Source organism: Centroberyx gerrardi, chromosome 3, assembly GCF_048128805.1.
Source record: "Centroberyx gerrardi isolate f3 chromosome 3, fCenGer3.hap1.cur.20231027, whole genome shotgun sequence".
Taxonomy (NCBI): Eukaryota; Metazoa; Chordata; class Actinopteri; order Beryciformes; family Berycidae; genus Centroberyx; species Centroberyx gerrardi.
The window spans coordinates 13,248,417-13,351,189 of record NC_135999.1 but is presented as its reverse complement, the minus strand read 5'-3'; the positions used below and the strand labels follow the sequence as shown (position 1 = coordinate 13,351,189).

Sequence of the window (102,773 nt, the reverse complement as noted above, 5' to 3'; positions counted from 1 at the left end):
CGTTCATTTGTTTGTATTATGAACACAGACAACAGAGGTAAGTAGACAAACAAACACCGAACACGGTGCTACTCATTCTTGCCACATGAGTGTATCAGTCCAAAAAGATTGCTATCTTACCACCATGGCCATTCCAGTGCTGTGGATCCCAGGATGTTTGATGACACAGTCTGATGACTTCATGCATTTGGTTTTGCCTTTCAACAGGAACAGTAGAACAATTTCAAATTATCAAAGTGTCAGAGTTAAATATTTGTTCTATCTTTAATTCTTGATAAACCCATTGTATGAGTTGGCCTGAGTGAATTCGGACTGCGGTCAAGCCAGCCTCCACGTTGTTTTGCGCTACGCGTATATACTAGGGATTACGGTAAGAGCGTGTAAGAACTGATTTCAAAATAAAAGCAACGTTCCGGTGAACGTGATAGGACGTGAACGTGATTTCACACACCGTACATTCAGTAAATCAGTCAGTCTGTCTGTCAATAATGAATGAATACATAAATAAATAAAATACATACATAAATACATAAATAAATCAAAATTAATAATTATTAAATAATAAATAAAATGAATAACAATAAAAAACAACAACTACCACCTGCAAACTGTATTTCAGAGAAAAATTGAGTCTTTGAAAATCGAGGCTTTCTCATTTCAATTGTGTGAATAATTAGTCTAACTTAATAATAAAGAATAAATTTCCAAAGACCAATCTGACTTCAAAATGACAGTACACCACCGAGTGTCATTGAGAAACTTCCTGTTTCCACAGACCAATTTCACTTCAGAATGATAGCAGACCACCTCAGGGTGTCACTCAGGCCATCTCAGGACATTCTGATGTGGAATTTCAAAATTAAAGCCCTCTTAAATGTCATAAATGAGATATGTTCCCTCAAAATTCAGACTGATATTAAAAGGAAACGACCTGTTTTCACAGACCAATTTCACTTCAGAATGATAGCAGACGACCTCAGGGTGTCACTCAGACCATGTCAGGACATTCTGATGTGGAATTTCAAAAGCTACTTACATTTATATTGCACAACTAAGATATTTAAGAATAGATAGTGTACATCACAGTAGTTTTTATTTATTTTTTTATTATTATTCATTTTATTTATTATTTAATAATTATTAATTTTGTTTTATTTATGTATGTATGTATGTTATTTATTCATTAATTCATCATTGACAGACAGACTGACTGATTTATTGAATGTATGTGAAATCACGTTCACGTCCTATCCCGTTCACCGGAACGTTGCTTTTATTTTGAAATCAGTTCTTACACGCTCTTACCGTAATGCCTAGTATATACGCGTACCGCAAAACAACGTGGGGGCTAGTTTGACCGTGTTTTTCGAAGTGGAGGCTGGCTTGACCGCAGTGGATTCGGGAGGTGATTGAGAGAGAGGGTTTCCAAATGTTTGAAAAATACAGTAAATCTACATCTATTGACAGGCAAACAGCCCGGCCACTTTATGATGCTGATCACTCACCACACTGAGCACACATGGGCAGCTTCTGCACCGAGGCACAGAAGTAGCAGAAAGCTCTGTTCTTCTGTCTCCTACCGAGCAGCGATACAAGGAAACAAAAATGAATTCGTTTGTAAACTGGTTGCCCAACATTGTCCACTTGAACAAGTGTTATGTAATTAGGTGAATTTACTTACCTCTGACATTTGTCACATTCCTACAAAACAAAATACAGTAAAGTGACAATTAGGAGGATGAAAGCAATGATTAAGTTAGAATCAATGCAAAGTTGGGGTAACAAACTATGAACAGCAGTGAAGATGCAATTAGAAGGGAGACATCTTGAATTGTAAGTGCTACTTCTTACTGACTGACACGCATCATGTGGGTTAAATTATATAGCATTACATTATAACAACCATTCTGGATTAGCTACATACCATGGAAGAATTGCATGGGTGTTTGGCCACATCAACATGGTCCCGGTTGGCTCGACTCTGTTTCTCTCGTTCCTTGCGACTCTCAGCCTTTTTCCGGGCTCCGGTTTTCTTTTTGGGCATTTTGTGCGAAACGGGCTACTCGCAGGTAAAATGTAACGCCGGCTTTACTTTTACCTGCCAACAAGGAGGAACAAGTGCTGTGGATTAGGCAAGTAATTAGCGAGCAAGCTAGCTAACTGAGGACAACTCCTAACTAACTTTAAGTAGGTTATCTGTCTTCTGTGTTGTGTCTAAACAGATGCCATGAAAAACACGAAGGCTAAACAACAAGACTGATCACTGACATGTCTAAACACGCATTAGCCAAAACATTTTTCATCAGCTAACAATGTTACTAGCTACACCAGCCAGCTCAGAGTGCTGTTGGGCTGAAATGAAGAGCCACGTAGTAACTAAATGACACCAACTTTACCGATAACCGCCTTAACGCAAATATAAGCTGGGTAGCAACGATATTTATGGTCCCGGAGATGGCATGCCAATGTCGTTCATAATTTATCACCTGTTTTGTCAAATTTTTACTGTAGAGGAAAAATTCCACACTGTAATTGCTGCCGGGTACGGCGTGGAAATGTGTCCGGGGTGAAACGCATTAGCGACACATTCGTTCCTACTTTTGAGTTCCTTTTTCCTAAATAGAAAAACATGATTTCCATTACCGGTATCTTGACAGTTGTGCAATGCCGTGTCTCTCTAAATCATACTTACTTCAGATGTGTGTATTGAGAATTGTTTCTAATTTTATGACATTATGCGATATTTAACATTGCATTTGGCCCAGTTAACCAGCAGACATAAGCAGTGATCTTATTAGTCTAACTTACTCCTTGACACTGGGCGAAACCACCCTATAACTGTGCATACATTTAAAACCATGCAAAAACAAAAGTCAAATCACTGCCCTCAGGTGGACCCGTAGGCAGGCATTCTCCCTCAGTGGATGTATTTGAAAATGTAATCATTTATAATATTGACGGTGCATCACACTGAAAACAGGCTCTCTTCAGTGTCCAAACAAACATCACAGGCCACTTTGAAATAGCAAATGGTCTTTTAATACACTCTGGTCTTCACTGGACTGTTTCCAACTGCTGCTTTCAAGTGTCTTGCTGTAAAGGAAGGTCGAGCTCAGCTTTATACTATTGATCCACAAGTTGGTACTTGGAATCAAAGTGGGTGTTGGTGGGTCAGTACCTTTATTTTATTAGAAAAAGAAAATACAAAACACAAGTATACATAGAATACATTCACAGTAACCAGAGGTACATAACAAGAAGACCATAAAGGAACATAAATTGCCTTGCTTTAGCATGAGATAAGTGTATAGGATAGTATTTAGGGCCTGTAGGCTATAGGCCTATTGTTCAATATCCTTATAAAACATTGAGTAGGGTTGTTGTTTTTTTAACCACAAACTTACATTTATGAATATGAAAATAATTAAATAGGCTACACTTATTTCTCCTTGCTTCTATTAGGCTATACTCAAAGAAACCAGCCTATACATCTTTTTTTTCTTTCAAAAATGTCTCAACATGTGAGCAATCCCAAAAATAAATGCAATACTGTTTCTGGGTGAACATTGCAAAAGGTACAGTTTATATTAATATATATTCCTTAACACTGGTTGGCAGGATATTATATAGGCCTATGGGTGATTTTAAAGAAAACTTGGGGTAGCTACTCCAGTTTCTGATATCATAGGTGGTCTACCTACGCCCAGGTCACATGTTTATGCCCGGTGAACCAATCCTGAGCCCGGATGGGAAACAGCTGACAGTGAGCAGCAACAACACACACCGTCGCCTTTTCCTGCAGGTGGTGTAGGAGCCTACATGTCCAGCTCTTTGGACACCTAGTCTCTGAAGGTCGGTACCTGTGTCTGCTTGCTATGAGACTTACAAACACATTTTTAAATGTAATGCGCGAGGCTGCCGGACGCATTAACCTGTAACTGAGAGGTTTCCCATCGCCTGGCTCACTGGAGGAGACGGGAGCGGGAGCAGCCCTCCTCGTCATCCCCCAGTCGCACAATGGCAGTGTCCCTCATCCGAGCTTGCCGCAGTCTCGCTCTCTCGACGTGGCTGCTGTCGTTTTGTTTCGTCCATCTGCTCTGCCTGGACTTCACGGTCGCGGAGAAGGAGGAATGGTACACCGCGTTCGTCAACATCACGTATCTGGACCCCGTCACCTCGGAAATCAAAACAGAGAAAACCGAGTGCGGTCGATATGGCGAGCAGTCGCCGAAGAAGGAAGCCAGGGGACTTGTGCTCGTGCCGACTCTCGTGCAGGACAGACAGGCTTGCGACGCAAACGTCAAGTTCCCACTCGTCTCCCAGAGCAGCGCTTGGGTGGCATTGGTCGCTGCGGGGAATTGTACGTTTCGAGAGAAAATCCGTAACGCCGCGAGCCACAACGCCTCTGCAGTTGTCGTTTACAATGTGGGCTCCAGCAATACCAACGAGACCATAACAATGCCCCACCAAGGTACGGCTTTCTGCACACAAGCCTTTTGTTTTGCATCGTTATTGTTTGTCTTTCCCATTGTTGCTGTACCGTTCCTGCCCTGACATGTCCCATTGTGTTGACAAAGTTTCACTGTTTACTCTCTGGCTTTATGCTTGTCAGCAGGGCATAACTGTTTCTCAACCCCGACCTCAAATGCCCCCCTTCTCCTGCAGCTTTTAGCTCCAACTGTACTCAGTCTTCCACATCTGATTTAATTAAGGTGTCATGAGAATTTGTGGCCCTTAATTGAATCAGGTGTGCAAGAGTGAAGTTGGAGCTAAAAGTTGCAGCTTAACAAGCTAATTTGATCAACTCCATTCAACCAAATATTAGATTAGTCTGGTTAACAACAAGGTGCATGTGTAGCCTATGTATTTTCTTACTGTTCACTGACACAAAAGAGTTTCTGGTTTAATAATCCGAGTTTGGAGGGTGTTGAGGTGAAATTTCCAAGTAGGAAAGTAGGTTTCCCTATATATCCAATAGCAGATATAGCCCAGAGCCCTGCTGGTTTTCATTCTAATCAAGGACTGATTTACTCCTACAGATGCAGAGTGAATGCAGTTAACTACTTGGTAATGTAGAAAACTAGCAGTACCCAGGACTGAGATCCACTGATCTAGATCTGCTGAAATGGCTAATTAGGATTTTAATTGGGTCCTTGTTGACCTGTGTACGTCTGTGGTAGTAACCTTTATAGGCCACCTGATGAGGCTTATCTAAGATCACACTTTAAGACACAACATTACGTGACAAACACCGATGTAATAAGACGTAATAAGACTAATACTCATTCAAAAGTATTACTCAACACATAACTAACCAGCTTGTATTGAAAATTACTTTAACTACTTGGCTTATTTGAATTTCCATGCTTGAACTTCAGTAAGTTTGTAGACTTATATAACCTCATGGGGTAAGCTGGCCCTGATCCCACAAAAGCTTAATGGACTACTACCACAGTTACAGTCAGTACATACAATGAATAACTCCTCACCAAACAGATGATTGATGCATTGAAATAATACTTTGTTTATGATGAAAGCCTGAAAGAGTAATAAAAATACAAACTCAAAAAGTTAAACATGAAGAAAAAGCACAGAATTTGAAATAAAATAGGCTATATAATTATAATATAATGCTATTCAAAAAAACAAATGAATAAATAAAAATCACAAACTGTTCACACCATAATATATATAATATTTCATTTATGAGGATTGACCCATGCAAAATACTTAATCATGACACATTCAGACAGTTTTTCTTGAAATTATTTACAATGATTACAGCCATTACATTTCTACTGCAATATAATAAATTAGATTATCAATACATTTTGTTGCTCTCTATGCCTGACCCGTTGATCTCGTCACTCAGTATCCAACACTGTAAACAAATGACTTGTAACGTCTTTCTACTCCAAATGCTTTGTCTCAATAAGTGATGTTGCTAAAACATTAGAGGTGTTGCCTGTATCCAAGACAGTCATAGGAAAACACTTACACTCGTTAGATTATTTGCCAAGAAACCCACAAATGGCAAGCATGTAACCAGCACTAAGCTTGTTTTCACTTGTTTGCATGTGTCATATTCAATGCAGTGTGTATGTGGTTATACTTTGTGTTGAGTGTAGTCTACATGTGTGTTTGGGAAAGTGTTTCACGCTCACACTAAGCACAAGTTTAGTTTTTTTGTTGTCATTGAAAACATGATAGGATCCCCTATATATCATAATGTAAACACATCCTAGTTGTTCATGTTCAAGCAAACTGGATTATGGTATCGCTTGGAAGGAACAAGTCCCACATCAGTCACAGATCTCAGACTCACAGATCTGTGGCTCAGTATTTAAGACTCACAGCTAAAAAAGAAAAAGAAAAAAAAGAGTGAGTCTATTGACTTTGAGCACTGTCAATATGCTGCAGTGTATCCTCAAATCAACCATTTAGGAACTGAGTGGGGAAGCAAACACGATAAAAATCATATCACAGATGCTCCCTTTGTCATAATCTGAGTGAAATGGTGTGAAAGTAGAGAGTCCCAGATTTAGCCATCAGGTTCCTGAAGAGGAAGTCACATTTCCTACCTGCTTGACAGAGGCAGTGCAGGCTGATGCATCAGATAATCAGACAAACACTACTCGAATAGCACAGATTAGGCCAATTCACTTGCTACCTGTTTACTGACAATATCCTGTTCGTTTGACCTGTAGCTAAAATTCGCCAGGCACAAACGAAACCATGGTCATGATTTTATGTGCCCAGTCTAGAAACCTTATTTTGAATTTCCTGTCATCACAAATTCTTCTATGTAATACAGGAGTCACAGATGGAGTGGGTTTTAGTTTAGCTAGAAAGCCATGGATAGACTATTCATAAAGACAGCGCAAGTTACAAGGGAGATTCATCCACAAACGAATTGTAGGGGCGGCTGAAGTAAAAGGCTGTATAGGTCCAAGGTGTTGAGGGTGTTAGACAAAAAGACAAAAAAAATGCCAATTTCCACTTTTTGCTACCATCAACATCATTCTCATAACAGGCTAACTGTGCCATCTTGTTCTAAAAATGTTTGTGCTAACCCTACTTCTGTCTTTAATTATAATAATAATATTTTTGTGATAGGCCTACAACTGGCACAGAGCTGGGACGGACCTTTCTATCCCAAGCTTGTAGGGGAGTAAACATGCAAACCAACACTCCACTTTCTTTACATCTCTCTTTGTCACCCACTTAATTAGCATATTTGAATGCTTTATCTCTTGATGTTTTATCCCTCATATTCTTTCTAATACCCACTCTTTCTAATTTGTTGATACTGCCTAGACCCATCACTTGTAAGGATAAATGAGGCCTACTAGCTGTGAACAGAGCCTTAGTTCTCCACGTAACAAGAATTTCCATTGGAAATTTACACTTGGCCTTTATTTTCATAAAGGTGGGGCTGACATCCACACCTGCGTGAGACAGCTGCAAAAATGATGTACAAACAAAAAGCACATGTACAAACCATTACCTTATTGCTATCAGAATGGGGAAAAAAGTCATGAATATAAATCCCTTGTTAGACGCTCACTTCAGGGCGTAGCTGTTGAATTTGTCACTCTTCTCACAAACAGCTGACAGGCAGTGTCTGTGTTATCACCTCTTCAGCATCCTCATAAACAGGATATTTAAACTAGCCTACACATACTGACACTATGATCTTCTAGGCCCAGGGTTTGCACTGCAACAATGCACGCCTCTAGACAGCACAGCAGCGTATTTCTATCACACAACACCCGACTGAGAGGAGTTTTTACCAAAAGGTGTGGAGAGGCGAGGTCCATTTGCACATCAGGCTCAGGGGCACTAGTCTATGTAAGCAGATCATTTAAATTCTATGCAAAGTTTCTGAAGCTTTTACTCAAATTCCGCAACACTTCGGACCAAACATGGAAGTTGCAACTTTTAAATGTCACAGTGTTAAAGGAATTCGGCAGGCAGGTAGGGCTGCAACTAACGACTATTTTGATAGTCGAATAATCTATCGATTATTGAAACGAATAATCGACTATTCGGATTATGAATTGCACAATTACTCAATGGTTCTTATTTAGCTATCAGCTTTTAAATTTAGCTTGAGGTTGTTTTAGGCATGTGCTAACTAACAATAAAGACAATAAAGATGAATACTTCATTCAAAAATACATCTTTTAATGAACTTTGCTGCTGATACAAAAGATAAATAAAAATTCCAATATCCATTTTTTCTGTCAAAATTTAAAACCAAGGACAGGCAAAGTAGCAGCAATAAAATATAACAAAACTACAGCAGTTTTCCCTTAATCAAAGCATATTTCTGGCATCAATACAACATACATTTTAAATTTATAGTGCGGCGGCTGCAGTACAAAAAACGTATTACTGGACTATCATATTAGGCCAACAGTGACAGACAACAACCCAACAACTGGCAGCGTATGGTACAGAACAAGGGTCAAATGATTACAGGATCATTTCTTGAAACCCTTCACCATCAACCATGGACAGTGGTCTCATATCCTTGACCAGCATGGTTAGGATTGATTCAGTGATGGCAGTCGCTTGCTGGGGAGTACAAGTCTGCTTCCTTTGAAGAAAGCCATCCATGCTAGCTTTACTGGCACGGCTCCTCTTCGGACTGCATTTGATATAAAAAGACATATTTGTCAGGCAAAAGGGTAACATTACTCTTTTAAACTCCAATACTCCATTAAAAAAAATCTACATTCATTCAAGCCATATTTTTTGTTCTTGATTCTAGAATCCTGTGTAGATATTGAAATGCACATTGAAATGCGTTCTAAATAAATGTTGCCCCTCTATATGTCCAGTTTCACGATAAATGGAGAACCAAAAGTCAAGTTCGAACGAGATCAAACAAACCCATAAATCGTTTGAATTAATTCGAATGCAACCCACATTGGGCACGCACGCATAGACAGGAGAGAATTTTTTGTGTTGATGTATTTCAAAATAGAAAACGTTACAGCTCATAACGTGAAGTAACATGACTTTTAACATCAACATTAGCTAGCTAGCTAGCTAACAAGCAAACTACCGTAGTTTACCGAGACGAGTCTTCATAATCCAGAACGTGCCTCCTCTTCAGATGCTCCAGCATAACTGATGTGCTCCCATGCCAGGCAAGGTCAGCTTTGCAAATGTTGCAGTTCACAACCTTTTTGGCAGAGTTAAGAGTGAAATGCTCCCACACTTTGGAGGTTTTTGGTCGTGAAGGTGTTGCCATTTTGCCATATTGTTCACTCCAGTAAGCGCCTGTCGCTGCCCCATCGGTACTGCGCATGTGCAACTCTCAACAGAGATGGGAAGGTAGCGAGATGGCTCACTCCTTAGCTACTTCCATCATCAGCTCCGGAAAAAACGATGTTTAATTCAGCTCCACAGCGTGAAAAACACACGCGATGACGTCACCAACTAATAATCGACAATTACATTCGTTGGCAACTAATTTGGTCATCGATTTTCGTCAACTACGTCGATTATTCGTTGCACCCCTACAGGCAGGTGCCTGAGAAGTGGAGGGAAATGGCTCCGACAGACATCCTAGATCAGTGTTTCCCAACTCCGGTTCTTGGGACCCGGAGTACTGTTGGTTTTCATTCTGTCTAATGGGGACTGACTTAGACATGGGACACCAGGTGAATGTAATTAACTACCTGGTAGGATAGAAAACCAGCAGTGCTATGGGACCAAAGTTGGGAACCACTGCCGTACATAGATGCTAATTGGGTGGGCATGTGTGTGTGTGTGTGTGTGTGTGTATGCGATTTCTACCATGTCCTTTTCCGCCAAGCTTGTCTATGTCTAGGAGAGGCATCTGGCCAAGTAAACAGCTCCTTCCCCTCTGTTCTTGTAAGAAGCAAACAAGAGCAATAGTGCACATCCTTGGGTTACCTACTGCAAAAGATGAAAGGCACCGTGCTATTTTAAGGGCTTCTGCCCCGCCTGCAGCCATGACTCAAATATAAACCATGAAATGAAGAGACACCGTGAGGAGACAAACACGGCAGTCAGAAGAGGTAATGATGATAAAGCTGGAAGAGAGCAGAAAGGAATCAGAGACATTTGCGAAAGGATAAATACGCCGTAACAAAACGTGTGGTGGTGGTGACTGACATGCGTGATTAGCAGAAAATACTGCAGCGACAAAGCGAAAGGTCGGAAAGGTCACACCTCATGAGAGGAAAGAAAGAAAAGAGCACTTCACTCCAGAGCCAACACAGCTGGGCTGTATGGGCCGGAGCTGCCAGAGCCAAAAACCTCTCAGGTCTGTCTTAATTTGACCCCACTTGCTACAAAGCATACAAGCCTCTCTTGTATTGGAACACACAAAGCTCTGTGTGGACGAGTCACATATGAATCGGGTCAGAGCTGATCTTAATGACAGGCTTGACTTTTGGAGTCTGGTTTTTGGAGAGAGCGTGGAAAATGTTTCGGAAAGCTCACATTAATCAGAGACAGTGTGACATGGCTCTATTAGTCTTTTGCGCCCTTTTCCTGTCAGTTCAGATTTAGTCTCCTAGATGAACTGTACAAAATTAATCAAAAGCTCTGAAGCTATTTATTGATATGTACAGCATGCATGATTACGCCACAGTGTAGTCTACTTGGCACAACTCTTGGTTTCTATATTCAGTTAGTACATGGTTGTTGAAGAGGTAGCCAGTTAATTCTGTGGTAATCTGTGCCTCACTGTTATCCACTCTGCAGTAGACTCTGCAGTAGACCTGGAGCCTGCTGGCAAAATGAAGTGCTCGGCACTGAACAGGTTAGTGCCCTCTAAATTCACCCACTCCTTCACAGTCTTCATTCCCCCTGGCTTGCACATTTTGGCCAAGTGTGTCTGAAATATAGAGATCTTTTTACAAGTTCAGCCCCAGTCTGCCAGGATTGATATTGCCCTCCTATTTTAGAAGCAGCTATTTTTGTCCGCTGACTGCGTCACAGTGAACAGACGAAAGAGATAGGAGTTAAGAGTTTAGGCTTAGGGATATCTTAAATGCCTTTTTATCTGTTTCCTTATCGCTATCAGCAATGAAGTCAACTATACATGGGCAATTTTATGAAATCTATAACGTCTAGATACAGCAACCTAATTCCAGATATGTAGAGTTTTGCATTTTCTTGTAGGGTTTGACTTCTCCCATGAGACGGTGCGGTTTTATCTTGCATGTTCTAAAGCCATTCTTACTTGACAGTAATTCCCCCAAAGCCCAAACCATATGGCCATGCCTCATAAAACCATGAATCTGCATTGTTCAGGATCGTGCACTTAGGGCTACTGACATGTAAAAGAGGCTTACAAAACGACAACCATCCATACGTTCACATTATTGAAGATTTAAGAGTGTCATGTTACTAATACCATGGGTTGACTTAAGTCTTATGATGTTGGGGAAGAGGGGTGAGCCTTTTTGTATCCACCTGTTTTCAAACACTTGCATTATAAACTCTTAAGCTATTGCAAATAGTCTCCCAACCAAATGCTTACACCTTTTTTTTTTACATTTTCATAGCACATCAGATGTGCTATGAGGCATATGTAGTTCTAAACTTGAACGAAGAGGTTTGACAGCTTGTGGTCTGATGTTTTTCAGATGCTGTTGAGCTTTTGTAGAGTCTACTGTTGTGTACTGTAGCAGCGGTGTAATAGTATTACTATCTGTGGTATCCATTTACTGTGCACACACACGCTCTTTTTGTTTCTGTCGGCGGCTGCACCGGCGACTGCATTAGAGGCTCTAACGTACACACGGTTGAAAGGAGCAGCCACCATTATGCAAGGATAAATCCCTGTGCTAACCATGGAGATATTACCAACTGGATTACTCTGTCTGTGTGTGGGTAGGGTTGCTGGGGAGGATGGTATGCATGCAATGCTTCATACCTTGCACACTCTTACCTACAGTGCATAGTTAGTCTTAATTGTTTGGTAGGATGTGCTGTGTCCATCTTGCCTCCATTAGAATGTTGCTTTTCCCCAAATATTTGCTCTATTCGTGCTCTATTCATGTCTTCTGACACAAATATTGAGGCCATTTGCTTGACTCCTAGTAGTCTAGACTGAATCTTGAGTTGTGAATTTTTAGTTGGTTAAATTAAACTCATAGTTGTACACATTCTTGCCTAAGCATAGAAATATAAAACCGATTAAAAGACATTAATTTTGATTTAACTGACCTTTGTCATGTAATTGTATCTGTGCAGCTTTTACAACACATCTGTTACATAAAGGGTTTCATGAGCATGACAGCAGTAATGCATTGCACCTGTTTCATGAAAATATATGTGCTGGATGTAGAGCCTGAGCCTCATCTGGAAAACACGCAACACCCTCGCTTCCATTCTCCCTCAATCTCAATATCTCTGTAGCAGGTTCACCCCAGGGTGCGGTGTTATATTGGCCGTAGCTCTGTCCAGAGTGTGGGGCATGAGGATATGACACAGGGCCACATATCACCGGCTGCATGGGAGGCACTGTTGGTGATGGCATGTTGAATAAGCCACTGCTTGGAGTGATTTGATAGAGGGAGTGAGGCACCGTGGGGATCCAGTCTGACTCCACACAGCCACAACCATAAACAGGCAGCAGAGGGGATATGATGTAACTCTGTTCTCAGGCTGTTGACGCAGCTCTAGTAAACATCAACCTACCTCTGTGTGGCTGAGAAAGGAGAGCCATTTTATCTCCCCACTGTGCTTTGAATTTGACACACTCAGAATCTTAGGTGGTATGTCCCATGTGTTATTTGCTACACAGAGCATAGCAACATGTAGCTGAGCCTTTTGGTAACCAGTTTTTATGTTTGTGAGCACAGTGAAATAAGTTTATACATAACATAATTTGAATGACCTGCGCTGAAATATTTCTTAAACTACCTCCCAAAAGAGAAAGAGATTTAGAAGCTGTAGTAACATTTGTATGAAGATTTGGGTGTCTGGTCGCTCCAGAGGGAGAGGGCAAGGCTTAGCTGTAAAGTTAGGAAACTGAACTGATCGCAGGTATGAGGAAAGCCAGGAGGAGAGTGTGAGACACAAAAAAATAATAATTTGTTTTACAGACAGGCTGTGATCTTCACCACATCGGACACATCAGTGCAGGTGTAGAAATGTACAGTATATGGCAACTATGTAATGCCAAAGCCTTCATTTTGCAAATCAAAGCACAATTTTTTATATACCAGGGTTATTGCGCAGTGGAAGTCTGGTTACTTACTTTTAAAGGGTAGATCAGATTACTAAATCTAATTGAGCTTTATTAGAGTCTTGTCATTACAAAAGAACTGAGGTTTGTGTTCATGGGATGCTCAGTTTCATGTGTACGAAAAACATGAAGATTCAAAATGGACTTGTAAACCGTTGCTCCCTGTGTCGTGTGTTGTGCATGAACCCCCAGGTACGGGCGATATTGTGGCCATCATGATCCCAGAGCCTAAAGGTCGGGAGATTGTGGCCCTGCTGGAGCGGAACATCGCGGTCATGTTGCACATCACCATAGGAACCCGGAACCTGCAGAAGTACGTGAGCAGAACGTCGGTAGTGTTTGTCTCCATCTCCTTCATCGTTCTCATGATCATCTCCCTCGCCTGGCTTGTCTTCTACTATATCCAGAGGTTCCGCTACGCTAATGCACGAGACCGCAACCAGGTACGACTACACGCTCTTTTGTTTAATCAAAGTATCACCCGTCGAGTTGATATGTTTACATACCTGTTTAAAAGGGACACTGAGAGTGCAATGGTGCCGTGGTCTCCCTCTTGACATTAGTACGTGTCTTTTTCCATCTGGTGTTGGTCCTGTAAAGCGGGAGAGGCCAAAATTAGCCTGACAGCTGGACGAACGGAAACACGGCAAACCAGTGAACCATCAACCAAGGCTGCATTCTGGCACTTTGAGCCTACAGTGCAAATACTTGCGCTTGCCATCACTGTGGTTGCTGTTAACACAAATATTATGGATGGCCACCTCTGACGTTCTTGTGACGTCTGTAATGACGATACATCACCATGAAGGTTATGATAGGGACGGGTGCCATGGGGACCATTGTTTGAATTTTCAGTTTTTATTATGTGGATTTATGTTCTACCAAGAAGTCATCCATATTGAGCAGCAATTCTGCTTTGAATTTATCTCTAAGACAGCCTTCCTACTAAAATAGATTAGAAGATTAGAACAGTTATGTCTTGATGTGGTTTGCTTGATCAGTGAAACTCTGTGAAAACTCTCTCAGTGTCTCCACTAGTCAGTTCTGTTAATCTCTCTTCATCTTCCTGGTATCTGTTCTTCCCATGTTTCCCATGTTTTTTGTTTTGTTTTGTTTTGTTTTTTTTACTCTTACTGTTTCATACTAATAAATAGAAAAATTTGGTTTGTTTTCACTCTTCTGAAATGATCATAACATTGTCACATACAGTGCCCCAAAAACACTTAAAACTTCCCCCTATTCTGAGATGTGATCAGTTTATTCTTTTCTGTGTAACACAAAAGCATCAAACAGCTCGGCTCTGAAACGGCTGTACATCTGTACACCGACTGTACATCTTTTGGCTAAATGATGCATGAAAATAAATATCCAGATTCCTTGAAATACGTGGTTTTACGATGACAATGTATTCTAAACAAGCAAAGTAAGGTGTGTTCGTGATTACCTCTGTGTACCTCTTAGTCAGATTTATGGTATTCAACCAAGACATCAGACTTTGAAAGTACTTTGGTGAGGCAAAGCAGTGGTGAGTGGATTTTAACAGCGGAGCTTCATTTGTCAATCATTTATCAATATTTCATTGCTTAAAAGTGTATGAACTGCAGCTTTACCTGCTGGTAGCCCCGCCCCTTCCAAAACAATCAATTTCTTCTGTGAAAACAATCTGAGGAACAACGCTGAACAGTACAAATGACAAGAATATTTGCAATAATGAAACTCTCACAGGCGTTAACTGTGTTTTCTTAACAGTGTTTTACCTTTTAACTCTTTTGCAATCACTGGGAGCTGCGATGTACTGTAGAAAAAGCCTAACATAAGTCCTAGTAAATGGGCTAACATTGTATACAATATATATTAATGTAAGGAGGCTGTCAAATATGGTATGAAAATATGTTGTCATGTATGTCCCATTTTAAAAATATTTTAAAAGTCACACTGTATCAAAAGTACCAAGTGACTGATTATTGTTCTTTTGTCTCCTGAACCTTTTTGAATTCTAATACCTTAATTTCTCATCACTGTGGTTCACTGGTTTTCTAACATATTCTCTCGTCAGTTTCCAGGATTCAACTGATGTTAACACTTCTTTTGGCCAGTCCAGTTTATGTCGTATCCTGAGGTTTCTCTTTTATTTGATGTCTTACAGAGACGTCTGGGAGATGCTGCCAAGAAGGCCATCAACAAGCTCCAAGTACGGACCATCAAGAAAGGAGACAAGGTAACATTCATTTGAATCCTCATTCTTCAAACAATACATTAATAATAATACAATAACAATAACATTTCACATATACTCCAAAATATATTTAGAGATATGTTTCACTATATACAAAAAAATAAAAAATATATATTTATATGTGTACATGACATTTATTTGAAATATATTTTAAGTGTTCCAATTATTAAGTATGTCCTTATTATGAAACGTATCTGTAAACATATTCTGAAGTATGTGTGAATTTTATTTTTTTCTGTATGGGTCTAGTAGCCTATATTCTCCTGTTTCTCAAATTTAGATTAGGGTTCAGCACTTTCCATGCTGCATCCCACACTGCAGAACTGCCTGTCTCAGTTTGTCACTTATTCTGATTAAGTTAGTCTTTCCGCCATATTGGTTGTTCAAGGTTTGTTTGGAGAAGATGTGGGAAAAATTCACAATTCACACTCACCAGTGACTCACATTCATCACAATGACTTCAGTACTGCACAGTCCTTGAAATGAAAGACTGCATATAGGAGCGTAACTTCAATGAGGCTGTGTGCCGGCATCACTCACAAAGTTGTGTCTTTTTATTTGCCCACGCCTTTTACTACGACTGTGTTTCAAAGTTAGCTTGACCGTTAAGCAACTCATTAATTTGTCATGCTTTTATTCTGTGAGAACGTTGACAGAGGCGATTCTCGTCTCACCTTTGTCTTGTCTTCTAGGAAACTGAGTCAGACTTTGACAACTGCGCAGTGTGCATTGAAGGTTATAAGCCTAATGATGTTGTAAGGATATTACCATGCAGGTAAAACATGGCTTGTTTGATAAAACCATCACTATGTTATATTAGTTCACAGAAGTAGGTGTGATGGCAAAAATCTTCATTAGCTTATTAGCTGAATGTATGAAGTGAGCACATTACTACCTATAACTATGCATATTCTATACCGTTTTATTGTGCACAACTACTGTACATTCTAACAATGAATCATTACTGTTCACGATGGATGGTCAATTTTAGGTTGTTTGTGTGTTGGATTCTTGTTGGTCAGGCATGTCTTCCATAAGCACTGTGTAGACCCATGGCTGCAAGACCACCGGACGTGTCCCATGTGTAAAGTGAACATCCTCAAAGCCTTGGGTATACCGGTAAGGCCCTTTTGACTTATTTTCATTATTTGTGCCATCTCATACACCCATAGTCAGAATTACTGTTTAACTCACTGCTCCCATTCCTCATATAAAGACAAATCTATTTCTAAAGAGCATGATGTAAAAATGATGGAAGCCCCTAAGTTTAAGGCATGTTTGAGGACGCCTCTAAAGATATCTATGGTGTGTTTATCCAGCTCAACGCAGACTGTTCAGATGATATTCCACCAGACTATGAGGCGTCCGTTGGGGGTCCACCTACCAGCCCCATCACTGGAGCTAGCGAGATCACGGTGAACGAGAGCTCGGTGGTCCTGGACCCATCAGGGAGGACGATAGACCTGCAGGAACTCTACCATGATGCAGAGACGGTCCCGCAGGCAGGGGAGAGCCACAACATTGCCAGCAGTAAGTATGGGAGACTGGCCATTTACGCAGGCATAATTCACTACATATTGAACATAAAATTAATGCATTGACTTGGCATCAGCCAGTGAGGAGAGAACATATAGAAACAGCTAAGTAAATACACCTGCATCCTTAGTTCACTGTTAGTTCACATGTATTCAAACAAAATTAGGACAAGACCACATGCTCTTTGTCTCTCTCTCCCTCCCTCTTCCCCTCTTCTTGACTCCAGTAAAGCCATATCCCCTGACCTCTACCACATCAGCAGTGCATCCTGTGCTTGATAATATTCTATACTGGGATATAGTAGAGCGCTGTGTACAGAAATAGAACACACTAGCTTTTCTGTCTTCGCCAGAAGAGTTCACTGGCTTTCTAACAACGTCCTGGTTCTGTACTGCCTTCTGTGACTCGGTCGACCCGGGCCTGACTGGTTTGGCCCAAGGTCTAAACTAGGCCAGCAGTCACCTGCTTGAGTGTTCCCCAGTTCAGATCCTCCTGGGTGATGCAGGAGGGAAAGAATAGTGTTCCCTTTCCACAAAGTCACAAGCTAACCCAAATACCATGACATAGATTATAAAGTACACAGTATACTATGGTATATTAGATATTGGTACCTTATGCAAGCAGCTAAGCACTTTGCCTTTTCCCAACAGCTGTTTAACACCTGGTATGTATCAGCAGTAGCAGCATGTGTGTTTGTGCTCGTGTGTGCACACATGCGCACACACGTGTGTGGTGTTGGCCCCTTCGCCTCCCAAGCCTCAAGAGTGTCCCAGGAGTGTGTTTCCACCGGTGAAACCCATTTTCTGTCTGCCCAGCTAAAATTCCAGCCACAGCTGGCGGAGCTGTGAACCGAAACATTTTAGTTTAGTGTCAGTGTCCAGAAACAAAATGCTGCCTTTGTAATCCGACCGAATCTCCTCAAAATATTTGAAACCACAGATGATAGTGCCCTGACGGTGTTTTTAATATCCCCTTCTCCCATTACACTAGTTACTTATTGTTGCCCGCGTGCATCATACTGCTCACCTTTCTACTACCATTTTAAATAAACAGTTTTTTCAACTTCACACAACTATCCACTTTCAATATTTGCATCACTTTCACACTTAACTAACCTGCTGTTTCACACGTCCTTAACCTGCTACCAATGTGAGTTCACTGCGTTAACAATTCACAAAAAAAAACTTTATTTATCTGGGGTGACATTTGGGGTTAGAAGAATAAGCTCTTATGTTTAAGCTCTTTTATCCTGTAGGTCAAAATGGGTAAATATCTGCAGCACATTCAAAACCATGCCATTTTCTGTGCTGAAATGCAGCAGGCAGTTTTTGTGGAGCATACAGGCGTATAATGCCCCTCAGTTGTGGAATTATACAAATTACCTCTGGTCTATCCAGCTTGATGTAATTTTATTATTGTTCATGCTGTTCCCTGATCAGCCTCTAGCAACCAGAGGTCTGGTTATTGTCAGCCTAGGATTTATATAACTCTTTTATATCATGCTCTAAGGCCTGGAGCAACTTGTGAGCAACTTGTGCCAAAATCCTGTCATTGTCATGTCAGACCCACACTGGGCGGCCGTCAATAGCGCCATCTGGATGGATTGTCATAATTAAAGGCCTTTCACACACAAACATTTTTTCTTTTACTCACTGACTGTGTCTTTCTCTTAATTCTGTCATCTTTCTTTATGTCACGCTCAAACACACAGTAGGATTTTAACTGTTTGGATCGAACACCGTTGCTCTCCTCTCTCCTCATGGTTCCTCAGTCTACTTCATCAGCTCCCACTGTTTGTGAATGGCAGCCTCCATCACTTGTATCCAGCCCTGCTCTCCCTCTACTTATTTTATTAGCAGACCCTTTCTCCTGCTCCCTTCCATATCCTCTTTTTTTGTTTTTGTAACCTAAGGGTGACAGGAGGAAGCTGCAGCTAGGACATCATTCCTTTCCTGCTGCTTCCAAAATACAGGAGTGGATTAATTTTTGCACTACTTTCAAGAAAGAAGTCTAGTGTTTATTTTGCCATTGTGTTATAGGGCAGTTTACTATTCAGTTAGAAAGTGAAAGCAGTGATGTATTGTGATGTGCTTTTGCCCAATTGTAGGTTCACTGTATTGTGTGGATTCTGCTCATTCTGATCTAGTACTTTCCAATTTACCGTACAGGTACTCTGCTACAAAGTAGTCGCCTGCTGCTAACACAGAGCGTTACCATTATGTTTACTTATGTGTGCTTGACAACCAGGAGATCAACTTGGTATAATCATGTGTTGTTCCTGAGGTTAATTAGACTGTAGATAAGGGGGGATCTGTCGTTCATCGCAACGCTAATAAGCTAACAGCTACGGTGTCACTGACTGACAATTAGCATGAGACGAACAAGCCGATCTGTCGGGATTTCTGTCACTATGGGTTGGCAGTGAGAGGGTATCAGTGGTATTGCATCTTCAGCCTGAAGAATGAGCGCTGTCCCTAATGGTATTGCAGCTGTCATTCATTCTGGAGTCATGCAAATAGTGGGTGTGTGCAACAGTCGAGGCCCTGCCAAGAGCTGATTTGTTGCTGCAATGTGGGACCAGATTGTTGCTGTCTGTTGAATTGTTTTCCTGTTGGGAGTGTTGGCAGACAGGCCTCTAATGAACATGAAGTGATGATGGCCTTTACCCAAAGAATTCAACCCTCTCCACAGGACTTGACTACACAATATTGCCCCAGTCCGTAATACATCAGGTCAGAGACGATGCCCAGGAAGGGAGGAAGGAGTGGTATACTATATCTTACAGTGACCTTTCAAACAATGACAGTAACCGCTCAAAATGGCCACTTCTTCTCTCTCCCCCAGGTGAGCACCAGCCTCCGCTGAGCAGTGACTCGGACACCTCTGTCATCATGGCGGTGGAGGTCGGCATGTCGGAGGTAGACCCGTCCACGGAGCAGGAAGGTGACGAGGTCAAATCCTGAGCCGGTCGCAGCCAAACGAAAAGCATGAATCACCGTAGAGAGGAGGATCGGGACGGGACCGAATGATCAGGAGACCCAGAGACGCTACATGTCTTTGGCTCCTGATGGAAATGGCTTCACAGAAGAGGGGCAACCAAGCAATACAACCCATAGCAGCACAACAACATCCCGTTCTATCTGTACTGGCTCAAAAAAGATTTTTCCTGCATCTGTGGACATATTGCTTGCTAATTGTCTTACTGCAGTCACGTCTCACTATCCTGTTGGTTTGACTGCCATGGCAACCAGACAGCCAATCATATTCTGATGGCCCAATATCAAGCCTCCAGTTTTTGTCTCCATAATTTCTTTCATTTTCTTAAAGCTAGCATCTGGAATAAGCACAACTACTGTGGCTGGTTAGGGGTACTTCAAGGTATTGAGATGGCAAAAACAGTTTGTTTTCCCCTAATCTGGCAGCACAAACCTCGCTGCTGGTCACAACTTAGGCACAAGAGTAGCAGGGTTTCCCAAATCCAGATTGCAGCTTTAATTTTAAGCATTATGTGACTGATTATTTGATTTCTTTGTACGAGATCACTGCCAAGATAATTCAGAATTACGGTTTTACACCTAGTTACATGATATGAATATATGATAAACAGAGTGTCAAACAGTTGGTGTGTATTCCCACCAGCATTCTTTCAACTCCAGACTTGGGTACATGTTATTACCCCTTGAAAACTTGAAGCTTTGGTTTTTACACAATTTATTTTCAAGTGGTTTCTCACACTGGGGCTTTGAAATATGTATGCACACCTTATGTTATGATTTCTGAATGTCTAATCGTAACTTCCCGTTACTAGTTTGTGAGCTCTTCATTTCAGTCGTTATCTTTCCACTTGAATACTTCTGAAGTTCTGTAACTTGTGTTGTGTGGGGAGGATATAACCAAATACAAGCTAGATAATTCTATCCTCACATGTTGACAATCATAGCTTCCCACTGTAATGCAGTTTTGAAGTGATGTCACCCACTGCCCTTTTTTAAACCGCTGCTGAATGACCTGTACAAGTATCACAACACATGACGGTAATGATTGCTCACTGCTGTGACGATGGGAAAATTCACACTTCCACTTATCAAGCCAGCCGATATCATAGGGTGAGAAGGTCTGTCACTAATGTGTCAACAAGTCTCTGTGCCAAGATTTTCAGTTGTATTTTACCGTATTTATAATCATAATTTTAATTGTTTGTTGTTTAAGCTAATTCACCTGGCTGTGGAACAGACTGGGTTGGCCAATGATAACTGACTGTTAACACACATGCCGAGGATGCATGTGTGTCACACACGCATAGATGGATAGATAGCCTATAAGGCATTCAAGTTGTGAGTTATTGAAATTCAAAGGAATTGTAATAGTGAATCTGTGCATGAAATGAAACCTAAGAAATACAAGGGGTCAAGGGTCATAGAATTGGACGACATACCCCAGTTGAAAGTTGAACTCGTTGAACTCGTTGAGATTCTTCTTGCACTTGATCAGATGGTAAGGGAAGCGGCAGGCCCGGATCTGGTGGTTCTTGTCAGAGGGTTGAAGAATGTTATGCATTGCCTGGCAAATGAGATGCATTGGAATTGGTCAGTCTTTTCTTTTGAGCAATTTGATGCCCAAGGAATGGCATTTATATTAGTATGAAAAGTTTATTTTTGTAAGAAAATGAAAAAGGGCATAAATGTTTACAGTGGTTGAGTCCCATGGTGATGCCGACTGTTCGTTCATTCAGTCATCCATTACATTTCTTGGTAAAATGAATCCTGTTACTTCACGTTTTGTTGTTCTGTTGCAATCCTGTCAGTTATCTCCTAATTTGATTCTCTTAATTACTCCTCACAGCATGTTGACATGTTCAGTAATGTGTAAATACGTGATTGGATCTGCTTCCACTCAGATTTCCTCTAACAGATTATGTTTCAAAGACACTGAAGAAGCACAGACCCACTGAACCAGCGTGTCACCGAGCAGCCAGTGGAATTTCACTGGTGGTTTTCTCTTCCAATCATTGTTTCCCTTATGTCACCGTGCAGCCACCTGGGACTCCGTTATGTAACACGCACGTGTCCCTGCTCCCCTTCCTTGGTCAATCAGTGAGGGATTACAGAATGTATGGGCAAATGCTACAATGTTTTACCAAAGCGTTGATATTAGTTATGGTACATTGTATTCCTTAATCCTCATAGTGTGTTGTGAGAATATGTTTTGGCTGTAGCAGCTAGATCGTCATCCACACTACATTCTATGCATTATTGTGTTTATAAAGTAAGAAGTTTTAATGTTTTAGTTTTTGACTGGGGTGTTTCACTGTGATACACTGTCTGCAGTTAATTTGCCCCAGAAAAGGCTTGACTGCTGCAAACACAACAATTCTCACACACATGCACACACAACTATTACTATATATATTGACCACTTGTACATGTAAGCTACCGTTTACGACAGGTGCTATTGCTGAAATGTGTGGTTGCATTATGGAAGAATTCACGAATGTACATGTCATATATTTATTAGCCTATGTGACGGTTGTGTTTGGTTCGAAGACTGCTATATAAAGCGCCTACTCTTTTCCTAGCATGGTTTACCTCTAGCTGTAAGTCCTTTGTGCGGTTGATATGGAGGTGGAGTAAGAATGTGATTCTTGCCCGTCCATTTTAGATGCAGATACATTAGAAGTATCAGCTGGCCGGATCTGAACTTTGATTTTCAGTCCCACAGATGTTACAGTAGCTCACATCCATAATTGGACAGCACTTAAGATCCCCAGAAACATCTAACAACATTGATTTATCTTGTTCTCCTCATCTCTCCTGCTTGTTCTCTCACTCCCACACTCTGAATTTGTTGGTCTTTTTTCTGTCATTTTGCTTCCCTCTTTAATTTATACACACTCTGTCTCCGTCTGACCATTTGTTTGGTTGGCATAGCGACAAGATAAACTGAAACATCTTTTCTCATACCCTGATCGTTAAATTCTGGCTGTACTGCATAATGGAACACGTGTGAAGTTGGATCAAGGCCTTCCTGTTAACATAGCAGCTTTTAAATATTGACTTCACTTCCTGAAGGGTCGTCTTCTCAGTTCTGTCTGTTTACAGTGCTTGGGTGCAACAGTAACAACTCTCTTGTAGAAATGAAATATACAGCCTGAAACAGAATTCAAAATGTTTTAATCATACAAGAGACTTGAGTGTACTTAATGTAATGACAGTCAATGTTACATCAGATTGTTGTCCTCTAGTGTACTTGCAATATTGTTTTATTATAGGTAGGTAATAGAGGCTATCCTCCTTTTCATTTCATTTCTTTTCGTTCTGTCTTGTCATATTTTCTTCATCTGGTTGTACAAGCCTTCCTAGAAAGCACTTTATCACTCCAGGGAATGGGGAACGGCTATACTGGATGACTTGAGAAAGTCTTTTAGGTATAGCTTTTAAGAAAGAGGGCTACAGTATTGAACATGGCACATGACTTAATTGTTGCTTAATGTATAATGTTGTGATCTCTTATCTATACCATTGGAAGGGGGGTATTTTACCAATATGTTGTATACTATACCCAGCAGAGTTAACAGCATCGCTATTTTGTAATATAGAAAAAAAGTGTAAATATGTTAAACGGTGTTGATATACTGTAATTTTCCTGTACCATGTTGCACGTGTAAGAGTGTCTATGATTGTGAGGTACAATAAATTTTATTCAGGTTTTTCCAACTTTGATAAAGCTGTTGGGTTTGCTTAGGCTCATTAAAAAGTGTTTTGCACCACATACAGGACACTGGGAAAGAGCATTATAATAGCATCATCATGATTTTTGAGTATGACTCATTGTGTCTCTATCAAGGGAACCAGAACAAGTCATGGAATCTATTCAGGAAGCAGAGAAGCATTCCCCCCATCAGCTGCACATAGTTTTGACCTCATAGTTTATTAGGCCTTTCCCACGTTTTCCCCAGCCAGTAGACCAGGTGCAGAGAACAATAGAGTCCTGCCACAGTCCTCACTAACAGCCTGCGCTCCATGTGTCATCAAGGCTGACTTTACATTGTTAAAGACCCACCCTACTTGCAGGGCAGCTGATGATGTACATAGGGTGTGCCGTTATATCCCATTCTTAAGCCATATATTTCAGTCATCTGTCACAAAATAGGTACTCATGCCATTTTATTTATTTTCACATGGGAAAACAGGGTCGACTCGCCCTCCTGTATGGACTTTTTGTGAAGTAAGATAGATACAGCATGCTGCTGGCACTTTGTGAACAAGGACCGGGTGTTGTTAGGATTTGGGCTTATTTTAAGGTTCCCGTGGGTACCAGAGTAATTTTCCCATGGAAAGAATTGGACTACATTGCCATAACAATGGAGCATGTTGCTACCATGTGGAAATAATTAGAAGTACTGTAGGGTATTTCCTGACTGGGTAATTTTACTTGGTTTTCTACACTAGACAAGACAAGGCCTAATTATAGAGTAAATGAGCTTCAGTCAGTTGCGGATGGTATGCCATGCCAATGAATTTGCTTATGTCTTTATCAAAACTCAGTAGCATATATGCAATAAGTATTGTTAAGACTCTGATTCTTGTCAAAACATCTTAGAGTTAAGAAGATCAGGTTCTGATAAAGTAATCTATTACAGTCCTAAGTCAGGGGAAATGAATGTTAAGTGTACATTGCCCTCTGTTGGATAGATATTCACATTAATGTTCCATCTTTATTATGAACAACTTGTAGTTCTGTATTTGGCCAAAAGAGAGCACTGCAGTATGAATGATGAGTGTTATGCAATGTGCATTTCTATCAAATCTAAAATGTGATTTAAACAAGTTCATGTTACAAGAGATTGAAAGGTTTCTGTGTCCCTGTCTGTCTGTCTGTCTGTCTAAGTTCCTGCCATTTTGTGGTGTGGCAGTGATGCAGAGGTGTCTAAGCAGCAGAGGAAAGCAGGCAAGCTATAAATAGATCCTGTGTTTCTGACAAAAGGATGTCACCCACTTGTACCATAATACTAAACCCTAATGTTCAACTATAAATAATCAGTAGGCCAGTATGAATATAATTAATACGTTTTCCATGACATGACTGATAGGATAATAGCACTGTGCAAAATTTGTTCTAAACACAAGTGTGAATAATTACACACTCTTTCACACTTTGGTCATCATGATTTCATCATTAAAGTCACACTTTAGTATGTGATGATCCGAAATGTTGGCTGGGGAGAAAGGATTATTTGGTAAAAAAAACAAAACAAAAAAAAAAGCAAGAAATGTGAACACACAACACACAATCATACACAGCATGGTAAAATAAAAGGGAAACACTTAGAAACAATCCCATTTGGGAATATTTTGTAAATACCAGTGCTGTGCATGATGTCACAGCTCTTACTCATTTCTAGCCAAAAGTCTATGAAACTCAGCAATACAGAAGTACTTGTGCAGTTCCTTTGAAAACACAGGGACACTGAATGTTTTTACTTTCTTTTGGCAGTATGAGACATTTCAAAACATTATCTTTTTTTAACCTAATTGAACTTGTAACCGAGCAATAGCATAAGCCCAAGCCCACAACTGGGTCAATTACTTGTTGTAGCATGGCGGCACTCTGAGCTGCTGCAGTCTAAGTGTCAACTAAAAGTTACTGAGATGTTGGCAAATGGAAATGAGTCAGTGTGATACAGCTCAGCAAACATGTAACCTCCAGAGAGTTGGATTTGAATGATCTTACCCACCAATGTTCTCATCAACAATCCTGCTACTGAATACCTGTAGGTGTTTTAAGGTATTTCTTATGTGATGCTTTTTCATTTGATGTGAACCTAGCAAACAGTTTATTTCAAGACCTATGTGCTGTATGAGAAGCTTGTATGTTCGACAGTTCTGAATAAAGGATCTGTGTTTAAAAATGATTGCTTGTTCATGTTATTTGCAGTCTGTTGGCCCAAGAAAATAGCGCTGTATGCATTCTGCTATGCTGTGTAGATTTTTAAAGGTCGCCTTTATGGAACAAACATCTAACTCAGCTTTAAAGGCCTCAGTCATGGAACATATTTCTGTCCCAGCTTTCATTCATGGTTGCTAATGAGGCAGCTTATCTTTCTTAAAAAAAATAAAAAGTAAAAAAAAAGCTAATCAAATATCTTTTTCAGAGCAAAACATTTCTGAGAAAAGAAACTCACATCATCTTAGTCTTAGAACAAGCTGTCTGTGTTTTGCCATCAGGAGGAGGAGAAAAACACAATTCCATAAAATGAAAAACAACAACCCACAATTCTTCTTCCCTTTTTTTAAAGGCAGAACTGCGTGTAAAATGGGGATGTGATTCAGGAACTAAGTAATGGAACAGACTGTTCTAGACATGGGGCTGCTGGTCTCAGCCAGGGAGGGAGGAGAGGGAAGGGTAGCACCCTTGCCTATTTAAATAAGACTGTATTAGTATTATTATTTATTAGTTCTCACCATGTCAGATGGCAGCATGCTCAGAACTATTCCAACACAGAGTAGATGGAAAAGCATGAAATCTTCCATCCCGGATACCAAGGAAGAAGATATAATAAAATACAGTTTACAAGTACAGCAAGGTCTTGTTTTACAAAGGAGGATGAAAATCCCAAAAACCCTAACAAATCACTATAATAACTATAATATCCCTGTAGGGACTTGTAGTGTGTGTGTGGTATTCAATAGTGAGTGAGTTTATACTGATCTTATTATGCTTACTGGTAGCTGCTGTTGGTATCATTACATATTCCTATAGGGACTTGTGGTTTTTGTTTGTATCCTTCTAAAAGTTATTGCAGCTTTACTGTAGTTCTCTTTTGTAAGGGGGAGGTTTGAAATAGGCCTGGAGAGAGAGAGAGAGAGAGAGAGAGAGAGAGAGAGAGAGAGAGAGAGATGAGATTTTTATGTTGTGTAACCCCCTGGCCTCTGTGTGATGAAGACTTGTTTGTACAGGTTGACATTTTGACATTAATAAAGAGACTTGACACACACACACACACGCGCACACACGCACACGCACACACACACACACACACACACACACACACACACATATTATTCATTTGTGGAACCCATATTCGGACTGTATGAGAAGGTGGAGCGCACTGTAAGAATTCACTACTCATATCATGCGACCCTCCACCAGCAGCAGCACCGTCTGTAACAACAACACACCAACAGCCGCTGTGGAGGGAGACGTGTAGGTGTCAGCCCTGCAGGTGTGAAACCTCTTCACTCCGTGTGGTTCACTGGAGGGGAAAGTTTGTAAACAACCACACGAAACCTCGAGCGTTGTCATTTTAGCTGCAGTAACCAAAATGAACAAAGAACCCCCCCCCCCCCCCCCTTTCTCCAGCCTGCACTGCTTCAAAATGTTACACTTTATATTTTTAATATTTCTATAATATTCCAATAGGGACTTTTGGTATCTGTGGTATTCAGTAGACCTTTGTGGTATTTGCGATCTCCTATGGTATCACTATAATATTCTTATAATAACCTACTTCTACAGGATATTAGACCTATATATAGTTTATAGTTTTGCTGTGATATTTGCATAATCCAATAAAAATATTGCAGAATGAGTGACTATAGTTCATTTCATCATGGAAACAGGCAGGATAAAGAAATGGGTTTGATCATTTTGATCAAACTTGATGGGGCTCATTTGAAAGACTCGATGGAAAATAAATATGTAGGCTATTTTGCATCATCAGTCGCACCAACTCACAAGGTTTCCATCATGCACAGTATAGAGTTACATAAGCACGTACAAAAATCAATTGTAGGCTACCTGCCTATCCGAATACCTTTATTTACGCTTCCCCCCTTATCTTAAGATAAGATAAATTAACATCAGTTTGATACGCTATGATGCAGTCTATTCAAGCGGATAAACTCAAATAAAAGGTGGGGGTGAGTTTAGGTGGGTTTGACCCCCACCACACGCTTTAAAACATTTCATTCATGCTTTCTTTAAAGCTTCATCATGATGCCTCCACCTCCTGCCAGCTGACGTAGACGTGTGGCCAGTCCGTGACGCGCTCGCTTTATTTTGCGCGACTGTGCGGCAGCGGCGCTACGGCGGAGGACACAGCTTGTTTGGTTACTATTGTGTGATCGGGGTTTGTTTCGGGTTAAAGTAGTGTTTTATGCTCAACTGAACATACCGACGACGTAACCGTGAGAGCATATAGATTGGTACGGTTGACTTATATCGGCTGTAACGTGGCTTTTTCGTTACACAAACAAACGTCTCGGTATTGAATCGCACCTGCCACGGATCATGGACAACAAAGACTGATCCCGTTGCGCTGTGCAGCAGGACGCCGACCCGGGCTGCCTACCTGCGAACCCAAATAAACTGATTCATTTAAAAGCCTTCGCTACAAATAAGAGGCTGGTGCGTAGCAGGTTTATGTGCGCATGTTTGGTGTTTGATAACCTTCGCAGGCCGATCCGCGCTTGGCAGGTTGGACCGTTTAATTTTAGCAACATCCACTTGCGCGTCGTCTTTTCGCTTGGACATCATAGTGTACAGTAATTTAGGGACGAGAATCGTCCAGGAACATATCAGGCCTCCATCGGCGCTACAATAATAGGCCCGTAGCGCACAGCGTGTGTGTTTTAACTCGCGCTCCCTGCTGAACACAGTCACACATTCCAGCTGGACGCGTTTGATGGTCGCCGTCAACTATCGTGCGTATTCAATGCGCCCTTAAACAAATTGACGAGAATATGTGGGTCAATCCCGAAGATGTGTTGCTGGCCGGTGCGTTATGGATAACAGAGAGAGCGAATCCCTATTTCATCCTCCAGAAACGGAAGGGCCACGGGGATGGAGGCGGAGGACTAGCGGGTGAGTCCCACCGTCTACTGCATGGCATGGATGGATATATAATGCTGCCATACGCTGCTCAGGTCGTCTCCCTCCACAGTCGAGGTGATTTAGATTCAAAGATGAGTGATGATGACGAGGCGGCGGAGGGAGATGGATAGTGACAGCAGGGGCTTGAGTGACATTATGTCAAGATGATGGCACATGGGGATAGTGACCATCAGAAAACACATGGGAGAATAGTGCGAGGGCCACATGATGAATCAGCGATCACTTTGGCTGATTCAGGTGGCCTTTTGTCTGAATGTGCCTTTAGGTGAAGTCCTCTTAAAGTTATTTTGTTTGCTGCTTTTATTGATTCATTCAGTCTTGTGAGCCTGGTTTAAGGCAGGCTAAACCTTTGACCAGGATTGCTGACCCAGCCACAAAAGTACCTACAGTGGAACTGATTGATGGATATCCCAATTGATCCAAACTTCACATAATGAAATCAGCATTACACATCTACAGTCTGTTTGCAGAATTCCTCCAGAGATTAGGCCATACTATTGGATTCCCACATAAAACATAATAAGCTGGCTTGCATTCTGCAGAAAGACGAGGCTAACCCCTGCCTGCAAGGGAACCAAGGTGCACTAAAACATTAAAACAAAACAACAGCAGCTGGAGTACATGTGCAGCTGCTAATGGTTGTGGCATTGAGTCTCAACAATGATGCATATCCATCTAGGAGGGACTCGCGGTCTGTTGCTTGCTCATGCTGAATCATTCCCCTTCCTGTCTTACTCTCCTCCTCTCCTCCCTCTACTTGCTTATTGCATCCAAAATGGGTCAAGCAGCAGGAGGTGCAGGTTAGGGAAATCAATGGCTCAGGATTACGGTTGGAGCCTACTGTTATATTTTCACTCAGAATTGTCAGTGAGGTTTGTTTCATAAGTCTTGACCTGGATTCAGTCTGCCAGTGTTTTTAATATATCGAAAAACAGGTCTGGACAACTGCAATGTGACACTTCCTCAAGTTTAACCGATAAGATGCTGTGTTGAAAAGCTTTGAGGAAATAAAGGCTTGTAGACTGCAAACATATCCATGAAAACCTCAACAGTTGTGATTGTTTGGGTCTTGATTATGATACTTATACCTGGCACGGCCGCGCATGTTTAGCATGCACTACATGCAGACAAACATCATAATCCTTAATCCTTTTTGTTTTTTGATTCACAGTCATTTCCACTGTTTGATGTTCACTGAGCATGATCCATCTATCAGTGAGTTATGAGTGGGAGTTCAGCAATGTCTCTGTTCCCTGCTGAGTATCCCTCACTGAGTGTCAATCAACGTCACTGTTCATTGGCTTTAGCCACCAATAACTATGACAAGAGGCAAAACCACAAGTTTTCGGTCCCTGTCATTTAGGACCGGTTTGATTGACTAATAAAGGAATTAAGGATGCATTATGGTTTTGGTGTTGGATTAAAACAGAAGATTTTAGACTGGAGGGATTAGCAAGCTTATAATGTTTCTACACTGGTTGCAAATATACTGTATCAATACTGTAGTTTATTGATGATTTGGTCCTTCTTGATACCAACAACTGAACATTAGCTCCACAGCCTTTGTTTCTCAGTCAGCGTCTCTGAGGATGTGACTGTAGCGACACAAAGTGTGCTGAGTGGTGCTAGGGGATGATGTCATTGTTATGTAAATGCTGAGCGGTCTTGTGCCGTGTGCCAGTTGGCACCGGGAACCTGGGGACACTGGCACTGTCCAGAAGCAGTTCTTCCAGCGGAGCGGCAGCACCAGCACGGGGGTTTATAGGAGGGCATTTAATGGGGCCAAGCTCAAATTAGCATATTTCACTCACTGGGGCTCAAGCTGTACAGTTAGAGCTAGTAGAGAGTCCATGAGGTGGGGTGAAAGAAATGGTAAATGTATGTTTGCATTGCTGGCACACAGCTCCACCAGACAGCAACTCTCCAAGGTTTTCTCTATTTGTATTTCTCGAGTGGTTACTTACCACCATCAGAGGCTGCATGAACACAGATGGACAGCTGCAACATTTTTGTTATGCTGCTAGAGAGAAGCTGAGAAATGATCACGTTTGGAAAGGCTGAAGGATGTGAAGGATGTGATGTGCCACCCCCACAGTTTTCAAACACATCGTAAATGGAGGCAGTGTGTCCGCCCATAACAAACTCATACAGAAACCGCCTCGTCCACATCACTCTTCTGCTACCTCTGATTTTGTAGCCTCATTCATCTGAACAAAACCTATAGCAGATTCACCTGTGAGAAGGGCCTGGTCATCTCAAAGAAGAATCTAGTTTTCCTTTGAGACTTAACAGCTTTCAGGCTGATATTATAAATGTCGCTGTAGGTGCTCATGAATGGCAGAGCATATCGGTGTAAAACTGTTACGCTTTCAAAGAGCAGTTGTGTAACTGACAGTCTGATTAATTTAAAACAGATCTATAACAATACTGTTTAGACTTAAGCAAGCTGCAAATAGACCTGCAGCCTAGGATGCTGTTCCTGTTCAGTTGTATGCACTGTGCTGTCATTTGCATTACCTGAAGTACTGAACCTGATAAGCTACCTGCGTCTGTAGAGGGCAATGGCAGTTATAGCCTTATCTTTGGCTATTTGCACAGATAAAAATACAACAGTTGGAGTCCTGGTGTCCATTGTTGTCTTAAAGCGGACCTGAATAGGCATCAAGGTCTTGGATTTTAGAGAGGAAGCAAAATAAATGACAGTACTCAACAAAAGCTCTTTTCATCAGGCCCAAAATAAACGATTGATTAGGGCATCGTGGAATTTTTTATGACACCTCTTAAAACAATTGTGCCCACAGCATTACACCGTTGTTGGAGTCGTTGTGTAATCTGACATTTCACAACTGGTCTACATTTTTTTCATAATGGATGCAGGCACATACATACTGACTTGACCCCGTTTCTAGGTCAATTGATACGAAGCACAAGTCATAAAGTAGAAAATAACTGTCCAGCCTACACAGTTATTTTCTACTTTTATGACTTGCGTCTCATGTCAATTGACCTAGAAAATTTGAGCACTGATGGGAAAGTAGCAAAACGCTCCATTTATGGATGCAGTGAAACATGAACCAAACCAGCACATGATGATGATCCGAGCTTGGATCAGGTTTCTGTTATCTGAAACGTTATTGATTTTTAAGTCTGGGGGAGATTATGGTGCTTTGTGTGCTCAGTGGAAACATCTCACACCAGTGACCGTCCCACAAGCAGTAAAGAGGATATAAACAAGATAAAATTAGTTACTTCGTTCTCATATGCTGTTGGTTTTCTTTCCTGTCTTCACTCAATGAAAAACACTAACGCTTCGGAGCAGGCAGTTTGTTGCTTTACAATAACAACAGGGAGCTCTGACTCCGGCCTTGTTTCTCCGGTTTTAAAGAAGCACAAAGCATCACATGATATTATAGCTTGTTCTTTTTGGCTAGAGATTGTTTGCTGCTGAGGTTTTCTCCTCTCTGCCACCCACCCACAATAAAGGAAACCGTTTCTCATCACAGCGACTTGGTTTCTGGGCCCCTGTGTTTTCTTGGTTTGTTTGGGAGGTTGTGTGCACCTCACTCCTACAGTCTGTTGAAGGAATTGATCAAAGTAAGTTCAAATGAGTGTATAGGAACACGCAGTCACATGGACTGAAGTGTGATGAGTTAACACTATGGCTTATGGAGGTCATGCGTGTCGTGTCGAGTCTGGGGCTGCCTCCTCTGGAGCATTTGCACATAAACAACAAAGCTCATGTTCACCCCAGGAGTCTGTCTCTCCAAGCCAGATTAGTGTGTTAGCGAGCTAATTTTGGGTTTATCCCTGGTTTTTCGGTCTCACCATGGTGGTTCGCTTCTCAGTGGGGTAGATCACCATGGTAACTTAGGCTGCAGCAGGTTATGTTCAGGCTATCGGATCCAAACATATAAATAAAACCCTGCCTCCTCACCAATCAGCTCTCTGGAAAAATGGCATCACCACTCCTAGACGATCCTTGGACTATAAAGGAAGCTTTTTTATTTTCCTGACTAGATCAGAGATATAATAAATGTTTGTAGCGTTTCCTTTTCCCGCTCCGGTCATAAAACAGGGCTTCTATCAAATAGCAGGTAGCTTACATTAGTTGACTGTATCAGTATGAATAATGAATGAGATTAACTGTTGCATATTAAAGGACCACTTGGCTGATTTTCAACCTTATCTCTATGTAATTGTCATAGTATGACATGCCTTTTATACACCATTAGACTTGTCCATACTCTGTATCTTGTAGGAAGGCTCTATTCATCCCCCCACACCCTACACCTGATGATGCAAGCAGAGGCCGAGCAGTAGCAAGAAAAACTCATTTTGGCCCCAAGACCTCAAATCATTCTCTTTACCAGATAAAACTGTGAGAAACCCTGATGAAGGATGAAGCTGCTACGCGTGGGATAGACATCCCCTTTTGTATGTTTTTACTCTCCTTATTGGACATGCCAAGATAATAAAGGAATTTTTAATATACAAGTAAGAGTGCCGTGGTGTTTTTGGAGTACACTATTCTCCCTTTTTTCCTGTTTAAAACTATGAGACTTTGAAACCAGGAAAACTAAAGCTGTAGTGTTGCTTGCTGTTTCTGTTCGGCCGGTGGCTGCATCATCAGGTGTAGGATGTGGGGTGGTGAATAGAGCCGTTCTACAAGGTACAGAACGTATTGACAAGTGTAATGGAGATAAGGTTGAAAATCAGTGAAGCGGTCCTTTTAAGTACACTGAAATTCTTACCTATGATTCCCGAGACTGATTGATGTAATATATATTGCACCTTTATCCCCATTCACCGCTGCCCCGGGGAACCTGAGGCCAACTCTATGAATAGGAAATCTTTTCACAGCCTCAATGTGTCACAATACTGCATCAAAGAAAAGTATGAACACTGTGACGGGGCAGCGATAAGCCTTTTTACTCACACATTTAAACTATCTGCCATTTACCTCCAGTCATCCTCTCCGGCCTTGGCGGCAGAAAGAAAGTGTTAGGCCTATTCTTCACTGTTGTAATGGTTTTGTATTACTCATATGTATTCATTATAATAGTTTGTTCTTCTTGAGAGAAGAGCACAAATGTTAGTAATCCATTTCCCATATTTTTCCCATATACAGTATATACATATACTGTATGTTTACAACCATTTTTATTGCTTCTTTTTATTTTCTAGTTGTGTGCTTATATTCTATTTTCCCCGCTGAATCATATTACTTTTTCCTGCTGCAGCGACGTAATTCCCCCGCAGTGATCAATAGTCTAATCTTATCTTAAATCTGCCACTCTGGATCTGTCCATGTTGCATGTGATCGCCCCTAACCCTTTTTATGTGAACACACTTAATAACTGGATTGTAAAATTCTGGGTTGATAGAGCCAGTTGATAACCAGCATCATGAGACCAGTTAGCCAGGATTGACATTATTTTGTTTTTGTGAAGCCAACTATCGCAAAAATATACCCTGCCTATGTTGAACTTGATTCATGAGACCGGCCCCAGTATTATGTTTTGTTAGGGATAACGTGTTCAAAAGACAACAAAAGAAATCTCACATATAAACAAATGGCAAAGCTCTCATATTCAAAACATCTACAAAATGCAAGTTTTTCTTTCGTTCTCTCTGTTTTGGGTTGTCAATGTAGTATCAGTCTGCGAAGAAGAAAAAAAAACAGTGGATGTTAAGTGGTATCACACCCTTCAGTGGTCTCCTGTCTTCACCCCTAGTTTCCTGTGTTAAACCTCAGCTCACACATCTATTACAAATGGTACCACTCCCATCCAATTTTACACTTTTTCATACATTTTTACCTCAAAACCTCTGCAACAGGTCATCCAGTTTGCCACGTTACATTAGAAATATTATTCCAATAAGTTATTCCTAAACATTTTGAGAAGAGGACTAGTTGGCTGACACATTGTTGCAGTCACTGTGGTCAAGCTGTGAGTGACTGTTATCTCCACCCGGGGTGTTTGTGCTGCGGGGATGACTGTTTCAACCTTGTGATTTTCTGACATTAAAGAGGAAGCTGTTTTCACACTCACACAAGCAATTGTTTGTTTCTCACAAAGGGACCATAAGAAAGTGCAGGATCGCATTATCTCATTAGCTTCGGTGTGTTGGGACACTTGTAAATGGTAATGGGGCTAATGCATCTCGTTGCAGACAGTTAACTCCAGTTGCTCTCTTTCTTTTTCTTCAGCCCTTTGAAAAGGGTTGCAAAATGAATCTTGTATTTGTGTGCATAATGTTTCTGATGGCATGGATCTGTCATTTGGGCAGTAGTTGCTCACCAAAAAGGCAATCAGTGCCTTTGACATGACAATCATAATTCGATTGTACACGTTAATTTTATTGGCCACTTGGTTTAGCGCCTAAGCAGAGTGAGGCCAATATTGCAGTTATTAATGTTGCTTTCTTGACAGCGTAAGTGCGTGTTGTCTTGATCGTTCATGAGGACAAAATGGTGAGAGGGAGAGATGAGGAAGAATGAGAAAAGGAAAATAGAAGACAGTTGAGAAAGGGAGAGCGGGACACACAGGAGGCACGGAGACGACAAGAGAAGGCAGAAGGCAGACGAATAGAGCGAAGGATATGTCTTTGTATTCAGATGTCTTTTTTTGTGAAACGAGACATCCCAGATGTCCCAGAGATGACGTTGTACAAGGAGGTGAGGGAAGATCAGTCAGTCTGGATCGCACAGATTTACATCTCTCAATCTCTTTTTTCTTTCCTAAGACAAAAAAATGTTCCCTGTCACAGTCTCCCTGTTGGCTTCACTTGCTAACTTGGTCTCCCTCTCTATCCTCCTCCTCATCCTCTCTCTCTCTCTCTCTCTCTCTCTCTCTCTCTCTCTCTCTCTCTCTCTCTCTCTCTCTCTCTCTCTCTCTCTCTCTCTCTCTCTCTGTGTGACTCACACTTGACGTGCCCTTATGAGCTGCCCACGAAAATATCCCATCTCCCATGGCAATATAAACCTTCAGTATACCTTCTCTGAACCAGGAAGAATATTCACAGCTGTGGAGGGTAGTTGTCACCAGTTGGTTTATTTATAGTGCAGCTTAGAGCTGCGCGATTGATCGGAAAAAAATATCACAATCGCAACACTGATTGCGGCAATTTCCAAGTCGCAAGAGGCTGCAATTATTCTGAGAGGGAAAGCTGTTTCAGACGGAGACAAGGATGTTCTTGGACTGATTTCTTGTGAACACACTTACAGTGCTAAAAAGAAGTCACGGAGAAAAAGCTGGGTCCACGTTTGTTTCAAGTAATATTGCAATATTCAACAAAATAATCCCAATGATTTTTGGTCAGTATCACACAGCCCTAGTATAGCTTTACTCTGATGTCAGTCTAAAGGAGCAAAGGTCTGACTGGCTTGTTTTTCCACTGTATTAAATATCTGCCTCGTTTGTTGTTTACAGCAAAGATGTGTTTTGCTGTGAGGCAAGCAGCTGTGATGGGGAGAAATATTGGCGTCTGTTAAACCTTTTATGCATCATGTCTCTCCATTATTTCATTAGATTAGCCCAGTCACCCTCTGCTCAGGTGTCTATATCCTCTGTCACCTTCCCAGTCCATCAGTCAGTGCTGCGGTGGTGGATGTCTGTCTCCACTTATTGACTGACTTCAAACTACAATACAGCACAGAGTTAGATAGTATCTGCGCATTTCCTATCTAATCTCAATTAATCTCACCCAGACGCGTAAATCATACATACACAGACCGCCGATCTAACATGCCGCACATTCCAATTTCTCTTCATTTTCACAGAAGCCCTTGAAGGAGTAAACAAATGGACCTCATTGGTTTTCCCCCTTCTGAAACATAACAAAATGACCTCAAAAGGATTAATGCACTAAATTAGTATGGCATCTCACATGGCCACTGATGGTTGTTACATGCCGTAAAGGCTTTCACAGAAGCTCCTATTGTCAGTTTTCCTCAGTTGAACAAATTAATAGAGGGAGGAAGGATCCATGACTTATTTTCGCTCTATATTCCTCAACCAGTTGACTGGGCTGCATTTCTTTTTATTCTTTATGAGCAAGCACAATTGTTTTTTTTAATTCCATTAAGTGTTTTTCCCAAGTTACATTACATTACATTACATTACATTACGTCATTTAGCAGACGCTTTTGTCCAAAAGCAACTTACAATACGTTCCCAGTCTACTTCTTTAACCATTGGTTCTTCCCGCAGGTTTGCTGGTGGGGACCCTGGATGTGGTGCTGGACTCCAGTGCTCGAGTGGCCCCATATAGGATCCTGTACCAGACGCCTGACTCCTTAGTTTACTGGATCATTGCTCATGGTACGTGAACTTAAACTCAAGTTCTGCCTCAAAAATCTGGCTCTCTTCTGCTCAGAACCTAGCTAATATACACTGTAGTCTGCTTTGTGAATCTTTCTGGATTTACACCAATTCAAGCAAATCTGTACAGCTGTCTTCAGAGATAGGGGGTAAGGCTTGTTTCAGGAGAGGACCCTCCTGTATTTTTACACCCTGCGAATCCCACCCCCACCCACCATGTAACACCTCACATCCTGCCTTTTCCCATGTTAGCTGCCAAATGCCAAGCATTACATCATGCCCCAATGCTTTTAAAGGGCAAGATTACAGAAATGGTGCTCAAATATGAGTGGCCGTCATGTCTTTCAGCTAATTAGGTGAAGGGGTTCCATTATGATTTCATGTCATCTGCTGGTTTTCTGCAGTAAGGTAATCTGCAGATTCTATCTATATACCGTTTATGCAAACCTCCATCTGTGGCAGTAATGTATGCAAATTAACAGCCAGATAACTCAAGACTGATTGGAAGCAGCTCATTTATTTGTACATTCATCTATACTGTGCCATAGGATATGAAATTACACCAGCTATGTGTTGGCAAAAGCTGTGACACCTCCATCACAATAAATGTAGGTTTTTTGAACGTGTTTTTAAATGGACATGTACACTATCTTGTAGGATATATTGCATGCTATATTTTGCATGCTACATGGCATAGATACTCGCATGTGGGATGTCAGGAGCAATCACACACAACACGCACGTTTTGGAAAGGCATGTAATTTATTCAGGACGATGTTTCATAAGATTATGGAATGAGTAATGGAGGAAACAAACACACTGCTGTAATCAACTGTGGTTTCTCTTTTAATGGAGACATTGTTGAGACACCTGACATTGTTGAGACACTGGCAAAGACGATATGTGTTGTTTTGTGTATTTAACTCAATACTTCTCTACTAAATGTGACTACCGAATGACAAAAGAGATTGTTTGTTGTGTGCCTTCACTGTCTGAAATGGAGGCCCACAAAAGACTAGCCTGGCCTTGAAATGGCAACGGCTCCTTTCTTCCCTCCCTCGCTCCCTCGCTCCCTCACTCCCTCCCTCCCTCGCTCCCCACCCCTCCCTCCCTCACTCCCTCCCTCCCCACCCCTCCCAGTTCTTCCATCCTCAGCCCAGAGATAGCGGGAGAGATGGAGTTGTCTGGCAGGCATGGCTAATGCAGTAGATGTGCACTATAGGGCTGTTTGCAGGAGAAATTGTTGGAGGATGATGGCTCACAGCAGAAGCCATTACTGCAATGGGTTTCTCCTGTGGCAGAATCGTTCTGCCCAGTGTTCACCTACACTCACTGCTAACAATTAACAAAATGGTCAGTTTAGTGTTACCATTTGAACATGCAATGCAAAAGATGTGATTCCTTTTTTCTCTTTTCTCTTTTTCTTCTTAAGTGAACAGATGCTTTTGCCATCACATTAGCTTAAACCTGGGTCCTCCCTATTCACGTTGCTACCCTGCTACCCACAATTCAACAAAATGAGAAAAATGAGATATCTCAATATCTCATTAAGAAAAAATATGTTGTCCGAACATATCGTCCTCTTTTATCCACATAATTCTATAAAATATCTAGATGGTGATTGTAATGTGGCCTATACCTAAAACATTTCATGCTCCTTCAACATTACCTTGTGAACCCAGTGTGAGGGTTCTTCTTCATCCCCTGATTACCCTCTCTTGACTCTCTCCCTCTCTCTGCCTCCTCCTCCTGCAGGAACGTCCCGTAAAGAGATCACAGAGCATTGGGAGTGGCTGGAACATAACCTGCTGCAGACTCTCTCCATCTTTGAGAATGAGAATGACATTACTACCTTTGTCAAGGGAAAGGTCCAGGTAACTGCTCATTCTCTGCAGTCAAAAACATAGTTTTATGTGTAGATTTTAAATTTTGAAAATTTCCTGTGCCAAGTTCTAGCTCGAGTCAGGTCATTGCAGTTAATTTGATATACAGATGGAAATGACTAGTGTAGTGATTTTGTATTTCTTGGAAGACAGACATTTAAATGGTTTCCTTGATTTCTTTAAGAAATATTTAGATAATGTTTATATTGTAGCAGAATACTAAAGATTAATATTTTACAGTGTGGAGTTTCAAACTGTGGCTATTAGTTTAAAATGTCAGTCAAAATGTACATGCACCCCCTCATTCTGTCTCTGTCTCTGGCCTCCGCAGGGCATCATCGCAGAATACAACAAGAACCATGACGTCAAAGAGGACGACGACACGGACAAGTTCAAGGAGGCCATCGCTAAGTTCCGCAAGCTGTTCGGCATGCCGGAGGAGGAGAAGCTGGTCAACTATTACTCCTGCAGCTACTGGAAGGGCAAGGTGCCCCGGCAGGGCTGGCTCTACCTCAGCATCAACCACCTCTGCTTCTACTCCTACCTGCTGGGGAAAGAGGGTAGGACACACACTCGCTCATGTACTGCACACTAGGGATGGGACGATGTGCTTCTTTCACGATACGATTCGATACGCGATACGTGGTTCACGATTCGATACAACCACAATGAGATGTAATAAATAAAAGTTCAATGACAAGAAAGTATGACTGTGCAGAATTGTGTTTATTTCTGAGCCACAAATCTTTCTAGTGATGGCATTGGCTTGCTAGAATGTAAACAACAGTTGAAAAATGTCATTACAAAGTGCAAATAATATAATTTCGATGTAGAACTTGTGAAATTGTGACAGGCAAAACATCTCATTTGTGATTACTACAGCAGAATAAAATGTAGTTATTATTGCAATTCATTTTTTTGCCCCACGATAAGTATTGTTTGTTTGTTTGTTTATTTGATAAGCAAAAATAATGCACAGCCATCAGTCATGCATTTATTAAAATCATCGAGGATGAATGAATGAATTTTCGATATATCATCCCATCCACTGCACACACATACAAATCTATGTGTGTCTGCCTCCTGATATCTGTCTTTATCTATATATCTTTTTATTGATAAAATTTATTGATTTCTTAATCTTTCTGTGTCTGTCTCTCAGCCAAACTGGTGGTGCGCTGGGCGGATATCACCCAACTGGAGAAGAGCGCCACACTGCTGCTGCCTGACGCGATCAAGGTGAGCACGCGCACCAACGAGCACGTCTTCTCCGTCTTCCTCAACATCAATGAGACCTTCAAGCTGGCAGAGCAGCTGGCCAACATCGCCATGCGGCAGCTCTTGGACAACAAAGGCTTTGAACAGGACCGCTCGCTGCCCAAGCTCAAGAGGAAGTCGCCCAAGAAGGTGTCGGCGCTCAAGAGGTAAAGATTGATGCTTCACAAAGTGGGAACACTCATCAGTAACAAATGCTGTTTATCAGGGGCGGAGCTAGACACAGAGGGGGCGGAGCATTCTCGAGGGGCCCTTCTGATAAAGTCATTTTAAAATTCACAACTGTAAAATAGCTGATATATCCTATCCTATCCTATCCTATCCAATCCATAAACACAAATTGTCACTTATTGAGCCAAGCAAGCCAATGTCTAAGAAAACATACAGTGAAGCCAGAGCCACTTTGTCAGACAAGTTTGTTCTGAAGAACAAAAAAAGAAAACAGGTTGCCAGTCGCGTTCAAATGTTTCAGCACCGAGGACAGCGTGCGGTTCAGCACCACAGCGACACCACCACACAGACAGCGTCAGGCTGTCGCTGTCACTATACTATACACTATACACTATACAAACACTATACAAGGCATATTCAAATATAAAATAGACACGGCGGCCTATAACAATTACAAGGCCTATTCAAATACAAAGTAGACAGTAACACCACAGGCAGTGACACAGATAGGTGCCGAGATGCGGTAAGCATGGAGTTGAACAACAGATTAATCTAACATTCTGACTGATTTCTTCATAACCAAAATTTTAGTTAATAAAGACTAATTATGGATGTTTCACTCACCAATTGTTGTCCCTGCTCAGCCTGCTGTAGTTTAGTGTAGTCCATTTGTGTAACATCCTCCATAGAACAAAATAATCCGAACAGGTTAACGAACTTTGTACATATCATGATGGTCCCTTTTTAAAACTTAATCCTCCTCTCCTTCATGGTGGCAAACCTGCCAACCACTTTGTCTTTATCAATGTTTATGTCCCGCTCAACACACAGCAAAGTGAGGTTGGATAGTCTGGCCTCATCCATGCACGAACGCAAATAGCTCTTAATGAGCCTCAGACGGCTGAAACTTCGTTCGGCACTGGCGCTGCTGATGGGAATGGTTCACGGACACACATAAATTAGGCTATAATGAACAAGACTAGGTCAAAACCTAGTATATGGCTGGACCGTGTATGGGTGTGCCACGTGCCACGGCCGACCAATGGTGTAACTATCTCCGCTGTAGACTGTTAATATACAGAATACATCCATACTGATCTCCGTTCCAGCGCGTCCCGTCTCCTCTCTCCGCCGCTGTCCTCTCCACGCGCCCATGGCCCGCATTGATCCTCCTGATCCAAGCCACGGTCGCTCTGGTACCCATCGGTGCTGAAAACGCTGTTCGCCGGACACCCGGTGACGCATCGGCGTCGGGACCCCCACCGAAATCTCGGCCGGATCACCAGGAACAAATCGGCGCCCAGCTATCGGCACTGGCCAGCACTGTGCCCCCGGGAAACTCCGGGAAGCGTCGGCAGTAAGCCCTCGGCGCGCCGAAACCTCCATGCTTGTCTGTGTCTCTCTCTCCGCCGACAGAACAGAGGGCTGTCAGGTGGACTGAGCTCGCGCATATGCATCGAAATAAACGGCGATATGATATAATTGTATAGATTCTACTTTAGCTTCAGCTTACATGCATGATATTGGTCAGCCTGCTTACTGTGTGGGAGAAACGGGCTCCCGATCTCAGCGGAGAAACAAGATGGTGGAGAAAACGAAACTTAAATTTCTGGCTCTGTGATCCTATGATGTGCCATGTGCCACGGCCGACCAATGGTGTAACTTCATCACTCAGTCAGTCAGTGACAGACATTCGCGTTTATAGGGCTGGCCCCGCTGTTGCGGTCCAGCCAAAAAGTAGCTCAGTAGGGGGGCCCCTACTGAGCGTGGGCCCTGGGGCGGTTGCCCCCTCTGCCCCCGCGGTCGCTCCGCTACTGCTGTTTATGCATTTTTTATGGCCTGTGGTAGATTGAACATTAATGTGGAATAGCAGGCTGAGTAGTTGGTAATCTGCACCTTAAGGACATTCGGTTGAAAGTCTAAAACAGTGACGCAAGTTTGGGTTTTACAATTTAATTGCATGTCAGTTGTAGCTAATAACATTTTTAAATACAAAGGTGCTGTTGTTTGAACTCTGCAGAGGAGCTGTCAGCCAAGCCAATAAAAATGGCCTTGAGATCCCATTTGTTTCTTCAACACATTTTATGTAAATGTTTTAGCTTCACTGCAATATTATATCATTCCTTGCAGGGTTATATAATATTTACTCATACCCCTGCATACCACTTTACTATCCAGTGTATTATTTGTATTGCACTAAGTTTTCTTCTGGATAACAGTATGCTTGCCTTATAAGAGTTATATCTATGGTAATGTACAGTGACTATTTGTGTCTCATACCCAACTGTTGCAGTATATTTGCATGTTTTTGCACGGTCTGCATCTGAAATCGCTCTGTGCTTTACGTGTTTCAGGGATCTGGATGCACGAGCTAAGAGTGAGCGCTACCGGGCGCTGTTTCGTCTGCCCAAAGATGAGAAACTGGACGGGCACACGGACTGCACCCTGTGGACCCCCTTCAACAAGATGCACATCCTGGGACAGATGTTTGTTTCCACCAACTACATCTGCTTCACCAGCAAAGAAGAGACCCTATGTAGCCTCATCATTCCCCTACGTGAGGTGGGCTGTCCTGTCTGTCTGTCTGTCTGTCTGTCTGTCCGTCTATTAACATCTTGCAAGAAAGTGGTTTTGAAACATAATTGCAAGTTCAATGGGGTTCAGTATTGATTAGAAAATAGATGCAGGCTCGCCTCTGTCTTTAACATTGACGAAAGACTGTAATAAAAATAAAATGGATTTGTGAGAGATTGAGCTTTTACTTGAAGGAGCTAGGAAGCAGTGTAACTGCGTAAACATTGTCAGGTAGGGGGTTGTCACTGACCATCTGCTCTAGAAACACATACACACACACACACACACACACACTATGCAGCTGTCATGCTGAATCACTTTCGTCCATCTTAAATTCAGTCATTTGGAATAGGAATAGTTCTGTGTTGTTTTTATATTTAGCTGCTTAGCAGAAAGATACTGCTGAGAGGTGGCTTGCACTTATAGCCTGTTAGTATGGTCTTCATTATAAATGAGAATTTCCTTAATTTAGTCACTATAGACATACTCATGTGTGTGTACATAGTCACAAGGAAAATTTGAACATGGATATTGCTTGTTATGTATCCCTTCATGGTGACTGACATTGTTGAATGTCTTCCAGGTGACCATCGTGGAGAAGGCCGACAGCTCCAATGTGCTGCCCAGCCCGCTTTCCATAAGCACCAAGAACCGCATGACCTTCCTGTTCGCGAACCTCAAAGACCGAGACTTCCTGGTCCAGAGGATCTCTGACTTCCTGCAGCAGACCACGTCCAAGATCTACCTGGAGAGAGAGCTGACCGGCAGCCTCAACAGCTCAGACGATGAGGTGAGAACGGTTTAGTGCGTGTCTAAGCTTAGCATATAAAAGGCATAGTGTTCAGGAAAGGCGTGGTTTTCTCTATTGCGTAATTCATTGTAACTGTCAGTGTACAAGGTCTAGAAAATAATTGGATGGTGGTGGTGATAGTACCTATGAAGATGGTGTTGTGTCTCCTCCAGGTGTATTCCCAGCCGGGATCCCTGCTCTCCAGCAGCCCCCAGCGCAGCCTGGGCTCAGAGAGCGAGCGTCAGTTCAACCTCAACGACAACAGCGTGCCCACTGCCACGCAGGCCCTCATGACCATGTACCGCCGCCGCTCGCCCGAGGAGTTCAACCCCAAACTGGTGAGTTAAATGCACTTTGTCTGGCGTGGTCACAAACATTTAACCTCGTCAAGCACGGCACGGCACATGAAGCGAGGCCTTGTCTCATAATGTTATGATCTATTCTGCTTAAAGGTTAAACACTGACATTTTGAGTCTTGGTTTGTTATTTTTCTTCACCATGCACTTGTCGCAATGTGGGGAAAAAGCTTGCGTATTTTTTTGCTCAGTTTCCCCAAAGTGGCTTACTGGCATTTCTAGCATTCTTCATATTTTGTGTGTGTGGGTGTATCCATGTGCAAGTGCTTTGATGATGATTTGAAGTGGCCCTATTGCACCGCATGTAAATTAAGCTACATGGAGAGAATTATCGCTGCCAAAAACTTGTTGAGATTTCATCCAAGACAACCTGTAACTAACAGCAGATTAGTCATCAGCCTCAATTCAGTGGGAGTCTGACCCTGCATATAAAACACTGCTGTGCTCTGTGGAGTGTGAGAAATCAGGGCATAAAAATAGAACATAGAAAATGGAGTTCAGTGGCTTGGTCCAAGCTGCTAATGTGGTATAGTTGCAGGAGGAATCTGTGTGCAAAAAAAAAAAAAAAGTTAATTGTACACAGAGCTATCTCATGAATATGTTTGTCTCCTCACTCAGGCTAAAGAGTTCCTGAAGGAGCAGGCGTGGAAGAACCACTTCACCGAGTACGGGCAGGGAGTGTGTATGTACCGCACCGAGAAGACCAAGGAGCTGGTCCTCAAGGGCATTCCTGAGAACATGAGAGGAGAGCTGTGGCTTCTCTTCTCCGGTGAGTGAACGTTCAGTAAACACAGGCACACTTATTCACGTCACATACAATACTGCATGTGTTTCAGCCATAAGTGTACCTATTGAGAACGCAGCCTATATAGGGCCTGCTCACACTCAGTCACAAACTGTAAACCCAACACTACATGATTCATACTGTAAATGCAGATGTACACTACCAGTCAAACGTTTTGACACACCTGATTGAATGTACTATGTTTTTCATTTTCTTAAAGCCATTTTGATCTAAAGGCTTATGCTTAAATGCTTGAAATTTGTTTCTTAGACGAATATAAATAGTGAAGTTGATGCCTATGTATGAATTTCTTTCCAAAGTCTTTGCCTTTCCATCAAGGCAAAGGGCGGCTACTTTACAGAACCTAAAATATAAGATAGTTGTGGCTTGTTTAACACTTTTTTCACTGCATTATTCCATTTGTGTTATTTCATAGTTTTTATGTCTTTACTATTATTCTAAAATGTGGAAAATAGTAAATTAAAAAAATGGCAACAAATGGCAACTGGCAAATAACACTGACATACATACATATACAGTGTGTGTGTGTGTGTGTATATGTATATATATATATAATATATATATATATATATATATATTACACATATATATACACATGTAACACTGACATTACATTTAGTATGGATTTTCCAACACTAGTAAATACATGATTATATATATATATATATATATATATATACGTATATGTTTTCCATAAGTGCTGGAACATTGAATTATGAATATCGACACTAGATATTAGTATTGATTTTTGTGTGCATTTGTTTTTGCAGTATAAACTGAATGGAAAATCTTCATTATAAGTGCAGTAGTTTGGCCTTGGCAAGCTGGACTGTCTGCACTATTACTATAGCTGTAAATTTGCCTTGAGCTTTCACTTGTATCAAGAAGTATGAAACTACGCACAGGTGAAGGACTTTGGTTGAAGACAGTGTGTGTACTACTAGACTATGTAGACCTATAGGCTCTCATTCTGTAACATTATGCTGAATAGTCTGGTTATACACAAACCCCACTCCTTCCTGTTTATGTGTGCAGCCATGTGTCACACACCAGCAGCAGCTCATGCTCATGTACACCTGAGGAGAGCAGGGTTATAAACAGCTCCTCCCACCCTCCCTAGTGACCCACTTATGTCACCCTCGGCCGGTTGTCATGGTCGCAGGGTGTTTACCTGAACCACACTCGCCTGCGCTTTCTGAAGTGAGAGTTTGTTTACACTCATACCTCCCACAAGAAACACATTCACCAGGTTAATTTGAAATATTCTGTTTTTGTCCAAGAGGCGTGTCTACTATTAGAACAAAGGGTGTAGAAACTGGTTCAGCAGGCGCCTGTCCTGGGGCATGGAGGTGTCGGAATATCTGTGTCAGAATATCTGTGTCAGTTAGTTACAGCCCATTTACATCTAGTTTACATTACCCACAATCATTTTGAAATGCATGTTGTATGTAACACATTTTTTTTGGTTTTTAAAATACAAACTTCGTGGTGTAAAACCCAGTTTGAAATTTACTGCTGTCCAGGCTAACAAAGACGGCCTTAATAAAAAGACATAGATGTGTCAATAAAGTTTGTAGGCGACATGTTTTTGAGGGATTATTTCCTGGCAGAGACTTCCATTTCTTCCTGTGGGTGTCAGGTCAGTGACAGGAAGCAGAGCTCAGCTTGGAATGAAATATACAATGTAATAATAAAATAGAAACTCTGACAAAACCAAATTAAGGCTTCATGTTTTCCGTGATGGATTATTTAGCTCAGGGAAATTTCCAAGCCTGTGTAAGTTGTTTTTCATACTGTACAAGAAAGAATGGCAGCACATGTCTTCTTCTGAAGGGAGGGAAAACAAGCCCTGACATCTCCAGCTATGCTGAGTGTGCTCACACCACCAAGAATGATTTAAAGGAGAGGGGCAACCTAGACAAAAAAACACTGTTATTATTCTTTAAAAGTGATTTGTCCAGTTTCACATTACATATTTGGGGAGAGAAGCACACTCTTGCTGTAGATGGGTTCTTGATGAGATGAGAACATATGAAGTGTTTTATTCCAAAATAAATAACCACCAACTGAAAAAACTAACATATACAAACTAACCCTAACTGTCTTACAAAGTGATTGATGGCACAAGATTCTAACAAATACTGTTTAATGACTTTTTAAAGGATAATTCCTTGGCTGATAAAATAACACATTTATTCCTCTATATTTTAGAGATGCAAAAGGCTGTATATCCCATAATGGCTGTGTAGCCTTTTGGAATAGAACGCTTCATCTTATGTAAATGAATGTGTTTCATGTCAATTGCTGGTGTATTATAATAAGCGTCTTACTGCATGTAACCCACAACATCACCAAGACTGCCGGCAGAGATCTTGTAGTGATTTGGGCGGCTCTTCTAGAGAAGTGGCTTTAAACATGCTCACGCGTGTCCTCAGGGGCGATCAACGAGATGGCCACCCACCCCGGCTACTACGAAGACCTGGTGGAGAAGTCCATGGGCAAGTACAACCTGGCCACAGAGGAGATCGAGAGGGACCTGCACCGCTCTCTGCCTGAGCACCCCGCCTTCCAGAACGAGATGGGCATCGCCGCCCTCCGCAGGGTCCTCACCGCCTACGCATTCAGAAACCCCAACATCGGATACTGTCAGGTACGCACGCACACACACACACACACACACACACACACACACACGCACACTCGTGTCTTGACCTTTGGATGAACTTTAAACAATGCTCATGTTTTCTGTGCTGTCTGCTCTACTGGCCCCACCGCAGGCCATGAATATCGTGACATCGGTGTTGCTGCTCTACGCCAAAGAAGAGGAGGCGTTTTGGTTGCTGGTGGCGCTGTGTGAGAGGATGCTGCCTGACTACTACAACACCAGGGTCGTAGGTCAGTACGTCTGCGTGTGTTTGTGTGCGTTTGGTTGAGATTTCGTTGGTTTCATGCCCTTTTTATTCTATAATAAAATAAAGTTTGCACACCTGACAATTTCAGTCATGGGCGCTGGGAGAAAAAAAAGAGCAAGATGAAAATATGAGGCTCCCGCACACCATCTACGTGCAAATCTTCCTATATTTCCTCATATATTTATGCCCCGTCATCCTCCTCCCCCTCCCCAGGAGCGCTGGTGGACCAGGGGGTGTTCGAGGAGCTGGCGCGGGAATATGTCCCCCAGCTGTACGACTGCATGCAGGACCTTGGGGTCATCTCCACCATTTCGCTCTCCTGGTTCCTCACCCTCTTCCTGTCCGTCATGCCCTTCGAGAGCGCCGTGGTGGTGGTGGACTGCTTCTTCTACGAGGGCATCAAGGTCATCTTCCAGCTGGCGCTGTCCGTGCTGCACGCCAACATCCACCAGCTGCTGGGCTGCAAGGACGACGGCGAGGCCATGACCGTCCTGGGCAGGTGAGGAGCGGGGAAAGGTGTTCAGCGTCTTTGTCTTTGCTGTTTCACTTGTCTTCACTGTGGCAAGTAGTATCTTTGGTCTGTCCTTTTCTCCTCCTTTATTCATCGCTCATCCCACAGACCTAAAAGAAACCTTGAAAATCTCCTTGCAGTTTTGGCCTAATTTTGGTGCCGTATCTTCAGTGACCCTTTGCTTCCTGGTTGTGTGTATTGTAGGTACTTGGACAGTGTGACCAATAAGGACAGCACCCTACCTCCCATCCCCCACCTCCACTCCCTGCTGACGGACAATGGGGAACCCCATCCAGAGGTCGACATCTTCAAACTGGTCCGCAGCTCCTATGATGTAAGTTTATGTGTGCTCATACAACTACATTATGTCTACTTCCATGTTTGGTCTTGTTTTGTGTCTTGAGACAGACACAGATGGGGAAAATGCAAACCTGATTTCAGCAAGTGCCTACTAATTGTGTTTTGTACACAAGATGTGAAAATGTATAATATGCATGACGAAGCGGTGTTCGTTGAATGTTTGAAGAAAGATTCCTACTTTTATAAGAGTTATGAGTGTGTGGCCCTATTTTTAACTCTTGCTGTATGTCTTCCCATTCATCTGTCCATTTGTCATCCATGTTTTGTACATTTATCTGAAGAATACTGTCATACTGGTGTTGTGGTAACGAAATGAAATATGAATTCAGTTCATTTGATTTGAATTTGAATTTATCTTGTTGAGATGCATGTCCCCACAGCCTCACCCTCACATCACTGAGTGCTGTAAATGTTTTTGTAATTTGTCTGTGAGTCCTCATCACTGTCTGTAGTCATCTTTGCTGTTTCTGGTGATAAATTTATGATTTATAGCACTGTTTTGTTGACCCATTTTTCTCCCTCTCCCTTCGTATCAGAAATTTGGCTCCATCCGTGCAGATGTGATTGAACAGATGCGTTTCAAACAGAGACTGAGGGTCATCCAGACCATCGAGGATACCACCAAACGTAACGTGGTAAAGACCCACTGCTGTCTTACTCTCATGTTTCAAATCTTATAATCATAAGACTTAAAGAAAAGCTTTGCAAAAGGGTACAAGGGCCGTTTTGCCGACTGTACTTACTGCTCCTGCTGAACCATTTGTGCAGAACACTATACAGACTCTAAAAGTCTCTCAGCTCAATATTCTGTTTTCCCCTCACGCTTCTGTTAACCTCTTTATGTTTTTAATCTTATTGTGTCTCAGGTCAGAACTATTGTAACAGAGACCGCCTTCAGCATTGATGAATTGGAGGAGCTCTATGTACTCTTCAAGGTGAGTGACAGCCAAGCCATCGTTGTTGTCGGCCTTTGCATCAGCATCTTCTCTCCCTTTTGGCAGCAGATCTCTATCCCTCCAGCTCCCACATACTGTCCTGCTGCCACAGTGAAACTGAAGTAAAGACAGGAACTCAAAGCTGCAGTCGACCTCTACAGAGAGACAAAACCAAAGCCTTGTGATTAGTGCTGCAGCTATTCTCCTTTAGCACAAGCTACTCTTGTGGCGCAGCTCTGTATAATCACATGGGAAAGATGAATTTACCACTTTACTGATGGCACAATGTTCATAATGATTCAGATTATTCAAGCGTGAAATTGCTTTCCAAACAGCATATCGCGAGGTTGATGTACTTTACATAGATGACACAATGCAGCTATGCTAAAGGTAATTGTTTACTTGTTAGGGCTTATGAACATCCATCTTTTTAAATTGTCCCTGAGGTCAAACTAGGCAAGAGGCAGTGCTGTAACTCTATCTTTGGGTTCCTCTACAGTTCTCACTGGTCTCTTCCCTCCTCAGGCGGAGCACCTGACCAGCTGCTACTGGGGCGGGAGCAGCAACCCCACGGAGCGCCACGACCCCAGCCTGCCCTACTTGGAGCAGTACCGCATCGATGTGGAGCAGTTCAAGGGCCTGTTCGTGCTGCTGTTCCCCTGGGCCAACGGAGCCCACTCGGACCCGCTGGCCATGCGCTTCTTCCGTCTTCTCGACCAAAACGGAGACGCCCTCATCAACTTCCGCGAGTTCATCAGCGGCCTGAGTAAGTAGGAAAGGGTTGTGCGTTAAGTGTGTGTGCTTGGAAATATGTTTTTTGGCAGCAGTGGTTTGTAACTTAGCCAACATGGTCTGTTCAGTTGACAAATGAATGTTGTCATGCTGTGATGATCCTAATTTAAAGTATATTGCAGCTACGATGATGTATCACTGCTGTTGGTGTGTTGTAGGTGTTCTGTGCCACGGAGACCTCACCGAGAAACTGAAACTCCTGTACAAGATGCATGTTTTACCTGGTGAGTGTGTGTGTGTGTGTGTGTGTGTGTGTGTGGATGCACTTCACCGGCGCTGGTGTCCGTGTCGGCAAGAGAAATGGAAAGTCAACTAGAGCGAACAATGTATTCCATTCCTGTATTCCACACTTGAGTGAAGTAGAGACAGGAGCAGTCTGCAGTGTGTGTGTGTGTGTGTGTGTGTGTGTGTGTGTTAGAGATAGAGAAAGAGATGGACAGAGAGATGGGAGAGGTTTTGGTGGAGCAGGGATTTATTAGCTGTAAAGAAAAGGGATGGCTCAGCGAAAAGTGTTAATAAGAGAGGAATGAGTTTGCTTTGTGCTCTTTGTCTCACTTCGGTGGGTAAATGGAGCAGCGGCACTACAACTTCTGAGGATTCCCTTTGTCAGCATGTTTCCATAAGAGATAGGTGATGGAAAATACACCTAGTATTTAAACTCTGTTTTAATTCTCAATCAAATTAACTTTTTGGTTCAGTGTTTATTATCATTTTAATAGTCTGGAGAGCCTATTGGCATAACTTCATGCTATTGTCAACTTGAGTAGAAACGTACTTGTTTGGTACAAGGTTTTGGTAATCTAATTGAAAACTATCAAGTACATAAGTCAAAATATTAATTTTCCATAACTATAAGTTGTAGAAGTCATTTGAATTTGAGATATTTGGATAAAATATGCTGATGACAAGGAAAGGCTTATATTATTTTAGTCTTCAGGAATCAAGTTCAGTTGTGACAATCTCCCATTTTCTTTTCTACCAGAAATCACTCATGAGGCAGAAGAGCCTGACTCTGCCTTTGAGGCCACCCAGTACTTCTTTGAGGACATCACACCAGAAACCTCTATCGGTAAGGACCGGGGATAATCAAACACTCAGCTGTTTAAATGCACATTTGCATGGCAAATGGATCAGATTTGAAATGCAGTAGTCATACATGTCTGAACCTCACTGAAACCTCAGGCTGTCGGTCTCCTCCTCCCCCCCTCAGGTCATGACTCGAAATGCAGAAGCGAGAAGGACGATGGCTTTGTCAGAGTTACATTTAAGACTGAAAAAGGTAAGAAACATGTACAAATAGTCACATTTATGATAAAACTGAATGTAGATTTCTTATACAATATATGTAGTATGTATCTTATCTGCCTAAGATGTTTGAGCTCATCTAATTGGAAAACCTTTCATGCATGAAATAGCCAATAAACATCCTCTTTGTCTTCACGCCATGCTTAGTTGGTAAAAATGTGGGTGTGATTTTCATGGACTTGACACTCTCGGTTATAAACTCAGTCGTCCATTCAACCAAAGATCCTTCTTCTAAATAAAGGGAAACCTTGTTGCCTCAGTGATTTCTGTGAGAACCCACGTTTGTGCATCTCCATGATGCTATCAGGATGCAGTTGTGTAATATAATAAACCTTATCAATTACTTTCCAAAACACTGACATTTATCTCGTCAAATTCAACCATCCATGTGTTACACTGTACAGTATTATGGATTTGTATTTTCTATTGAAATGGGAAAAATTGATTTTCAGCTCTGAGTATTGCATATTAGAGTAAAGTGCTGTTTCATCATCTCATTTCTTTCCTTTAATCACAATACAAAACAAGCAGAAATTGATTGTGTCTTCATGCTGCATAAAAAGCATAAGCTAACTTAATTTGAGTTTGTGACTGAAGTAGTCCTTTGTGACTAACACTTAAACTGTAAACATATTACAGTGAAGAAACTGCACACGCCTGATTACCGCCATTACCTGAAACTGTGGAACCAGGAGAGCAAGCCTAAGCTAGAAAACACAAAAGACCTTCCCAAACTGAATCAGGTAAGCCTCTGCCTGCTGTACCAGTCTATATATAGCTGTTCTGAGAAACTCACTGGGTATAGAGTGTGGGCACCAGTGACCTTGTATACGTCTCTCTCCCTCAGAGCCAGTTCATTGAGCTGTGTAAGACACTGTACAGCATGTTCAGCGAAGACATTGCAGAACAGGAGCTCTACCACGCCACAGCCACAGTCACCAGTTTGCTGCTGGAAATGGGAGAGGTGGGCAAGCTGTTCTCATGCCCCAGCAGCAAGGACCAGGACCACGAGGGTAAATTAGAGCCCAACCAATACATGCGTATGAGAGATGCGGCAGATTCCAAAAACCCCCAGGAGGCCGGGCCTGACGGAGCGTTCCAGCAGAGGGAGCAGGGAGACGCCTTCGCCCCCGCCGGGCTGGAGGAGAGCGAGCCGCGGCCGTGCGGCGCGGACAAAGACGACGAGGAGTGCGAGCAGCTGCCACCTATGCAAGACATCAAGCTGGAGGACTCGTCTCCCAAAGACACAGGCACGTCGTCCGCCATGCTCATTTCGGACGACGAAACCAAAGATGACACGTCCATGTCGTCCTACTCGGTGCTCAGCGCGGGCTCCCATGAGCTGGACGAGAAGCTGCAGTGCGAGGACATCGCAGACGACACGGTGCTGGTGCGCAGCGACGGCAACGGGTCCAACGGCGAGAGAAGTACCCGGCCTCACGGCGGGGGGCCCCATGACAGAGGCGGGCTCCCTCACAGCACCAGTATTGATAAGGACTGGGCCATTACGTTTGAGCAGTTCCTGGCCTCCGTGCTCACCGAGCAGGCCCTGGTGCAGTACTTTGAGAAGCCGGTGGAGGTGGCCGCTCGCATCATTAATGCCAAGAATGTGCGTAAAGTAGGGCGCGCTCTACTGTCATCTAGTGACTATGAGATCTCGCTGTCCGGCTGAGGCCTCAAACAAGACTTCATACAGAGACTTCAACATAGGGATTCTGTGCATACAAAGACTTCTGTTCTCTTAGTGTGCCGTTTCAAACTGGAAACAGGATTATCAATCAGTCATTGGTGTAAAAACGTCTCAATGAGTTCTACAAGAGAATGACCTTCTTTGGAAAATTTATGTGTATGATAGTTGAATGAATGTGCACAAAAACTGCTCTTAGCAATGTATTTTACCAGATGTGAAAGACTTTTATTATTAGAATCACTAGATTCTGTCCATCCAAGAGGGAACGGGAAATTAATATAAAGGTTTTGCTCAAGTGAAATCAGTGTGTACATGTAGTAGCTGTACTTTATAAGACATTATGCATAGGCGTTAATATTGTAATCTCTAGTACACTTAGGCTATGTAGATGTAAATGTCCACTGATTCAGTACAGTTCCAGACTGGGATATTGATAGTCTACTTAAGATCACCTAACATGACGTCTGGTCAACTATTGCTTCCTTACTTTACAGTTCGATTTGCTGCTAATCAAGAAATATTTTTGTTGTTTCTCTCACTGGATGACATTATGGGGGGAAAAAACAAGACAAAACGATGCTGTGAAAATTCAGTGGAAGACCACGCTGAGTTTTCATGTGGTAGCATGTGAATTGACTATTCAGCTCAACATCTCTGTAAAGCAATATTTCACTTTGGTAGAACATACTCTCTTTTTCCACACACATACCATAATATGAGTTCCTGGATGGATAAGGTTCCCCCCGGAAATCTGTAGTCCCAATAAATGTTCCAGAAGTCAAAGGGAGGTGTGTGTGCTGAGAAATGAAAATGTCACACTAAAAAGAAATACTGTTTTATGGAGCACCTGCACTTTCTATCTGGAAAACGTTTACAACATATGTGTTCCACTAATATGTATTCTGCTTGCCTTTTACCACACTATTGGTGTTGTCTGCACTCCCAACTCAGAAGTTGGCTATTTTTTTTTGTTTTGTTTTTGTTTTAAACAAAACATGTTTTTACATTTTTTGCTCAGTACATTTTTACATTGCTGTTTTTAAGTTGTTCTTATGTGAATGGTTTTGATTCTAAGTGTCCAGATGTACATGCTCTGGATTCAGACGCATTGTGTACCACCTCATCTAATTAAAATTACTGTATGATTGATTCTATGCTGCACAGTACAATGCCTCCAGCCTTTTTCATTGTTTTTCCACTTTGACCAAGTACAGTTATAGTAGAGATTTACTCCCACCTGGTGGAGAAAAGGAGGAAGACATTTAGGCCACCAATCATTCATGCCCAAGCTACAGGATTTTAGCTATGTCAGCCATGATGAAATGGGTGCAGAAATGGCATTGTTCTATTAATTGCCTCTTTTTCTTTCTTTTTTTTTTTTTAAGGCAGTTATCTTTTAGGAGCCAAAAGCTAAATCACTGTTTACAATTGTTTTATAGTTAAGATATGATGTGTGAAAATTATTTTCCCAGCCTTGCCTGAGAGTGAAGCAGACATGACTTGATTCACAGTGTTGGAAGGTGGAACTGAGGTTTCTATCCTGGTCTATCCTGCTGCAACTAGAGTCATAAATAAGTTGTGAGCTTGGAATTATACGGTTTCTATCTGACTTCATTCATGATCTTTGAATGTTACTTTATGCTTGTGTGGTGTTAAAACCTTTAATAGAAAATCCTTTTTATAATTGTTTTATTTTACTGGCATATTGTGGTTTTATTGCTCTCATTTATTTTCTGTTGTATTGTCTCTGCTTTATTCTGTTCTATTTTTGTCTTTTATCTTTTAGTTTTTCCTTGTCTGATTATCTCTGTTTTACTTCCTTGTTTCTGTAAAGCACTTTGTAAATTTGTTTTGAGAAGAACCTTTTGGGGTTAAATATTTAAAAAGATAGAAAGTACATAACAGTTTTGCCTGCTGGTATGTCAAGTCTTAAATGCTCAGTATCTCAGAACTGCTCTCCACCCAGATAGAAACTTAATTCCAAGCTCACAAAGTGAGAGTGTAGTGTGAATCTAGTGAAGCTGGCAGTGTTAACACAGCAACATGTGACTTAACAGATGACTGTGTTAAATCACAGTTACTCACAGTGCCTCTCTTTCGTTCTCTCTCTCTCTCTCTCTCTCTCTCTCTGTGTGTGTGGGCCAAACACCGGGGGGGTGTGGCCAAGGTTGACCAATCACAGCTCTCTCTCAGAATTGGCCCTGCTGCCAGTTCAACATAGGGATTCTGTGCAAGCATCCCCTTCCAGACAGATGGCAAAGCTAGCAATGATTAATTTATCAGAAACAATGTGTGCTAAATAGACCAGGATGAATCAAGTGGTACTGATATCTCATTTTAACAAGTCCACTAGGTCGTCAGCCTCACTGTGTTTTAACCTTTCCACAGATTATATAACACGCGGATGAAAGCATCCTCCTATTCTTCATGATTGATTCTCCTGCCAAGTTTCACTATATCTCGCACAAGTGGCTATAACACGGCCCTTTGTCCTTTTAATTATAACTGACTGGAATAGTATGAGGAAAACAGGATGAGGTTAAGAAGATTTTAAAGTCATATCTCAGGCTATATGTACAGGTGCTGAGTAGATGATCTGATATGATTAAATATTAATTGTCTCAACCACAAAATCTCACTGTAATGGCTTTCATATTGTTTGAGTATCTCAGCTCTGTGGGTGGGTATTGGGGAATGGTATTACGCAATGGGGGGCCAAAACAGCCGAGCTGTTGCGCGCTGTGACGCAATTGGCTCTTCTTATCTGCTCCAAAATGAACTTCAGCCACTAGTTCACGTCACAACTCTCCCACCTGCTTTATCCCCCCACTATTTTCTTTTACCAGTGTCCGCTTTCACAAATACAGTATGTGAAAAGTGATGGCTGCCAATTAGAAATCACAACTGAACAGCAGTCACATTGTAATTGGCTGGAATCTACTATGTAGCACAGTGGGGCAGTGAAGTAATCACAGCTACTTATTTTAGCCACCATGTGTCCTGTAGTGACAGATGGTAGCTAAAGAAGAAATGGACACATGATAATACAACACAGCTCTAGTATAGAGTTGAAAGGGCAACCTGATGTGAGGTTTGGCTATAAGGCTATTAGCCAATCAGCTTGCTGTCATTGGCTAAGAGTAAAGACTAACCTCCCACTAACCTATCTGATGGCACCGTATTATGACTGTTGTTGAGCGCAGACAGTTGGTGTAATGAAGTAAATAATTACTTTATGAAGTCTGTGCCAGACACAGAGCACAGGGGAAACCCACTGGTATTTCCAAAACCATACTTAATAAACTGAATGTGAATATGAGACTTATGTTGATTTATATTTGAAGGGATGAAAAAAACACATTCCAAACAACGATAGGTTATGGACATTTTACAAGTGGTACCAAACTTTTGATTAAAAGATATTGAAGTTGCATTTGGGGAAAAACAAAAAAAGGTTTTGTGTCCTTATGGCCATTTCTAGAATGATGAAGTTAAATAGTTGCTTTTCTCAAAAGTGTTTGTTGTGCAGTCCACTGTGGGCTAAATTGAACATTGACTTTCTGACAGACAGTGGACTTTGATTTGACCCAAGCTCCTGTACACAGTAACGCCTCTCTGAGGATGTCATAAAAAACTCAGCTAGGAATCATATAAATACAGAGCAGAAGAAGCATCTTTCCTCTCTCTGGAGTTGGGCCCTTTATGGATTACAATCTGGCCTGGATCAAAAGGAATCTTAAATTTTAGACAAGCAATGTAAGTGCATGTCTGTTTTATGTTTTTAATCATAAATCAATCTACACTTTGATAGTTAGGCAAATATAGCTGATAAGAGATATTATTATTCACTCAGCTCTCAATTTATACAGATTTATGAAAGCTTCACATATGAGTTTAATGTTCACATGGAGTTTTTTTTTTAACAGATAAGGTCACAGTAACACATATTGATTGTGTGTCTGTGTGCATGTCTGTGCGTAGTTTTTCCCCAAGTAGTAGGAAACATGGTGGGACTCAAACCCTCGGACGTTCCCCCTCCACTGGGGGTGAAGATGATGAGCGCTGGAGCAGCCGCCTGCATCGCTGACCTTATCACATTCCCTCTGGACACAGCTAAAGTCAGACTGCAGGTATCTGTTCAGTTCTGCTGACAAAGGAAGAAGAAAACCTTTGTTCATTCATCTCCGATATCACAGGACCTACTGGCTGATGGCTGCTTGCTACATGTTTTCTCCATGTTCACAGTAATGCATTTGATAATATTTTGTCATGATTTTCTGTAGATACTCTACATATCTCTATAACTCTTCGGATATATACTACTTAGGAACACTGTCTGATGGTGGATAATGGTGTGCCATTTAGTCTTAAAGTTTTCCACGTTTGTCCTGTACTTAGTAAAGTTGGTCTTAGCCTTGATTACAATCTGCGACCCCCAGATTCAGGGAGAGAAGGCGGTGGAGGCGACCAAAAACATCCGCTACAGGGGGGTGTTTGGGACAATCAGCACCATGATCCGAACAGAAGGGCCCAGGTCTCTGTATAACGGGCTGATAGCTGGGCTGCAGAGACAGTTGTGCTTCGCCTCCATCAGAATCGGCCTCTACGACAACGTCAAAAACTTCTACACCGGTGACAAAGAGAGTAAGTGGTTGCTTTTACAGTACATGCACATGCATTTCGCACACTGGAATATTGTTGGTGACAGGTGCATATGAAAAAACTGACAGCTTTATAGACTGTTATGTACTGGTGTCCCCACTGTCATAAACATATGCCCTAAGATTTAAGATGTATGTATGATAGAGGATGTGTGATTAAGAGATTTAATTGGGAATGAAGAAGACAGAGTGCAAGAGTCTATTTCAAGTTTTAGAAAGAGTTTCCTGTGTTGAGACCCAGACAGGACATAATGCTCATTAATCTCCCCCCCCCCCTCCCTTCAGACGCGGGTGTACTCATACGTATCCTGGCTGGCTGCACCACGGGGGCCATGGCTGTGTCCTTCGCTCAACCCACTGATGTGGTCAAGGTTCGATTCCAGGCCCAGGTGAACCTGGACGGGGTGGCTCGCCGCTATAACGGCACCATGCAGGCCTACAAACACATCTTCCAGAACGAGGGCTTACGCGGACTCTGGAAAGGTGCGGCATCTCATGGGTTTTGGATCAGACGCATGTTTCCAAAGAAGCTATTCTCTGGGTATTAATGGCCATGTGCAAGACATTCAAAACAAAACGTCTTCTCAAGTTAACACAAGACCCAGATGCTCTTTTCCACTGTATATTTTAATTGATATATGGCAGATGCTGTTCAGTGATAACTTTCAAAGCTTTACACCCTCACATGCTAATTGGTGGCAATGTTAAAGGTGTATTTAGAGGCATTAGTATCATATCAATTATTGTTATAATGTTTCCTGTTTAAACTCTCCAGGCACACTACCCAACATCACAAGAAACGCGCTGGTCAACTGCACAGAGCTGGTGACCTATGACCTTATCAAAGAGGCCATCCTTAGACACAACCTGATGTCGGGTGAGTGAGAGTGTACATGCATGTGTGCCTGCTCTAACACACACACACAGACATACAGACACACAATCCCAACGAGAGACAGCTGATTGGGCAGAATTCCACACACCCTCTCGCCCCTTTGACTCTTGTATCCACCGTAGCTGATAACAGAATACACACTGGTACAGTACATGGTGTATTTTCTCAGCGGAGTGCTGTACTCAGTTAATACCACATTTATCTCAATGATTTATATTGCCCCATTCACACGATTACACAATCTGATACGGTTTTCTATACTGCTCAGCTAATAACAAAGGCCTTTTAGTTACTATCTCTTTAATGGCTTGATTCAGTTTTATTAAATATCTTTTCAAATTCTTCCCCACAGACAATCTGCCTTGCCACTTTGTTTCTGCGTTTGGTGCTGGCTTCGTCACCACGGTGATCGCTTCCCCAGTGGACGTGGTGAAAACCCGGTACATGAACTCACCACCCGGCCAGTACAAGAGTGCTATCAACTGTGCCTGGACCATGTTGACCAAAGAGGGGCCGACGGCTTTCTACAAAGGGTAAAGCTCTTTCTGTCTTTCTTTGTCTTCGTCTCTCGCGCACGCACATTCACACAGTCTCTCTCTCTCACACAAAAAAAGGCTTGATAAGCAGTTTCCTCATGTAAAAGGGCAACAGTGTTAAAGAATATGAAGAGAGATAGATCATGGCCTCTAGTACTATAACATGTAAAATGTAAAAAAAAAAGTTAAAATAAAAAATAATAAAGGCACATTTTTTGCAGTGAACAATATTAATAAGCCTTTACCACCAACGCGTTTCAGCTTTTTATCTTCTCTTCTATAATGTTTAAGAATATTTGAATTTATTCCATTATGCCGTGGGTAAAAATGTCAACTTTTAGAACTCAGTGTAATCTAACCAATCTCTTTTTTCCATTGTTTTCCTTGCAGATTTGTGCCCTCATTTTTGAGGTTGGGATCATGGAACGTAGTGATGTTTGTGTCATTTGAGCAAATCAAGAGGGCCATGATGGTCACCAAGAAGAAGATGGAGACCAACTGAAATTCCTGTTTCAAACAAAAGTCGATTTGACTGGAATACCTCAGCCACATTGATTTCAGTTTTGTTCAACAATCTTCTTGTCCTGTGGTGAAAAAGAAGCAAATCCTTTGTTCAAAAAGGAATGATGGACAGTCTACCTTATATGTAACTATATGTTGAACTGATACTACATAAAGAGAAATGTATTTCTCTTTTCATATTTATGATGTCATATAGAGCCCATTCCAAATATTGTGGGAGTGAATGATATGAACACCAGGTTGTTTTCACCCATTTGCACTTTAAGACCTGTACTTCCAAATCTGTCAATCCCAAATTTCAGGGCAGCTTCAGCAAGCGCACAATACACTGACATACAATGACCGAATAATATGGGTGTCCCTACCAAAATGTAAAACAGCATATTTATGTAAGTCCTAAATAAAAAAATGTTTTACACAAACTGTGCTTGTTTTGCTTTGTTTGTTTTAGATAATCCCTCTTGCCTGGACTCTCTCCTCCTCACACTCACATAAAAGCATCAAAATGTGTATTTATTAACTTTGAGCAAGATGTGTTAGTTATTACAAATCCTCCTCAAAAGCAAATCACAGCATAAAAATAAAAGGTAAAGAAGAAAGAAACTGAAATACCAGTCTTGGGTCACATACAAATGTGTGAAATGGGGTGCAAGACAACCATTATGATTTCCACATCACCTATATTACAGAATACAGATGGAATTAATGGTATCAAAAACACATTAAAACATGCACAATTTTTAAGATAAGGGCACCACAATGGAGCATCAAAAAAATGCAAATTATTCCCTATTTCAGTCATATATATAGCCTTGGACTCTGGACATAAATATCAAATTCCTGAGCAGGACAATTGTGAGAACAAATAGGCATTGTTACATAAATACACACAAGACAGCTCAAAACAAGGTTACATAATATTCAAGCCTAGTTAACCACCAATTTTCAATAACGCTCATTTTATTACTGTCCTTCATCTGCAACAATTTGGTTGCCTGCTTGCTGAAAAGTGCACAAACCCTTACAAAAAGAAAAAAAAACACTAGAGCACCCCAAATCACTATTAATCCTCTGCAGCAGTTCTCATTTCCCCTTTATTTAGTACAGTTAACAACTGGAATGATCATTTCTGAGGTATAGGGTGGTACATTTGTGCTCTATTGTAAAACCCCTAACTATCACTGTGAAACTAAAAGATGACCAAACTGTGACTAATGGATTGCAAAAAAAAATGAAAGAGGGTTTAGTTATTTGAATTTCTGAGGAACGCTTCAGTGGTCCGACCAGCTCCAGCTTGCTTTTTTGGTGATGTCAGCATTTGGGCAGCATTGGTCAGACCGTGCCTTCTTGGTTGCTCATACAAGACGAAAGTGGTCGGAGATTATTCCTGAATAAAGTTAGTTTTTAGGCTGGACAGTCAATGTGAGGGACACATTAGGGTCCTGGAGCTGTGCCTTGACTTTGCTGTGGAACTTCTCTCTGTAGTGATTGAACTGCATGATGCTTTCTGGCTCCTCTGACACCCAGAACTGATCAAATTCGTATGCCAGGTAACCTGCAGGGGGAACAAACATGGAGGTTTAAGGACTCTTTTCTAGAAGCACCAACCAACCACATTTCTCCTTCTCCTGCAATATTTACTCCTTGTTTGTCCTCTGAGGAAACAAATAAAACAACACACTTTCAACAGACCTGCAGATGTAAAGAATCTGAGGTATACAATAAAGAATAAAGTGATTTCTACTCACAGTATAGCTGATGAAATTGTGGGAGCTCAGGTTTCCCCAGTATTGTATTGTAGAAATGGGGTTTCAAAGCGCCACTCTTCAAGAGGCTGTAGGCCATTTCTGTCAAGTTGATCCCAACTATGGCATATGAATACCTGAAATATGTACAGCTCAAATGAGTAGTATACTTGTGTAGTGTACAGTGTACCATGAGAACCATGAAATATCTGATTCTGTTTCAATAAAGTCTATGGTGATTTAATACAATTATTTGATGAAGACCAAATATATGACACATATTACTGAAAACAATATGCTGATGTCATATGTTTAATAGTCTCCTACCCTAGTTTGGGATGGTTTGCGTGGGACAACACCTGACGAGCCTCCTCTGTGTAGTTTTCACTGAAAAAACTGGAACAAATCAAAAACATTACAGTAAAATTATCATTCACTGTAAAGAAATCACACACTTCACATATGGTTTAATAGCCTAATGGCTGACAACCTTTACAAGCTTTATATCAACTTATATTAACTTTATAATTACATTTCTGAATGTTATTGTGCATTGATATGAATTAAATAATGTATAAAGATATTTTTATGAGAGATCGGGTGTGGAAAGGCTCCTGCTGCTCCTCATTTAACAATTTTCTGGCAAATCACGCTTAATGGTCAGTAGTGATATTATCTGTACTTCTTTGTAACTAATCTCTCATCGTCTTCATTCAGAGACACTCACACAAGATTGATTAGGCCCAACATGCCCATTCCTCTGAAGTCAGTCTTGGGATCGTCTCCTTGGAATCCGATGTCTCCCCACTGTTTGGTTACCCTAGACTCCAGTTTGACTGCTGGCATCAGCAGGTCCCATAGCTGAGAGTACAAATACAACAACTATAGAGTTAGTAACTATCATTGCCACTGTATTGAAGATGGCTGAGGTGCACATAAGATGACTAATAATTTTATCTAAAGTAGTGGATAACATTTTGGGTTCACAATCAATATCTTACCCAAATCTAAATAATTTTATTGTACTGATTAACTAGATGGTTAACATGACTTTAAGCCAAATAACATTTCTTCATTTCACAAAAACTATACATGTGATTTCTCTTGATCTAGCGTAAACAGCTCTCAGTGTCCATCTTGTAGGTCATTTTTAGTCATAAGCTATGTTTATGCTATTAAAGCCCCTGGAAAATAGCTTTCGATCAACTGTTATTTCACATCGTATTACAGGTGAGCGCCAAATTTCAAATCCATAAAGGCTTAAAGATGTACTGTAAAACATAACCCTCCAGCACCTGTTTTAGTAAGCGTGTGGTAGCTTCTTATACTCAGTTCTAAAGAAGGGTATCATGGCTAAACACCTTAACATCAATTTATTTAATAATGCATTTAATAATGTATGGACCCCGAAAAAGGAGCACAAACCTTCAAAAGCATGGCCTCATGTTCTACTTTCTCTGAGTTGAAGACTTCCTTTCTCAAGTCTTCCACAGATGTGTATAGGCTCTTGTATCCTGTTATCTGTAATAGACAAAGGTGTAGGCTTTCCTTGAACCTAGAAAAGTAGGGAAATGAAACAAATAATTAATACAAACCATTCAAAATCACACTTAACTGAATATGATTTGGAAATCAAATAACTGGAGGTAATAAGCAACCTCTAGATAACAGTAATTTCAGATAAGAAGTAACTTTACATGGGATCTTTCTGGGGTTTGACACTCTTTTCTTTCATGACTTGGTCCACACACTGCTCCAAATTATCCTTGCTGGTTTGCAAAGCATCTCTTAAAACCTACAGAGGAAGAAAGTGAGACAGGAGAGATGGAGTGAGGGAAAACAGGGTGGTCAGAGCAAAGTAAGGGGGAAATGAAGGAGTGCATGGTTATAACTAGCTACTAGACAGAAAACTGACCCATTGGTCTTTATTGTAGTCTGTGCTATCAAATAGCCAAGGTGAAAAGGCAATTCAAAGTCAACCTCAAAAACTCTGAAAACGATGACCATGGACTTCTGTCACTGAATGGACTGTTTATCAGAAAATTATTACCTAGCTATAATCATAACTAATAAGTGGAGTCATCAGTTTATCCAAGTTGGGTGAGTGTGGTGAAAGATAAAGCCTGATTGATTAAGATCATAAAAGATAGTGAATAGCTCCATCTCAGTAGTAGTAAAGTAACTAGTGTTTCTTTTGTATTAATCTAGTTTCCTGGAATTAAGATGGGCCCCTGAACCAAGATTATCCCTACACCCCACATCTACAAAAAAACAAATCTACAGTAAACACTGGTAACAACTTCTTACCTTATTCTTTGATGACTGGAGAGAGTATTCTATAATGGGACAAAACAGATAGATAAGTACACCTTGCACAAACAACGGAAAAAGACATGGTAATCTGCAAATCTAGGCCAGATTTGAGATGACTCACCTGCTTTTGTTGTCCTTGTTGCCCCTGGCTCGTACCCCGAGCATATTCTCTGCAGCTCACATTTCCCAGTTGCAAGTCTGATGACCCACTTCAGCCAGTATCTCAGGAAGGATGTGTAGAAATACTGCCAGATATACCCCAGCATTTTCTACAATGTGAACAGTAATAAGACATCAGTCACTTGATGGACTTCAGGCAGAACAACCAAGCCTTATAGCCTATTTTAGGCTATTCAATGCCTTTTGGAAGTCCCTGGCTGGACAGCACTTTTCATTGCCAATTACTTTAACATACATTTTGCATGGCTCCCTATTCTATGACTGTAAAGAAATGTCCTGCTAGCTACGCATCAGCAAACTACATGGCAATGAATTAACTGTAAGGTATCTTCAGTATATTCCTTTTAAACCTAGTTAGCTCGCCAACCTATGTGATCAAAGCACAGAGAATATGCCACTATCTTAATTCCTCATCTGTCTTAAATACATGCTGAACCCTAATGCACAGGACCATTCAAAAACAACTCACTGGCTATTGCGCACACAAATCTGATCATTGAGAAGAGCTGATAAGATTAGTTTGTCTCGATCTACAGTATTTGTTAACATTGGCTCGAATGACAATGGCCAATGTTCGGTGAAGCCAGACTGCTGTGAATTCAAAACCAACGTAATGAATAAGTGATTGAATGAACAGACTATCTGATCTGGTGTTAACAATAAAATACATGCAAACGACAGCCAGCATGCTAGCTAACGGAATAGTGAAGTTGGCGTTATCAAGGAAGATAACTTTGGTTTCGGCTGTAGAAAATATTAGAGGGTTAAACAGCCAGGACAGTAGGATTGTGGTAGCACAACGCTAACTCCAGACAAAAGCGCTCATTCAGCTACAGAAACCCTTCTCATAACGCCAGCTAACAGCTAACTGTTAGTTCAGTAGCGTTAGCCTGCTGGTTAGTAAATCGGCCGGTCACACAAAGACAAACTTAAGTTAACTTAGGTTGCAAACTCCTAGTTAACATTTACGTTGTTAAGTTAGTAACTCACAGGTGACTGTTTCAGTCAACTACACAGACAACAGGTTGTCATGATGTTAGCCTAGCTAGCTAGCGAGGTGACTAACCTTAGGTCGCTCACACCAATTTTAATTTACTTGCTAATATTTACCACGAACAAGTAGCTCAATTTAATCTGTGATTGTTACCCTCTCTTCGCGGAGACAACGTTATCAGAGATGAAGATATAACTAAAGTTAACTTAGCTAGCTACCTCGGTGTAGTTGCGTTAGCAGCGTTTCTGTTGACAACAACCACTCATTCACTCTGTCTGGGTTACGTTCAGAAACACAGCTGCATTGGTATGTTAGAAAAGTCAAGAACCGTACAGATGCAAGGGTTTTTCTTTAGGCTGCATACTTACATATTATTTAGAGACTTATGCAAATTGTCTTTTTATGATTTGAAGTTTTCAATTTTCTGCAAAGAAAATTGGCTGTCACGAAGCAAGATAGTTAGGTGCAGCTAAATATGAACGCTGGTTAGCATGATGTCTTTGAACACAGCCCAGGTCAGCCTTTAATGTTGCTGCGGCGCTACCTACTGGTGAAAAATGTTAAAGGTGCCCAAACCTTACTTGTGTTTTTTTGCAGCTGGAGTTCAGGAGTCAACCTTTCATGCAAAATGATGTAGTTGATGCAGCTAGAACAGACCTAGGTCAGTGGAGTGATTTTCATAACCCGCAATCTGATAATCGTTGTTGACATTTCAGCTCATGGGTTCCTGCCTGAGCATTTGCTTTTCCCAATTAAACCACAAGATGATGCCAGATTCACACTATAACTGCACCAAAACCCCTATGGACTGATGGACTGCACACTTAATCATGTCACTGACACACACACACACACACACACACACACACACACACACACACACACACACACACACACACACACACACACAGGGAGCAGGCTGTTCTTTATCGTTATAGATTATAGTTTTCAATGCCAACAGTGCCACATTCTCTAAATCGGCTGTACAGAAGCCCTCTCTCTGAAGCCAAAGGCTGTGACATCAACAAATCCGTACAACAAATCATAGCCTATATTAAGTTGCTCTCCAATGGTGCACTCGACAGTAATTAAGGCATGGTGTAGCCTCTGAGAGAAGGGAAGAGGTCTGTCTTCTCACCTAATCACTCCCTTTGGGCTCTAAGGGCAGGAGGTCCATCCCATACAATTAGCCTACTGCATTCCTACAAGAGCTCCTGGATCACACCTACATTTGAAGACTAAATCCTCAAAGTAACAATTTGTATTAGAACAACAGTCTCAGAGCTTGAGCAAAGGAAATATCGACATTTAAAGGCTGATGTTGACTCTGATAATCGAACTGGTTAGAACTGCACCGACACAACACATGATATTTTTTCCTCAAACACCATGGGAGAGATGAAAGTGAATCCCAGCTATTTAATTGAATAGATCAGATAGCAGATAAACCTCTGGGTACAGTATATTGAAATAGCTCTTTGAGTCAGCAGAGCAATTGGGCCTTAATGAGACTGTTCTGTTTTTTCTCTCCTTTGGGCAATGTAGGACTACAGATGTAGCGTTTATGTCCCGCAGAAAAAAGGACAAAATTGCTATTTAGCACATCTTTCCTTTAGGCAATATCATAGAGCAAAACTTTTAGAATGTAAGCTACAGGACAAGATCTAAATTTTAGACATGAAATTCTAATTTCTAATCAGAAATTGTTCTGATTAATCTATTGTACGGATGATTGAGGCTGTTTAGAAACAAACCCTGATTTTATTTCTTATCATGTCTTCCCCCCTTACGAAAAAGAACTGCAGGCTGCTAATCCTAACATTATTAGAAAGATACGATACAAATGTCACTGAAAATCTAAAGTAGCCTATATATAATATCCTATATGAAAATTATAGCGAGAGATTTTTTTTTGTTGGGACTTAGGTTACATTTCTAAATAATCAAATTAAATTGCAAGAAGTGACTCTATAGGTATGGATGCCTGCGGCTGTTTAAAACATGATCTTCAGTCTTTCTTATCGTGTCTCCCATTCATTTAGCCTATTTATCTCGTGTCTCTGCACAACGCACTTTGAAACAATTCAGTCTGTCGAAACAGCCCGAGGACAGCGCCAAAGCCAAAAGAGAGGGTGATAGGTCGAGCTTCTTCTTTTTTTCCCCAGACAATTTTTTTTTTTTGCACTAATAAATTCAGACAAGGACTTCAGTGAAGGATCCCTCGGACGACCGTGACTCATAGCGCGCAGTCAGAGTGCTTGAATTTTGCGCCCTCTCCTATGGAAGATCAATATCCCTGTATAATAAGACCCATATTCCCATAGAAGGCGTGGCTTGGTGTCACCGACACTGGGTTGATTTTCCATATTCATTTCTGGGGTTTAGCCTCATCTCACTGACACGGACGCGCAAACGGTACCCGAACCATCGCAGCTATTTAACCCAAATGACATGCACGGGAGGTAGCGTCTCTCAAGGTAAGCAATTCCCCCGTTTCGCTTGACTGTCTTTTCATTCGTGTCAGATGTTGAATGCATCCGCAAGGTCAAATCAAATCACCAAATACCGGTGGTCTCTGAAACTGTGAGAGAGGGATAGGAAGGCGAATGTAGGCTATGGTGTAACATAGATCTTAATTGACATGGATAGGACGTCTGGATCACTTTACTGTGTGTGATCTTTTGCCATTTTTCATGAATTCATATTCTGCATGCACTCCGTCCACTGCTCATGTTATTTCTAAACTGATGCGCGCAAGAAGCCCTATAATTAGGGCGTCTAATTGTTGACTAGCTAATTATCCTTTCCATAAATGTTTGCACTTTCACAACAGACACCCTGATAAATCGTATAAGAGGGTAGACACAATTGGGCTACATCTGTGCCTGAGCTAAAATGGGCCTATTTCAGTTTTATTCAAGTCACACTTGCGTTGTTATGCTTTCAAATCAATGCATTTTCCATAAAAGGAAGGCTAAAGTCCCTAAAGAGACTGATTATTATGGTGAGAAGAATGAGGATCCCCATCTCTTTTCTGATTTGAATAATCCAGAAAGAAATATTACAGAGACGACTTGGCCAATGCTGAACCTGTTCTATTTATTGCTGTCACTCCCCAAAGAGGAGCAATCTGGAGAGTTGTGGTGATGCTTTTTGTTGTGAGCAAGGGGAATAACTCAAAAGATAAGCTTGAGTTTAACATTGCTTCATGGAGATAGATGAACTGCACATTATGTGGAATGGAGTTGAGTTGCTCATCAGTAGTGACAATGAAATGGAAATGGTAATTGGTGCTTTCTGTAGAACACTAAATTACCAATTGGTGTGTGTCTGCTCCCTCTGTAGCCTAAGTATAGTTTGCTATGGATGATTAAAGTCTTGGTCATGGGGCCATTCATTTGTCTCACTCTAAAGGATCAGATATTACAGATGTCTCCTACAAGCGCTGTTACTGACAAATCACTGGGAGAATAGATGTTTTCACACCTTTAGGAAGCAGGTTGGATTTTCACTAAAATGGAGACTTATGAGGCCTAGGATGAAGAGACTGGTGACACTGCATATCACTGCTTAGAATATATTTTTCATTAGGTTGATTATGGGACAAAAGAGAAGCTGAGGATGTGCCTCTCTCACTTATAAAAACCTCATCTGTTTGTTTTTCACTAAAAGTGCCATGGCAATGGAAAAGTAGACCTTTAATGAATAACTGTGATTGTTTTCAGGGGACATTTTCAAATTGTTTGGCATTTTGCAGAATTATATTTAGAAACTGAAATGAAATTGATATTGTTTTGCCTTAAGTAGATACACTGAAATGTTTTAAATGCAAATTCTAGATAAATATTATGCCATTGTATCATTTTTGTATAATTGTGTTATACAAGAATCTGTAAAAGACATTGTTGTTTTATATAATAACAATGTTATGATAAATTGTTTTCCTTGCAATGTATCACAGAACAGAGTAAAGAACATTCAACTAAACTGTTATGAGCTCACACAAAAATCACATTGGTTGGTCCCCTCTGTGAACATCAATAGATTAAATGGTATCAATTTAATTATGTCTGATATCTCCTTATAACACTCATCATTTTAGATATAAGGGGCCATCTTCAGAATAGAATTGTTTAATGAACTGCCAAGCAAACACAGACAAAGGGATTTTTTGACCAGAAGAGACTTGTGGGCCACACGATGAAATTCCACTAAATGTGGGACTTTATCACTTCAGTTTTTATTCAGAAAGATCCTTTGTCTGCAGGCACTTTCAACCCATGTCACACTCTTATTTTTGTAGTTTGCTGAAGAGTCTGTAAACTTTGTTTTGCTGGAGTCTGAGAAACTATTTTAAGGATGCATCACTCTGGCATCTGCTGTAGTGGTTATTCCTAGTTATTCTTTTTTTTCCCCCACGAGTGGCCTGATTAGACCAAACGATTTGAAATATATATATAAACCTTCAACAGAGGTTCATAATAACAAAAATAGTCTGAATCAAAAGATGACAGACAGGTTTGTAGCTTGGAATTATTTTAATTTAGAATTACTCTGAGTTACATCTGATTTGGACATACAGTATTATGGTTACGACTGTATCTTAACTAATTAATTTGATCATTATACTTGGATTCACAGGTCATCTTAATTTTACTGGGAAGCTGTGATGAAATTAGACAAAGTTCTTTTAATTGATTGTTCTTGTCCTTTGTTCTTCATTCTAACAAGGATTGTCTGAATGCATGTTTATCATTTTAGTCTGATTATTTTTGTCAGTGGTTGCCCGTTTCTACAATGTGTGAGCAGTGGCACATTTATAAATGTATATTGCTGAGCTGTTAGATCTAGATGTAGTGAAACACACACTGCTTTTTTTAAACTAAGACTATTTCTATTTTCCTCCTTTAGGGAATTTCACAAAGTGACTGATAGCATATCGTACACCTGTTTCCAACTTTGGATTACGACTGTATTTAAAGACTAAAGCACTGAATTCAGCATGGGAACTAACCCAAAAAGGACAGTGACAGTCCAGATGGTGCCTCAGCTGGCTGTGGTGGACACGCTGGGCAATAAGGAGTCTAATGCCAACTGGGCTAAAGAACCTAACCTAAACCTCTCTCAGGTTTGTCCAAACCCCACCCTTACCTCCACAGACCACAAACAGGATAACCTGTCTCTGACTACTGCTCCTACTAACACCCTCCCACATACCCAAACAGCTTCCAAGGGAGGGGAACCAGTTAGAAGTGTTGTGTCAGACATGCCAGTACCAGCCAATGGAAACCAGGAAAAGTCGGGGCTTGTGATTGGTGGAGACCAACAGAAGCCAGACCTGTCTCTGACAGATCAAGGTGTGAGTGAGGCAGGAGAGGACCAGAGGGATGGCAATGCTAATTTGAGAATGTTGAGCCTGGCTGAGGAGAAGGATATCTGTAAGGCTGGTCTGTCATCTGCTGTTACAAAGGTTGACATGCAGACAAATGACTGCAGAGTAAAAGGGCCAAGTGCAGCAGACAAGGGCTGTGCAGAGCCTATAGTGCAGGGCAGTGGCACATCCTCAGCTAAAGAGTCACCTCTAGGGGACAGTAGTAAATATGTCTCTCCAAATAATCAAAAGCTTAACAACGCCTGTGAATCAAAACACACAGCATCTGAAGTGCCGACGCCCCAACACGGTAACAAAGAGGGTATTTTAGCCGCCATAAACAAGGACACTGATGTACCGTTGAAATATAAAGAGCCTGATCATATAAATAAGCACTCACATAGCTCAGCCACCAGCCCTGCTCAATCACAATGCCCCCAGCAGGTCTTAAAAGCCTGCACCCTTGAGACATTATCACCAGCCCCTTTTCAAACAGAATACAAAATGCAAGAGTCACCCAAAACTAAACAGAGCACGGAAACTGCAGCTGTGTTCAGTGCCACCGCACCTCCACCTAAGAGCCAAGACGCAGAGGCTGGGCTTACAAGTAAGAATTCAAGTTCCATACATCCAGAGAAGGAATTGCAACCAGTAAAGAATACACAGATCTCCTTAGATAAACATCAGCCAGCGTCTTCACAGAAGGAGTCCTCCACATTGCCGCAGGCTATACAAAACATGCCAGCATATGGGCAGGTGGCTGAGGAAGCCAGCCAGACTGCCACAGCTGTCTTTGGGGAGCAGCAGCAGCAGAAAACTCAGTGCAAGCTCTACAGGGAGGCCTCCACCATGACCTCCTCCCTGTCAGCCAGCCCAGCCAAGCAGTCTCAAGATGTGGAGGTTCAGGCAGTAGCTAACACATGCAGTAAGGCGGTGTCCACCAGCCCCAGTCTGCTGCCTTTCGCCATGCCTCGCAGGCCCAGCACCGGTGCTGTCCCCAGGGAGGAGGCCCAGAGCCTGGCTGTGGTCTACCAGGTGGACAGCGGTGTGGGCCTCCACCAGATTGTGCCCTCACAGGTTCACATAGGTTCACTATCCACCTCTGTTGATGCCAGGTCAGAGAGACTCACCCTAGAGGCCGGGCTGTGCCCCAACCAAAATGCTGGCGTGGTTCTCCACACAGAGGCCATGTCCCTGCAGCAAGACGCCAGGCTAGGGGCCAAGCCTAAAGAGCTGGGCTCAGCTCTGTGCAGCATCCAGAGAGGTCCTCCACCTCTGCAGCCAGTTTATCAAATCAACATTGAACCCAGCACGCAGAAGGAGCAAGCGGGGAGCGTGAGCCACCACCAAGACAAGGCAGGTAACTCTCAGAGTAAACCTGGAGATCAGAAGCCTGCAGCCAAAACAGCCTCTACTAAAGCTCCCTCTTCCCAATCAGAATTACCCCCAGAAACAGCGAGCGCTAACAAGTCCAAATCTGCTGACAGTAATAATCCTCCTGCCCCGTCCAAGGCTACTGTTACAACCAAGCCCAACCAGGCCCTGCCAACATCAACAGCAACAAACACCACACGTAAGTCAAACCCATCTATAAACAAGTCTGTCAGTAAAAAAGAGCAGTCCAAAGCTGGAGCTAAAGCATCGACAAAGGAGACGAAATCTGGCAAGCAGAAGCTGGAACCACAGAGAAACAAGGAGGAGGATGACGAGTCCGGGAAGCAGAAAGGGAAGAGCGTCCACGACGTGGTGTGGGATGAGCAAGGGATGACTTGGGAGGTCTACGGGGCGTCTGTGGACCCAGAATCCCTTGGCTTTGCCATTCAGAGTCATTTGCAGTGTAAAATCAAGGAGCAGGAGAGGAAGCTCATTGTCCGGACTTCCATCCGGAAGTCTATCTCTGCTGTCGACTCGCCGCGACATGGCAAGAAGAACAAGAGGAGGCAGCAGAACATTTTCAGGTCAATGCTGCAAAATGTCAGACGGCCCAACTGCTGTGTGCGCCCCCCTCCCTCCTCCGTGCTCGAGTAGTGGAGTACAGAGGTAGCCAGAGTCAGACCCCTCCCTTTTCCTAGAGGTCAAAATGTTTGTCCTCCCCTTGTGATGATTCCAATGCCAAGTGCAACATTAATGGGACAGCTATCTCTGTAAGCATATTGGAATGTTGTAGTATACAGAGTCACTCATTTGTGATGTTTGTGATCCAAGAAAGCAGACAAAAGTAGGAAATAGATACAGAAAATGAACAACTCAAGACTTATTTTCTAGAAATAGAGGATACTATAAAAAGAGAGAAAACTTCTAACAGTATTTAAAATGACAAAGGCAATAATAGTGAAACGCATGTATATTAGTTCCAGTGGCAGTCGTATGACATCCCGCAATGAAGTCCAGACCTACACAGTACATGGCACTGATCATGGGGTATACATATTACTTACTGTCAGTATATTACCTTTTACAAGATATTTGTGCAATTATATATCAAGTCAACGTCTCATTGCATTTGGTGCATTTGGTATATGTTTATGAGGTGTTTTGGGGCCCTATATTTATAAGATTGCTATATTATTTTATTGCAGATTTATTTTCAATGGGTTATTTTTATTTTTTGTCTTGATCAAGAAACCTTTGCTGCACTGATTTCTTTATGTTGTGCAAAAAGGGACTGTATGCATATAAGCACCCTGTTTAATCTCTGTTCTCTTGGTTTTCTATTAAAACAACAAAAAAACAAGGTTGAGCTTAACACATGTTTTTTTCCTGACTCATTGGCAGTGACTTCAAGCAGTCATACTGTCAGTATGACAGTTCTGATGATCTCTAAAGCTGCTTAAGAATTTTGAACTTTTTTGAAGTTTATTTACAGACGGAAACGTTTGTCACAAGAGCGCTTTACAGAAATGAAAGGACATAAAAAGAGAGAAAAACAAGGCTAATAAAAACGAGACAGAACAAGCACATCACAAACTCCAAGAGAAGTTGTGTGTGTGTGTGTGTGTGTGTGTGTGTGTGTGTGTGTGTGTGTGTGTGTGTGTGTGTGTGTGTGTGTGCCTGTACGTTCCCACATGCACGTTAGTGGATATGGCCAGGCCATACCAGGGCAGTCCACAAGAGATGCAAGAGAGTGACATGCTGCAGCTGAGAGTTAAGGTACAGTAAGGCTGTGCTGAATAAATGGGTCTTGAGTCTGGACTTAAATAGTGAGACAGTGTCTGATTCCCTAACGAGGGCATGGAGCTTGTTCCGAGGGAAGGAGCTCCATAGCAGCAGGCTCTGCCCACAGCTAGTTTCTTAATGTGCAGAGTGACAAGGAGTTCTACATCCTGCCGGTGGAGATTACGGGTCGGACTGTAGGCAGTAAGTAAATCAGTGATAAAGTGGAGGGCCATGTAATGCCTTATAAGTTAGAACTGAAACTTTATAATATGCATGCTTTTACATGGATCCAATGAAGGGAAAGTAAGACTGGGATAATGCATTTGTGTTTTCTGGTTCGCATGACTACTTGGGATACAGAGTTTTGAGTAAGTTGAGTATTTCCAGTGCAGTGCATTGCAGTGTATTTCCAAGTGCAGACTTGGGGCAGTCAGAGAATAATGCATTGCATTACTGTGGATCAGTTTTTCTAGGTCAGCACAGACCAGAGAGGAAATGCCCAATCCTGGGGATATTTCTAAGGAGAAGATGTGCTGTTTTGGATATTGCCTTGATGTGGTGACACAGGAGAAGTCTGAATCAAAGATAACACCAACATGTTTAATGGATCCTTTGGGGTAAGTGCACGGCCATCGAAATTAGGAGAGAAGTCTGAAAAATTAGTTCTTGCAGCTTAGGGCCTAAAAAGTGCATTTCAGGTCTGCATTGAACAGAGGAGGAAAGTCATTTACTATCCATTTTTTAAATTTCAAAATACAGATTTCAAGTTAATTTAGCTGTTATGGTATCACCTGGCTTTATTGCTATGTAAAGATGTGAATCATCTGCATAAGAGTTGAAGAGAAGAGTATGCAGAGTAAAGATAGGACCTAAAACTGAACCCTGAGGGACACCAAAACATAACTTAGAACAAGCTGACATGTTAGCATCTAGGACAACAAATGTGGATCCATTAGGTATAAATGAAACCAGTTAAGAGCAGTGTTGCGGATACCAAAAAAGCAGAACCAAAAAGACATCAGTGCTGTCCAGGAGACAGTACGGATGTCAGTATCAAAGGTTGCACCAAAGGCAGAGCCCTGGTCAATGGCTATAGCAGCTAATTTGTAACTTTGGTTAGTTATCTCAGTGCAGTGCTGAGGTTTGAGGCTGAATTGGAGGATACAGATATGGATATTGTTTGAATTGAGATATTGAGTGAGCTTCTGGGCTACAAACTTTTCTAGTATTCTGTATGGTTTCAGATCTTCAGTTTTGAGGCTGGACCTCTTTAATAGTGACGTGATAACTGACTGATAGTGAACTGATAGTGGACTGAACTGATAGTCCAAAACAATTCCAAAGGAAACAGAACTGTTTACTTCATTAAGTAGTAATGGGTCTAGAACCCAAGTAGATTATCTAGATGCCATAATCAGTTTAGAGATTTCCGGCAGTAGAATGTGTCCAGGTTGAAATGCATTACAATGTAATCAGCTGCAGCGGTAACAACGCCAGAAATCTGAGTTCTGATGTGTTTTGTTTTTCATTAAGTCAATGGACTTCTTGCTCAGTTGCCATTTGCACTCTACTTTTCAAGTGACTTGCTTTAAAATACCTATATGTGGTCTGAGTGACAAAGAGCTGTGTTTTTGCCTTTTGCCTTTTACATTTGAGAGGGGCAACAAAGTCGAGGGTGGGCTGGAGTATAGATCATCTGTTAAGCAATTTACTGATCTATAATCGGGAGCATTGCTTAGACAACAGGGAGAGCAGAGAGCAATTCTAAATAGATTTAGTGCGAGTACCATTCTACCATTCAGCATCTTGTGTAGCGACTTTTTTCATACAGTATATCTCATCTACTAGAAATGTCATACAGAATTCTACACTGAACTCACATTGTGTGTTTTCCTCAGTACGCACTATGTGACTGGGAAGGAGATGAAGAAGAGAGTTGCATGTCAGAAGGCATTCACACAGAAAGTGACAAAGAAGAAATAAAAATGCTTTTGTTTTGGTGAGCTTCATTGACTGCTCAAATGGATTTGTTGATGTATTTTCTGCAGTCAACCTTGTTACAATGTTGAAACTAAAAATCCCAAATTGAGTGTGTACCTGAAATTATTTGTGGCATTTATTTATTTTACCACCTATTAAAATATCCATGTTATCAAAGCTTATTGAACAAAGACTAAATTTCAAATCAAGATTGGTTCTGAGAAGGGTGAATATTGCAATTAATAGCCTTGGGGTAATAGACAGATCCTCAGAAAAATTATCCATGTTTAAAAAGGAAAATAATGTATTTGCTGTATTTGCAATCTTTTAAATTTGTTTTCTGTGGCTGTTTTTCTGATTTCATGCTTTTGATTGGATTTAGGCATAGAGGAAAGAAGAGTGTGCTCTGTTTATAACAGGTTTGGCAGTTGACACAACAAATCAGGGAAATGCATTTTGAAGCTTTTCAGATAGAGGAAGCATATTTTTTATTTTATTTTTTTTCAAAACTGAGTGCAAAGCAAACCTTCAAATGCATGGGAGTGCAATAGAATCAGACCAGGCCCGCTGTAAGATGAGTCTGCTCATCTAATTTAATTAAAGCTTCCAGTTAATTGCAAGGGTATCCTAAAGGCTTTAAGAGATATATTTTCTTGAGTTACGACCAGTTCTGCCGGATAACATTCCTATCCTGTTATTTTCAGCCATCATCATTTAGTTTAATAAAATGATGAAATCATTCAAACTTCCAAAAGGCTTTGCATGAACTAACATGCTTCATACACAGAGGAATATCTTGAGCAAACCTTTGTTTGATGGTGAACATTTTAATGCTCCTTTCAGTGTGAATTTTCTGTCCCATCCAGTGTAACACTGATTTCAAGAGACTGCTGTTATTGTCTTAACAAGCATGTCACCTCCTGTTAATGTCAGGATGTGATAGCAGGAAGAAAGTCTCCTCTCACCCATAGTCTCTGTGCCGTGAAATGTCACAACCTGTCCAGAAACAACCCAGAACCAAGCCCTTAATCCCTAAACCTTTTTTGATCCACTGGGATAATTGGACACAGCTATTATAGTTAAAGTCAGAGGCTTATCCCATCCTACCTATCCAGATCTGTACAAGCATAGGAGCCTCAGATTGTTTCTGGTGATACTGTTCCTTGTCAAGTGCCCCCGCCCCCCCTGTTTACATCCATACCCTGCCATTTAAGAGAGATAATAGAGACACTCACCCAGGAACTAGACAATCATCACAGCCACTGATTGAAGGGGTGCCAAACTGACGTGTATCACTGACCTATCCTGTAGAGTCAAGTACTGAATTTGGCCTCCTTTTTTTCCCCTTTATACGCCGCCTCTGTCCATTGCTGTGGGCCCAGTCACCAGCCTTAATTCGGACTCTTTCATTCTAGCTTTAATTAGCTAGTGTTTCAATTTTTAATATCCCCTCACCCCCTGTGTCGTGGTGACTGGTTCCCATTTGGAAGTGCAGATTAGATTTGGCCACAGGCGGTGGTTAGCACAGGGGGAGATTTATTCCAATGACAAGGCACATGAAGATGGCTCTCAAAGGCACAGGGGCAAATACCACCCACTGCCATAGTTACCAGAGGACTGTATTCAATTTGCTTTCAATATTCGTCTCACTAGCTGTGCTCCATGCCCTCTGTGGGAATTTTAATGAACACATGCCAGTGGCGCATACCTGTACTCTGTATTATTCTATGGAGCAGGCATTACAGGACTCACATGGCATTTTTTGCACTATAGATACACAGGTCACATCCGGGGTTTCAGTAAAAAATCCACAAGTACAATAAGGTACATTCTCATTCCCCAGTCATAGATGCCCAGCAAAAATAATGGATTCTTAGATTATTGATGGTTTGAATATAAACTTCTGTAGCCCCACCTCGCCATGTGTACTTTATTTTGTTAAAATATGATAACATTAATGACACCATAATTACTAATTGCATAATAAATATGTCAAAGCCTAATGTTATAGTGTAATGTTATGTCTCTTCATGGGTTGCCATTCATGTTTCATTGTCATAGAGAGCGCAACCAGCCTATAACATTGTGCTGTTAAAAACACTGACTATAGTAAGCTTATGTTTGTATGACAGTGACAGTACAGCACTAATACCCAGTTTGAGAGTAAGATAATGCTCTATCAAGTGTCACAGCTAACAAGGAAACACCCCGGCTGTTTCAGATGCTAATACTAGGACTGATTGTCTATGAGAGGAAGCCCCCCCCCCCCCCCCCCGCTCCCGCCCCCGCCGCCGCAGCCCAAGGGTCTCCCCTGACACGAGCAGAGATGTTTAAACTAATGGTGCAGGTACTGTGGGCTAGCAGCTGGGCTTTAGGGGAAATGTGCTGCAATGCGCAGAGGATTCACACCGCACAGAAATAACTCTGGCCTGTACTGAAGAATGGCTGGTGTTAATGTTAATGACTGGAAAACGCTTCCTGAGAAAAATCAACATTGATGGTGAGCGACATCACGCATTGTGAAAAGGACATGTCACGTTCTCATTCTCCTAGATGCTTGTGCAAGATCGAGGCGTCATCTTGCGTGTTATCTTGGAAATGAATGAATGAAATGATCTGAAATTAAATGTAAATCAAAAGTAAAAACCTATGCATGAGGTTCGGAATTTGACTTGCAGATCACTATCGATTTAGAGAGGGTCATAAATTGTGGAGCGCCTAAATTTGATTCGTCTGAGAGGCCGTATTCATCAACAGTTGGGTAATTTATCATCATCTAACATTTTAATGTTTCAGGGTACTTTGCAATATCAAATTATGCGTAAGTGGGAAAGATTAGACACTATCTTGGCCTGACTTAGTCCATTTTTTCCATGTCACTGATGGTGTGTGGTCTTTTAACATTCCCTCATACCCTGAATTATGCTTTCCCTCAATAAGAAAACGTAGTTATTGGCTGTAAACCCTTCCTATGTGTAACTCAATAACGGCATCCTTGGATGCTCGGGGGAATTGGACAACATTTTTAAGCTATAATCAAAGTCCTACAGATAAGTTGCTCTCCTGGTGTATGGATTTAAGACCTGCTCACAGTGACCCAGTTAGTTTCACAAACACGCCACCAGCTCCTACAATCGGCTCATATAGAATCCGTTATAGGAGCCATGCAGGCACAGCTTGGACAGAAGCCATTACAATTATCCAAACCGTCATTAGAATAACTACTATTCCCCCCACAGATCATTCGAGGCACATTAGATACACTTTTATCATGGGGATAAGTGTTAATTACTATTTACAGATCATATTTTGAGATTTGGAGTGGGGTAATTAGGGATCCCTTGTAATGGCTGGTGATCATAGTGCTGCCATTTAATTCTACACAGCCCGGCTCCAAAACCACACTGTTGATTTCACTGCTGGCTGATGGAATGAATGTCTCAGGCATTCTCTTTCATTTCGCCTGTCTTTGAATATCTCCGTTTTTAATCTGTGCTGTTTTTATTTTTTCTGCCTGTAACAGCTCTTTTCTTTTCTTCTTCTGTGTTCTTCATCACCATCCCTCTCTCTTGCTTTGCCTTCCCCTTCAACTTTCTCTCTCCCCATGTTCCTTTCAAGCTCACATTTCTCTCTGTCCCAGACTCTCCTCTCTCCCCCTTCTCTCTTTGACGATGATATCATAACGAAGCACCCTAAGCCAGTAACGGCGAGGTGATTAAAGCCTGGCTTCAACTCTGCAGAATTTCCATTTTAAAACAGCCTGCTACTGCTCCTCTCTATTTTCCAGCCCTCTTATTTATCCCCATATTGTATTAGCTAGATAGCTGGAAGTAAGGCTCGTCCTCCTGATGGCCGCTCCATTCCCAGTGGAATATGTGGCCTACATTTGTTTGTGGTGCAGTGTTGGGCTGTGTGTGTGTGTGTGTGTGTGTGTGTGTGTGTGTGTGTGTGTGTGGTGTGTGCGTGTGTGTCCCTTTATCTATCATTTCCAATTTTCTATAATGTCCCCTTTCCTCTTCTGTAACATTCACCATTTTGTATCAACATGCTGTCTTTCTGTCTTTCTGTCTGTGTATGCCTCTCATTCTCTCTCTCTCTCTCTCTCTCTCTCTCTCTCTCAGACATACACAACACACACACACACGTATACATGCGTGCACCAGGTATGTTAGAGCTTATCATTGATTGCCTTACCATCCCACTCACAAGCCCATGCCCCTGTAACCTTTGTTACAGAGTCAAACATGCACAAAGATCCGCGTTTCAGAACACACGAAAACACGCAGACGTACACACACACACGCATGCGCACGTACACACAAAGGTCACCTTCCCGGCTTCATTAGAGTCTGCTTTATTATGGCTGACAGATGTGCCCATAAATCATAGGTCCCCTGGTGGAGAGAGAAGATCCAAAACAAACCTCACACTGATAAAGGTGATATACACAGAGAGAGAGAGAGAGACACACACACACACACTCATACAAACACGCATTTAGTTATGCAGGTTTAAGTAACGCACTGGTAAAGCATATGTTCTTTAGATTAGACTATTGTCAAAGTATTTAATCTCATAACAAGTTACGTTACTGTTGCTTGACAGATACCACAAATAATTGTGATTTTGTTCCCATTGTTGCTTAGTTGTCGGTGTATTATGTGGAGAAGAATCTGTTTGCAAAGCTGTACTCTTACTGCATCATAATGTAGTACTTAAAACGGCAGCAGTGACAGACCACAAATCACAACCTGATCTTCAGCAGTATTTATCGATAACGTCTTATACAATTGGTTTCTGCCATTGCTTTATAGCAATATGGGGGCACGGTGGCGCAGTGGTAGCGCTGTCGCCTCACAGCAAGAAGGTCCTGGGTTTCCTGGGATTCCAGCCTGGGTCGCTGTTGGCACTGGGGGTATGTTCCTCCCATGCCTTCGGTGCCTAGTGCCCAGGTGGGTTATCTCGTAAAAAGGGTCCTTTCTGTGTGGAGTTTGCATGTTCTCCCCGTGCTCACCTGGGGTTTCCTCCATATAACACCGATAAGAACCCCCCACTAAAAACATGCAAGAAGATCGTCGCCTGACCAGCGATGGTCGAAAAAAGAAGTTGGTCCCCGGGCGCTGCGCTGCAAGCTGCCCACCGCTCCTGGCCTGCCCGTGGAGAAGGATGAGCCAGGATGGGATAAATGCGGAGAACATATCTCACGGCACCATTGGAAGCGTGTGTGTGTGTGTGCACGCCGCCGTGCATGTGTGTGTGCATTGTGAAAAATGGCTGTTTGTGACAACGGGTTTGTCCGTTTCCTTCTTGCCTAAGGAATAATTCTGTCGTCCTCAATGTCCCTATGGAGAGATAAGTAGCTTCTGTTACATCATCGCCCTTTTTCTCAGAGAGAAAATGGAAGGAAAGTAAGTCCTTATCTTCAGAGAGAAATGAAGTATTAAAGGGAAAGGCAACCACGGACAGATTTCTGTATCAGCTGCTAATGTATCTGAACTGAATCCAGGAGTTGGTCCTTATAAAACCCCATCGAGCTTCATCATATGGAGATTCAGCCCGAGACGAACATCCTCCTTGTGAAACTCATTACCCCTGACCTCAGAGCCTTTGTTGCCACGCCGCCCATATCACTCTGCATTGTATGCAATATCGCATAGGAAGTTAATCCCCATCTTATGGGGCTACATTAGTACTGTATGAAATGAGAGAGGTAATTAGGGATGATGACGAATCACAGCAAGTGGCACTGCTTACCAAACCTTTCTTTCAAAAAACATTGTATATTGTAACTTCAACACCTCAAAAGGAATTAAAGGATCAATGTGTAATATTTCTGCTTTACTGAAGCATAATATGACTAGTAAGTTCAGCAGGGGTTGCTGAATGGTAGCAAGTGAAACAACGGCTCACAACGCATGCGCTGTGGAGATTTCTGCATTCAAAAACACAGGAGCAGGCCTCGGCTGTGTTTTTGTTGTTGTTTGAAGGCCCTCCTACCACAGTGTTGTACCCTCCCAAATATAACCTGAGACTTTATTACTAACCGATAGGGTGTTCTGGTAAATTCAAACAGTCGAACAGTTCGACTTTTAAAGGAATAGTTCACCCAAAAATGAAAATTCTGTCATCATCTACTCACCCTCATGCCAAATGAAACACAGGTGAAATTTGTTAGTCCATATAACACACAGGGAGGTTGCCAGCACAACTTCGTAGCAGCCCTCTCCAAAACAGCTGAAGTCAATGGGGACCTGTTCTTTAGAGTTCCAAAACAAAAGCAGCCAAACAATCACACTGTGAATAGAAAGACCTATACACCATTATTTGTTGCAAATCAATCAGCTGTAGTTAAGATTTGCACTAAATTATGGTGTAAATATACTGTAGGTCTTTTTGGAACTCTGAAGAACAGCCTCTCTCTGGTGGTTTATGATGGAATACTATAACTGTCACTTGATTTTCTTCATGTCATATATCCATTTGCCATATAGTAGCTGGACATTTTGACCACATTTTAGGTCTGGAAAAAGAAAAAGTTTGGATAGACTGCAGATGTTATGACTTGGAATAACTTCCATCTTGGAATGTGGAAAGCAAGGACTGGGCCTTGATCAGAAAACACTTCCGTATGAAACAAGGTTGTCCATTCTTTTTTACCCATGATACTCTGTTCCAGGTCAATCCAATTCACCATCTTATATGGTGAAATTGTTCTCAAGACATTATCATAATCTCTGGTCAAGGACTCTCATTTGTTTAAATCTGGTGATTATTGTTAGATTTCATGCTGAGCTTGGTTTTGTTTATGGGGGGAGCTATAAATAACACATCCAGTAATGAGTTTTAAGATAGTGAAATTGCTGATTACAGCAAGGAACACTACTTTTGCTTGTCCAGTTTTCAGTGAGCAAGTAAAACCAAAGAAAGACTTGATTTCTAATGGCCGTGTTTCCTGCATATCAGTCAAACAAACGATCTGCAATATGATAAAAAACCTATTAGAAAAGACCCCGAGATATTGTCACATAATTTATTGTCCACTAAGACTGTTTTCCACAGGACCCGAGATGAAGCTTTTCTCTGCGTTCCCTCAAGAAATTCCTCTTAAATTAAATCAGCAGTAAGTTGTTTAGCACCTTGGATGCATTAATTACACCCACAAGGTGTACTTTGTGGAATTCAAATCAATTACAAGTCCCAGATAATGCTCACAGTGCATCTTCTAAACTTATTTTTGGATGCTGCGAAAATGAGAATTCAGTGAATTGTTCTGCCAGAAATGCTGGTGTAAACAAAGTTTGAACAAAACACAGTAAAGAGTTTTGAAGTGTGCGCAAGCATGAATATGAGTGTTGATAACTACATTTTGTGACTTAAGACAGAGAACTCAGAGAATAGCAGCTGGGTGCAATGAGCTATGATCAAATCTGACATGTAAAACAAACTTTTCTAGGTCATGGGTGAGAGGTTTACCTTTTTACCTTAATTCATTCAGTCTCCTTGAAAGCTATCTTAACGACTTTTTTTTTGGACTAAAGAACAGTATCAATACTCATTAAAGTGTCACTTTGATACTGTGTGATTTATGGCTCAGTCACATCATTTGCCCCTGTGCTGACATGCGGCTAGCTGCTCCACCACCTTCAGGGGAGTTCAAGGTACATCTGTGCTATCAAAGTTCAGACACACTGCCTCTCCTTCTGTTCATAATAAGTTGGTGAAGTGTTGGACAAGGCACATTTTGGGTGCACCTCTGCCACTGTGAGGAGTATGGATGCGGAACTGACCAAGTCCCGTCGGTCCAAGGGTATGACCACCCTGGAGAAGATCCTGATTTTTCTCTTCCTGGCCATGACCGGTGCCTGCATCGCCCTGCTGGTCGTCTACTTCACTGACAAAGCTGATTCTTCTTCCAGTGGAGGTGGTGAGTGTCTATAACAAGTGTATAGACTAATACTATAGTCTAATTCTTGTATAATGTTAGTCAAAGCAAACAGGTTTTTAAAAAAAAAAGATATCACCCTTTTCACAGAGTTATTGTGCTGATGCTTATTTTATCTCTTATAGTTTAGTTATCTCTTACATAATTTTGTCTCTTATAGTTGCTTATAGTTATCTCTTATTTTATCTCTTATAGTCTCTTATAGTCTCTTATATAAGTGCTTACTTTAAAGTGTATAGTTCTTCAAGTCAGCAGAACAGTGAAATAGTGATTCATAACCTCACAGTAATGTATTCAAAATATAACTCTTGGAAGAGTGCCTATAAGTGAATGCTGAATGTTTTAGCATCTCATAAAGCAAATTTTTTTGGTATCAAACGTTGCAGTTCTTCAGTATGGACTTATCACCTTACAAGCATATGACTTTCCTAGTGAAGTGAAGAGGATTTAGCTCTTGCATAATCACTTTTTTCCCCTTTGCCTTACAATATACATTGTATTAGTAAATGTTTCTCAGCTAGTTACAGAATATATTTCCTTTTCTGATGTACACCCACAGCGGCTAGGAAAGCTATTCTAGAGGTTTCTGTTGTTGTGATGTGAGCTGATGTACCTGCCACCAGCCACACTGTGTAGCAGAGGAATATACAGCTGTGGGGAAACACAACAACAAGGCAAGACTAGACAGGGGATGTCTATAGAAAACCCGCTGGGAGCCAAAGTAAAAGCCTATTGGGCTGCTTAGAAAGCTGCGTCCGCTCGCCATCAAATCAGAGACTGAGCATCATTGAAAGGCATGTGGTCTGATCGGACCCGCAGTCTGTTGACCAATGGCAACGTTGCTGTCAGTGGTTTCCCACTGTCGACTATATTGACTGCAGAGGGTGATTTATTATGATCTGATTGGGTGGCACATGATGTTCTGCATGGGCTCTTTAATGTTGGACCGAAATCTAAACAGAGAAAGAAATTATTCAACAGGCAGACAGTTTAGGATGTTCACCAAATCTTAGGCTGTGCAATTGTAATCTGTGAGATATTACAACACAAAGCTGTGGGAAAACAAAGTCCCCTGTCCCCCCTGTGGTACTGCAGGTATAAAACGTCTACCTGGCCATGTCACTGATGTTAAATGGTGTCACTTGATACAGTATGAATTCAGGTAATCAACTGCAACAGTGAAGGTGCATAGAGTGTGCCAATATTAAGTGAGCCGTCCTTATCAAACTAAATTGTCCTGAGTGTGGGAAATGCAAAAAATAACCAAAATGTACTCAGACAAATACAATTGAAAAAAATTAAAAGAAAAATGTGGTAGAAACAAGAATATTGGTCATCAAAATGTCATTCCGGCTAAATGTTTGTACCACCACTGAAAGCCTCACAGCTCCATCCTGTCGTCTTTTCTCATGTGCTCCTTCCTTCATATTTGATGTTTTTCTAAAATTGAAGAGTTGTCCTTGAACTTCAGATTTTCCACGGCCTTTGCACCAGCAAAATATGAGAGGCATTTTGAGACCGAAAAGCGACAGGGAAAAACAGCTTGTCAAAAGAGAGATGGTAAATTGTTGTGATGTAAAAAAATATATATATATATATATATAGGTTAGGATCGTCCGTGACTGGTGTCAAGAATTTCCCAAGATCGTCTGCAGATCTTGAACAAATAACTGTATTACACTGATATATTCACAGTCAGATGTATTTTCTAGTCTCTCATTTTCATTTTTTCAAATCTCACGGAAATCAAAACAGAGCCGAAAAGAGCCAAATGGCCCGTCTGAATTTACAGTAATAATGTATGTGTGTGTTTAACATAACACACAAAATAAAACCTCATCCTCTCCTCTCTCACTGTTCTCCTCCCTCTCTTACCAATTTCATTTTTGATTCAGGAAACCCATTATTCATTCTAGCCTTGCAGGAGGAAAAAAAATGACATCTTCATTCTTAAATGGCAGCGACTGCTTTGTGAGAGCAGACATCTCCCAAAATTTCCACTGCCTTGTTTTGTCTTTGGGAATGGAAGTGGGCGCATTGTTTGGGTCCGCATGAAAGGAGTAGCCTAAGTGGTGAAATGAATACCTTGTAATCAGCTGAACCAATTTCCTTTCATCATTACAAGAAATGAAAAAGGTCAGTCTATCATCATGAAATGCATTAAAAGGATTAGCCTCCCCCCCAAAAAAAACGAGACGGCTTGTTTTACACAACAGAACAATAATGTTAACAATGTGATAATGTTGATGGCAATACTCTGCCTGCATGACAAATTATATTCCAGAGCTTTGTTGTTAAACACAGCTGTGCTGCAAACACTGTCTGCCAAAGCTGCAACATCCACCGGGGAAAGCCTGATCTTGTTGCTGCTGCTGCTGCTGATGACATACTGTATAATCGATGCTGTTGCCAAGGTATCTCCTGGAGATTTTTCAAGTTGATTTTCACTTTGCAGTGTGGAAACCATAAGGTGTTTTCTAAATATTAGAATTGCATGGTAAACCTGGCAATTGCATACTATTTTTACCTGTTAAATTGCAGTTAACAATACTGTGTGCTTCTTAAATTCCATTAAAAATCAGACTCTGTACAACCACTAAAATGATATGGATGGTTAAGGAGGGATGGAAAGATCCTCAGGTTCAACAGGTGGGTTCGTATAATATCTGTGGTATAGGGTGTTCTTAAAAGAGAGTATCTCTTTGATGTTTGATGTCATGTGTAATTGAATGTAGTGTGATTATGGGTTTTATGTGCAATGTGATGTGTTCACCCTGTGTATGATGTGTTTTTCTTTTTTATCGTATTGTATTGTACCTTATCTGTCGCTGTTGAATGATTTCCAAATATATTACCAAATATATAACGTGTATCCTCCTCTGTCCTCTCCACCTCTGCATGCATGTACAGGGGTGGACTCAGGGTGTGGCAGTCCTCAGGAGCTGTCTGGAGAGTCGGGCACCTTCACCAGCTGGAACTACCCCAATAGCTACGACAACGGCAAGAGCTGCGTCTGGCACATCACCGTGGAACCTGATAAGGTAGCGTGGATCATCAGCGTTGCTCCTCAGTCAGCGAACATCCTTCAGTATGCTTACAGAATGTAGAGCCACAGCCCCCTCCTGCAACCTGTCCTTCACTCTTCAAATAACATTATAGAGAATATGTTGAACTTATAGGCATCTGGGAATTTAAGCAAAGCTACAGTATGTGGAACAAGCCATGAGATGAGTACTGTAAATATTAATTAATAGACTCTTTTATTTCTTATTTATGCAAAGGAGGATTCTGTAATGACCAAATGTCTGATGAATCAATTTCCTCTCGAACACAATAGAGCTTGCTTGACTTAAATAAACTCATTACAAATAGAGCAACGCATCAATCTTATATCTTGTTTTCCGTAAAGATATCGATCAAAACAATTCACTCTTATCCCAGACAGGGTCTTTCACAGAGTGTGTGCCTGGTGTATAGCCATCAGCATGATATAGAGTGGTTCATCAGCTAAAGGGGAAACCGTCTTATATCAGGTCAAGCAGTGGAGGACAGCTGGGGTGAATGCAGCGGCAGCGTCGCAGACAAATGGCCGCCTTGTCTCCTTCATTCTCCCCGGCTCTCCTCCCCGCACCCTTAGGAGAAAACAAAATCCTGGGTTTTTCTTTCTTTGCCAGCATGGCTGCCTTCCTGTCTGCCTGACACAGTGACTGGTTACTGCTCGCTCGCTCTCTCTCTCTCTCTCTCTCTCTCTCTCTCTCTCTCCCCCGCTACCCCTCTGCCTCTCCCCCTCTCCCTCTCTCTCCCTCTCCCTCTCTCTCTCTCCCTCTGCCTCTCTCTCTCTCTCTCTCTCTCTCTCTCTCTCTCCCTCTACCCCTCTGCCTCTCTCTCTCCCCCCCCCCTCTCTCTCTCTCTCTGCCTCTCTCTCTTCCTCTCGCTTTCTGTCTCTCTCTTCCTTTCGCTGTCTGCTACACACACATGTACGTGCACACACACACACATGCGTGCACACAAAGACACACACACACACACACACACACACACACACACACACATAATCTCACACATGCACATACACAAACACACACATTTCACACTCAGCCTCTCCTCCCTTCCCTGTCAGCAGCTCTGCTCTCTTATCGACTTCTCAGATAAAAAACAGAGAAAACACCTCTGCATGTTTCCGTTGCAGGTGATCCATCTGTGGTTTGAAGAGTTTGCTTTGGAGGACACCAAGCTCTGTACGGCCGACTTCATCACGCTGAAAGACACGCTGGGAATCATTGGTGAGCCCAAGAGAGCGACCAATAAAAACCTCACATTAATTCTAACCTAAGGGGGGAAAAAAAGGAATTAGTTTCCTAAAAACTGTGAGGAAATATTGATTCTCCCTGTCCTTTTGTTGTAAGGTGGGGGATTTTTTTTTCTCCGCTTTGCTGTGAGACATGGCAATATATCAACTGTAAAGCATTAGATTTAATGATGCAACACACTCGCTTTGAGCATCTCACATTTCCACACACTAGGCTGGAATTTATATCACAAGTAAACCCTGAAATCAGATCTTTGTTTGCTTTTCATAGTCTATTTGGCCTATTTGGCATTATAATAAGCTTTTTCTGTCCATAGATAGATAGATAGATAGATAGATAGACAGACAGACAGATAGATAGACAGATAGATAGATAGATAGATAGATAGACAGACAGATAGATAGATAGATAGATAGATAGATAGATAGATAGATAGATAGATAGATAGATAGATAGATAGATAGATAGATAGATAGATAGATATGGTCTGAAGGGCATGGAAGATGTGAATGTGAGGCCTGAGTGAGAATATTCTCTGCCGCAGTGTCATCAGCAACACCTCACACCTCGGCCCCTTAAGAGAGAGAGAGAGAGAGAGAGAGAGAGAGAGAGGAGAGAGAGAGACAGACAGACAGACGGACAGAGAGAGACAAAGACAGAGAAAGATAGAGAGAAAGAATAAGGAAGCCAGCCGCTCACATACACACACACACACGCACACACACGCACACACACACACACACGCACGCACACGCACACGCACACGCACACGCACACGCACACGCACACGCACACGCACACGCACACGCACACTTACATGCACATAAAAACACCAGTTCCCTCAGCCTGCAGTGCTATCCACCCGTCCAAGGCTAAGGGGATTGAGCTTTGATGTCATGCCCAAATCAGCCCATCCATCCACACAGTCCGCCCCAGTCCACTGCACTGCTCTACTTAACACACACTCCCCCACTAGTTTGCAGACCGCCGACTTAAAGGCTATGTACTTACTTCTCAAATGTCTTTGATCTTTATCCCTCGGGAAAGATTTTTATCATGTATCCTCTTCTTTTCCACTCTCTAAATCAAAACCAAAAATGACAAAATATGATTAAATGAGTGCCATTAGTTGCTTATAAGCACATTTTCAGCCTCATGTGAACTCTCTGTGATATTCCATTTTGATTATAAGGCTGTGCAGACTCTCTGAATAGCCTGAGGGAATTGTGCACCATCTCCTCCCTTTTTCTACATAATTTGTGTGGTTATGTGTAGGTAAATACTGTGGCTACACCAAACCCAAACCGGTGGTGTCACTGGGAAACCGCTTGATGGTCTACTTCGACACCAACGACAGAAAAACAGACCAAGGTTTCAAGGCTCATTACAAAGCTGTGGCTCCAGAGAGTACATCAGGTAAGATGATAACTGGAACTCCATTTTAGCGAGAAATTGCCTCGGCTCTGAAAAATGTTGAATGCCTCTCTTATACGATTGACCTAGAAAGTGACTGTTGTTAGGATTGGGTGCTGGATGAAATGATGGGTGGGAAAAGGGAAATGAAGGGGGGGGGTGGAGGGATGGAGAGCAGGTATCCTTGAGGTGTCTGTGCAGCTGAAGTGCCCTCCATCCCCGCTGCCAGAAATAGCCGGAGCCGGTGGCGCTCTCGAAGGTGACCGCGGGGATCTGCTGACCCCCGGCTTCCCAGAGCAAAACTACCAGAATGCAGCACTGTACCAGGTACCAGCACGCAAACAAACACACACACACACACACACACACACACAAAGCCATTATTCCTTATTGATTTGAGTTATTAAACCTATACCAGTCACAAAGGAGGAAATGTAGAGAAATAGAAGCAGACGAGTTAGAGGAGACAAAGATGTGAATTGCGTAAAAAAATGGGCTACAACTCAATATTACAAGGAAGATCTCCCTAATATGTGTACATGTACATTCAGTATATACCACATTACTTTAGTATTTCAATGATAATTGGTTAACTTGAGGTTCAAAGATTTCAGATTAGCATCCCAAAGTAAATCCATCAGCAACGGATCTCAGCACAGCCATATTGACAACTCTTCTGGTCTTGATCTTTGATTAATGCATCTAATTAAATCAAAGTTGATCCAGTAATTTCATCTCAGGGTTCCCATGCTGGGTTTGGACATGGAGTCTTATGGTGGCTGTCATCGTTATCTTATATTCCTATGTTGTCTCTGCCAGAGCAGAATAAATATATTTTATGAGTTATGTCAAAATGCTGCTTATGTTGCACTCTGCAACCCATGAGAAACTGAAAGGTAGGAAAACATGGGGAGCGAGGCATGGAGCCATTGCAGATAGCAAATTGCTACATAGACAAGACTGTATACTGAATTTTGTCTCTCATGTGTAGCCATTTTCACTTTTTTTGTGATTTGAAATCTGCTGCACTTTGAAAGAGGAAGCACAGAGGGGAATCTGATCGGTGTTGGCATGAATGATTGGTGTGTGTTTGTGTTTGTGTGTGCGTGTGGCGTGTGTGCGTGTTTGTATGTTGGATCAGTGGAGGATCACAGTACCTGATGGCGAGAAGGTTCGACTGACATTCACCTCCTTTGACCTGGTGCCTGAGGCCTGTGGAGACTTTGTTGAGGCCTTTGATGGCCACAAAGCCGGCTCTGCTACACTGGGTAGGCAAGACATAACACATTTGTCCACAGTATACAGTGAAGAAGACAAAGGGAAAGCAAGAAAACATAAAGTTGTGCAATTAATAAGATGTAGACGAGTAGAGACAGCTATATTGTGCACAAATTTCATTTATCCCCTATCCCTCTTTAAGGATAGGTCTCAAATATACAATAATCTCACAGTATCAATACAAAGTAGATCTACTGTGTGTGTTTGAGTTGAAGAAGTATTTCAAATATACCACAATATTACCATGTGTCATTTTATATTTCAAACGTTAGATTATAATGCAAGGGATGTGTTAGAATTTCAACATACTGTGGGCTTTGTTCAGCTTTAACTATGTCAACTATGTGGGTCCATGAATAAAAGATGAGCTCTATTAAAAGTTTGGGATGAGAAGTTGCTCAATGGGCAGAGATTCTGGAGTCTTTCTTTAATTTGATAAAGTTGAAATACTGCCTGTTCAGACACGTGTATGCAGTATGGAATATAATTCTTCATATTTGATGTGCTAATGTATTGTTTCTCTTCAATTGCCAAAAATGTGAATATTTACCATCTGTTAACACTGACTTGTTATCCATCAAAGGTAAATTCTGTGGCGGCAAGTTACCAAACCCAGTGGAGTCCAGCAGCAATACCATGGTGCTGCGTTTCAAAACGGACGCCACGTTGACCTCCAAAGGATTCAGCGCGACTTACACCAAGTCCAGCCTTCCACCTGTTGTCATCCCCACCACACCCAGACCCATCACGACTAGGCCTATAACCACACCCAGACCCACGACCAGGCCAACCCCCTCACAAACCCCTCCACCCTCCACACCTGCCCCTCCTGGTAAGCTTTTTTTTTTGGTCTCTTAATTCTATAGTCTTCTACCTTTCTTGTTTATTTTCCCACTAGTTGGGAATCATATTTTGATTATAAAGCCCACGACACAGTTTGGTCCTATTGATTTTCTGTGGGGAGCCCCCCCTTCCCCCCGTGTCTTTCTCTTGATTTCAGCTGAAACATGTGGGCCCATTCATTATAATTGATTGGCTCACTAGCCCACAGCGGCAACAGTATTGATGGTGCTGAACCTGCTTCCCAAGAAAATGTTGCCATCATAACCCCCATTTTTCTAGTTTGATTTCAGTTTCAAACAGGAGTGATTTCATCAGTGAGGTAGATCACCAAAATATATCCAGACACAAAGCCACCTCTTACAGGTCATTACTGATGCTCAGTAAATTATATTATCTCTATCTGCTTTCTGAGCCGATCATCACAACCAGATGATCTATGAGGGGTGTTTCGTCCTGATGCAGCTTACGTAATTGTTATGCTTCCTCATGCAGTTTCCCTTGCATATGCACAACACTAATCAGGTGACAGCTCCAAATAAGGATGAATGCAAGTAGCTCCCTGCGTAGGAGTGGGGAGATCCCCCTCGAGGTTTGTCTATTCATCACTGAATTAAAGCTATTGGCAGACAGACCAGATCTCTCCAGTGGCCAATTAAGGTACTACAATAACGACCCTGTTCATGGAACAGTTTTGCAAGTACGGGAGTAACCTAGCTCTGATCAATAAGAGGGAAAAAAAAGAATTTTTTGAACCGTCTGGAGCTCAGATGCACAGAAACCCCCGCCTTTACCTCAATCCCCCATCTTTCAAAACAATTTGCATAATGAGGTGTGAATATCATTTCCATAATTTTTTGTGCTGTTATTTTGCATTTTACAGAGTCAGGATGTGGCGGTCCGGCAATACTCCATGGACGTAAAGGAGTAATCCAGTCCTTGGGTTTCCCAACACCATATCCTGCTCATCTGCGTTGTTCCTGGAAGATATCTGTGCCCACGGGCCTCCTGGTCAAACTGCACATCACTGATATGGCCATCACAGGAGAGACTGGCCAGTGCCAAGAGGACAAGCTGATCATCTCAGATAATTATAAGACACTAGGTGAGCCATGCGCTTTTTTTTTTGTCATCTTCAATGTCAATTTCAAGTCAGTTTGTTAAATGACCTGAAATTCTGTATATTTTAACGTCTCTTTAACTTTTTGCCATCACTCCAAATGCATCTTAAAGCATCTATCTGGATGTCTATCTGTGCTGTCTCTGCTATTTCTGCCATTTCTCCCTTTGTGGAGCCTAAATGTCAGCCACTATGGAGCAAAGGCTATAAACTATTCCTTCACCTTGCATTTAGAAACGAGGTGGTCAGGTACCGAGGGGACACACACAGCAAACAAACATCCCAGCAAGCAGGTGATAAGCATCTGCGAAGAATGTGCCCTGTTGTTAAAAAAAAGGGAACTTTGGCTTGTGTTTGTTGCACCTTGCTAGGCTAGCAGCTCTAGTGCCGGAGCATGCCTGTCTCCCCCGGCTGTAAAGCTGTTGATTAGGATCTTCCTTGCAAAGAAGCCAGCAAACTGTAAATTGCCACTCCTTATTATTCACTCCAGTGGCTGCAGTGGGGCTGATACAGCTTTATCTGCTGCTGAGCGCTCAAGGACTAAAGCGCTGAGGTACAAGCACCCACTCTCTCTGAAACACACACAGATGGGTAATGAGAGTGTTGTAGAGGTGTGTCTTGTTAGCGGAAGGTGTGTGTGTGTGTGTGTGTGTGTGTGTGTGTGTGTGTGTGTGTGTGAGTGAGATTCAAATTTGTGTTGAAATAGAACTGAGAAGAAACGGTTTGTTTTTGCTTTGAAAGCACAACCTGAAAAAGTCTGAAACCATTATCTTTAAGGCTTTATAACTAAGCTTTGAGATGACATGTCACCCTCTGTCTATGTGTGTGTGTGTGTGTGTGTGTGTGTGTGTCTTGTGACCACACGTGTGCATGCATGTGTGTGAGCAACGGCATGACACTTCCACTCCAAAAGCCCCAGTCGGTGGCCTTTATGTCAGAATTGTTGCGACCTCCTGCCATGGGGGCTCAAGGCTCAGCAGGAGAGCATGGCTCGAACCAGATATTACACTTAACAAGCGCAGCAGCCAAAAATCGGTCGCACAGGCAGACGAGAGGGGAATAAAAACAAAACTGCGTCCTCTTCATTCTGTCATAAATAGCTGATGTCCTTCACAAAACAGTGTGTGATTTATGGTTGGCTCTTTCTGGGTTTTTTAATCTTTTTTGAGCCCTTGCAGCTAAGTCACACTGAGAGACTATGCTGTTTTCTTATTTCTCTCTCTTACTCTTCACCGTTTGTCGCATCCTTTGATACATCCTTTTGTCCCTGGTTCTACCCTCTACATCTCCTTCCCTCTTCACCTCTCCCTCGTCTTCCTCAGGCACACACTGTGGCTACATCCTTCCCCCAGTGGTGGTCAGCGCCACTGACACCATGTCTGTCAGCTTCCAGTCTGACAGTCGACTCACAGAACGAGGGTTCTCTGCCAGGTGGGAGGCTGTGTATCCTGAAGATATCACAGGTACAGACGCCTGATACACACACACACACACACACACACAGGCACACATATGCCTGCATACACACACACTCACACCTGAGGCACGTGTCGCTGAGGCAGCTCAGCACCTCCTAATGACTATCCATAAAGCATCTCACTCCCCAGTTGCATATTTGTAACAGGAGCAAAGTCGCCGCATGAGCAGTGTGAACTCTGGCAAGGCACAGGTCAGGGTACACTGTTGTGTAAACGCAAGATAAATCTTCCTATCTTCATCATGATTATCAGGCGAGAGAAGAACTTGAGAGTACCACGTGAAAAACAAACCGCTACACATGCTTCTATGTTTGTTTGTTTGCTCTTTTTTTGATACTTTCTGAAAGATTCTCTGTTTTTTCATATTCTCCAGAAATTCACATCAGGACCAACTCCTATAGGGTTTTAGTGTAACAATGTTTTTGATGCTGAGGGGATACACTGCATTTGAATGTAAACAAAAAAAAAAAAAAAAAGGTTTAAAACTATGAATATATGGTGAAATGAATAGATTAAAATTCTTTCTGGCTGAGTTATGAAACACGCTGAACTTAAAATTTTGAATATATTTTTGAAGTAAATGGACCAAAAGCTAACCTGATGGATCAAGCCTCTACTGTAACATGTGTTGCATGATCCTGTGTTCACCAGCTGTTGTGACATTGTGTATTTACTCCTCTCTCCATCTCTTACTTCACTCTGCCTTGTCACAGGTTCAGACACTGTAGCTTGTTTACACTTATCTGGCTATTTACTCCAACACAGTGTATAGACACACACATCTCACACAGTTTCTCTCTCTATTTGTTCCTCTCCCCATTTCAGAGGTCCAGGGCTGTGGTGTGTCTTCCACTGAGGAAACCGGGGTTATCAAGTCCCAGAACTGGCCTATGAACTACAAGGCCAACACTGAGTGCATGTGGAATATTGTCTTGCCGTTGGGGAAAAATATCACACTGACATTCACCCACTTCGACCTAGAAGCCAAAGATATCCTAACTTCCAAATGCTATGATAACCTAATGGTGTATGACATCAGAACTCAGGACAATTTGCTGGTAGGAAAGCACGGTGAGTGGGTTTGTGGAAATCCTACTATATTGGCTGATCCTAAAACCATTTGCATTTTCAGGATGATCAGTCAGACAGTAGCATGGTGGGAATAAATTGTGTGTTCACATCTGCATCGAACACATGAAATTGCAAGCAACACCTAGTCATGCATTCACTAACCCATTTCATGTCTAATTATTATAATTGTAGATCTAGTTGAACTAGTTGTTCTAAACAGAGATAGCACTGTGTTTAAGCAAAAGCGCTGTGTTTAACATAGTGCTGTGTTTAATCACTGTATCTCTTTAGTTCAATTTATTATGGACAGTTTGTTGTCGTTTTAACCCGTTTCAGGTCCGTTTTGTGGGACCACACTGCCTGCCACCCTCCAGACAAAAGGCAATAGGCTGATGATGCGTTTCCATGCTGACTTATTTACGGAGGCCAAAGGCTTCAGGGCGTACTGGACAGCCGACAGCAGCCAGCCGGCCCCCACCGAGCCGCCCGCTCTGCCCAACCCCTGGGATGACATCACCATAGGTGGGGTATCTGTCTCAGTGGAAAACAGTTTCTGCCAACATGTTAGAAACATTGTCAACAAACGATTACCAGGTTTCACATAGTTCTACCATAGTGTGGCTGAACTAGGATGTTTACCATAACTGTACATTATTTTAAGTGCCAAATGTAGATTATTGCATTATTATGGCGATGTACACTACCAGTCAAAAGTTTGGATACACCAGATTGAATGTACTGTTTTTCATGATCTTAAAGCCATTTTGATCTAAAGGCTTATGCTTAAATGCTTGAAATGTGTTTCTTAGACAAATAGAAATAGTGAAGTTATAAATAGTGAAGTTGATGCCTATGTATGTATGCCTATGGCTACTTTAAATAATCTAAAATATAAAATGGTTTTGATTTATTTAACACTTTTTTACTTTTTGGTCATTGTATAATTCCATTTGTGTTATTTCATAGTTTTGATGTCTTTACTATTACTCTAAAATGTGGAAAACAGTAAAAATATTGAAAAATGTAGTGTGTCCAAACTTTTGACTGGTAGTGTATGAATGACAGGAATTTATTGGTCTTATCGTTAAATTTGATGTTTTGTTTTTCTCATACATCTTGTCTTACACATCACTTCCACACCTCTCCAATGCTCTCTTACACACTGCACACTGTATACTGTGTACACAGTTTTAGCAGAGCAATCCTCTTTATCATCAATCACATCGACCGACATCTATTTTCAAAAAGCTCCTTAGAAGCTGTGAAGAAGCCTGGCCTATTTTCATCTGATTCATGCCGTCCCCCCTTCCACACACACACACACACACACACACACACACACACACACACACACACCACTCCTGTTACCCCCCCAGATGTGCAGTAAAGCAAGGTGATTTGGTGTGCTGAGAACACAATGTGAAGTGGCCTAGTGCTGCACTTTCCCTCCTAGCTGGCTGTCACCCGAGTCCCATTCTTTACCCAGCGATGGGCCCCAGGTGGCCCAGGCTCCTGCCAAGCCAATTGCTGAAATAGAGTTTTATAGATGGACTCTGCTGCCTCTGGGTTTTTTCACCCAGGCTCTGACCAGAGGTGCCCTGTGTGTGGGGCAAGGGAAGGAGAGAGAGAGGGAGACAGAGACAGAGAGACAGAGAGAGAGAGAGAGAGAGAGAGAGGGAGAGAGGAAGGAGGAAGGGGTGAGAAGAGAGGGAGTGAATGAGTGGGACGTTTTGTTGTCAGCTGTTTGGATGACCAAGGGGAAATTTATATCTAGATGTCTGCTGGTGATGTCATGTCAAGCAGATTGGCCCGGAAACAGTGTTTTGCTTGCATGGGACCCATTTTTGGTTTGCTGGAGGAGCAGAGGAAGATTAAAATGGATCCCCAAATCACACTGTTTGTATGAAGAGGGACTGAATAAGCTGCAGGCTAGTAGGTCAGTAAAAGCCAAAAGCAGAGGAACACAGCTTACAGTGGCAGCCAATATTTTAGTTTAGTTTAGTTTATTTATTTGACAATTCACTTTAAAAGGACAATTCCATGGTTGCAACACCAATGTACATGCACAATTAAAAGAACATCAAGGATAACACAAAAAAGTCACAGGACTTATTTCCATTGTGGTCCTTGTTGAAGTTCTCAGTCTTGGTTGTGACGAAAATTCTTTTAAAAATGTGGATCCCCAGAGCAAATGATTGAAAGCCTCAGTACCTAAGACATGGGAGCTTATCTGTTTGCTGCAGATATGTATCTTCAGTCTTTGTTTACACACACACACACACACACACACAGAAAACCACAAACAAATTCACATGCACAGACACAAGATAGATAACCGTGATTCCGTCTCTTTCCCCAGACTGGCCCAGCACATGTGGGAAACCGGCTATTCCTCCCACTGTCACCACTCGCATTGTCAATGGAGAGCCAGCCAAGCCTCACTCCTGGCCCTGGCAAGTGTCCATGCAGGTGAGACACTCCACCAATGAACTTACATCCAAATAGAGCTAATTAGATCAGAATTTACAACATAATTATTTGAATTTAATAGTTGCTATAAATGCCGCTCATTGCAAATGGAGAAGAAACATTATGGCACAAGTTGACAATTTTACTCTCCTGGGGCAAATTCAGATAGTTGAACTCTTAACTGATAATGTGAAATCAAAGGGTAATGTGTTCAAAGATCCCTCTGTTCTTTCTCTTGTCTCATGTTAATTTATTAACGAACTGATAGCATGGATCTAATTACCCACACTCTCAAAAATAAAAATGGGATCAGCCCCTTCTGTATATCAACTTTAATGATATGACTCTCTCTCCTCCACATGTTTGGTGTGTGTGTGTGTGTGTGTGTGTGCGTGTGCGTGCATGCGTGTTTCAGGTCTGGCCGGCCAGTCGTCCAGAACCCACGTTCTTCCATACCTGTGGTGGTACTCTTATTCATAAGAATTGGGTACTTACAGCAGCCCACTGCTTCATAAAGTAAGTGCTCTATTTTATCATCTTCACATTCAGCACACATAAAAGAAATGTAGAATTAAAACGTTAGCCATTAATCTTCAAAACAAGGAGATAGTTCTGGGCACTGATTTTTTTTTTTGCGGTGAAATACATTTTAAATACCAAAAATGTTATGGACTGTGACACAATCCTATTCAGTTCAGTTCCAAAGTTTAAGCCAGAAACTTTTTCTTGAAGCCTATTTGCGTAATCTCGCAAGGCAGTTGTTTGTGGCTGTGCTTTTACCTAAGGCTTATTACAGTACCAGAGCGATGCCTCGTTAGCGATGTATCTCCGCCTTGGCTAATGGTGCACAGTGCCTTGACAAGAGCCTGTCAGAGAGAGAGATGCTGATGCTCTGTGGAGCCTGTGCACTACATAGCTTTCTGTGGAACGGCTGAATAGGATGCACACAAGTATGTCGAACATATATCACAGAGGTGTGGTGAGGGATGACTCACAATATGCTGTGTTCAGTACAAAGGCACGTATTTGAGAAATGATGCTACTACACCCTGCAAGCTTATACTGAGCATTGACATGTCTCTCAGCTTTCCTTTTTAAACATGCACCCTTGCACCACTGCACATAAAGCACATTGACTGTGTCCATTGTACACTGTGTCTGTTTACTGTGCATTGAAATGTATTATTATTGATTTATCTGATCTGCTGCTTTTCTACCCAGCTACGCGGACGAGCTGCAGCGTTGGCGCATGTGTCTTGGCAAACACAACCTGACCTACACGGAGCCCAGTGAGCAGTGCCTCAATGTGACTGGCATCTACCGACACGAGGGCTTCAAGTACCCCACCGTGCCCACCGTGGAGTTTGACATCGCCCTGATCAGGCTGGACGGGGAGGTGACGTCCAATCAGGAGATCTCGTATGCCTGCCTGCCTTCCAAGGAGGAAGTCCTACCAGGGGGGAAGAAGTGCTACGCCACCGGCTGGGGAGACGAGACCGGTGCTGTTACTGGGCTTCATGTTCATATGCAGGCTGCACATACAACACACATTTGCATGTTCACAATCATAATATGACATTTTTATTTCCACTGTAATTTCACCCTTTGGCTTCAAATTTTTTTATTGAAACAATGCAATAACACGCCAACTCAGGAGACACTCGCCCTGCATAATTGCTTTTTTGACCGCAATATTGTGTTCACTTGCTGTTAAAAATGCATTCATGTTGCGCTGGAATAGCTTGCATGCCCTCTGCTGGACTGAAGATGAAACTACTTCCAGTGTTTGCACCCTCCAGTATCTCCAGTTGAATGTGTTTTTTTTTAGCAATCCAAAGTGACTTATTCCACTGTTTTGTGTGATTATCAGGTGATTCCATGAATGCCAAAGTTGCGGAGGCCCTTAACCAGGTTGCCCTGCCTGTTGTGCCCTATGACACCTGCAAGAGGGCAGATTACTGGTGGTTCCAGGTCAAGACCTCCATGATCTGCTGTGGCTATACCCTGCCTGACGAGCTCAAGTCTGTCTGTCAGGTAAAACAAGGCCTGCTAGTACAGGACTAATAAGTTAGTTCTGCAGACTATGGAGCATTCTGAGCATCAATAAAATGAAATCATGGGAACCGGGTGGTTCTTTCATACATCTAACCTCAGATATATGGTATTTAATAACATGCTGATGGTGTTATAGCCCATGCAATCTTGATTGACAGGGAGACTCAGGTGGTCCTCTGGTGTGCCAGGATGCTCCCAGCAGCCCTTGGGAGGTTCACGGTATCACCAGCTTTGGCCCTATTGGATGCATCATGAACAAGAAGCCGTCTGTGTTCACCCGCTCCTCTGCCTACATCCCCTGGATTGAGAATGTCATCCGCAGAGATCTCTACAATGAGCACAGTACGGCGCCAGCTGGCCTCAACTGACCCAAACTGGTCAAAAACAGTTCTGTGGTTGCCAGGCACATGCAGTATATGCTGCCAGAAACACTCAACAATAAAACATGTGACATCTTTCATCTTTTTTTAAACGTAGGGTCTAAATATGGCACAAAATCCCAATTTATTGCTGGTTGTCACTCTCTGTCCTCTCTGTGTAGCATCTGGCTGTGGTGGGCCAAAGGACTTGACTGGCACAGGTGGCACCCTGTCCTCTATGGGTTACCCTGGCAGCTATAGCAACAAAGCCCGCTGCCAGTGGAACATCCGGGCGCCCCTCGGCAAACTGGTTCACCTCCGTTTCCACAAGTTCTCCCTGGAGGAGAGCCAGTTGTGCATGAATGACAAAGTCACCCTCACAGACAAAACAGGGAGTCTAGGTACAGCATACAGCCCATTACATGCATCATTGCGTGTGTGTGTGTGTGTGTGTGTGTGTGTGTGTGTATATGTCTTTGTGTGTACCCATATGTATGTGTGTGCTTGTATGTGCAGACAGGCATAGCTCTTAACCTACTGCTGTGACTCTTGTGATATACAGCGTCTTATCCTTAAAGTCACACTGAAATAATGACTTGCCTTTTTAGTTCATTTTAACTATCATACCATACACATATTTGACAATGTGTGCAAATTTTATTGTAGTTTTATATTAAAATCTCATTACTTTTACTTCCTGGAAAATGGAAAATCTTTAGTGGTGACATCATCATGTACCAGGAGGCGTACATAAAAATTCCAACCGATGAAATTATCACAGATATTTCAACAATCCTGTCCCTCCGCCCTTCCCATCAAATAAAACAGCTTTTCTGTCCTTAACTGAAATCCCATTGGTTTACACTTTTGAATGATCCCTCCCCGTGTTATGTCCCGCCCCAATATCCTATTTCAACAGTGTAAAATGTTTAGATCAATGTCACGTGACTGCTATAGAATCCCTACATAGTAAAAACAGGACAGAAAGAGGAACCATGGGGTTGTGTTTTGAAAATTGTTAATATGCTTATTACTTATTTGCACAAGCAGCCAGCAGTCTTAGGGCAGGAGGTACAGATGTTCCCAGCCTAACATTAGCTCATGTTCCCCTCTCTTCAGGCACCTACTGCAGCCATGTTCCCCCTCAGGAGCTGGTGAGTGACGGAGAGACACTGCACATCACCTTCTCCTCCAATGACAGGGTGGTGGACTCAGGCTTCAACGCCACCTGGTGGGCAGTGGACCCCACAGAGGGTAAGACAAGACACTGAGGGCGAAGCCTCTGGAGCGAAAGGACCAAAACAAATGTTGTGTCTCCTGTAATATATTTCAGGATCGCTTTTAAAATCTTTCTCACTCCCTTTTTTTCTTCTTTTTACATTCCTCTCCCCGCTCCTTCTTGCCTATCCTTCCATCTCGTTTCCCCCCGTCTCTCGTCCGCCCACACAGCTCCCTGTGGAGGAAGCTTCAGCACCGAACAGGGAGAGATCACCTCTCCTAATTGGCCCAACGACTACCCAGCCCAGTCTGTGTGCACATGGCGAATCACCATTCCCTCAGCCAAAAGCATCCATATAGTCTTCACTCACTTTGAGGTGCAGGCTGTGAGCATGTTGGGGAAATGTGCGGACTATGTGGAGATTATCAATGGAGAAGGGATGGCCTCACAAGGTTAGCTGTCGCACTACAAATTCTCGTTGTATTCATTTTGTATTCTGTCATTTTTTTAGTGTAGAATATCTGCTGTAGAAGCCCATCTTATCCATGGCAACATATTCACTGCTGTTGTCAATACTCTGTACAATGGTGATACATCTCTTATTTCTTATCTGCTGTGCAGGTCGATTCTGTGGCTTCGCCCCGCCTCCAAACGTTACCATCACTGGCAACACAGCCGTCATCCGCTTCCTTAGTAACGGAGACAATCAGCAGAAGGGTTTTCGTGGTTACTGGACCACCGATTCCAGTGTGGTTCCCACTTTACCTCCTCCACCCCCCAACCCATGGGACAACATTACTATCAGTGAGTGCGGGCCTAGCCCAAACAAAGTCAAAGCACCTCTACCTCTGCCCATTCAGATGTAGGGTTGATAGCAGATCACAGCTTATTTATAGAGAATGAAAATGTGCACTCACTCTCTGTTCCCAGACTGGCCAGAGAATTGTGGCAGCCCAGCGGTGACACCCAATACCACCGTCCTCAGGGTGGTAAATGGGCAAGAGGCAGCGCCACACTCCTGGCCCTGGCAGGTCTCCATGCAGGTACAGTCTGCTCCTGTTTCAGTGTGAGTGTCTGAGAGAGAGACAGAAAGAGAGAGAGAGAGAGAGAGAGAGAGAGAGAGAGAGAGAGAGAGAGAGAGAGAGAGAGCCTTCATTTTGACCAATTTATTTCTCTCCCGCAGGCTAGTCCGATGCCGCCCATACCTTACATGCACGGCTGCGGAGGCTCTTTGATCCACGAGGAATGGATCCTTACTGCTGCTCACTGCTTCATGGTG

General features: G+C 42.0%; 7 protein-coding genes across 12 annotated transcripts in view; 5 read left to right on the top strand and 2 right to left on the bottom strand.

The window, feature by feature from the left end:
• The window catches only part of znf330 (zinc finger protein 330), a 7,895-nt gene extending 5,339 nt beyond the window's left edge, over positions 1-2,556 (bottom strand). Inside the window, exons 1-5 of one of the 3 annotated variants that reach the window (XM_071912222.2) lie at positions 2,487-2,556; positions 1,925-2,098; positions 1,682-1,701; positions 1,506-1,576; positions 121-197 (exon numbers count right to left, since the gene is read on the bottom strand). In XM_071912222.2, the coding sequence (XP_071768323.1) occupies positions 121-197; positions 1,506-1,576; positions 1,682-1,701; positions 1,925-2,044 (288 nt within the window). In that variant the 5' untranslated portion in view covers positions 2,045-2,098; positions 2,487-2,556. Of the gene's footprint in view, positions 1-120; positions 198-1,505; positions 1,577-1,681; positions 1,702-1,924; positions 2,101-2,396 lie in introns of all 3 variants that reach the window. The other 2 variants (XM_071912216.2, XM_071912209.2) reach the window with 2 other exon arrangements.
• A 1,461-nt stretch (positions 2,557-4,017) lies between these two features.
• rnf150a (ring finger protein 150a) lies at positions 4,018-20,809 on the top strand. Its single transcript, XM_071912244.1, has 7 exons — positions 4,018-4,471; positions 13,433-13,683; positions 15,387-15,458; positions 16,169-16,251; positions 16,499-16,595; positions 16,796-17,006; positions 19,857-20,809. Exons 1-7 carry the CDS (start codon positions 4,018-4,020, stop codon positions 19,973-19,975), a joined length of 1,287 nt encoding a protein of 428 aa, XP_071768345.1. The 3' UTR covers positions 19,976-20,809.
• Positions 20,810-28,227: 7,418 nt separating this feature from the next.
• On the top strand, positions 28,228-54,741 carry tbc1d9 (TBC1 domain family, member 9 (with GRAM domain)). Its single transcript, XM_071911642.2, has 21 exons — positions 28,228-28,874; positions 37,118-37,228; positions 38,984-39,102; positions 39,443-39,671; positions 40,274-40,535; positions 42,912-43,119; positions 43,715-43,921; positions 44,095-44,259; positions 44,896-45,046; positions 47,518-47,732; positions 47,860-47,977; positions 48,208-48,493; positions 48,710-48,839; positions 49,402-49,500; positions 49,732-49,800; positions 50,326-50,566; positions 50,751-50,816; positions 51,575-51,661; positions 51,803-51,871; positions 52,537-52,640; positions 52,745-54,741. Exons 1-21 carry the CDS (start codon positions 28,754-28,756, stop codon positions 53,567-53,569), a joined length of 3,882 nt encoding a protein of 1,293 aa, XP_071767743.2. The 5' UTR covers positions 28,228-28,753; the 3' UTR covers positions 53,570-54,741.
• A 2,850-nt stretch (positions 54,742-57,591) lies between these two features.
• Positions 57,592-60,181, top strand: ucp1 (uncoupling protein 1). Its single transcript, XM_071911995.1, has 6 exons — positions 57,592-57,717; positions 58,027-58,231; positions 58,534-58,731; positions 59,024-59,125; positions 59,496-59,676; positions 60,070-60,181. The coding sequence occupies exons 1-6, from the start codon at positions 57,592-57,594 to the stop codon at positions 60,179-60,181; spliced, it is 924 nt and encodes a 307-aa protein (XP_071768096.1).
• A 414-nt stretch (positions 60,182-60,595) lies between these two features.
• Positions 60,596-65,699, bottom strand: elmod2 (ELMO/CED-12 domain containing 2). Of its 4 annotated transcripts, none has more exons than XM_071912393.2 (9): positions 65,587-65,699; positions 64,381-64,528; positions 64,254-64,282; positions 63,644-63,741; positions 63,372-63,501; positions 62,674-62,807; positions 62,274-62,333; positions 61,950-62,083; positions 60,596-61,756 (listed from the first exon to the last, which is right to left on the bottom strand). In XM_071912393.2, the coding sequence occupies exons 2-9, from the start codon at positions 64,523-64,525 to the stop codon at positions 61,599-61,601; spliced, it is 888 nt and encodes a 295-aa protein (XP_071768494.2). In that variant the 5' UTR covers positions 64,526-64,528; positions 65,587-65,699; the 3' UTR covers positions 60,596-61,598. The 4 variants fall into 4 exon arrangements, with proteins under 4 accessions (XP_071768494.2, XP_071768468.2, XP_071768485.2 ...); XM_071912367.2 differs by having other exon boundaries at positions 60,597-61,756; positions 62,274-62,342; XM_071912384.2 differs by having other exon boundaries at positions 60,597-61,756; positions 62,274-62,342; positions 65,430-65,678.
• Positions 65,700-70,435: 4,736 nt separating this feature from the next.
• gprin3b (GPRIN family member 3b) lies at positions 70,436-72,832 on the top strand. Its single transcript, XM_071911876.2, has 2 exons — positions 70,436-71,024; positions 71,301-72,832. Exons 1-2 carry the CDS (start codon positions 70,436-70,438, stop codon positions 72,830-72,832), a joined length of 2,121 nt encoding a protein of 706 aa, XP_071767977.2.
• A 10,878-nt stretch (positions 72,833-83,710) lies between these two features.
• LOC139921584 (cubilin) lies at positions 83,711-102,564 on the top strand. Its single transcript, XM_071911865.2, has 21 exons — positions 83,711-83,864; positions 86,793-86,923; positions 88,072-88,165; positions 89,468-89,608; positions 89,835-89,932; positions 90,747-90,873; positions 91,467-91,715; positions 92,607-92,828; positions 94,166-94,306; positions 95,147-95,392; positions 95,729-95,914; positions 97,752-97,861; positions 98,277-98,377; positions 99,083-99,360; positions 99,732-99,895; positions 100,075-100,258; positions 100,458-100,676; positions 101,395-101,529; positions 101,725-101,946; positions 102,116-102,298; positions 102,425-102,564. The coding sequence occupies exons 1-21, from the start codon at positions 83,711-83,713 to the stop codon at positions 102,562-102,564; spliced, it is 3,525 nt and encodes a 1,174-aa protein (XP_071767966.2).
• The last annotated feature ends 209 nt before the right edge of the window (positions 102,565-102,773 follow it).

Excerpts from the sequence above, each read along its gene's own strand:
- ucp1 (XM_071911995.1), top strand. The coding sequence starts at position 57,592 with ATGGTGGGACTCAAACCCTCGGACGTTCCCCCTCCACTGGGGGTGAAG. Across the intron at positions 58,232-58,533 it reads CTACACCGGTGACAAAGAGA|ACGCGGGTGTACTCATACGT; the intron begins GTAAGTGGTTGC and ends CCCTCCCTTCAG. Across the intron at positions 58,732-59,023 it reads CTTACGCGGACTCTGGAAAG|GCACACTACCCAACATCACA; the intron begins GTGCGGCATCTC and ends TAAACTCTCCAG.
- tbc1d9 (XM_071911642.2), top strand. The coding sequence starts at position 28,754 with ATGTGGGTCAATCCCGAAGATGTGTTGCTGGCCGGTGCGTTATGGATA. Across the intron at positions 49,801-50,325 it reads AGCTCTATGTACTCTTCAAG|GCGGAGCACCTGACCAGCTG; the intron begins GTGAGTGACAGC and ends TTCCCTCCTCAG. Across the intron at positions 52,641-52,744 it reads ACCTTCCCAAACTGAATCAG|AGCCAGTTCATTGAGCTGTG; the intron begins GTAAGCCTCTGC and ends TCTCTCCCTCAG.
- rnf150a (XM_071912244.1), top strand. The coding sequence starts at position 4,018 with ATGGCAGTGTCCCTCATCCGAGCTTGCCGCAGTCTCGCTCTCTCGACG. Across the intron at positions 13,684-15,386 it reads ATGCACGAGACCGCAACCAG|AGACGTCTGGGAGATGCTGC; the intron begins GTACGACTACAC and ends GATGTCTTACAG. Across the intron at positions 16,252-16,498 it reads GTAAGGATATTACCATGCAG|GCATGTCTTCCATAAGCACT; the intron begins GTAAAACATGGC and ends CTTGTTGGTCAG.
- elmod2 (XM_071912367.2), bottom strand. The coding sequence starts at position 64,525 with ATGCTGGGGTATATCTGGCAGTATTTCTACACATCCTTCCTGAGATAC. Across the intron at positions 63,742-64,253 it reads TCCAGTCATCAAAGAATAAG|GTTTTAAGAGATGCTTTGCA; the intron begins GTAAGAAGTTGT and ends CTTCCTCTGTAG. Across the intron at positions 62,343-62,673 it reads TTGGGCCTAATCAATCTTGT|TTTTTTCAGTGAAAACTACA; the intron begins GTGAGTGTCTCT and ends GATTTGTTCCAG.
- LOC139921584 (XM_071911865.2), top strand. The coding sequence starts at position 83,711 with ATGGATGCGGAACTGACCAAGTCCCGTCGGTCCAAGGGTATGACCACC. Across the intron at positions 88,166-89,467 it reads AGACACGCTGGGAATCATTG|GTAAATACTGTGGCTACACC; the intron begins GTGAGCCCAAGA and ends GGTTATGTGTAG. Across the intron at positions 97,862-98,276 it reads CCTGGCAAGTGTCCATGCAG|GTCTGGCCGGCCAGTCGTCC; the intron begins GTGAGACACTCC and ends TGCGTGTTTCAG.
- gprin3b (XM_071911876.2), top strand. The coding sequence starts at position 70,436 with ATGGGAACTAACCCAAAAAGGACAGTGACAGTCCAGATGGTGCCTCAG. Across the intron at positions 71,025-71,300 it reads AGAGTCACCTCTAGGGGACA|AATACAAAATGCAAGAGTCA; the intron begins GTAGTAAATATG and ends CTTTTCAAACAG.